This window comes from Cryptomeria japonica, chromosome 10 (assembly GCF_030272615.1).
Source record: "Cryptomeria japonica chromosome 10, Sugi_1.0, whole genome shotgun sequence".
In the NCBI taxonomy this organism is placed as follows: domain Eukaryota; kingdom Viridiplantae; phylum Streptophyta; class Pinopsida; order Cupressales; family Cupressaceae; genus Cryptomeria; species Cryptomeria japonica.
The window spans coordinates 104,373,676-104,517,854 of NC_081414.1; the positions used below are offsets into that span (position 1 = coordinate 104,373,676).

Here is a 144,179-nt window from a genome sequence, read left to right on the forward strand (position 1 = left end):
AGCACAGACTGCTCAGTTAGATCCTTGATAACTCATTCTTAATGCACTCCTGCATTACTTCAGTCTTCTACACATTCATATTCTTTTCAACTCCTCAACCACCTTAAACCCTAGTCACAACATAAACCCTTTCAGCAACAACCTAAAACCCTAGACATGATGTCCTTTTAAAGGAATCTGATTTCATGTCGGTCCAATAGGATTACATTTCAATTTCCTAGGTTCAATGAATCTAGATATGCTCAGTAACACGACACAAGAAGCACCGCCGGTGTGTCGGCACCGTCAAACAATCAGTGGATTGATAACTTATCACAAAATGCCAGTTGGTAACTCATCACAGCGTATTACCAGTTCATGCAAAATGTGTTATGCTGCTTTAATCCCTCAACTGCTTCAGGTCAACATGCTGCTTTAGACCTGTAAACACATTCTGTAAAACATCAATAGTCTAATGACTATAATACAACATATTTGCAACATACCAGTTGAAACAAATATCGGTTGTGCTCTAACTCATACATATAAAGAGGATCTTAATGCAAGTGTGTGTCCATCAATGACAATCACAACATAAACATAAAAAATGCCAACAATCTCCCCCTTTGGCATTGATGGCAAGACCTAGGAAATAAAATTTTGACATCTAAGTGTTTTACAACAAAATCATGCCATTAGCAAAATCGCTCCCCCTAAGCATATACACTATCCCTTTAACAATACAATGAGTAGCAATTTTGCATATAGAGCATAAACATTGAGATATCAGAGCATATATCAAAGCATATAGCAAAATTTTAAAACCAGATACGTCTCCCCTATACTTCTCCAAAATAGAGTACTTCTCCCCCTTTGCCAACAATGACAAAGTACCACTGAACAACCCTGTTTCCATTTGATATCAAAACAATAAAAGTTTATGACAATAAGGAGTAGTACTTGTCAAAAAAAAATTTATAGTCCTGCAAGAATTGCTTCATTGATAGAGACCAGGACTCAAGTAGGGAGGTGGCCACTTCTTTCTCTATTTGCATCTGGGAGACCTGTTCTTCCATGGCATCAACTATGCTCATCTCCTGTGTAAGTGTCAAGGCATCCAGGTTCAGATAACACTTCTGAAGAATTTGCAGATGTGGAAGTAAAACCAGTTGAATTTCCTACAAATCTCTAGACTGTGTGTCAATTTCTTGCTCCATTTTGGCTGACTGGATATGAAACCGGTGAAAGGTTTGCCCATAAGTTGTGAAGGAATCATAGGGCAGCTTGAATGTGCTCAAGTAGGACTGCAAGTCCTATTCAAGTTTTTGCTTCTGAGCTAGCACATCATCATAGAACAGATGGGGTTGACAGATTTTGCTGAGTAGCATATTGCCCTCATCTAGAGCGTCCCTTATATCCTTTTGGTCTTTCTTCAGTTCAAACCGGAGCTCATTCAACTTTTTCACCAGAGCTATATTAAGAGCCTTTTGATGCTCCTTCTTGACATTAGCCTCTGCTACCTCTTCAAGACTCTGCACTTTATCATCTACTACTGTGCATAGGAACTTTAGTCTAGCTAATGAAGAATCGATGTTTGGAAGATTTGTACCGGGTATCAAACTGGTAAGCGTATCCACGATAGCTTGGATTACATCCTGCTCCTTCTTTTGTCGAATGTTTTCAAGGCACTCTTGAGCTACCTTGATGCTCTGCATTAGCTCCAATTCACTTGCAAACTGGAGATCAATAGGACTGGTGATATCAGCCGGTTTGGCTTGACTCCCGGTTGCCTTCGGAGTCTCCATCTGCGTGCTCTTCTTCGCTTCTCCTGTCTTGTCCTTTTCCGCTTTCTTTTTCTCCGCTTCCTTATCTTCTTCTTCCTTCTTCTTTTTCTCCACTTCCTTCTTCTTTTCCTGTTCCTTCTTCTTCCTCTCAGCTTCCTTCCTCTTCTCCTCTTCTTTCTCTTCCTCTTCCTTCTTCTTCTTTTCTTCTTCCTTCCGCTTTTCCTCTTCTTTATCTTCCTTTTCCTTCTTCTTCTTTTCCTCTTTCTTTTGCTTCTTCTCTTCTTTATCCTCTTCTTCTTTCTTTTTCCTCTCATCTTCTTGCCTCTTCTTCTCTTCACCTTTTCTTTTCTCCTCTTCCTCTTTTCTCTTCTCTTCCTCTTTCCGCTTTTCCTCATCTTCATCCCTCTTCTTCTTCTCTGCCTGTTCCCTAGCCGCTTCCTGTCTATCCTCGATTTGCTCATTGCCTTGTTCAGCCTGATGCTCCTGTCATGTTCCCTCAGAAGGTATGTCCTGAGTGACATCTTCTACGTCTAGGGCATCAACATCAATAGTCTCGATTAGTTCTACAACCAAATTTCCTTCATCATCAAATGCTTCATCCGGTTTGGATATAACTGGTTCTTCTTCTGCTTGCCGGCTGGCCAAACGCGCTTTGTGAGTCTGGACAACAATTTGCATAAACAGATGGGTGTCCTTTTCGACATCAACAACTCTACCTTCTAACAGCTAGAGTCTTCTTTTTCTAGTGAAGAAGAATCCTTTATTTAGATCAATAACATCATATAATTCAGAATTTGACAGGTCGGGAAAGTATTGTACAAAAACCTTCTCTCTAATTTCTTGTTCTTTCTCTATGGCAATGCACCATCTATTATCTAATGACATATATAAAGAATCCAGTGTCTGAGACTTAATCTCTGAGGGCAATCGGTCATTACTACACAGATACTGAATTATTTCCTTTTCAACCGCTTCCTTTTCATCCTCATTGAAGTCATCAAAACACTCAAGTAAATCATTTAACACTTTTCTCCTAATATTCTTTATTGTTCTTTGACAATGTGTCAAAGGTTTATAGGAGGAGATATCTATATTTACTGGTGCTGAAGATGCCAGTTCACTCTGTGTCTTCTTTCTTGTCTGTCTCGCCTTTTTGGGCTGCTCCTCAGACACAGTTTCTTCTGAGTCCAGAGAGTTTCTTCTCGTCTTTCTCTTTCTTTGGAAAACTTTAGCCGGTGTAGCTTCCAGTTTCTTCTTAGCTGGTGACCACTTGGTCACTTTTGGAGTTGCAGTAGTAACCAGTGTTGATGCTACAAGCACTGCCTTTGCCTTCTTCACTGCCGGTCCTTTCTCTTTCACTGCTAGTGGTTCCTCAGCCGATGCTATCCTCTCCAAGTAGGTGTCAGTTCTCTTCGCCTTAGGATCAAGTAGTGAGGCAATAAGGGTAGAGGCATACCCTTCCAGCATGTCGTACATCACCTCATAGCCCATTGGCTCCACTTCTTCCATTCTAGGCTCAACAACCTCCATTATACATTTGTCTACTTGGATGGTGAAGTAGATATCATCTTCATATTTCTTAACGATGTCTCCTGATATCGTCACTCTTTGGCTCATCTTCCTTCTGAACTCATCAAAGTACTTGTTCAGAATATCAGGGTAATCGGTTACAAGTGCTTCAATGCTTTCCTTGATTTTCTTGGTTACCGGTTGGTCACCAGACCACTGAATGTCTCCTACTCCTGGGAAGTATCCTTGAAAGTAAAAGAACAACCCAACCAATAGTTGTCCAAACTTGAACCTCAGTACATTATCTTGTTTGATTGATTTTACGTTCAATAGGAGTTGCCTCTGCATACCAGTGCATAGGTTAAATGATGCATCCTCCGTTATCATTTGATAAGCGACATTTACCGCTACAACAGATACAGAGTTGATTCTACTAGCTGAGAACGTCTGGTAGCCTATCACCATGCAGGCATACTTAACCAGATCATCCTTGATTGAATTTACAGTCATGCCCCATGAGTCACTCACTGAACCGGTGAGCTTGGACATCTCAATTTTGCTAACTGTCCTTAGGGTTGGTACTTCTCCTGTATTGCAGAAACTGGTGACTGGATGAATTGCCTGCAGTGTGATATCATGCATCCTCTCCAAGTACATTTTGTCACCATGGACCTTGCTCAAAATAATCCTTATATGATCTTCTGTGAAATCCTCCAGGAAGTAAACAACATTGTGGAGTTTCTTCTTCTCCAGAATACTATACTCCGATTTGATCATCTTGTCTTGTCCACAAAACAGACCTAGTTGGGTATGGATAGCTAGAGACCCTAGGTCTTCGAGTTTACAATCAATATAATCTAAGATTCCCTCTTCTACTATCACTCCAGCCAGAACTTGTGATAGGGCATTATACTTTGACTTCCATTGAATAAAACTTTCAGACTCAATAGATGCACTAGAACTGGTATGAGATGCAGAAGCCATTGTAGAAATTTTAAGAACTCGAGAAATACCTTTCAAAACACGCAAATTTAGGGCTTTCCGATTCTCCTTTATTCCTCACTTCGTCGGTAGCTGAATCACCGCTTTGTGTTCTCCACTTGACCATTTTCTATTTGAATTTGAATCTCCTTCGCAGTTTCTCAATTTCTCCAAATCTCTACTCAAATAGCCTTTTCGTCGCTCTGCTCTTTGAAAAACTTTTCTTCGCTCGAAAACTGATAGTGAGAAATGATTTCAAAAATGGTTTTAAACATAGTCCTCACCTACCATCATTAATGCTCCTCCATTAGGGCATAAACCCTAATTTGCCTTTTTACCGTTTCTGATCTTCTGCCAAGCGACAGGTATCATATACCGGTTAAGGTCTTTTGCCGGTTTAAATTGGGGGTTCGAAAACATTTTGCCATTTGCTCCCCCTAAGCCTTTTGAAGCTTAGTTTGTCGATTCTGATATTTCCACACTAGGTGCAGAAACTGGTTCCTCTTCCAACATTACTGGTTTCCTATTCCAGGTTTTGTTCATGTCCGCTTGAACTGTTTCAACATCAATTCCTCCTTCCTGAGTGACTGGTATATCATCAAATATACTCTTTCTGCTTCTATAGAATCTTGCAATGTGACCTGATTTGTTCCAGTGATAGCAAACCAATCCAGGTGCTCTCCAAGGTCCATTGTTCATGTTTCCATTCTTCCTTCTGCATATTGCAGCAGTGTGACCATGACCATTATAGATCATAAAATTTTCTCTCCATCTGATTGCCGCTTGATAGTCACCGCTTCTTGGCTGATGATTGAAGACATTAAACCGATTGTGATTCCGGTTCACAAAAGGTTCAGGACCAACTCCTTGGGTCCTCTGAGGATATCTTCCAGTGTCATTCATAACAGACCTACATTCAAATGCTCTATGCCCATACTTGTTGCATGCATAACAATGACCATTGAACTTATTGGATCTAGGTACATTGTTCATAAAGTAAGGAAAATTATTGTAGGCTTTGCTCCTACATACAATGGCAGTGTGTCCTTCTTTAAGATAGTTAAAGCAAACAGGTTTGAATTTTTGCTTACCTTTACCTTTGAATGCCGGTTGCTTCTTTGATGCTTCAACATTTGTTCCTGAGGGTTCTCCTTCCTCATGTCCAGAGAAACCAAGTCCATTGGTATTCTTTACCGGTCTAGCCGACTCAAGCTTTTGCTCTAGCTTGACAGTACTTTTGTTGAACTTAGCAAGTATTTCCTTTGACTCAAAGAGTTCTTTGGAAATAGCAGCATTTGTTTCCACCAAATTTTCATTCTCAGAGATGGCAGTGTTCAGTTCTCCTTGCATATCTTCCTTTTCCACCTTGCTTGCATGGAGTTGAGCATTTAGGGCACTCATCTCTTGTTTCAACTTGGAGATCTCACAATCTCTTTCTTTCACTAGGTCTTCAGTTTTTCTCTGGTTCGCAAGCTCTTGACACATCCGGATAGTCAGTCCTTCCAACTCCTTTCTCAGATTGAAGTTTGATAAATTCAACTTATTTACTTCTGCAATTAGGGCTTCCATGTCTGCTTCATCTGCAGAACTATTTTCAGATAGCCCCATCAGCTTTTCTGCATGTTCTCTCCTTTTTGCTTGAGATGCCTTGTATTTTACCATAAAATCATCATAGGCTTGCTCAGATTGAGTGAGTCATTGAGTAAGTTCTCTAAAGGTGTATTCCCCCATATCTCTTTCCAAATGGTTAAACTTATAGAAAGGTAGGCTCTAATACCAATTGATGAATACTAAGAGGGGGGGGGGTGAATTAGTATACCACAAAAGTCTTGCACTTAAACACTTAAACAGTCTAAAGATAAACCGATAAAATAGTTTAATAGACAGATCAGTTATCACACATGCAAACCAAAATGCAAATAACGCATTCACCCACAAAAGCAATACAACCATAACACAAGATATTTGACGTGGAAACCCAAATGGGAAAAACCACGGTGAGATGGAACTCACAAGTCACTATCTGCAGAATAGAAACCAGACCAGTTAAGGTCTTACAATGTTCTTCACAAGAATAGATCCTGTTAGGAATCTCAATCTTTGTTAGGAGATAAGTCCGATCAAGGACTACCTTGCTAGAGGATTTTACAAAAGGCTTTTGGGCCTACCCGGTTAAGGGCTACAAACTTGTCAAAGATGTGAGTAATCAACAAGCGTTTGATCTATCTAATAGCATAGACTGCTCAGTTAAATCCTTGATAGCTCATTCTTAATGCACTCCTGCATTACTTTAGTCTTCTACACATTCATATTTTTTTCAACTCCTCAACCACCTTAAACCCTAGTCACAACATAAACCCTTTCAGCAACAACCTAAAACCCTAGACATGATGTCCTTTTAAAGAAATCTGATTTCATGTCGGTCCAATAGGATTACATTTCAATTTCCTAGGTTCAATGAATCTAGACATACTTAGTAACACGACACAAGAAGTACCGCCAGTGTGTCGGCACCGTCAAACAATCGGTGGATTGATAACTTATCACAAAATGTCGGTTGGTAACTCATCACAAAATATTGCTGGCTCATGCAAAATACCGATTGTCGGTTTGACAAAAATGAAGACTGGTCGAAATGTGTTATGCTGCTTTAATCCCTCGTACCGCTTGAGATCAACATGCCGCTTTAAACCGGTAAACACATTCTGCAAAACATCAATAGTCTAATGGCTATAATACAACATACTTGAAACATACTGGTTGAAACAAATACCGGTTGTGCTCTAACTCATACATATAAAGAGGATCTTATTGCAAGTGTGTGTCCATCAATGACAATCACAACATAAACATCAAAAATGCCAACAATAATGTACTTGTCTTTTGGATGCATGATACCTTAAAGAAATTGCTCTTAATAAGGCATATGCAATCACTTTAATGTGGGGGCATACACTTCGCTCAATGTTACACTCTTTGCACACATTATGACATGTTTTTCATACTCAAGTTACCTTGCAAACTAAGCCTTTTTATTTTTATTTTTCATGACTCATAGTAAGTAAATATTGTAGACGTATAAAAATGACCATATTCCTAAATGAATATTTTATGTTCATTTCTCTATTTAATTAAATCCATTTTAATTAAATTACCCGCATTCCTCTATTTAATTAAGTAAAATACTCAATTAAATTCACTATACCTCTTTAAAAGAATAAATCATTTTATTCAATTAAATCCCCTATCCACTTTTTAATTAGATTCAAATTTAATTAAAATAGTTATCCTAAATTAAATAAATCTAATTTATTTAATTTTCCCATTTGCAACCAAATTGAATTGAATCCATTTTATTCAATTAAAACCTATTATCCCTTCATCCACTTGCAAAATCCTACACCTCCCACTTGCATCCTAACCCTCTTCCTATTTTCTTCTAGAATCCATCTAATCCTAATTAATTAACCCAAACCCATTCATTATCCCCTTTCCCTAAATTTGAGGAGGTCACTTCTCAAATTTGGAGTAAAGTCTTCTAAAAGCATTAAAGCCTTTATCCATTCAACAAGCTGTTGAATACCCCCAAATTTGGAAGGACTCTTACAAATTTGTCCCCAAAGTCTTCATAACCATTAATGGTTAACTCAACCCTCTAGCATGGTTAAAGAATTTCCATAAACTCAACCTCCATGTAACCCAAGGGTCTCCTCAAGCATTTATTGTTTTGACCATGGTTATCCTTAAACCTTTGCACAAGAGTTTATCCTTTGGATAAAAGCTTTATCCATTGGATAACCCTAACTTAACCTTAACCCTTAACCACTAGGGTAACCATGAGGTCTTCTCAAGCATTTAATGCTTCTTACATCTCCTCTCAACCAACCTTATGTTGACAATTGTCACCATTTCATTGGTGCCAATTGCAAACATAGATTCCCAACTTTCAAACTCAACCCTTGATTGCCTCTTTCAATCCTAGCCATTCATTGCCCTATTTTTGCTATAAATAGAGCTCTCATTCCTCCATTTTCAGGATCCAAGTCTTTAGCATCATACTTATACTAAAAACCATTCAAGCTTTCATATATCATTTATGCTCATCATTTAGCCTCTCTTTTAAATAGGAATTAATCTAAATATGCATGTTTAGAGTATGTTCCTTATCATTTAGCTTAATCATAGACTAATATAGCATGCTAAGATAGTCTTGTTTACTAATCTTGTCATCTTATTACTAGTTTTTTGCATTTATAGGATCATGCCTAGCTTAGGATGCATCTCATCTTCAAATCAAACCAAACATCCCTCGTTCTTGCATTTGTCATCCCTAAACCACTTTGCTCAGTGATCTGAGAGAAAAGACATTGGTTTGAGGGACCTTGTGAGATAGAGAACCATGGAACCAACCTTGGGAAGTTGAGCCATACTTCATGACTCCATAGCTTGCACCAAGAAGTCCTGTGGGTGTGTGAGCAAGGTTCCTTAGGCTTCATTTTCATTTTAAGTTCCATCGACCCGCTTTTCCCGCATACATTTCTGGCGCCCATCGTGGGGCATCACCCCATATATCAAATCGGTTTTTGAATTTAACCACTTTTGTAGGTCCGTGGGAAACAAGAATCAACGCATGGGAAACATTCCCCAACGCATCCTTCTTACTGTTCAGCGCGTTGGGTCCATCATATAGCGCGTGAAGTATTTTCCTTAGTGCATTATATTTCTAACATTTTCCTGTAGGTCTCGGCGCAGGAGAAAAATAGCGCGGCATCCGGAAACCAGTTTAGCGCTTTTGGAAAATAGCTTAGCGCATCGGGTCTATTTGATAGCGCATTTCACCCATTCTGTAGCGCATACAGTTTGTCCTGTAGTGCATCACAGACAGAAAACAAGATTTACTTTGTAACAGAAATCAGATTTAGACTTGTAGAAGTCCACAAAGCTAGTGTTTTTCTAATCACTTTACTTATTGTTTTTGTAGGATTACTGATAGTTTCTTGTAGGCTAGGGAGATCATTTTATTTTATTTTTAGTTAAGATTTAAAATAGTTTGAATTTTTTTTTTACTAACTTAGCCAAGTTAGTTAAAATTTTGAATTCTTTTAATTTCTTGTTTAAAAAAAATAAAAATTGAACTCACTTTGTTTTGGGCTTTAAAAGGAACAACAAAAACCATCATTTTTGCTTTTCTAGGAGAACAAATTTGCAAATCAAAAGGCTTAAAAAAAATTTCACCATCCTTTGGTGCATAAAAGGATCCATCTTTAATTTTGGCAAAGTAAAGAATCACACAAAGTCCAAAGGTCATTTACAAACTTAAAGAGGGAAGATCTTCCCCTTTCGAAGCGATTTACTTTGTTGATGAAACATCAGATTTACTTTTTTGACCACTTATTTTCAATAAATCAAAAAATCATTGCCTTGAAAAGTTAAAAAGAACACCATGTTTTCGTGGAGCAACATCTCCATATAGGATTAACAAATCATTACTTTAAAAGATTAAAAAGAACAACTTGTTTGCCTTGTCTCGAAAGTGGAAGGAATATGCTCTCCCCTTAACTGGGTCAGCAAAAATCTAGACCACTCTTAAAAGCTTTCTTTACTTCAAGCAATAAATCCTTTAGCAGGCCTGCCTTTCCAAGGAGTTGGAATCAACTCTTAAAGCCATTTATGGCCGGTGTGAAGGGAACGACTTAAGTGGGAAACAACTTTGACGCCAAGTATTCCAACCCACCATAATCAAAAGTGGAAAGTGGTGAAAGTCCTTTTCAACGGTTGCGCGCAATGATTAGCCTTCCCCCAGTATCCTTGAGATATGTAAAACCTTTGTTCTAAAGGTTGGGAAGCCTCCTGAGGAAGTTTATCACTGACGGCCGAACAGGAAGCCTGATTACGAACCATAGAAATAGAAACCTTGAGCCGAGTCAGTAACCATACATTTGTAATATCATAATGCAAGGGTGGGGAAAAATCCGCCCCCAAGATTGCTCACCATATATCTCCCAAGATAACTACTCAATTATGAAGCAATTCACTTTGGGTTAATTTCTAGCAAAAGGCAAAAAAATGGGCGCCCTCTAGGGGGTGACATGACTGTTTGAGCTGATGGAGTATTGAGACTAGTGGACTATGATGTTACTTATGACATTTGAATAAAGAGTCTTCTTGAAGTGTATTATTTGTATCCAAACTTGTTAAAACATTGGGGATTTGAATACATCATCGCAAAACATACACTTTTTGTTAGATTAAGCAAAATGATTGTCTCTTTGGTGCTATGCTTGCATTTACTACTTCAAAAAATCATCCATCACAACTAAAAAACTCACAACAAAAATCCAAAAAATTGCAAAAAACCAACCAAAGGAAAATATCAGGACAATCTAGCGCATGAGAGCAACTTCTTAGCACATGTGGTACATTTGTTAGCACATCAGAGCATCCAGTGAGCGCATCCGGTTGAAACAGTAGCATTCTATCAAAATTTCAAAACAACATTAAACAGTCAACGTGTCTGAAAAACAACCTAGCGTGTTAAAGCATCAACTTAGCGCATAGGACTCAAACAATAATGCATAAAGTTTAACAGTTAGTGCATAACAAACCCATATTAGCTCATAACTTTTCGAGCCAGATAGAAAACAAAATTTTAGCAGTCCAAACATTTAGTGTGTTGCTGGGGGTAGCTTAGCGCGTGTGGCCTTTCTCTTAGCACGTGAAGAAATTTCTATAGCGCATCCCATCTTTGTTTTAGCGCGTGACCAAACCCAGAAAAACAGGGGGCAAAACAATGAAGAATTTGGAAAACTTAGAAGACATTTTTGGAAACCTCTTTTCATCAGCATTGTTTTTCATCAAAACAGAGTATTGAAAATAGAACTTTAAAAACTATTTCTTGAGCAAAAATTGTGTCAAACAAAAGTTGTAAAAATCCAAAACTGGTTGCATGATAAAATATATCTATCCTATCAAAATCAGGAAATATCATCGCAAGTGACGAATAGGTCCTTTATCATCTCGCAGATTTTATCTTAAAAACACTTGTTTAAAACCTCAGGTTGTCAAATCAAGTTTCCATATCGGGAGACTTTATCCATATCATTTGACATGCTTTGTCGTGAAGGGGCATCTAAACCTTCACTTTGATAAAGTAAAACTTGAGTTTTCAAAGCAAGATCAACTAAATCCAAAACAATTCAAAGGAAACCATTGATCATTTATGCATGACTAATCCCCATATTCTGAGAAGAAAGAATATTTATCGTAAAATCACATTGAAGAAACAACAACCAAGTTTTTCCAAATTTATCAAAAGAAACAAATTTTTATACATCAATCATCAACTCTTCAAATCTCATTGAACATTCCTTCATCACGTCAAACTTTATATCCGAAACAAATCCAACGAATTTGATAAAGAGCCTTTAAAGACTAGGGCATACTGTCAAAAATCCGCATTTAATCAAATCATAAACCATGGAGGAAAGATCAATCTGACATTCTTGCCCGACGAGTGCATCACTTACAACACACCCCGACTTGAACCACCAACTCCCGAACAACATATCGAAGAGGATTTTGTCCCCTTCATCACAGAAAGTTTGTACTAAAATGTCTATTACTCATTCTCAAAAAAACAAACAAAGCGAGCCACAAGCAAAATTCAGTATGAATCGAAAGTTATCAAATCCTTTTGAAGGTCCACATCTAGAGGATATTGAAATTTCTGAAGAACTTCTTTAGGAATGCCAAGAAAGTGCTTCATTCCAAAAACTTGTGGAAAGACTCATGGAAAATGACAAGGAAAAATACTTGCTCATGCTCACAAGCAAAAGAGTCAAACTCCCTGAAGACATTGACGTAGACGTGTTTAGAACGAGGCCTCAACATTACGAATATCAAGAACGACAACGAGAAGGGGAAGCACGCGACCCTGAACAAGATATCCCCGAGCAAAACATACCGGAACAACATACACCAAGACAAAACATCCCTGAGCAAAACATATCGTTCCATACACCGTTTCAACCCAGGATCAATGTAAGGGAAGAACTCTTCCCTTGGCAAAACAATGCGCCTTTGGTTGCCCTTACTCAACAAATGCAAATGTTACAAAGACAAATGCAAGACATGCAACAAGGGACGACAGTGCAGTACTCTTTAAACGAAATTTGTCCTTATCCCTTTGATAGAAGATTGCACATGATCCCTTTTCCTCCAAACTCAGACGTACCTAAATTTGACAAGTGCGATGGAAAAAGTGATCCCCGTGATCATGTCAGAGAATTCTGTACCACGAGTCTTGAATTTTCTCATGATGACACCTATCTAATGAGGTTATTCCCAAGAAGCTTGGGAGGACAAACAATGGAATGGTTATCCAAAATTACACCTTCTGTCAGATCATTTGATGAATTGGTCAACAAATTCATAACACAATATTCCTGTAACATTCAACATGCTATAACCATGTTAGACGTCTGCAACACCAAACAGAAAAAAAATGAAACATTTATGATATTCCTTCAACGTTGGCGATGTATGGTTTCACGATATCCTAGAGACATTCCTGAAAAAGAGAAAATGAAAAATTTCATCGACAACTTGAATGATGAGATGAGTTATAGGCTCAAAGTCCAATGCATACCATCTTTCGCTAAATTGATTGAAAATGATATTCAAGTAGAAGAGGCATGTGTCAAAAAGGGAACATTCAAATTCTTCAAAGAAGGAACAAATTCATCAAACTACAATAACCAAAACACCAACTTAGACAAGTCTAGATTCTGGACTCGAAACAAAAACGAAGGCAACAATGAATCACATGATCCAAATTCTAAGCAACCAGTGCTCGCATTATCTGGAAATCCTCAAGCTACGAAAATTCCTAAAGGTGCTAACCTAGACGCTAATACATACACACCAAATACCAATCAAGGTCAACCCAACACAAACAACACCAACGATACTCAAAACAAAACCACGAATCAAGGACCTAATAACAATTCGCGCGACGACACCAACAATTTCCAAAAACGTGTCTTTACACCACTGGGACAATCACTAGAGTTAGCATTCAGAGAACTCCTGGCAAACAAGATTATCTCTTTGCCCACAATCAGCAACTATGAACCCCAAATCAAACCACCTTGGTGGAATGACTCACACTTTTGTGATTTTCATTGCAACAAAGGTCATCGGACGAATGATTGCATGAGATTGAAAAACATTGTTCAGGACATGATTGATTGAGGTGATTTAATGGTGGATGGTCTCAAAACAAATGGTGACCACAGAGCCTTTAAAAATCCTCTTCCAAACTACAACAAAGATGGAGCTTCAAACTCAAACGATACACGTGGATCTTGTATCAACCACATCTACAATAGCACCATCAATCACATATTAGCTGAAGACCATCATGTGAATGTCATCACAATCCGAGACCAACATGATCATGAATCTATCAATGTAACAACCAGAGCTCAGAAATGTCTTGAAGGGACATACATCGCCGACAACCACTACACCAAAAATCCAATATGACTTAGTCAGCCAACTACGCAAAACTCCTGCTCAAATATCTATACTAGAATTGCTGAAACTGTCGCCAAAACACAAAGACATATTGGAACAAGTGCTATTGGAAACCAATGTACCTCAAGATCTGGATGCGGACAAATTTCAAGCCATGGTCGCTCATATGATAGGGCCTCATAATCTCACTTTCTCAGAGCATGATAATACTTTCATAAGTCATCCGCATAACACTCCCCTCCATATTGAAGTCATCATTTATAAACACCGAGTAAAAAGAGTATTGATAGATGGAGGAGCTGGACTTAATATATGTACCTTAAAACTTATCCGTGCATTAGGCTTCTCAGAGGAGTCTATTGATCCACGTAAAAAGATTACCATAAAGGCATATGATGATGAGGAAAGGTCATCTAAAGGAACCGTAATGTTACCCATTCAAGTTGGACTAGTACAAAAGGATACTATGTGTCAGGTCTTAGACATAGACCTCACATACAATATTTTATTAGGTCGACTCTGGATACATGAAATGCAAGCAATGCCTTCTACGTATCACCAGGGTGTCAAATTTCCCTATAATGGACAAGAGGTCTCTATATCTACTAATCACAATCCATTTCAACATTGTAATGCAATGGGAGCAGCCCAAGACAGTTTGGTTCCCTATAATAGGGAAAAACAGAAATCCTCAACAACAGATCTACAGAAGGCCAAGCCCAAATCGTTACCTGGAGATTTCAAACAGAAAATGCAAATTAGAGAACAAGGTATGGGAGAATACTCTTTGGAACCCATGTGTTTGGCCAACTTACCAACATCACCCAGATCTCATGGATTACCCACAACATCAACACATCAGGTAACTCAGCCCATCACCAAATTTGATGGTACCTTCATCCAACTAGGCACTCTAGCACATGAATCAGAAGAAAAGGGCATTCTTAGCTGGTTATACAAAGATGAGGAAGAAGATAACAGAGCAGCTGCTCTGGACATAGTTCTACCAACACACCTATATGGGAAGGGCTACTTAATCATGCAACAAATGGAATATGACGGTAAAGGACCTATTGGAAAACGCAAAGAAGGAGTCACTGAACCAATAGACCTTCCTTCACAGCTCAGTAGAGACAAAACAAGATTGGGCTGTAAACTCACTTTCCTATTAAGAAAGATACCACGCATAACTCCAAAACCTCAATGGAAAGAAAAGAAGAAGTACAAAGAAGAATCCTGGCAGGAAGCACTATTTGAGTCGGCAGAAACAATCCGCAAGGCACATGAACGTCAAGAACAGAAGCAACATCAAGAAAAGCTCCTCATTCATAAGAAGGCCATATCTGCAGCAGGAGCTCATATTCAAACACCAATATCTCAAAAACAAACAGAATCATCTCCTAATACCATTATTCCTCCCCAAGGGGGCACAATCTATGAACAAATACAAAAAGTAGAAGTAGGATCCGACACAGAATCAACAAAAACTATCATCAAAGATCTATTTTCACCATACAACATACCTGTTTACAACACTGATAAAATATGGGATGATAAGTCAGAGACTGATTCCAATGAATATGAATGGGGTAGCTTCTCAAATGCTACTAGAGATATCACTAACAATACTGGCTCCATATCCCTTTCTTAAGAAGAGCATAACGCAGAAGATAGACTACGTGAATTTGGACCGCAGAATATCTATGACGCCAAGGAAAGCAAAAAGAAACATTATGAACAAGTCTATACGGAAGATGATACCATCGAAGATCTCGATGAAATCCTTGACTTCTTTGAAACCAAAACCAATCACGATGAAAACTCTTTCTTAACACTTACATTAGCAGAATTTGATCTGCCAAACGATTCCTTACTACTTGTCTTTCCCAACCTCATTGACTGGGACGAACCAGAAATATATGATATACCAATTTTCCTAGACGATGAATCTATTATCCACTACCTATGTACCTCTAACCTGAAAACAAGCTCTACCAGTGAACAAAGTAACGATGTCTGCCAACCAAGGAGTGCCAAGTCTCTCAGTCGCAAAAATGAACCAAATAAAAGATCTGATGCTGAAAACCAGTCAATGGCAGCTCTCGATCACAAAAAAGTAAAAATAAAGGACGCATCTAAGGGTGAAAACCTTTTTAAGGCACCTAAGGATGGGAGACTTGACACTCTTCCTGAACATTTTCATGAGCGATCACCCATATTGATTGAGCCCACTCAATCAATCAACATTGGTACCACAGAAGCAGCCAAAAACATACACCTGACAAAATCTCTGATAGAGGAGGAAAGATCAACATTTCTCATCTTTTTTAAAGAAAAAAAAATTAACTTTGCTTGGTCATATGCAAATATGCCCGGAATTGATCCACACTTGATCATGCATCACTTGTCCATCTCTCTAGGAGTTAAGCCAGTCAAGCAAAAACTACGAAAGATGAATCCACAGGTGGCACTCATGGTCAAGGCTGAACTAAAAAAACTATTAGATGTCGGATTCATTTGACCCATAGGCTATGCATAATGGATTTCCAACATAGTGCTAGTATCAAAACCAGATGGCAGTATCAGAATCTGCACTGATTTCAGAGATGTCAACAAAGCCTGTCCAAAGGACGACTTTCCTTTACCCAGTATCGACATAATTGCAGACCTCACAGCGGGCCATGCAATGCTCTCACTAATGGACGGTTTTTCAGGCTATAATCAAATAAAAATAGCTCCAAAGGATCAAGATAAAACAACGTTTACCTATCCTTGGGGAACGTACTGTTGGAATGTTATGCCTTTTCGTTTAAAGAATGCAGGGGCTACTTATCAACAAGCAATGACAACAATCTTCCATGACATGATGCATACCTTCATGGAAGACTATGTGGATGATTTACTAGCTAAATCCTTCACCAGAGCAGAACACCTCAGCAGCCTGACAAAGATCTTTGATCGATTGGACAAATTCCAAGTCAGGCTCAACCCTAAGAAGTGTGTCTTCGGGGTTACATCAGGCAAGTTACTAGGCTACATCATCTCAGCTAAAGGTATTGAAATGGATCCAACAAAGGTACAAGCCATTATGGAGATGCCACCACCAAAGAATATTAGTCAGCTCAGATCTCTACAAGGACGACTCCAATCAATCAGGCAATTCATTGCTCAACTAGCTGATAAAAGTCTACCATTCAATCATTTGCTCCATAAGAAAGTACCTTTCAGATGGAAAGCCAAGTGTGCAGAATCTTTTTATCAAATCAAACAGTATCTGATGAACTCACCAGTTCTAGTACCACCGGTAGCAGGAAAGCCCCTTATTCTATACATTTCAACAACAGATATATCACTGGGGGCATTGTTGGCACAAGAAGATCAACAAGGAAAGGAACGAGCAATATACTACATCAGCAGGACATTGAATAGCTATGAACTCAACTATACATTCATTGAGAAGACTTATCTAACGGTAGTCTTTGCATCTCAAAAGTTCTGGCATTATATGCTAGCACACACAATTAAGCTAGTGGCAAAAATTGATCCTCTCAAATATCTACTCAGCAAGGCAGCTCTTACAGGCCGATTAGCTAAATGGGTCATGATTCGTAGTGAATTTGACATCCACTACATAGAACGAAGAGCTATCAAAGGACAAGCAATTGTAGATCAACTAGCTGAAGCACCGCTACTAGGAAAATAAACTATGGAGATTGTATTTTTGAACAGGGACATTCTTGCTATTTCTACCACACAATGGACCCTATACTTTGATGGATCCTACACCCAACATGGTTCAGGTGCTGGAATTCTCTTCATCACTTCTAAAGGACACACTATACCAAGATCATATTAGCTTATGTTTCCATGCACAAATAATGTGGCTGAATATAAGGCATTGGTTATAGGCATCAAAATGGCCGTGGAATGGAAAATCACAGAATTAATGGTCTATGGAGATTCACAACTAGTTGTCAATCAAATCAACAACGACTATCAGACAAAGGATGACAAGCTACTACCCTACAAGCGAATGGTGGATGACTTCAAACAGTATTTTGTACACATCACCTTCGAGCAAATACCAAGGTTGAACAACAAAGCAACCGATGCCATGGCTACTATCGCTTCATTACTACAAATTCCAGAGCAACAGAGTCGTTACGAGTTTCTGGTAGAGAAACTGTTCTCCCCAGCCTATGACCACTTTGAATCCCATGTTATCTATGCCTTAACTGGTTCGGATTCCCCTTTATATGGACCCATATATGATTATCTAAAGAGCAACATCCTACCCATTGACCAATCCCGTAACCAAAAACGTAATTTTATCCGACAAGCCGCTTGGTATACCCTTACCGTTGATACTTTGTACCGTCAAGGTCTAGATGGTACTCTTCTTCATTGCCTCGATCGTAATGAATCTGATTTCGCTTTACACGAGCTCCATGAAGGTATTTGTGGCACACATTCAAGTGGGACTATTCTTTCTAAAAAGCTTCTAAGGATGGGATACTACTGGCCTACAATGGAAAAGAATTCTTACCACTTCACCAAGGAGTGTCCTAAGTGCCAGATCCATGGCAATCTGATACATGCACCAACACAGGAACTGTAGCCATTTACAACATCCTAGCCCTTTTGTCAGTGGAGACTAGACTTGGTCGGCAAAATTCATCCTTCATCTTCAAATGGACACAAGTTCATTATAACTGCAACAGAATACTTTACCAAGTGGATAGAAGTAGTCTCCATGACCACAGTAACTGGAAAACAAATTGCGTCTTTTATCCTGAACTATTTGATCTGCAAATATGGTATTCCAAGTTCCATCATCACCGATAATGGACGATCATTCAAAAATCAAGATGTCCGAGAACTATGTGAACAATTCAAAATACAACATCGGTTCTCTACGCCATACTACCTCTAGGGGAATGGTCAAGTAGAAGCATCCAACAAAACAATACTGAAAATCCTCAAGAAAACAGTAAATGATGCAGGCAAAAATTGACATGTACAACTCAACCCAGCACTTTGGGCATACCGAACTAGCATCCGTACACCTACAGGAGCAACACCTTTCTCATTGGTCTATGGATCAGAAGCTATTTTACCGCTGGAGGTAGAAATTTCATCTCTCAGAGTCTCTCTAAAAGGCTTAATTCCAGATGAAGAGTATCGAGTCAACCGACTGCAAGAACTAGAACTTTTAGATGAAAGACATCAACATGCTTACACTCATCTCAAAGCATATCAGTAACGCATGTGCAGAAGCTACAATCACAAGGTCATCCCTCACAACTTCAAAGTTGGTGACCTAGTCCTCAAAGAAAATCCAAGAAAAGAAAGGGAAATTTGAACCTAACTGGTTGGGTCCCTATGTCATCATATCAGTCTATGGATCAGGTGCTTATCAGCTTACAACTTCAGAAGGAGATGTGCTCGATGAACCAACTAACAACATTCATCTGAAGAAATACTACACTTGAGTAGTCTAATGCACAGAAAAAGTCAAAAACAAAAAAAATTGAAAAATCAAGAAAAAAGCAAATAAAAAGGTACAATAAAAGCAACTGGTGAAAACCTGGTAGTAGGTGCCATTGTGAGAGGACAACTCCTTTATCTATATCTATATCCCTGCAGTAGAGCACTATCGGCCATCGCCCGACACTTAGCAAATATCCATTCAGGACATACTTAGCGTAGTCACTATCCTGGTTTATCCATGTATCCTCTCACCACATCTCACCATGGCTTGGTAATCATTGTGCATATCCACATCATGAGACACACTTAGCTAGGGGCAATAATCATCAAAACTTGCAGCATGTTTAAAACATCAAGACTATTTGCAAAATTCAGAAACACCACATCCAACAACCAAAAACTTACTCCATCACAGAACAAAACATTGAATCGCTAAAATAGGAATCACAAAAACACTACGATGGATGATTTTCTGAAGTACTAAATTTTACATTATTGTATAAAGTATTGACTATTTTTGCATTTGAACCTTTTAAATTATTGGATTCTCTACATTTTCTCAACAATGCTTCAAAGCTAGAGATTATGGGAAAACTCCAATATTTTCTTAGTCTTCTGTCTGGGAGGCGATCACTTGTACTATGTAAATACTTGTCTCAAGACGTGATACAACGAATATCACTGAAGACATGATTCCACTTTACGCATACAAATGGTTTAATCTTGTCTGTTTATACGCAATCTGCACTCAAGTCATCCTGGTTCAATTATACCTTGACGCTTGTGCTATCTTGCAAAATCAAACATCATGTAAATTTTTCTCAGGTCATTATGGTTCAATTATACCATTATGCTTGTATAAATTTTCAACATATCCCAAACAAATCAATGTTCAATGATGATACTTATATCGAAAGCAAAATAACATATGGTTATATCAGGATGACAAATACAGAATGAGGATGCTCCAAAAACAATTAGTTGCATATCATTTTACAATTAGTTGCATATCATTTTACAATTGGTTGCATATCAAATCATACATCTCATTTTCAAGATACATCTCACAAGCATATCAAATCATACATCTCATTTTTAAGATACATCTCACAGCATATCAAATCATACATCTCATTTTCAAGATACATCTCACATCATACATTTACATCATGCATCATATCATCTATCTAAGCATTGCATCATCATAAAGTAAAATAAAAACATATAGAACATGCATCCATAACACATCACATGATCAAAGAAAATGGTGTCATATATATATCAAAAATGATCAAAATATACAAAATCTATCATGTCTGTGCCCCGTACAAAACAATGATCCAAAATACAATAGAGACATCGTCTCTCAAATATGACTATCTTCTGAGGGGGATGGTCTCACCGTTGATGTCCCAACCCCTGGATCTCCAGGAGGATCCTGTCTCGAAGGCCCCGTCACGCCTCTGCTCTCTGACCGTGACCCAGTCTCTCAAGATCGACTAGATCTCGACTGTGTAAAACTCTACACTCTGCGCTCCTTGGGCACCACATCCTCATAGTGACGTTGATAGTACTCCACCTCCTTGACTCTCAAGGATATCTCTCTCATAATGTCCCTCATCAAACCACCTGCTGCTGCTCTTTGCATGCTCCCTACCAGCTCCTCCACTCGACCTCGCCGCTCTATCTCAGTATCGCGCTCTAGGGTCAAATGGGTAATCTGACGCTGTTACGTCAATAGTTGTGCCTGCAACTATTGTATTGTCAATTGTAGGGTCCTGATCTAGGTGTCCTCCACATGCGTAAGGATACGAACCCGTAGGGGCACCTGTGAAGGGGTACCCCCTATCCCTTTGCCTGTCCTCGGTGCTGGTGGAGGCAACTCATCAGTCCTCCTCCTCTGCGCTGGCCGTCTCCACTCATCAGTCCCTCCCACCATTGCTATCACCTCTCCCACTCTCCCCTCCTCCCCTGCTCCGATCGCCAACCTTCCTCTCCCTCTGTCCATCATAGCTCGTCAAACTGCTCTCTCCACCCGCACTCCCCTATCACCCCCATCTCTACCTCTGTCTCCTCTCCTCCCTCGATATCCTCTCCCTCGTCATCTCCATCATCTCCCTCATCACCATCTCCCCCTATCTCATCCTCGTCATCATTAAAGGCAGGCTGCATCTCCTCAGGATCTGATATCCTCGCCACAATACGAGTTGCAAACAAACTAGCAAACTCATGTGTCATCCCAACATCTAGTATCTCAGGAGCATAGTCCCATATCTGGCCCACTAAGCTGGAGAACTCCTCTACAGCCTCTCCACTATTAATAGTCGGGCCCCAATCCGATATATCCTACCTCTGGCATGCATACTGTTAGGGTTTCAAGTAGATCTAAAGCAAATATGAACTAATAATTATATGCAAATTTAAATACAAAAGATTAAAAAATAAAACATGACACAGATAACACAAAGATTTAACGTGGTTCACCCAGAATGGGTTACGTCCACCATACACAGCTGTCCAATCTTTCTTATTATCCAACAAAAATAGTACATCAACCTTACAATGCCTTAAGCATCCCAACCTGAACCCCCGCTTTTCTCGAGGGCGGCCCGGCCCTGCCCCAGACCCCGGCGAGGATACATGCTGAGTGTATAGTATTTTACTGATCACTCACCACATTTCAACAATCTCCCACTTGGAGACTGATCAGGCTCTACACCGAACAATCTCCCACTTGGAGACTGATACTACACGACACCATTGTACATGCAGCATCCACTGGATAAAACACTAGGACTCGACTGGTATAAATTCCATAATTATCAATCAAGAAGACCAACATAAACTGATGAAGAAATCAACTTCTCCTGTGGAACTACCTTCGTGAACATATCGGCAGGATTCTCACTTGTGTGAATCTTCTCAAGCCGTAACTGACCCTCCTCCAAAATAGTCCGGATGAAGTGGTACCTGAGCTGAATGTGCTTTGTCCTTGAATGAAAAGCAGAGTTCTTCGCAAGATGAATGGCACTCTGACTATCAGTATACAATGGGCTATCCTCTTGTGTCTGACCCAATTCCTCCAGAAAACATTGCAACCAAATCATCTCCTTGTTGGCTTCTATAGCAGCAACATACTCAGCTTCAGTGGTTGAAAGTGCAACAACCTTTTGCATCCTAGAAATCCAACTGACTGCAGTTCCCCCTATAGTAAAAATATACCCTATAGTACTCCTCCGTGAATCAATATCACCCACCAGATCAGAGTCAACAAATCCACTCAGAGCAGCATTAGATCCTTTGAAACATAATGCCTTCGTAGTAGTTCTGATGCTCTGCAAAAAGGATTAGAAAATCTGTTTGATGGCAACACACACAAGAGCACAAGAAACAAACGTTAGTGTTAGCAACAAAAGATTATCCTAAACAGGCATATCAAGAGAGATATTAAGCATGAAATAGAAAGCATATAAACATAGAATAAAATAGCTAATCAAGATGCTCATAGTTGCTCCTCCCTTGTTCCTCTCCTCTCCAAGTCCCAAATGAGTGTAGCTCTCAGCTTTTAGCACTAGCCATGGATGCCATATGGAGATTCAAGATGGTGAATATGATAAGCAAATGCTATGCAAGTGTAGATAGTGATGCTATGAAAAAGCTCTATGCTAATGCCAGTATAACAACAATACTCTATTGCTTCTCTTTTTGCTTGAGGAGAAGGGTTCTATTTATAGAAGAAATGGGGAAATGAAGGGTTAATATTGAATGGTTTAATCAAGGGCCAAGTTTGAAAGTTGGGGATCCATGTGCACAATTGGCACCAATAAAATGGTGACAAGTGTCAACATAGGATTGGGTTGAGAGAAGAGGTTGGAGGCATTAAAGGCCTGAGAAGACCTCATGGTTATCTAGAGGCTAAGGGTCAAGTCCAAATTAAGATTACCCACTGGATTAAGAGTTAATCCAAGGATAAACCTTTGTGCAAATGTTTAAGAGATAATCATGGTCAAAGCATTAATGGCCTGATGAGACCTTTGGGTTGGGTAGAGGTTGAGTCAAAACAAATGTTTTAACCATGTGGGAGGGTTTGAGGTAACCATTAATGGTTATTGGAGACTTTGGGGATTAAGTGGTTGAAGGTTGAAAGCCTTCAATGGTTATCAAAGACTTTGAGCCATTTAGTGGTTGAAGGTTGAAAGCCTTTAATGGTTATCAAAGACTTTGAGGGTTTGAGAAGTGACTTCCCTTTTGCTTAGGAATGTGACAAAGTTTAGAGAAGGGGTTAGGTTATTTAGAAGTGATTAGAAAATTCTAGAAAGGGTTTAGGCATGCAAGTGGATTTTGTAGGAAAATGCAAGTGGGAGAAATTTTGGTATTTTCAATTAAAATAAAATCATTTATTTCAATTAAATGGTGTAATTTGCATTTGGATAAATATTCAAATAAATATTAATTTATTTAAATGAGAAAAATGAAGATAAAGCACTAAAATGCTTGAAGATTTTGAGGGAAACCATTAAAGGCTTGAAGACTTTAAGGAAAACCATTAAAGTCTTAAGAAGACTATAGAAGGAAGCCATCAAGTTTGAAGACTTTAAAGCCATCAAGTTTGAATACTTTAAGGGAAACCATTAAAGGTTTCAAGTGGGTGAGGATAAATAGGATTTTAAATAAATAATTTATTTAAAATAGTTGTGCAACTTGCTTTTGTAGGAAAATACAAGTGGGTAGAGGATAAAGGTGATTTAAATAAATGTTAATTTATTTAAATGTGAGAGGTGGGATTTTGGGGGATTTAAATAAATATTAATTTATTTAAATGTGAGAGAAGATTTAATTAAACAAATATGATTTATTTATTTAATTAATGGTCTGAATTTGGTTAAGTGAATTAAATCAAATAAATTGAATAATTTATTTAATTAATAGGAGAAGAGGGTTAAGATGAATGAATTAAATATTAATTTAATTAATTCATTAATTGATGGTTAAATAATCAAATAAATACTAAGTATTCATTTAATTAAGTGGACAGATTTATGTGACTACATTTGCCCCTCTTTGAGACGGTGCGGTTTATCGCGTCGTTTCAAAGAAAGAAAAATAGGTGTGAAGAAATGCCCCATAAAATGTAAATTTAATGGGTGGTATGCCCCCTCGAGAGATGGGCCAAATTTTATTATTATTATTATTATTATTATTATTTTTTTTTTTTTTTGAAAAATCGGGCGGTCTCTCGAAAAAGAATGAAAAGTGGAGGGGAGGTAGAATAGAAGAAATTAGAACTAATGATGAAAGAATGGGAGAAAATGGAGTGAATATGAAGAAACAACAAGCCAGCGAGTACCCTGAGGTCATGCAAGAGATACATAGCAGATGTAGTGTGGGGTTTGGATTGATGCTATACAATTGATCAAAATTGGTTGAACAATCTGGTGCAAGCGGTTTAATTGCCCCAGTCAAGTCAAAGCGTGACAATTGATGTCAGTTGGTCGCTTGGACATGATAAAGTCTGAGTAAGTGAATCAAAGTGACCTGATGTGACTTAGACAATTGATATAATTGCCCGATGAAGTCAAGGTATATGAAGCAAAACACTCGTTAAGACGTAGACAATTGATGTAATTGTCTGTTGGATTGTGTTTGATTGGTTGATCAATTGATAGTATGTGCGTGTGATGGATGGTTGTGGGGAATCATGGCAGCCCCGTTGAGACTAGGTCATTATGATAAATGCCTGATATAGTCTAAGTTTGCCATAATCGATTACCTGTTGAGACTGAAGATACTTGATCAGAGTATCTGTTGATAGTCTAGGTGTGTGTGAGTCAAGGTATCTGTGCAGATAGAGTAACTTTTTTGACTTATTGGATGACTTAGGATAGGAAACACAATCCCTCTTATTTAGAGATGGATGGTGATGAACGTGGCTTGATTAGGTTGATTGGGACACGATGTAGGGTATGTGAGGGTGATTATCAAGATGGGGAGGGTGGGGAGGGGTTCAATGTTAGATAGAAGATATGGAGGACTAGGACCAAGTCCTATGGAAGAAGATGAGTAAAATAGAGTATGCATTATTATGACTATGTATGCATGATATGCAGCTATTATGAATGTAGGGATGGGTGGAATGCAACGGAATGCAATATATACAGATGAGATGGAATGATGATCCATGGTGCTTTATTTTTCATCATTGAGCTTTAAAATGTTGTAAGAAAATACAAGCAACTTGACATATAGATTCAAGATGACCAGAGTATTTCTTACATGGATTTTATATAGCAAGTTAATACAAGCAACTTGATATAATGGATCAAGTTGACCTGAGTATTGCTTGCAGAACAGACAAGGATTATCACCGTTCATGCATGACTTGGATCGTCCTCCTTGATCTTAGGCTGATCATATCCTGAGACAAGTGCATACCGTACTAAGAGATAAAAACTTTTATCCAGTTTCGATGAATTAGGAACCAAAGAAAGAGCATTTGTACCTACAAACAAATAGTATATACATAAAGAATAAAGAATAAGGATCCTTGGTAATGGTTCATGCCCATATGGTCGAGGTATACGCTGTAGTCAGCAAGCCGTAGTGATCCATGACTGCATTTGGCATAAGATCACGTAGCTCAATGAACTTCCCATGTAGACACCATTAGTACATCCCCCAGAACTTCATCGGAATAATGTGCAAACGATACAAAATAATGCTGAAAGATCCTGATATAAATTACTAGACCATAAATCAACCAAGTATTTGATAGCGTAAACAGAATTTTCTTGTCAAAGAAAATGTCATCTTGTCTTTGTTTTGGTAAGGAAGGATACATCCTTGTTGAAGACAGTTTGTGTGTTTGAAATTGACTGTTTGGTTTGATTGATAAGTGGTCATGTGTTTGGAGTATGTCACAATGTTTGTTTGGGATCTGCTCAGATGGGTATGTACAATGTGTTGTCATGGTTTTGTGTGATTTTTCAATGGTTTTGTCGATGTTTTTGGATTTTGAATTGTTTTGAATGTTTTTGGTATTTTTGCGAGATATTTTTGAATGTTTTTGGATTTTTGATGATTGTTTGAATGAAGAACTTAATAAATCATAAGACAATGTAGAATCCACTTCCATCAATAGGTTAAAGGTATTGCCCCCAGTTTTAGACATGACTATGAAAAAGCGGGATGCAAGATGTATGGAGTACTATCATAATTGCAGAGGAATAACAAGCCATGGTTTTGGATGGATGGATGTATGTATGAAGTAGATGCGATCGCAACAAGTCTAAAAGACAATGGAGCCATAGCCTTTACGAGTGGCGCCTGTTTGCCAGGTTTTCACCACCGTACTTACCCAAGGTGCCACCAGAGTGGTTGTTCACCGTTTGGATGCATGATTTTTCTTTACTTTTTTTGAATGTTTTTGTATTTTCTTCAGGACATTTTTCTGAATGTTTTTGGTATTTTCTGGTATGTAGGGGAGCCTGATGCTCTATACACCTTAGGTATAAAACCGTTTGAGGTGCATGCTATTGATTGGATCTGCAAGCAGTTCTCCTTCTGATGTAGCCAACTGATATGCCCCGGACCCGAACACAGCAGTGACAACATATGGGCCCAGCCAGTTTGATTCAAACTTTCCCTGATGTTCTCGGTTTGGTTGGTTGCAAGGATTCTCTCGTAGAACAAGATCACCTACCTCAAATGTATGAGGTCTAACTCGGTGATTGTAGCTTCTGCTCATGCGCTGCTGATAGGCTTTGAGATGGTTGTATGCAGCTTGTCGCTTCTCATCAAGTAACTCTAAGTCCTGAAGACGTGAGACTCTGTAAGCTTCATCATCAATGAGATTGTGCAAGGAAACCCGTAGTGACGGTATCTCGACTTCAATAAGCAAGATAGCTTCTGCACCATAGACCAATGAATAAGGAGTTGCACCTGTAGGGGTTCAAATACTAGTTCGATATGCCCATAGCGCTGGATTTAGTTGAACATGCCAATCACGGCCGACATCATTGACTGTCTTTTTGAGGATTCTTAATATGTTTTTATTGGATGCTTCGGCCTGACCATTGCCTTGTGGGTAATAGGGGGTGGAAAAGCGGTGTTGGATATGAAATTTCTCACAAAGTTCACGGACATCCTGATTTTTGAAAGGGAGACCGTTATCTGTGATGATGGACATGGGCACACCATACCGGCAGATGATGTAATTAAGGATGAATGAGGCGATCAGCTTGCCGGTGACTTGGGTAAGTGGAACAGCTTCGATCCACTTTGTGAAATATTCGGTGGTGGTAATAATAAATTTATGGCCATTAGATGAAGATGGATGAATCTTACCCACAAGGTCAAGGCCCAATTGACAGAAAGGCCATGGTGTCATGATTGGTTGCAGTTCCTGAGCTGGTGCATGTATCAGGTCGCCATGAACTTGACATTTCTTGCATTTTCTGACAAAGTAGTAGGAATCCTTTTCCATAGATGGCCAATAATATCCAGCTCGCAGGAGTTTCTTGGCGAGTGATGGACCACTTGAGTGAGTCCCACAAATTCCTTCATGGACCTCTTCCAAAGCCTTTGTTAGCTCACCTTGTTCCAAACATCGAAGGAGAGTACCATCAAGACCACGTCGGTATAGGGTTTCGACAATAATGGTATATCGAGCAGTTTGGCGAATAAAGGTTTTACGTTGGTTATTTGATTGGTTGGGAGGAAGGGTGTGATCGCGGAGATAGGTGTAGAACTCACCGTACCATGGTGATTCATAACCGACAAGGTGACATATCATCTCAGATTTAGGGATATCATAAGCGGGGATCCAAAGTTGTTCTACCAAGAACTCGTAGCGTGTTGAATTCTGTGGAAGATCTAGTAGAGATGCGATGGTAGCCATGGCGTCAGCAGCTCGATTCTGATCTCTTGTTATCTGCTCAAAAGTGATAGTGGTAAATGATGCCTTTAGATTGTCCACCATTTTCTTATATGGCATGAGTTTATCATCCTTGGTCTGATATTCATCTGTTGCTTGTTGAATGACTAGTTGGGAATCGCCATATACTTGCAGTTCTTGTAATTTCCATTGTACGACTAACCTGAGTCCTGTGATCAAGGCCTCATACTCTGCTGTGTTGTTTGTGCATGGAAATGTGAGCCTGTAAGACTTCGGGATGCTATCACCCTGAGGTGTGATAAACATAATGCCTGCCCTCGAGCCGTGCCTAGTGTATGAACCATCAAAATATAGTTTCCATGGTTGTGCTGCTGTGATCATGAATATCTCCTCATCTGGAAAATTGGAAATAAGAGGATGATCGCCTGTGAGTGGTGCATTGGCCAACTGATCTGCAATAACCTGACCTTTGATAGCTTTATGGTCTACATACTCAATGTCAAATTCACTTAGAATCATCACCCATTTGGCCAAGCGGCCTATCAATGCTGCTTTGCTGAGTAAATACTTGAGTGGATCAATCTTTGCAATGAGTTGTACCTTGTGTGTCAATAGATAGTGCCTCAATTTAGTAGCTGCTAGGAATACTGCTAGGCAAGCTCGCTCAATAGGTGTGTAATTGAGTTCATAGCCAACTAGTGTGCGAGAGATGTAGTATACAGCACACTCTTTGCCTTCTGCATTATGTTGTGCCAGTAATACACCCAATGCTGTACTTGTTGCTGAGATATAGAGTAACAATGGTCTACTTGGATCTGGTGGCATCAACAATGGTGGATTCATGAGACAGTCTTTAAGCGTCTGAAATGCTTGCTGGCATCGGGCATCCCACTGAAAGCAGATGTTCTTGTGTAGCAGATGTGTAAATGGGTGACACTTATCAGCCAATTGTGCAATGAATCTTCGGATGGATTGAAGTCGCCCTTGTAATGTCCTTAGCTGACTGATATTCTTTGGAGGTGGCATGTCCATAATTGCTTTTACCTTTGCTGGGTCGACCTCAATACCTTTGCTTGAGACAATGTATCCTAGAAGTTTCTCGGAGGTTACTCCAAAGACACATTTCTTTGGGTTGAGTCGAACATGGTATTGTTCCAGTCTATCAAAGATTTTATCTAAGATGTGGAGATGTCCTTCTCTGGTGAGTGATTTTGCTAGTAAGTCATCCACATAATCTTCCATCATGGTATGCATCATGTCATGGAAGATGGTGGTCATTGCTCTCTGATAGGTTGCTCCTGCATTCTTGAGGCCGAAAGGCATTACATTCCAGCAATATGTGCCCCATGGACATGTGAAGGTTGTCTTATGTTGGTCCTCTGCTGCGATCTTTATTTGATTGTATCTTGAAAAGCCATCCATGAGTGAAAGCATGGCATGTCCTGCTGTCAGATCCACTATGATGTTGATATTTGGAAGGGGGAAGTCATCCTTAGGACATGCCTTATTCAGATCTCTGAAGTCAATACAAATGCGGATGCCCCCTTTTGGTTTGCCAACAGGCACAATATTGGAGATCCATTTTGCATAATCAATTGGTCTAATGAAACCAACATCTAGGAGTTTCTTGAGTTCTGTTTTGACTAGTACTGCAATTTGAGGATGCATCTTACGAAGCTTCTGCTTGACAAGTTTGGCTCCTTCTGCTACGATGAGGTGATGCATGACTAAATCAGGATCAAGCCCAAGCATGTCTGCATATGACCATGCAAAGTTGATCTGACGCTTTTGGAAGAACTCTATAAATTTAGGCTGTTCCTCTAGAGTGAGAAGAGATGCCAGATGTATGAGATGAGGATTTTCAGGAGTCCCCACGTTGTACTCTTTGGTTTCCTCGATGAGAATTGTTGATCGTTCCTGTTGTGTATTATCAGGGAGAATGTCAAACCCTTCATCCTCAGGCACCTCAGAGAGGTTTTCACCGTTGGATACGCTCTTTCTTTTTACTTTTGTTGGATCAAATAGTGCCACGATGTGGTTTTCACTAGAAGATCCATGTTTTATTGTTATATTTTTACAGCTGAAAGGTTTGGCATCCACCCCGAAGTATGCTACGCTATTAAGTTCAATGGCGAATCCATCTTTGTGATCCCCGCTTGGTAGGTTATCCCTTAATTCCAAAAAGTCTATGATAGCCTCATCGTTTTGGAAGAAGTCAAGACATGGGGCATTTGGTTGGTTCCATTCAATGAGTTCAGGGTGGATAATGGGCATTACTTCATCGATTAGGTTAAGTGTGTTAGATGTATCAGTGAGGGTTAAGACATTATGGTGAAGGTCGTTAATGGTACTCTCCCTGTCAGAATCAGGCGTAGGATGAGATGTAGGGTTTGTGGAAGATGTTTCCAGTTCAGGAACCCAAGTGGTCTTTATCTATGCTTCTCCATAAACAGGGATATCTTTGCGTGGTGGAGGTGGTGATGTGTCTTCCTCATCTGAAGTATTAAGCTGTACCGAATCAAATTCCCATTCATGCGAGTCGGTCTCTGAGTCACTTTCCAGCATCCGATTACTATACCATACTGGGATGTCTTTTGAGTTAAATACTGCAGGTGTGATTGGTTGATGTACCTTTGTAATGATCGGTGTTGCAGGAAGGTCGATGGGGGTTAAAGGATCTGGTATGGGGAGTATTAGTAATGTTGACTCAGTGGCTTCTGCTAGAACTACTGGTGCCATAGATGCTGCTGTAGGTTCTGATACAGTTGCTGTTGCTAATGGTATTGTTGATGGGATTAATGGTTCATTTGGTGGGATGAGTGGCATTGGTGATAGTTGTGTTGGGGTTTTGAGCCTCAGTGGGGCTGTTGGGATGGTGCTTGAGGGTGCTTTGATTATGAAAGGTGCCCGCTTTGCAGTAGGTGGACAAAATGGTTTGCTGGGTTTTCCTTTGAACTTGAGTTTAGGAAAGATCTCTTTTTCAAAGCCGAGGCCTGTATTACCTTTGGGCTTGAATTCCGGCAGCAGGGGTTCATGTCGTCCTTGTTTGCAATATCCCAAAGCACTTTGACCATCATACCCCATTCATTGCATAACGAGGAGACCTTTGCCATACTGTTCCGTAGGAAGTGTAACTCGCGGTATATCAGTGGTGATGGGATCTTTATAGATCCATTCTGCTAGGTCCTCATCTTGTGTTTCTTCCTCTTGACTCTTTCCAAGAACGAAGGGCGTCAAAGCACATGCTGGTATGTTTAGTGGTTGCTGGAGTACCTGCTGTGGTTTACCATGTGTTCTGGGAGAAGTGGGCATTTGTCCCACACAAAAGAGTTGACTCAAGTTGTATTCCCCAGGACCTTCCTCTGCGATCTTCATCTTAAGCTTTTCTTGCTTGGGTATAGTGGTGTTTGAACGGGCAAGAGAGGCGGGACTTATATATGATGTGGAGGAAATGGCTTCTCTATTATTAGGAACGGTAATCTCTGGTTGATGGTTGATATTATGGCAATATGCAAAGGGATTTGCATCACCCAGAATTGTGATCTCTACACCGTTATGTGGGAACTTGATACATTGATGGTAGGTAGATGGAACGGCTTGCATGGCATGTATCCAAGGTCTTCCTAACAATAGATTATATGGCAGAGGAAGGTCCAGAACCTGACAAATGATGTGCTTTACCACGGGGCCCACTCGGATTGGTAGTACCACAGCTCCTTTGGATGAACGCTCCGCATCGTCATAGGCTTTGATTGTGATCTTCTGACGAGGATCCACTGATTCTACTGCATATCCCAATGTTGTGACCAACTGCAGTGTACAAATATTTAGGCCTGCTCCATTATCGATCAAGACTCACTTGATCCTATGCTGGTTGATAAATCCTTCGATGTGGAGTGAGGTGTTATGCGGTTGTTGGAAGGAAGAGTTGTCACTTTCAGAAAAAGTGAGACAAGGTGATGACTTTAGACTTCCAACCATGGCTTGAAATTGGTCTGTATTCAGATTTGCAGGGACTGACGCCTCTTGGAGTACTTGATCCAAGATAGTTTTATGAGAGGGTGATAGGCACAGAAGCTCTAAAATGGATATAAGTGCAGGGGTTTTGTCTAATTGTTCCACAAGATTGTACTGCTTTGGGATGGAGGTGGTGCCTTGTGGAGCTGCCTTGATGGTAACTTTGTCGCGACGCGTAACAAAATTGCAATTTGAGTTGGGATTTTTGAAGGTTATGGTTGCAACTTGTTCATTGGCATCATACAGATGATTTACAGTGTAATTATACGCAGCCTGCGTATAATCAGTGGTATCAGTGCCTCGTCTGGAAGTGGAAGGATCCCTTTGATCTTGTGATGGAAGTGGATTTTTGAACCTCAGATGCTCATTATTGGTTGTTTTTGGGTTATGTCCTTCAATTTCAATTTCTCCTCGATCAATAAGATCCTGAATGAGATCTTTCAATCAGTGATAATTACTTGTCTTGTGCCCTCTTCCTTGATGGAATTCACAGTGTTCAGTATCTCTCCACCATGCCGGTTTGACCTGAGGCTCATAGTTTGATAGTTTAGGTAGAGTGACCAAATTTTGAGAAATGAGTTGTCGCAATACTGTTTCAATGGGTTCCCCTAAGAGAGTGTATGTTCGTTTCTGTTTTTGCTGACGAGGTCTTGGTTCATCATGAGATGTGATGCGACCTTGATTTGTAGGACCATTTGTGTTGTTCTGAGGTGGAGGATTATGTCCTGCAAACCGAACCACGGGTTGTGCATTTTGGATAGTCCAGGCATCCACAACCCCATCGTGGACGATATTCTTGTTTTTATTCCAGAAGTTTGGTTTATCGCTGTTGAAGCGTGGGCAAGGACCATCTTTTGGTTCATTAAAGATTTTGATGAGTCCTTTCTTGATGAGTGTCCGTTCACATTTTAAACCCTTGGTGATCATATCATTAAAAGAGTCTGTGTCTTTGACATCCAGGTGAAATTCCATTTCTTCGTTTAAGTTGGAAATGAATATTTCCACTAATTCTCGTTCAGGTAACTAAAGAGAACGTCTGCTAGACATTTGGCGCCATCGTTGCAGGAATACTGAGAATAGTTCACCTGGTTTTTGTTTGGTGTTACACAGATCAGCCATGGTGATGTCGCGTTCAATGTTATGAGAGTAATGACCGAGGAATTTTTGGATAAGTTCCTCAAATGTTCTAATGCCACCTGGTAGTCGGGAAAACCATGATGTGGTTGTTCCTCCCAAGCTTTGAGGAAAAAGGCGCATTAGGTATGTGTCTTCATATGCTACTTCGAGACAAGCAGAATGAAATTCTCGGACATGATCGCGGGGATCCCCCTTTCCTCTATATTTTTCAAATTTGGGTGTTTTGAATCCTCGTGGAAATGGTGGCATGTAAAGATTCCTATCAAAAGGATAGGGACAAATGTCATTGAGTGAGAATTGGTTAGTCTTGACACCACTATGAAGCTGTTGGGCGAGATTCTCGACTTGTTGCCGCAACATCTCCATTTCATTTGGAGGAGGAGGTGGTGGGTTACCTCGAGGAATGTTATATCTGATGGGATCTCTACCTCTTTTCTCTTCATGGCGACTTTTTCTTTCTGATGCTTGTCTTAATTGGGAAAGATCAAAGTCAGAGGGGAGTTTGGCTCCTTCTTGAGCGAGTCTTAAGAAGTGAGCATCCGCATTGCTCCTAAGTATTTCATCAAAAAGTATGTTAAAGAGAGGGTTATGCTGAGCCCTTTCTATTGTTGCAGGAGTGGGAGTACTTGGGTTTTCGTCATCGGCATTTCCTCCAAGTGCTTCTTGAAATTCATTGAGATTTTTCTCTTCTTCTTCTTCCCTTTCTATTTCTCGTTGCCTTGACTGTGATCGGGTTTGAGCCATTTTGCTTGCAAGCTGTTGTTGAAGTTGTGTGAAAATAATGATGAGTTTTTGATGAAATGAAAGGTTGATGGTTGGTGAATTGTGTTGCACGTGGATCTCTAGCACTTTTAAGGTGGATGTAACCAAAATTCCTTCTTTGAATTGCTTGTTTGTTTGATAAGTTTTGATGTGATAAGGTGTAGAGAAATCTGAGATGTGTTATAGATTTAACTACCTAGTAATGAGAGGATTCACTCATGAACTAGTTTTAACCTGCGTAGATGTGTCTCTTAGGATGAGCTTATCCTAGATGTAGAAACAATCTAAAAAGTGTAGTGATGTGTTTGATTTCAAGCAATATCTAAAAGAGAACTTGGAACAATAACCTCTTAATGTTTTGAGAGTTGGGACGGATTGATGATGAAGTGATGATGTATGAGTGAGATGATGGATGAAAATGTTTTCAACTTCAATAAAAACTTTGTGTTATAAATGGGACAAACTCTATCTCTTCCCTCTCGGGTGTTGGTGGTATTTCTCAAGTTGTGTTGTATGTGATACAGACGTTTGGGAAGAAGTTGGGATTAATCTTTCCTCCTTGGTTTTTGTGATAACTCAGATCTCTATATTGCATAAAAGCTCTGCGGTTCAATGATTCTGAATCAAATTCGTTTGTTTTACCTTGAAGGTATAGACGCATGCGATGTAGAAAGACTCTATGGGAGACAAAGATTTGTCGATTGATATAGAAGAATTTCCTCTTTTTGATCAAAGCCTTTGAGCTCAATGGTCTTCTTTTCAAGTTGATATTTTGATGACACTTCTTCTTTCGCAAGATTGTGAAGAATGGTCATAAAATTTTGACTCTTTATTGTTTGTACCTTGTTTTTGATGTTTTTTGGTTGTTTTGACAGATGTTTGGTTGGATGAATACTTTGTTTTTGGGATTGATTTTCTGATTTTTTCTTTGACAAGAAAACAAAGCAAGCACACAAACACCAAAATGTTGCCCCAAAGGCACAAATGAGTATGGGTCTAGATCAACCCAATCTTTGGACTTGTATATGACCCTTCCTTTAGATGTATTTTAAGGTGTATTTCCAAAGCCTGAAGTCGGCTCAATTTGTACTTGGTCTTTAAAATGAACACACTTCAAACACTTTTTATCCCTAAGGTCAAATGGCCAGTTGTGATAAATTTAGCCCACATCTTGATATTTCTTCGACTTTGGTACTACATACCTTATGAATCCCACCGTGGCAGGTAAGGATGTGATATACTAAGTCTTGCACGAGCATAACAAATAGATGATCCCTATGATGGGGGAGTCGCCACTTTTATCAAGCCACAAGTGACTTTTCAAAAAGCTATGTTTCTACTCAAGGAAATATGTATGGTGAGTATCTTGGGAGCAAAACCATCTATGCTCTTGCACTAAATTATATCGCAAATATCCTCAATCAATAGAACAGGTGGGCTACTACTTAAAGGTGTTTAGTCATGTTCGATGTTTTTGGACATAAGTTCATTCTGCAGTGACTCACTTAAGAGCCTTGTAACTGGTGGTGGGGCCCATTTGTCCTTTCGGCCAGTTACACTGTAGGAACAACTATACCCAAGGCTACAACTTTCGCTCTCACCTGATTTCTATAGCGGCTCGAAGGATTTACCGCTCGAGGTCGTTCCCAAGAGTATCGATCCCTTGGCAGGCCTCTCTTAGAAAAATAAAATTTGAGCGTTACTAACACTTTTCTCTTGCACCTAGGACCACGAGAGCCAAGGGAGAGGATAGTGTGTGTTAGAGGTAGGACCACTCGACTGACTTTTTGCACAAGTGTGCCAAGTACGAAAGACACTTGTTCTTTTTAATCCACCATTACAAATGTGATCTAACTATTTGGAGATGTTGCTCCAATAGCCATGGTGTTCTTTTTAACTTCAAAGACAATGTGTTTTGTAACCTAGAATTCGGAAATCCTGGTCAACTTAAAGAAAAACACGTTTGCTTGAAGTAAAATTGCTTTAAAAATGAGACAAGTTGATTGTGAATTTTATTTGCACAAAAAATGGAAGTGTGGATTGTGAGTTTTATCTTGATGCAAGAAATAAAATTTGCCTTGTTGATTTTAAGCACCAAAACGAAGTTTGTTTCCTAACTTGCAAAAAAATAAAGTTGTTTTTGTATAAGTTTGTGGTTCTTTTTACCTTGGAACAATGAAATTCTTTTTAAGAGCCCCAAACAAATGTGTGATTCTTTTTTTTTAAAAGCCCAAATTTGAAATGTGAAGTTAATTTTAAACCAAAATAAAAAATGAATTCATTTTTAAAACCAACTTCAAAAACAAGTTAGTAAAAAATATAAATCTACTTTTTAATCTAATTTAAATCTGCACAAAAGAGAAAAATAGTTAGTAAAATCCGCCTATTTGGTGGGCTTCTACAAGCCTAATTTGTTTTTTGGTTTTTTTTTTTTTTTGTTACAAGGTGATTTGTACAACGTTTTGTTACAATAGTGCTAGTCTGCGTTTGAACAGAGGCGCTATTTAACACAGACGCACTAAAAGAAAGGGAAAGACAGAGAAGACAAAAGCACTGAAACAGTGTGAATAGCGCCAAAATAATGTCAAACGCACCAAAACAGTGTCAAAAGCGCAACCTGTGTGACATTTTCAACATTCAAACATGTTATTGGTTTTAAAAAAAAAAAAAAAAAAGTTGATCTTTTTGGTGTTTGGATTCACGTCGGGTTCACCAAATGATGCTCTGCAAAAAGGATTAGAAAATCTGTTTGATGGCAACACACACAAGAGCACAAGAAACAAACGTTAGTGTTAGCAACAAAAAATTATCCTAAACAGGCATATCAAGAGAGATATTAAGCATGAAATAGAAAGCATATAAACATAGAATAAAATAGCTAATCAAGATGCTCATAGTTGCTCCTCCCTTGTTCCTCTCCTCTCCAAGTCCCAAATGAGTGTAACTCTCAGCTTTTAGCACTAGCCATGGATGCCATATGGAGATTCAAGATGGTTGAATATGATAAGCAAATGCTATGCAAGTGTAGATAGTGATGCTATGAAAAATCTCTATGCTAATGCCAGTATAACAACAATACTCTAATGCTTCTCTTTTTGCTTGAGGAGAAGGGTTCTATTTATAGAAGAAATGGGGAAATGAAGGGTTAAGATTGAATGGTTTAATCAAGGGCCAAGTTTGAAAGTTGGGAATCCATGTGCACAATTGGCACCAATAAAATGGTGACAAGTATCAACATAGGATTGGGTTGAGAGAAGAGGTTGGAGGCATTAAAGGCCTGAGAAGACCTCATGGTTATCTAGAGGCTAAGGGTCAAGTCCAAATTAAGATTACCCACTGGATTAAGAGTTAATCCAAGGATAAACTTTTGTGCAAATGTTTAAGAGATAATCATGGTCAAAGCATTAATGGCCTGATGAGACCTTTGGGTTGGGAAGAGGTTGAGTCAAAACAAATGTTTTAACCATGTGGAAGGGTTTGAGGTAACCATTAATGGTTATTGGAGACTTTGGGGATTAAGTGGTTGAAGGTTGAAAGCCTTCAATGGTTATCAAATACTTTGAGCCATTTAGTGGTTGAAGGTTGAAAGCCTTTAATGGTTATCAAAGACTTTGAGGGTTTGAGAAGTGACTTCCCTTTTGCTTAGGAATGTGACAAAGTTTAGAGAAGGGGTTAGGTTATTTAGAAGTGATTAGAAAATTCTAGAAAGGGTTTAGGCATGCAAGTGGATTTTGTAGGAAAATGCAAGTGGGAGAAATTTTGGTATTTTCAATTAAAATAAAATCATTTATTTCAATTAAATGGTGTAATTTGCATTTGGATAAATATTCAAATAAATATTAATTTATTTAAATGAGAAAAATGAAGATAAAGCATTAAAATGCTTGAAGACTTTGAGGGAAACCATTAAAGGCTTGAAGACTTTAAGGAAAACCATTAAAGTCTTAAGAAGACTATAGAAGGAAGCCATCAAGTTTGAAGACTTTAAAGCCATCAAGTTTGAATACTTTAAGGGAAACCATTAAAGGTTTCAAGTGGGTGAGGATAAATAGGATTTTAAATAAATAATTTATTTAAAATAGTTGTGCAACTTGCTTTTGTAGGAAAATACAAGTGGGTGGAGGATAAAGATGATTTAAATAAATTATTTATTTATTTAAATGTGAGAGGTGGGATTTTGGGGGATTTAAATAAATATTAATTTATTTAAATGTGAGAAGATTTAATTAAACAAATATGATTTATTTATTTAATTAATGGTCTGAATTTGGTTAAGTGAATTAAATCAAATAAATTGCATAATTTATTTAATTAATAGGAGAAGAGGGTTAAGATGAATTAATTAAATATTAATTTAATTAATTCATTAATTGATGGTTAAATAATCAAATAAATACTAAGTATTCATTTAATTAAGTGGACAAATTTATGTGACTACAAGTTCCTTTCAAATACCGAAGAATCCATTTCACAGCATTCCAATGTTCCATACTCAGATTACTCATAAACCTGCTCACAACTCCCACTGCATGTGGAATTTCTAGCCTTGTGCATACCATTGCATACATCAGACTGCAAACAACTGATGAATACGAGATGTTATATATTTTATTAACCTTTTCCTGTGCCTTTGGGCACATCTCCTTAGTCAATTTGAAATGACTAGCCAAAGGTGTACTAACTGCTTTTGCATCCCGCATGTTAAATCTTTTCAACACTTTCTTTATATACTCACTTTGGGACAAATTCAAGGTTCTATTTTTCTTGTCCCATGTAATCCTCATACCAAGAATTTGCTTAGCTGCACTCATATCCTTCATAGCAAATGACCTGACTAATTTCTATTTAATATCAATTATATGTTGCATGTTAGACCCAACAACAATCATGTCATCAACATAAAGCAACAGGATAATATAACTGCCATTATCAAATCTCTTAAAATATACACAATGATTAGAATAATATCTATGATAACCATCTTCAGCCATGAAACTATCAAATTTTAAATACCATTGTCAGGGTGCTTGCTTTAGGCCATACAGACTTTTCTTCAACCTGCACACCAAGTTCTCCTTACCTTTGACCTCATATCCCTATGGTTGCAACATGTAAATTTCCTCCTCCAAATCTCCATGGAGAAAAGTTGTTTTGACATCTAATTGTTTAAGATGTAAATCATCTACGGCCACAAGACTAAGTACAGTTCTAATTGAAGTCATTTTTACAACTGGAGAAAATATTTCATCATAATCTATACCCTTTTTCTGTGCAAAACCTTTTACCACAAGTCTGGCTTTATATCTTTTTTGACCTCCTTCCTCCTCCTTCAACCGATAAACCCATTTGTTAGGCAAGGCTCTTTTTTTTGCAGGTAAAGGGACTAAGTCCCAAGTCTTATTTTTCATCAAGGAGTCCATCTCCTCTTTCATGCCTAGCTCCCACTGTTGTTTGGCATCCACTTGCATTGCTTCTTCATATTCTTCTGGTTCACCAGATCAGTTAATAATATAAAATACAAAGAAGGAGAAAATCTTTCAGGGGGTCTACTCGACCTTGTAGAACGTCTAACATTTGCAGGAGTTTGTGGGACATTCTGTTGTTGCTGAGCATCAGGTACCTGTGACATTTCATTTTCAAGAATCTCATCCAACACCACATATTCTTGCTTGTCCTGTTCATGCTTCTTTTTCTGCATCTATTCTTTATACATAACCTTCTCATTGAATATAACATCTCTACTTCTAATTATTTTCTTATTTTCAAAATCCCATAACCGATAGCCATATTCATCTATCCCATATCCAATGAAGGTACATTTCTGAGATTTAGCATCAAGCTTGGTTCTGTTTTCTTTATCAACATGGACAAAAGCTTCGCAACCAAAAGTTTTTAGAAAAGAATAATTTACCTTTTTACCAGTCCATGCCTCCTCTGGAATATCACCATCCAAAGGGGTTGAAGGTCCTCTATTTATCAAATAGATAGCAGTATGTACAACATCTGCCCAAAAATGTAAGGGCAATCCAGCATGCAATCTCATGCTCCTCGCGCGTTCCATGATAGTCCTATTCATTCTCTCTGACACACCATTTTCCTGTGCAGTTCCTGGAACTGTCTTCTACTTTCGAATCCCATTTAAGGAGCAGTAATCTTCAAATGCTTTGCTGCAATACACACCTCCATTATCCAATCTAAGACACTTCAACTTTTTTCCCGTCTCATTCTCAACCAAAGCTTTCCATTTCTTAAAAGTTTCAAAAACATCTGATTTTTGTTTTAGGAAATATACCCATGTTTTTCTAGTTGAGCTATCAATAAAAATAACATAATAACAAGAGCCACCAAGAGATGATACCTGAGCCGGTCCCCATACATCTGAATGCACAAGCTCTAATTTCTCACTCTTTTTCTCTTTCCCAACCTTGAGAAATCTGACTCTTTTTTGTTTACCATAAACACAGTTTTCACAGAACTCTAAATCAATCTTCTTTAGTCCTGGCAATAGATTTTTGGAGTGAAGGGTTTTCATCCCTTTCTCACTCATGTGCCCAAGCCTATGGTGCCACATTATCGAATCTGTTCTTGCAACATTTATTGTTGTTGTCCTTGCAGTAACTTTATCTGTAGCAGCTAGGGTAGAGTAAGTGTTACATGTACACAGATATAATGTGCCTACCTTCGCACCTTTAGCTATTACTAATGATCTTTTAGCGACCTTCCACATACTATTTGAAAGGGTAACTATGCAACCTTCACTACCTAGTTGCCCTACAAAAATTAAATTTCTTCTTAAATTAGGAACATGTCTTACCTCCTGCAGAAACCAGTCATTTCCATTCTGCAACTTGATCTTTATCTTTCCTTTTCCAACAATTTGACAGGGCTTATCATCACCCAAATATACCTGTCCAAAATCACCTTGAACATAATCTAGAAAATATTTTCTATGGGGTTTAGCATGAAATGAAGCCCCAAAATCTATTACCCATGAATCATTAACATTATCCAAACATAAGACTAAAGCATCTTGTAAAGTATTACTTGCAATATTAGCTTTCTTACTGTCATTTTCATTTTTGTCTCCTTCTTTGTTTTTTTGAGACCAACAGTCTTTCTTTAGATGATCAGGATTTCCGTAGTACCAGCAATCTTTCTTTCCTCTAGATTGAGAGCGTCTTTTCTTTGACTTCCCTCGTGACTTCTCATTCTCAGAGCCTTTTCCTCTTTCCTTTGATCTTCCTCTATTCTCCACATTCAAAACACTACCCGATGATGTTGGAGTCTCACCTGTGCTTTTCCTTCGCATTTCCTCGCTTAGGATAACACCAACAATATCATCAAATACCAAAGTATTTTTACCAGAAACAGAATTACTTACAGCCATAACCAAGCTATTCCAGCTTTTTGGCAAAGAACATAAAATCAAGAGAGCCCTAACCTCTTCTGCAAAAGTAATTTTTACCGAAGACAATTGACTGGTAATTGTATTAAATTCATTTAAGTGCTCTGCTATAGATCCTCCCTCACTCATTTTCAAATTAAATAGACGCTTCATAAGAAATACCTTATTCGAAGCCGAGGGTTTCTCATACAACTTAGCCAATGTCGCCATCAAATCTACAGTCGATTTTGCTTCTATTATATTGAATGCTACAGACGGTGCAAGGCACAATCGAATGGATCCCAGTGCCTTTCTATCTAAAATGTCCCACTCTTCATCTGACATTGTGGTCACTTTCTTTGCCTTTCCTTCCAATGGCCGCCACAAATCCTTTTGATACAAGTAATCTTCCATCTGCATTTTCCATAACTGATAATTCTGGCCATTAAACTTTTCAACCTTGAATTTGGAATCCTCCATTGCTCCCACTCAAATTTGAAAGTCTTGCCAATTTACAGAAATATTCGCTCTGATACCAATTGTTAGGGTTTCAAGCAGATCTGAAGCAAATATGAACTAACAATTATATGCAGATTTAAATACAAAAGATAAAGAAATAAAATAGAACACAAATAACACAGAGATTTAACGTGGTTCACCCAGAATGGGTTACGTCCACCATACACAGCCATCCAATCTTTCTTATTATCTAGCAAAAATAGTACATCAACCTTACAATGCCTTAAGCATCCCAGCTTCTTATAACATGCGTTTTTAGGGCAAAAACAAAGTCGACCTTTTTAGGGTTTTATTACAATGTTGGCGAGGATACGTGCTGAGTGTACAGTACTTTGTTGATCAGTCACCACATTTCAACACATACAAGCAGGTCCCCTGTGGTATCCCCTGCTGCTGACCATACTGCCGCAAAACTCTGCCAACCTGAAATCTCTTGATCACAAAGGGCATCTGCCCTATCAAAAACTGACTCATAAAAACATAAGGCATCTTCAGCCCATCCTCGGCTCAGACCTTGCAATCTGTATATGGTCGCCAGACGACCGTATCGATGTCATCCAACACCCTCCTCCAGTGCTCAAGTTTGCCCAGCTTACGTTGGACAACTAGCCCCCTTGTTTTCATATGCATATGCTCGCCCAACAGGCCTGTCTCTATCCACCAGTGGCCTAACTACTGGAATGTGCTCCCAACACCATACCTTTAGGAGTGTCACGCCAGCTGACAAACTGTCATAACCCAGGTATACCACCTCATGTAAATCCCTATATAAATGAGCTAACATGGCCGATCCCCACGCAAACCTGCGGCCCTGTGTCACCATCTCCTCAAGCACCAATCCCTAACCTACAGAAAATCCCTTCGACCTACGGTCGGGACATAGGAATCCACCTATAAAACCTGCTAGTACTAACGGAAGAGGCGCATAGTCTAGATCCAAGAACTCTTGCCAAGGGATCTCATACCCACACACTGTCTCATCATGAAATATGCGACGCAGTGCCTCTGTTCCACCCTCCTCGGTCTGCTCATACGGCAATAATGCACCTGCTACGGGAATCCGCAATATCCTGTAACAGTCCTCGGGAGTAATCGTCATCTCACCTGTGGCAAAGTGGAAGGTGTTCGTACCACTATGCCATCTCTCTGCGAGCGTTGTAAGTAAACCCCAGTTCACAGTGAACCGAGGCATATCCAATAAAGACGACAAGCCACATCTCTCAATAACATCTAAGTCAGCCTGTGCCAACCGTGGTATCAATGCCCATGGTCTGGGGAACCGTTCGCGTGACTAAACCACTCCCAATCGCTCTTGTCAAAGAGCAACACAAGTCCAATATCAGTTTCCTCATCAAAACAAAGATATCAAAATCAAAATCAAATCAAAACCTTGAAATTTTTTGCAAATCTAATCAAGTTCCACATCATATCATTCCATATCAACTTGTAACACAACTCAAGTTTTCAAAAACCATATCAAAACTTGTAAAACAACTCAAGTCTCCACATCACATTAACTTGTAAAACAATTCAAGTTTCCCACCCATATCAGCTTGTAAAACAACTCAAATTTCCAACCCATATCAACTTGTAACATAACTCAAGTTCCATATCCATATCAGCTTGTAACACAATTCAAGCTCCACACATATTAACTTGAAACAATGCAAATCAAATCAAGGTTCGATCAAAAACACATTAATATCTACATCAATAACTTGAAAAATCGCAAATCAAACCAAGTTATATCAGTACTCATATTGGACAAACTATCAAAAACATTCCACCTCCCTAGGCAAAACTGACCTTATCCTATGTAATTTTTCAGCATTCAAAAATCATCCTATCTTGTAAAACCTACTGCATGCGCTAATTAAATTTGGCTATGCGCTAGACTAAATCCATGCGCTATGTTGTTTTCTCCATGCGCTATCCTATCTACCCTATGCACTAGACTAACTCTACGCGCTCCCCTTTTTTCTCCATACGCGAACTAATCCACCCTAAGCGCTAAAACCGACCCATGCACTAACCTATCCCACGCCTGCGCTACCTATTTGACCCTATGCGCTAGGTCTAACCTATGCACTACATCCCCCTACCCATGTGACCCCCTTTAGACCCTATGCGCTAAGTTTACCCGATGCACTACCCTTTTAACCCTAAGCGCTACCCTATGTCCCTCATGCGCTAACCTAAGGCCATGCGCTAACCTAAAAACTTCATGCACTACCCTAAATATTTTCGGACGCTACCCTAAATTGCAACCCTATGCGCTATGGAATTTTTCGTATGCGCTAAACTAAGACTCCTATGCGCCAAAACGTGAAAACCGCATTTTAAAGATAAAAAACTGACAAAAAATGATCAAATTAAAAATAAATAAGGCGTCAAAAGGGTTGACTTATAGGTGGTCCATATGCGGCAGGCCTCCGATACTTCTGAACGCGCTTGAATCGATGCGTAGAATAGGGAATAGGCATTTTGTCTTCTCTCCAAAAGTCTCTTTCTCCAAGGTCAACAAGTACAAATGAGACAAAACAATGCACTTTTTCCCTTTTATAGGGTAAAATAAAATTAGGGTTAGGGAAATGAGCATGAAATTTGCTCGCGGTCTCCCTCATACCCTCGCACACATCAATTATCGGGAGATGAATCAATTTAAACATTCCACCTAGCCAAAATTTTGCACAACAAACACAATTATCAAATCAAATCAAATTTTCCAAAATTTTGATTCATCTCTCGAGGGGGCATTATCACCATCATTCATCAAATCTGGAGCATGACATGAAAATCCATAAAAACAACATTGATCATAAAATCACAACGACACATCATTTTCTTTGAAATAACATGTGCACACACATCACTTCAAAGAGGGGCAAAATGTAGACATATAAAAATGACCATATTCCTAAATGAATATTTTATGTTCATTTCTCTATTTAATTAAATTACCCGCATTCCTCTATTTAATTAAGTAAAATACTCCATTAAATTCACTATACCTCTTTAAAAGAATAAATCATTTTATTCAATTAAATCCCCTATCCACCTTTTAATTAGATTCAGTTTTTAATTATAATAGTTATCCTAAATTAAATAAATCTAATTTATTTAATTTCCCCATTTGCAATCAAATTGAATTAAATCCATTTTATTCAATTAAAACCTATTATCCTTTCATCCACTTGCAAAATCCTACACCTCCCACTTGCATCCTAACCCTCTTCCTATTTTCTTCTAGAATCCATCTAATCCTAATTAATTAACCCAAACCCATTCATTATCCCCTTTCCCTAAATTTGAGGAGGTCACTTCTCAAATTTGAAGTAAAGTCTTCTAAAAGCATTAAAGCCTTTATCCATTCAACAAGCTAACTTGTTGAATACCCCCAAATTTGGAAGGACTCTTACAAATTTGTCCCCAAAGTCTTCATAACCATTAATGGTTAACTCAACCCTTTAGCATGGTTAAAGAATTTCCATAAACTCAACCTCCATGTAACCCAAGGGTCTCATCAAGCATTTATTGTTTTGACCATAGTTATCCTTAAACCTTTGCACAAGAGTTTATCCTTTGGATAACCCTAACTTAACCTTAACCCTTAACCACTAGGGTAACCATGAGGTCTTCTCAAGCATTTAATGCTTCTTACATCTCCTCTCAACCAACCTTATGTTGACAATTGTCACCATTTCATTGGTGCCAATTGCAAACATGGATTCCCAACTTTCAAACTCAACCCTTGATTGCCTCTTTCAATCCTAGCCATTCATTGCCCTATTTTTGCTATACATAGAGCTCTCATTCCTCCATTTTCAGGATCCAAGTCTTTAGCATCATACTTATACTAAAATCCATTCAAGCTTTCATATATCATTTATGCTCATCATTTAGCCTCTCTTTTAAATAGGAATTAATCTAAATATGCATGTTTAGAGTATGTTCCTTATCATTTAGCTTAATCATAGACTAATATAGCATGCTAGGATAGTCTTGTTTACTAATCGTGTCATCTTATAACTAGTTTGTTGCATTTATAGGATCATGCCTAGCTTAGGATGCATCTCATCTTAAAATCAAACCAAGCATCCCTCGTTCTTGCATTTGTCATCCCTAAACCACTTTGCTCAGTGATCTGAGAGTAAAGACATTGGTTTGAGGGACCTTGTGAGATAGAGAACCATGGAACCAACCTTGGGAAGCTGAGCCATACTTCATGACTCCATAGCTTGCACCAAGAAGTCATGTGGGTGTGTGAGCAAGGCTCCTTAGGCTTCATTTTTCACATTTTAAGTTCTATCGACCCGCTTTTCCCGCATACAAATATTACTAGGCTAATGCAGTCATGTGTTCTCTCCTTCTCCTTACTTATGTTGCTCGTTTATCTCAATAGTAGAGTAGTGAGATCCTAAAGTCCTTGGAGGCTTAATGTGTCTTGTCTCTTTGATATCTTGATAGAATTCTTTTGATGCAACTTTATACTTTACCATGAGTATGCTTAGTCTCATACTCCTGCTAAAGTGGGGGCTAAATGTAGCGTCCTAAATTGTACTCTGTACTCGCCTACAATTTTGTCCTTACTTAGGCCTCACTTTGGCGTTTCATCTTCCAAGGCTCGATTGCAGTGTTGATTCTGCCACTTGTGCTAGGGGGGATTGTTGCAAGGTGTGTGCCCTTGGTCTCCTTGTGTTGTGCAGTGCAAGCGATGAGTTTGCGATATGGCTTAATCGTCTCCTATAGATTCTGTGTTATGCAGTTGTATCAAGCATTAACAGGTCGATCTTTTGGTGCAACGACAACCATGTTTCCAATAAGCTTGTTATAAGTGCAATTGTTGTTGCACCAAAATATTGACCTGTTAATGCCCGATACAACCACTAGGCTAAAAGAATCCATGTGAGGCGATTAAGCCATGTCACAAACTCGAGCACTGCATTGCACAACACAAGGAGAGCAAGGGTGCACACCTTGCAACAATTCCCTCCCCCCCAGCACAAGCGAGGGGTTTGAACCTGTGACAAATCTCTGATACCACTTGTTACAAGTGCGATTGCTTTTGCACCAAAAGATCGACTTGTTCATGCCCGATAAAACCACTAGACTTATAGAATCCACAAGAGATGGTTAAGCCATGTCACAAACCCGAGCGTTGCACTATACAACACAAGGAAACCAAGGGCACACACCTTGCAACAACCTACAATTTTGTCCTCACTTAGGCCTCACTTTGGCATTTCATTTTCCAAGGCCCAATTGTAGTGTTGATTCTACTCACACCACTTAGCAATTCCACATTTTCAACAATTTTCCAGCTCAACCCCCAATTTGGAGTCCTAATTTCCAAGACTGGGATGTATCACACTCTGGGCCTCTTAATTGAGCTCCAAATTGCACCCCCTTAATGATCATCATGAATGGGCGGGAATTTGGATCTCGTGTCGATCCATTGTAGAAATTAGATTTGATTTTCGTCAGTCAGGTATAAAAGGAGGTTTACCCCTCTCATTTTAAACTTAATTGATCAATTTATCATCCTACACTTTAGCAAATTCAAGTGAGCAAGCATTGGAGCGGAAGTGAAGTCAAGTTCAAGTATTGAAAATAACATTCATGATCCATGTTTTATGAAGAAATCCTATATAAAACTGTAATTGCCTTGTGTGAAGACAAACAAAAATTCATCAAGGTAAACATTGTGATTTTCAACATTACATTTCAGATTTAGTCTTTTTCTCAAAAAGAAAATACTTCAATCCTTCATTACATTTATAAATTCAATTTCATGGTTAATTCCAAAACTTGGGTTTGACCTAAGGCAAACCCGTATTCCCAACATATTTCCCTTTCTTTCTATGTGCAGGAAACATGTGTTGACAAGTTGAAAGCACTGAAATATTGAGAGGGGGGGATGAATCAGTATCGCCACTTAATTAAAATAATAAACTTTTTACCAATTGAAGTTGTCCTAAAAAACATCAAATAGACTTGATTGAAGTAAACAATTAATGCATAATAAACAAGAAGAACACAACCACAAGATAAACACCAGAATTCATACGTGGAAAACCCAAATGGGAAAAACCACGGAGACTGTTAGCTTTCAGAAAAATATAACTAGTTATAGTTGTGTTTACAAACAGGTGGCTCACTGCCAGATTACAAAAATGGCTCACTATTGACCTGCTCACTGCAGATACAAAAAGAAACGACTAATTGTCGAAATGCTCACTGCAATTGAAAAGGTTGAATTGAGAAAGTTTGCATCTCCAAATGCACGCGATCAGTTCCAAGTTTAAGCTCAAATTACAAATCTCATACTTTACAGAAGATCCGGTTAGAGATCTTTGCACCACTGTTTTGCAGCAGGTTCGGTAAAGGACTACTGCAATACTGTGACACCAATTACCTTCGTTGTCTGCAACTCTCACATACATTGCTTCTTTCGCACATCACACACACTCTCTCTTGATCGATGTCTTCATTCACCACTCATGTACATGTATATATATCAGAGGGTAAAATTATAGAATACTGTGTCGACCAAGCCCAACACGTTATCAATAAGCTCATGTCGGCATCCACAATACTTCTACACAATTCCTTTACATACTTCTGATTACCAATGCATATGCTGAGATTACCGAAAAAAGGGCAAGGGTCATCCGAACCCAAGAGAACGTACCTATCATCACAAGATTAAGCTCAATATCTCCAAAATGTAGACTCCTCAAGTACCAAGGAAATTGCAATCACAAAATTTGAAGAGATACTTCTGATAGCCATAAAAAACACAAACTCTAAGATACATAATTGATACTAGGATCAACAAGGATTCCTAACACCAGGATATTGGGGTCAATGAGAACTCAATGGGACCTCAAAAGGTCATCATCCAAAGTTGTCCATGCTGCATAATAACTTCTAACCAAAAACCGCAACACCTAAACTACACATACGTACTGACCGCATACAATCCTTGCATAACTATATCCATAACATCCAAGATGACTACATCCCATAACATCCAAGACATCCGGACTGATATCTGGGTTTGCATACACTGTTCGGTAAAGAGCCAAATGACTGGTTTGACATCAATGACAACATTATTCACATGTCTAACAACAGGTGCAGAGTTGTACTCGAGAAATCCGACAGAGTTCATGGTGATGAATAGGTTGGCTTTCAACGATAGAAACTTTGAAGGACTAGAGAAAATTTGTGGTACCTGGTCCCAAAAAAATCAGGCCGAACTTCTAGGAATAGGTTTGACACATCTTTTGTTGAGATCCAAGTTTGTGGCTCATTGGGATAATTGTAGCTTACTTTTTATGTCAAATTGCTTTAATATTTTTTTGTTTTGCCCTAATTTCACAATCAATCAAATTCAACTTAAAAAAGAGGCTAATCACAATCCTAACCCAGATGAATCCAATCATAATCTTAGTCTCTTTGAGCCTAGATCTATTGGATTTAATCCTCTTTCAATGTATGTGTGGATTTAATTGGGCTAGTTAGTGGTTTTATTATCTTAAATTCTACTTCTCAATTTTTACCACATTACAATAAAGTATTGCAGTTGATAAAGTTTTGAAGTCAACACTTATAAATCACATGGAAAATGCAAGTAACCTATATAAATATCTTGTGGGTCTCTTTTCAAAACCGTGTCAAGCAACTTCTTAAATCTTGCGTCGAACATGTGATCTTGAATTTCTTTAGTTGTGAAGGACTCATTATCAAAATCTTGTGCATTATGTTTTTTTTTGGTCAGTAGTAGTTGATATTTGTATTGAGAAACCAAATTTTGTACTAGCCTGAACCAGGTGGGGCTACAAACAGGGAGCCACCTCCCCAAATTCACTTACACTATTGATTTAACTCCCCTCCTAGAGAGCTAGCGATCATGCTAAAGCTCCCATCCTTATCTCTTCTATCTCTCTTCCTTTTAACCTCTATCCAACCTTCCTCTCTAGCATTTTCTAGAAACTTCAAAGTGGAAACACCTAATGTATCCTTTCCCCCTACCTCCAGAATATGCGAGCTAATAGGGCATTCATTCATCGCTCCTTTGGCAAACCCCATCGTTGAACCAGAATAAATCCTAGACTCTTCCATTTTCTCTCTCCCCGCCTAATCAACACAACTATCTACATTAGCATTGTCTTTCACCAAAGCTCCAAAAACCCCTGTCTCACCCTATGTCTGTGGACTAGATATTTTCTCAATCTCCCTATCCATACCACTGTCATCTTTGAGCCCACCACTTAGAACCTGAGGAATCTTTTGATTCACCTCCACCTCCACTGTGTACTATTGAGGAGATACCTCTTTCCACCAAGATGTTGGCTTCAACACTCTACGCCTGTCACAAGAAACAACATTATGCCTAGATTTAAAACATCTCTTGCATCTGAATGGAACCCCTTCAAAATCCACAAGCTAAACCCAACATTTCGAGGTTTGAATAGAGATCTTTGATGGAAGTTGTTTAGACACATCCATCTCCACCAAAATCCAAGCAAAAGTTGTGTAGTAAATTTAAAGATCCTTCGTCAGCCATCAAAAAAATACCTAAAGAGTTCCCCACAACTTCAAAACATGAACCAAACCAAAATTGCATGGGAAGATTTGGAAGTTTGATCTAAAGAGGAATCTGCTCAAAGGATTTCAACAAAGGGTTGAAGGCCAGATGCCATGGCTTCGACATCAATAGACGATTGTCCTCCAGCACCATTGGTTGTCACCAAGGATTTTGTTCTTATCCTTCTCATTTTGAAAAACTACAACAAAAGACCCTTGAGTATGCAGATAAATCTACACACAACCATCCACGATGGGCTCCCAATGAATAAAAATCCACTTGTGAAGATCCCCTAGACTTGGCCATAAACCTCTGAAACACCTAATGAGCCCTAAACAAAAAAAAAACCTTTAATTATGCTCCACTTCTTTCTCCATTTCCTCTGTCAGGTTAACTGTGACAAGCTTAACCATTGGTTTGTTGATTCCTTGCGATTGTGACTCAATATGTGGCTTAGAAGGAAATACTGATCGCCTTGTCTCATTTCCATTCTCGACCCCTTTAACCCATCCATCACCTGCAACCGATCCATTATGGGAACAAATCCCCTAGCCTGGCCATTTTGGAAAAGTACTATCCACACCCGAGCCCGAGAAATTACACACAAACCCAGCCCTGCCCGTACACTCCCAATTAAGAAAATCAACAATATTCATTTGGGTGAATCTGTGTCTTGCAACACAAGCCCAACTCTTGTGCTCATCATGCAAACATCGCCCAACAAAAAACTTCCCTGTCATAGGAACCCTAGCAGTCGGAGTAGCTTGTAACAACTTCATTTTTTTTCTTACTCCCAACATAATCTTATGCATTATGTTGATTATGTCCATGTTTTGAGATCCTTGAGCTTCTTTGACTTGTTTTCTAGTATTGGTTGTGGAAAAAATAAATTAGTAGTACCCAAAGGGTGGTTATTACAACATCGTCACCATCTTGAGGAGAGGGTTTTATCCCAAAACTGTTTGTATTTTGACATTATAAACCTATTCACTAACAAGTTTTTAGGTGACTTTGTCGCAAGCTCCAATCTTATATTAATAGTCTTTCCTAAATGTTTAAAAATATTAAATTATCTCCCATTCAACACAACTTCTCTCTAGTTTTGTAGCCCAACACTAAGTGACTAAAGTAGAGATAAAATATAGCATAACACATTTGAGTTTCCTTGCATATAGATAAAAAATTTGATTGAAAATATTAAGTTGATAACATGGATAGGATATTCAAAGTAAAGCCTACAGAAATTTGATTAGATGACAGTATCCCATTGTGATTAAAAGAATTTAGTTGTCTCACCATCACCTTCTCAAAATCTACCCATTTATTATCATTCCATTCTTCATGATCAACAATGAAAACTTTATTTGAAACTAGCTAACAAGAGGTTCAAAAGGGGTGATCAAAAGAAAGACCTTAAAACCCTATACTTTTTTAAAAAGAAACTAAATTTACCTTATCCTTGTTAAGTATTTGTAAAAATCCCAAAAGAATTTTAGTTCTCACCATCACCTTCTCAAAACCTACCCCATTTATTATCATCACATTCTTCATGATCAAGAATAAACACTTTCTTTGAAGCTAGCTAACTAGAGGTTCAAAAGCGAAGATCAAAAGAAAGGCTTATGGTAAAAAACCCACTAGAACCTCAAATCCACCCCTATTATTAAAACCCAAGTATTCAAATGTAAATGTTTGTCTACCACCTTAAGAACCTCCCCCAAGTGCTAAAAAGTATGTGGGAACTAGGAAAATAAACCGAAGTTAAAACATTCTAGACTTCAAACCCATAATCCCATAAGAGTATGTGGGAACTAGAAAAAAAAAAGCAAAGTTAAAACAATCCCATAAGGAGTCATACAACAACCGCATCTCGATAGAAAAGAGATAAATCTTGAACACAAACCTTCAATAATTGATTTCAAAACTTCTATAAACCATTAAACTATTCTATAGAAAAAACACGAATACCCAGCTTTTCTTTTTTTATTTAAAATAATGTTGTTTGACTTATTGATGGTGTGTTAATATTAAAAAAAAAATTGCATCAAATCAATTATATAACTAGCCTTAATAGTCGATTTAATAGCAAATTTATTAAATATAATCATTATATATTTTTTACACCCTTATAAACTGTACAATCGACCAAATCTAAATTCTTATAAACCCATTATTTTATACACATTGTATTGTAATACTTAATAAATAATAAATAATTAGACATTGCCACATTATCTGTGACGATGTTATTGGGTTGTGTTCTGCTGTGCTTTTGCCTGCATTTTTATCGTCTGTTGCAACTTCTTGTTGGCTGCACTTTCACACTGTTCCCATTTAGGATTTCTCTCTCTTGCAAAGCTTTATTTTAGCATCTACAATAGATAATTTCATTATAAATAATATGAATTTCCGGAAAAAAAAATTAGACATATCCAATTACCTTTACTTCTGTAGCTACTTTTTATCTACTCAAATGATAAATTATAAAGGAAATCATATTTATTTTTACATGAATGTCTGATTTCTTTCCTTTTTTATTTATTATTATATAATCAATGATGAAAAATAAACACCAAATATGACATGAAATTAGTTAATCAATTTCAATTGGATGAATTAGTTAAGTCTCGAAGACATGAAATTCTAAGCATAGCCTTGCGAGAAGAATCATTTGAAAAACAAAATCAAGTATAACATGAATGCTCAAATATAATGTCCGTGCTTTCATTTCATTTACGAGACTTTCCGTTGCTATCTTTTAATATTACAGGCAAACTCTAACAAGCTGAAGTATATCAATAAAGATTTCCTGCACTTTAATGTTCCTGTTCTTTTGGTTTGTAGTAGAACCTCCATCTTTGCATCTCTGGGTGTAAATAAGAGTTTTTTGTGTAATATATAAAAATGAATTCATTCGTGCAAACTGTAAGTGGTAGTATAGAAAAATCTAAAATACCATATACTTTCCATTCTTATTAAAAAGGAAAAAGCTTTTATTCAAATATTCCCTATTTGATGGGCTTCAAAGAGGGCCCTTCAGGGACAACGGGATCACTTTCTTTCGAATTCGTTTATTGTTGTTCTGCTGAAACATGTAGCCAAAGTCCGAAGCAAAAGATACATTTATGAACAATACAATAACTTTACAGCAACTATGACACTAAAATGTGCTTAAAAATCCACTCTAGATCAAAACAATAAATTTTCTTGTTTTTGGAGTTGCTCGGTGGTCGAATTTCTGCATGCTGCTTGGAAGTTGATTGAATATCAGCTAAATAAACAAATAAAAAAACATAAATCAATAAGCAAAGATAACCTAATAAAATCATTATAGTTGTAATTTGTAACCATTCAAATGATACCTCCTATATATCTTCTTCACAAATGTTTGAATTGCTCAGGTCCTTTTTCTTTTGCCCATAGACTTGTTGTTCAACTGCAAAATTCGCTTCTCCAACTGCTCAAGCTTGTTACTTACATGACCAATTATTTCACTTTGCATTTGGTTTCTCTGGTGCAGATCCTCAATCACCTTATTCAATTTCTTGTTTTCTTCAAGTGCATTTTCCACAGCTATGATGGTGCTTTGACCTTTAGACTCATTATCATCGTCCTTCTGTCTCTGCGAAAATGATTTCATATCTTTATTAGTCCCTCCCCTCTTTTTGACACAAGCAGCCTCTTCTGAATTATTGGCTTGTACTGAAATCTTTGCTTCAGATATTTCATCTTGCTGTGATGATTTCCCTTGGTTGGAGGTATCTTCACCTGTTTTACGGAAATTGTTAAGAGGAAAGGGAACTTTATCTAAAAGAGTAGAGAATGGTTGGCCAGCATTTAGAACTGAACAGAATAAGAAATACAAGTGGGTCATTTAGAGTATGGTTCCATGGCCGGGGACAGGTGTTGCTGAGAGAAACTGGAGGTTTTTCCAGAGGAAGGGCTCTATAGATGGTTTAACTTTTTTGGTTAAGTGGAGGTGAAGAATTTTAGATGAGAAATTATATAAATTATATACAAATAGATGTTTCAGAAAAATTATAGTTTAAAAAAAACAAAATTATAGTTTAAAAAAGAAAAAATGTTAGGCAAACTATTACATAGACGAAAAAAAAAAATCTCTAAGCTGGCGGAGAAACTTCAGCCCTCTCCATATTTTTTCTATAATTCAAAAGAGATGTCATTCAAGCTGTCACATAAATATAAATGTCCCTATAAGCGAAACCTTCTAACACCCTACCTAAAACCAAATTAAATTTTGTAGTTACATGTAGGGCTTCTATTTTATAAGGATTCATTAATCCTGCTGGCCTCTTTTCAATTCCATAGAATTGTCTGCAGATGTGAACTAGGAGCCCAAGGCCTTCCATGGAAGAGCATCTTTAAAAATATGTGTAATACAAAACCAGATGGATTGAGTTTAAAGGCTTCTAAACTTTAACATCTTTTTCTTGAATGCACAGACAACTGGTCTTGATTTTAAAAATTCCTTTTATAATATTAAAACAAGTTTTAACATATACTCTTAAATAAACTATATATAAAAAAAATCTGATGTAAAAATATATATGCCAAGGATAAATACAGGACTTGATAGCAAAATCTTTGGTAATTCAACTAACTTTTCAATGTTTATTATAGACTATTGTATTTACAACTATGAAATTTATTAAACAAAAAGCTAATTAAGGAATCTAATTTCAGACATGTGCCAATAATAAAAATAAAAGTCAACCAATGTTGGCAGTGGGCCAGCGTCCCTCGTGGGGATTCTCGACATGGTTTAACAGCCTTTTGTGGATTCTATAAGTCTAGTGGTTGTATCGGGTATTGACAGGTCGATCTTTTGGTGCAACGGCAACCCTAGCTTGTAACAAGTGGTATCAGAGCTTGGTCACAAGTTCGAATCACGTAGGCCGTGGCGAGTGACGCTGGGAGGGGGATTGTTGACAGTGGGCCAGCATCCCTCGCGGGGATTCGCGACATGATTTAACAGCCTCCTGTGGATTCTATAAGTCTAGTGGTTGTATCGGACATTGGCAGGTCGATCTTTTGGTGCAACGGCAACCCTAGCTTGTAACAACCAGTTCAACCCTAGCTTATAACAACCAGTTCATTAAAAACATTCTCACCTTTATGGAGTCCCTCAGAGCTTTCCGTACTTTGAATACTGTGCTCGCTAATAACCTTTTTCAGTTTCTCTTCATTCTTTTGAACAATGTTGGCAGCATCATTTGCTTGCAGAGGTGCTTCATTATATTTCTGCGCTTGGCCTTCAGAAATCTGGGATTTGATCTGATCCAACATTTCAAAGGCCTCTTGAAGTATGGCATTCCTGTACGTAAGTAAAAATTATAGTGGGAATTATATGCCAACTTATTTTTAGATTAATCTGAATTTCTTGAAAAATACCAAGAATTGCAAAGGATTTTGTATAAAACATATAAAATCTTAAGCGAATCGGAAAAATAGGTTAAGAATTATGCTTCCTTGAAGCTTTCTCAACCTGCTGGCAGATCCGAAATCCTCTTCCATTGCCCCAGATTCACTAGTCTCTAACTGAGGCATATCTGAACTTATCTGCTCTTGGTCAACAATAGAAACATCATCATTATCATTTACATCTCCACCGCTTGAAAAGGTTTCAGCCTCTGAAGAATCTTCAACAGGTTCCAAAGAAGAATCTTCTAAAGTTCCAGAAGAATCTTTTAAAGGTTTAGAGGACCCATTTGCAGTCCCAGAGGAATCCATAGTTTCATTGAGTGAAGCCATTTTTTCTTTTTCTTTTGGATTTTTCATTTGCTGTGAAGGTTCCATTTTTTTTACAACAGAAAAATCCTTATTATTTTCAGGATCTTTCTCACTGAGTATGACTTTCTTTGCTAGCTCAGTTTCCAAAGAAGTTAAGTCTGTATTGGATGAAGAGGCAGCATTGGACTCCGAAGCTTGAATGTCTATAAGTACACGTTGTACTTCAGGGGAACTTTCTTTGTTTGAAAGTACAGATTCTTCGGCTTTTTTAGTAGGTGGTTCACTTTCCAGGGTCTTTTCCACAATAATGGCATCTACAGTTACTTGAAGCTTTATCAGTTCACGGATTACAGCTTTCCTTGATTCCCGCACAATTGTGTCCACTCCCTGTATAGTAACATTAAACTCAGAATCATTAATTTTATGCAAAGCTCTTCCTCGATAACCATAAAGCGTAAAATGTGCATAAAAACTCTTCAATCAATACACAAGATTAAAGAACATTGCAAGATTAAAAAAGAAGCATTGAAAAGAATAGTAGCCCAGCAACTATGACTGGGCAAGCCCATATAACTTCTGAGGTGTACACAGTCCTTTATGTGTTCAGCAGATAAATTGGATTTCAAACTTGTAACTATTGTCTATGTTTTCAAATGGAGCAACTGTCTAACAAATGAAAAGAATGATGTGGAAGAAAAAATTTTGAACAGAGACAAATGGCACAGGTTTCAGAAATCGAGAAAGCTGAGTGAGAATAAGGATAAAAAACAGATTCCACTAAGACAAAGAAGTGAAAAAGGAGAAACTTAAAATTGTTAGGAACAAGAAGAAAAATAAGAGAAAAGGCTACAATATACATTGATGTCCACAAATTACCCAAACAAGACTAGGGACAGTAGAGTAGCGCTAAGCCAACTCTAATTATAAAAGAAAGTGTAGAAAAGTACAAAAGTTCATACAGAACATGGAACTCAGTAATGGAAGAACATGTTCGAAGGTACTAGAGAATAATCTGGGGCCCTGCGCTGAGAAGTTAGGGTAACATCTATCCAACATTCACAATGCACTATGGGTGAGCTTTTACATAAGTGGTCCCATGCTGGGAGCTTCAAAAGTCTCATGCAGGAAGCTTCATGATTTTTTTTATGGCACAGGAGGTTCCACAAAATGAGGAAAGAATTGCCATAGGATGAATTGAATTTTTATCTCTTTTTAGTTCTTAGATTCCTCGCAATTGCGTTTATGTAGGAATTAAAAATTTCTCCAACATAGGTCCCTTTTTTCGCCACATGATGTCATTAGAAGGTATGTACGGCTTTTCAGCATTAGCTGCTGCTAGAAAATCCATGTGACCACCAACTTCCTAAAATTCTAAACTATTTTTTTTTAACATTGCCTGCTGAGCTATAAAATCTATGAGATCCCCTGATTGTCAAAGGCGCCTAAAAATACTTAACAGCACCTGCTGAGAAATTTTTGGTAGCCCCCCTCCATGGGACCATATCTTTTAAGCTTTTCCATTAAGAAAAAGCCCCAAAAAATCTAAAAGATGTACTGTTTAAGTCTCTCAGTATGCTTTCTTTAGAGGGCTTCTCCTTCTTAATAAGTTGGCTACTGGTGAAAATTGTGCTTTCTCTGGGCCTGTGGAGAAAATAAGTCTATCAAACATTTATTTTGGTTGCATTTATGCTAAAGACTATGCGGCCTTTATGGACTGGGAAAGATGTCAGTGCACGATATCCTGTTTTGTTTGGTTGCATTGCTTGCTCCAAGTGTCAAAAGTCCAAAATTTTGTCACATACCCCAAATGAACCAATTTTTAGTAGGCATTTCAATCACACTTCCAAAGTGAAATTGCATATATAATCTCATAAATACTTGGGATAAATGAAGTATTTTGTTTATTAGAAAGAAATATTCTCAACATTTAGCTAATAATAAATAATCAAAGCCAAAGAAAAACATTATAAATTGTTTAGAACTGACTAGATTCAAGTCTCTGGTCAAATACATTGTATGGGGCTGTGTATTGTGCTCCAAACTCTTTAAATGAATCTGCACATGGGAGCCTCACTCAATCTTTAGAAAACAAATGCCTGAAACTCCATTAAAGATGGCATGGGTCTGCAGCATAGTTCCGCAGAGTTTCCTAATGTGTGTGTGGGGGTGGGGGCGGCAGCATGGGGGATGGGTTTCGAGGATGGGGGACCAAAGGCCTAAATTTAGGGACAGTAGTAGAGCAGCAGTGGGGGTTGGCGCTGATATACATATAATACTTTAAAAAATAGTTATAAAAAGATCTATAAGAATTACAAATGAAACTTCGACAAATTGGTAAAACTTCAAAATTACTAGACTTTGAAGTTTGAAGTGAACATTAACAATTTGAATATAACAATGAACAATTAGAATAAAAAACTTATATTATATTCAAGATTTCTTGATGATTGCACTGAGTACAATGATGATTACAAATGTTCAAAATAACAAAATGGAGTGAAGTGGAGCCTCTAACGATCCCCAAACTCCTCATCACTAGAATTGATAGAATCCACATGGTCAAGCTCCTCCAAACTAACACCAACCAGCCTTGCCTGTGATTGTAGTATCCTCATCAATCTGTGTTGGCTTCTCTAGATCTACATCTCACCATGCTGCTAAGCACACCTCGTATAAAAGTGTGTTACAGTTAATGAGATGCAATGCATTATGTACAACCACAAGCTTCTAGAGGCAAGCCAATTCCTCTTAAGGGAGTGGATAAAGCTACAAGTAGACCAATTCCTCTCAATAGCGGAAGAACTGGAAACCTAAAATAGCAAATGAATAGTTAGAGTGGTAGTTAAAGAATTCAGTCTGTTGGATTGTTGGCATTGACAAAACCGGTCAATCTAGAGAACCGGTATATGTGCTAAAGTTTGTCATTGATGTCCAACACTTACTGGTGAAGACACTAACCGGTGAAGTGGCATAGGTAGAGTGGTGTTGCTTTTCAATAAGCAAAAGTGATGACTTACAATACATGGAAACGACATTGGTATTGAATGATTAAAGGTTCAATCAGCTCAAGGAAAGATAAACTAAGCCAACCGGTCTATCATTCAGGAAGATCGGTCACTTTGATGATAGTGAAGTCACAAAAGGTAACTCAGGCAAGAAAACTTGTTTGTTTAAACAAACCGGTAACTCATTGGTAATCAGGGGAAAAGACTTGGTGCTAGCACAACAAACCGGCAATCAAAGGACGAACCCGTAATATAGAAGTGCAGTGGCATACCGATACACCCGTATGACAGAAGGAAGACAGGTGATCACCATAAATCTTGGAGCGGTGATCAGTTATTCAGTTGCAGTGGCAAAGGATGAGTTGGTGAGCTTGTGTCTATGCCAAATCATATGTTGGTAAGGTCAACTTTCAGTTATCATGCAGTCAAGAATGATTACATGCGGATTTTCTAGTTCGCACTTTTTTGGCTAAACACGACTCAGAAGTTTCTATCTTTGGGAGATGCGGTGGCAAAATTGGTTGAACACTTGGCAAAATTGCTGTAAGGCGCGCAGAGAAAGAGTGGGAGATTTTGAATTTGAAATCTTCCGAAATCCATGATTGGTTTGATTGAGGGAATGCCTGAAGGTGTCGGCAAAAAATGTATAAAGTGTTCTTGAAGTTCATTTAGAAAGTTTTGATCATGAAACTTGCAACAAGGAGAATTTGTTGAAGGCGATCCAAAGTGAAGATTAGAGAGAGACGAAGTGCTAAAAGGTATTAGCACAGTACAGTGTGTTTGAGGTAGATCAACTAAGTGCAGAGTCGAGAGATAGTGAACCGGCAGAGTGCAGAGCCGAAGGTCAGAGGACCGGCAGAGTGCAAAGCCGAAGGTCAGGGGACCGACATAGTGCAGAGCTGAAGGTCTGAGGATCGGTAGAGTGCAGTGCCGAGGGATAGGTGACCGACTGAGTGAAGAGCCGAAGGTGTAAGAAGGAAACTGGTGTTGTGCAGAGAAGACACAACCAGTGTGTATTGAGTGTGATGTTGTTGGCATATGTGCAAGAGTATGATGACATGATGATATTGTATGTTGTCATTGATGTCAATATGCTAAGAAGTGAACCGGTATATTGAAGTTAAGCAACTGGCAAAGAGAACCGGTATGGTGGTGTAAACCGGTATATGTGCAATAAGTGAAGCGGTATGCTTGTCCAAGTGAACCGGTATGATGTTGTGAACCGGAACCGGTATGTCGGAACGAGAACCGGTACATGGAATGTGGTAGGACTACCGGTTGGTAGTCTTAGCTTCAGGGTTTCTGGTTGAAGTGTTCCAAGCCCGATGACATTGTGTGATGAGTGAGCATTGTAATGGAGATCAAATCATGTTGCCACGTCAGTCTCGTGCACGTGAAGGATCTTGCATGAAGAAGATTGATTCTATCTACCTCGGGAATGTGCAAAGTCTTTGCAAACGGTGGAGAATGCGTGATGGGTTATCGCCTCCATGAAGCGGTGAAGAACAAACGTGGGAGAATGTCTTGAGATCTGTTCAAGACCGTTGTATTCAAATGCAAAGTGCTCAATGGTCAGGATTGAACCGATCAATTGCTTAACCTAAGTGTTTAGGGTTTAGGGTTTATGTTGCCGACCTATCTATGTTCTATAAGGTCGATGTTGTGTTTCATGTTGAGGTTGTTGGCAAATATTGTGTGTGTATCTAAGTGTAGAGATACGTGATTCTTGCCAGACTAGATAAGAGGATTGATATCTGCCTAGTGTGTGTGCAAAAGGAAGGAACTAAAGCGGATCTACATTGGCATTGAGTGCTATTTGTAGGTCCCGGAGACAATTGAGAGGGGGGGGTGAATCAGTTGTCAAATAAATTCAAATCAAAAACTTATTAACCAACTTAATGCTTAATACCGGTAAGACAGTTAAGTATGCCGGTAAACAGTGTTAACAGAAAGTTGCAATACCGGTAAGAATTAATGCATGAAACATAAGCACAAAGTCATCCACAACACATGACACCAATATTTGTACGTGGAAACCCTGTAAGGGGAAAAACCACGGTGGGAAACCTTACCCACAATCAGATGATACTACTGCAGATAGTAAGTGTACAAAGAGGGGTCTGCACGTGCAGAAAGGCCAACAGCCTAGAGCTCACTACTCAATCACAAATGGGAGTCACACTGACTACAGTTGGATGGTTAAATCCAATGAGAATGTACTGCACAAAATAGCATCTTCATATGATGGATTCAGTACCGGTGTAATGCTGATATGCTTCTACAAAAGCCTAACTTCACCTTCAAATGATGTCTTCGTGTATATCCCTGCTTGATCTCACATATACCTTCCTTGAATCTTTTTCGCATTCCACACTTGATCTTACAAATAAGATCTTACATTTATACCATACCCTGAGACCAATTTTAGTAGGTCGGCTCTACAAGATATTACAATAAAAACATTTTACAAACAATACAATATCCGATGCAATAACCGATTGAACATGTCGGCTTAATGCATTTACAACAATAATAAATCATCTCCATAGCGTGCCATGCTGATCTGGAAAAGATAAGCCTGCCGGTGTAACCCTAGATAACCTGGACCTATTTGCCGGTAAAAGCAAATATGCAAATAAGAATATACCAATGATTATTACTTCAAAGTAAAGTGTCCACATGATGTCTTCGACATTACCAAGTGTGCAGGTACCGGTTAACATTATATCCTGCCGATTAACCATATACCGGTAATTGTTTGCACAGTTTACTGTTTGCTGGTGAATGTTGTTGGATCTCCAAAGTAGGTGTATTTAGCAGGTGTTGACATCAATGACAAAACCATACCAAAATACCAACACTATTACCAGATCATTGTAATACCTGTTGATCTTTAACTACTTCAACAATTGGAAAATCCCTTAACCGAGTAGCTTTAACCAGCTTGCTGTAAATCCTTAACAGGGTGACTCAAAGCCATTGAGTTCATAAAATCCTCTGACAAGGTAACCTCTAACAGGGTTTGACCCTTAACCAGGTATTCTAGCCATCCCTTAACCGGGTGATCCCCAACAGGATCGGTTCCTAACAGAACTTGTTGTAACAGTCTTTAACAAGACTAGGCTTCTAATAGAGCAGACTTCTAAAGAGTTCAAAAACAGCTTGTGGGTATTCATCCCCACCGTGGTTTTTCCCAGTTGGGTTTCCACGTGAAAAATGTGTGTGTCATGTGTGATGCCTCTTTCATGTGATGCTTTGTTATTTTCTGTCAAGCGGTGAATCATGTTATGCTAGTAAATTATTGTGTCTCTGATGATAGATTATCTGTTTATGCATAAGGACAAAGTGGAAATGAGGAAGTAGGTTGTGTGGAAAGCTAAGAAGATTGACCGGTTCATGTCTTTCACAATTGCACTGTGTTTAACCGGTAGTAGTTTGGTTTGGACCGGTGTTAGGGATTGCCAGTAGTTTATAGTCTGCAATCAAACCGGTTCAGGAGAAGTTTTTTTTTGTTTTGTGCCTGTACTGATTCACCGGTTTGGTACTCACTTTTCATCATTGAGTTATCAATTGGTATCAGCACGTCCTCCAGGTCCTCTGAGTTGTAAGCTTAACCGCTTGAGGGAAAGATCCTATTGTAATGATGAAGAGGGAAGGTCCAAAGTTCAATAGAGATAACTTTAAAATATGGAAGGACAGAATGAAGATATACATCAGAAGCATGGGTGCTCAACATTGGAGCTATGTTGAGAACGTTTATGTTATCCCTACTGGTACTCTCACCGATGACCAAAAGAGAGAGATTCAGGAGAATGGGCAAATCATGGAAGCCCTAATCAGTAGCTTATCTGACATTGAGTTTATTGATGTCCAGGATAAAGACAATCCCAAAGAAGTATGGGATACTCTTGAGAATATCTATGGAGGTGATGAACATGTAAAACAAGCTAAGGAAGAAAGCCTTAGAGGGAAGTTTGAAGACATGCGGATGGTTGAAGGTGAGACCATTCAACAATATGGAATACGAATCAAAACCGTTGTTGGAGATATCAAAAGTGCAGGTGGTAAAATGGAAGATTCCACTGTTGTCAACAAAGTTTTGAGATTCTTATTACCGGTCTATGCAATAAGGGTTGCTGCTATTCAGGAGTTGAGATAAATAGACAAGACTAAGGTATCCCTAGACTCCATCATTGCAAAGTTGACAGCCTATGAGCTAAATAGTTTTGATGGTAGTGTTCAAAAGACCGAATCATCTTTTAGAGCATCTGCTGCACCATCCAGAAAAGGAAAAGAAGTAAGCACCAGCAGTCAACCAAGACAGAGCAGAGAAACGGATGATGAGGAGATTCTGATATAATTTGAAGCTCTTCTTGCCAAGAGACTTCCTAAGGGAACTAGCAAATACAGAGGTAAGCTTCCTTTGAAATGCTTCTCTTGTAACCGAATAGGACACATCGCTATAAACTGTCCTAATGGTGATAGCAAGGACAAACCGGAAAGGTTCAAGAAATTCAAAGGAGGAAGCCGGAGAAACTATTTTGTAGCAGTTGATGAAGGTGTCACAGATGAGGAATCAGAAGATGAAGAAAATGAAGATATTGTGTTTGTTGCAGTCAAGGAGGATGTGTTAGACAAGAAGGCTCTTGTCTCCTGCTTTGATAATTCCAATGAGTGGATTATTGACAGTGGTTGCTCTCACCATATGATTGGTGACCGGAGCAAGTTTATATCCCTGGAAGAGTATGATGGTGGTGTGGTTCGTTTTGGTAATGACGCACCATGTATGGTCAAAGGCAGAGGGTCCATCTCTCTAAATGGAAAGAGCAGTGCTGACAATGTGTATTGGGTGGAAGGTCTCAGACACAATCTATTGAGTGTTGCCCAGCTGAATGACGGTGGACTCACTCTGGAATTCAAAAATGGAGTCTGCAAAATCAAAGGAAAGAATGGTGAATTGATGGCCACCGGTATGCAGACCAAAGGTAACTTATTTCAGCTGAATGCAAATATAAGTACATGTCTTATGGCTAAGTTTGATGATAGCTAGATATGGCATAGGAGACTCTACCATGTAAACTTTGATAACATTGTGAAGGCCAGTAAGACCAAGGCAGTTAGAGGATTACTTGTGCTGAGCAAACTGGAAAATCCTTTGTGCAGAGAGTGTCAACTAGGGAAAATGTCTTCCTCAACCTTCAAAGGTAAATCTTTCACTGCTGACAATTTACTTGATCTTGTGCATATTGGTTTGTGTGGTCCTATGAAGACTAGGAGTGTGTAGGGAGATAGGTATTTTATGATTCTTATAGATGATTGCTCAAGAATGATGTGGGTTACATTCTTGAAGGACAAATCTGAAGCTTTTGGAAAGTTCAAAGCCTTCAGAGCACTAGTAGAAAAGGAAAGCGGTAGAAGAATCAAATGCCTTAGAACTAATAGAGGGGAATTCACTTCTGGTGAATTCAACAAATATTGTGAAGAGAATGGCATCAAGAGGCAACTGTTTGCCCCCCGGACTCTACAACAGAATGGCTTAGCAGAGAGGAACAACCGGACTGTGGTTGAAGCGGCTAGAACTATGCTGATCCAAGGAAAAGTTGCTCACACCTTTTGGAGAGAAGCGGTGAGCATTGCAATCTACACAATGAACCGGGTACTCATCAAGAAAGGAAAGGATGAGACTCCTTATGAGTACTGGACCAACAAGACACCAGTGGTAAGCTACTTCAAAGTGTTTGGTAGTAAATGTTATATCAAGAGGAGTGAACATCAGAGCAAGTTTGATGCTAAATGTGATGAGGGAATATTCCCAAGGTATTCCACTAAGAGCAAAGCTCTCATATGTTTCAACAATAGGACTCAGAGAATTGTTGAAAGCATCAATGTTAGGGTTGATGAAAACTCTGGGAAACCTGAGGAAACCGGCAGTGAGCAAGTAGGAGATGAACTGGTAGTAACCTTCTGGGAACCAGTTGCAAATCAGCCTAGTACCAGTAATTGTGCTCCTACACCGGTGGATGCGAATGCTGATGAAGATGAGGATGATGAAGAAAAGCAAGAGGAAGCTGTTAAGAATATACCTAGGTATGTCAAACTCAATCATGATCCAAAGCAACTCATAGGAGACAAGGATGCAAGAATCCTTACAAGAAGAAAGGTCAGAGAAAACACATGTATGATCTCTGAATTTGAGCCTAAATCATTCAAAGAGGCACATTAAGATGAAGATTGGATCAAGGCAATGGAAGAAGAACTTGATCAGATAGAAAAGAATGATACATGGTCCTTGGTACCCAGGCCGGAGCATAAAAATGTCATAGTGCAGAGTTGAAGATTTGAGGATCGGTAGAGTGCAATGTCGAGGGATAGGCGACCGACTGAGTGAAGAGCCGAAGGTGTAAGAAGGAAACTGGTGTTGTGCAGAGAAGACACAACTGGTGTGTATTGAGTGTGATGCATATTGAGATCTGATCAAGCTATTAGTAGCTAATTCAGCAAATCATCCATCTGTTTCTTTCTAACAACTGCAACATAAATCCCTTAACCAGGTGGACTTTAACAGGTCCCTATTGTAAATCCCTTAATCGGGTGACATCTTAACTGATGTTCTAAGTCCTCTAACCAGGCTACCTTTAACAGGGTAAAGGCACTAACTGGCCTTGATCAAAATCCCTTGACCAGGTGGCACCTAACAGTGTCTTTGTAATCTCCTAAAAGGGATGGCTCCTCACAAGGCGTACTTCAGAAGAGTACAAATTTTGTGAGTTCCTACTCACACCGTGGTTTTCTCCCTTTTGGGTTTCTACGAGATAACTCCTTGGTGTCACTGTCAACTTTTCATGCTTGAATATTTTACTTCAGTGATTAAGTATATTGTTGGATTTTAGATGAATGCAGATTTAAGATAAAAGTTAAATTGTGAAAATTTGATTAAGTGCTAATTCACCCCTCCCCTCTCAGGACCAATTGGGACTAACACAGTCCATGCATATTCCACCATAAAATTGGGTCCTCTTGTACCATAGTTGCCCTATCCATCTCGGCCTCCTCAAAATAACACGAATGATTCCGGCCTCTATAAGATCATACATCTTTTGGAGGGCTCTCATGAACCCTGCTTTCACCTAGCATCCTATATGGGTGTAAATCTACAAGGCCTTTGCATGCACCATTTGGTGTAACTCTTCTTGCTCCTCCTCAACCCTCTTGCACTTGAGGCACTTTACTCACTCTTGAGTCTTTTGCTCATCCTCAACCTTCTTGTTGAATTGATTTTGTGAATAAAAATGAGGACTTTAGGGTGTTTCATAGGGTTTGGAAGGCTTAAGTGGGCCCCATTAGCCACTAGGGTTCAGCCTTGGGCACTAGTTTCGAAAAAAAAAAATTTAACTTAAAACACCTTTTTGGTTTGCTGGCCACAAGAGACGCCTAGGCACCCTCGAGATGGTCGAGTGACTCTTGTAGTCCCTCACACGTCTCGAGAATGCCATGCCAACATCCTCAAAGAATTAATGAATGTGGTGGTGTAGTGAGGAGACGTTTCCCCCATGTCCCCATCTCAAGAACGTACCCATCCTAGAATGTGGGGTTTTTTGGGGAGGACGCATCCTCGTGGAACACTAGTTTGTAGTCACTACCATAAAAAAGGATGAGATGGGATTGACTCACCCTCGTATTGGTCATGGATAAAAGGGGATGAGCTAAAAATGGGCGCTTTGCAGAATTTTGCAAGGGCATTGTTGTAGGGTTCATGTGCTATGGAATGTTTTTTCAGGTTTGGGCAATTCTAGGGATGAAATGATAGAAGGTGCACTAAGGAAATTCATTTAGGTAAGGAAAAGAACACAAAAAAGGATGGGTGATAGCATTTGATTCCTAGCTGGAACAAGTAAGAGTTTTCCTTTGACATGTTTCATCAAATGATAAGATATTCGTCAAGATTATCTTTCTACAAGTTAGATCAGTAAATTATCGATAACATTTATAGTTATTGGAATTTATTCCTTTAAAGGATATTCTTGTTCAGCTATTGCTTGAAAGTGTGTAGTAGGGGTCTAAGATAAAATCTTGGTTTTGTATTTTGTTCATCATCATGCTATCTTTCATTTGGTAATTCTTTGACTAAGAGGGTTATATTGATAAAGAAAACCCTACGATTGTGCCTAGTATGTGTTGTTACATATTCTTTAAGGCATTTTTTTAATCAAACTGTTCACATGCCACACACATGCTATTACATATTTCTGAAAGCATTTTGTCAAACAGTTATGGTTACTCAGCCTTATGATAATAGAGTAAGAAAATCTCATGAGTTTGGTTGCATAGCTGGAAACCTTGCAAGCTTTTGTCCGCGCGCACACACACACACATGTATATGTGTATGTGTGTGTGTGTGTACCCGAGAGAAGGATGAGCAGGTAACCCTATAAGCTGTCCATAGTTGTAAGGCATTAGAGTCCTATGTCCCATTCTTTATTAGTATTCTTGACTATAGGGTGTTGGGGTTCTGTTGACGTATATTTTGTACACAATCATACACAGAATAAAATACCCAAGGGTACCTTATCCTCTCTTGAATAAAATCTCTAACTGCTGAAGATATCGCAAGAAGGATCAGTTAGGGTGACTTCAATGTTCTTTTAAGTAGGGTCTCTACATGTGGATAAGCTCTTTGTGGTATGATGTGATTTGCTGGAATCACAAGGGGACTTACATTTGATGCCTGAACTTCTGATTTGCTTTGAATATTGCTGGACACAGGATTTTACTAGCTTTGACTTGAAAAAAGAAAAAAAAGATGAGGGCGAAGAGAGGATCTAATCCTAATACTAAGAATGTAGGAGCAATGATTGATCTTTGATGAAACTCTAACTAGGTCTTGTTTTGACATCGCAGGACCATCTCCACAAGGCTAGTGCGATCTTCGAAGGGAAGCTTTATGATGTTCAAATCATCACTGCAGGCATAGACACCATCAGGTTGATGCATATCAATGAAGAAGCGACAATTGAAGTTAAGCTTAAGCTAAACGATTCCAGTTGACTACACAAGGCAAGTCTGCAATCAACAAACTGCTAGTAGTATGGATATGCGAATTTCACCATCAATCAAGCATATTTCTTCCACTCATCTAATAACATGAAATCAAATATGAGAAGTATAAAGACCATGCAAATTGTCGAATCGACCCATAAATTTCACCATTTCTTCAATTAAGTTACAAGTCTTTTACAACAACATCTTGGCAACAATCTTTGCCTTCTCTCTCTACTCTACTCTAATTACTATTCTATTTCTATCTTCTAACTATTTTCAACTCTCTAACTATTATCTAACTATTGCTAATTAGCCTTTACAAATGAAATGCCAGGGCTTATATAGTGCCCTCAATACAATTCGATGGCTAAGATCAATTCGAGATCAATGGCCAAGATTCAACAATGAAAACCCTAATTAGGGTTTGTTACAACCATTACATAACATTTAATGCTTGACCAATGAAATAATTGTATTGCTTGGACACATGTCCTCTCTGAAAAAAATCGACCAATGGATAGCTAGGGTAGGTACATCGGAGTTTGTACCACCTTCCATGAGTTAGGTACATTGAATCTGGAAATGCTGAGGTGGACCACACTGATTGGAGGAGTGATGACTAGGATGCCACCTCGTCCGACACTTGTAACTTGGTAGATATTCAACTTGATGTTGTTGAGAAGCTAGCTTTAATTAATTCATCCGATACTATTTGCTTCTTCAACAAACCCTTGTTCTAACTTCTTGTGTCCTTGATTTGCACGATGATGATGTACCTCGCCTTGAAACGCTGGATTGGAGGAGGCCGCCCTTGTCCTTGCTTGATCGTCCTTGAGGAGACCGTCCTTGATCTGCAGATCCTTCGAGCTTGGAGTCGCCATCTTGATACCTACACAACATTTCAAAATTAGTAATATATTTTGCAACGTGGAAATATAGACTAGAAAGAGGATTTAAGTTTTAAATTAGGAAATCTCATGATAAATCTTTGAATTATCATTTCCTAAATTTACTAAGCCACTTGAGATTGAAAATTCAAAATTCAAAATTGAGACTAGGAGAATCTCGCCATACCTCCACTTGGGAATTAACTCTAAGAAAAGATGCAAAATTAAGCAAGTTTGCTAAGCAAAATGTGGATCAAAGTCTTCAAAATGTGCTTCTTCTATCAACTTCACCACCTCTAGCCTTCAACGCTTTGAGGAAAATTCGCTCCATCTTTAGTCTTCAACTAAATTCGCTCCTCCTTAGGCCAGATTTCGCACTCCTTTATTGCTCCTTCAAAATCGCACTTGGACAAATGATTGAAAGATGGATCAACATGCTCAACACACCCCTCTTATATAGGCGCTCATCTTGATAATTGCCCCTAGGCCGACTTGGAAAATAGGCCCAAAAAACAAATAAAATTTAATAAAAGAGGGGGCCGACCTTGCAAAATAATACCCCAAGCGCTCCCTTTTTATTTTTAAAATAATAATAATTAATTTTAAATGCCTTTATAATTAAAAAATTCGATTTCTAGGCTCAAAATTAATTATTAAATGTTAGGCGCACTATTTTTAAATACCAATTTAATTAAATCTTTCACATTTTTATCGAATTTGGCATTTTAATGTAATTCGAAAATATTGGCGCCTAAGCATGGGAGAAATAAGGGACACTAACCATATCGCTCTGGTCCCTGGGAGAGGGACAGGAGCGCTCCTTCATTTTGGCCTTGTTTTTCTTGTTTTTCACGTTCAGAGTCATGTCTTAGACGTCCAAAATAGCATTTTAATTGGGAATCTTGAGCTTAATTCGTCCCTTTTGTGGAAGGAGTGCGCTTTAAAGTACTTTCGCCGTAGTCCCTTGGTGAGGGACAAGAGCGAATTTGGGCATTTCCATCACCTTTGCGGTCTTTGATACTCTACTTTCTCTCCGAGGCGTTCCAAACATCATTGCCCTTTTGTGTCTTAGCTTGGAGTGATTTAAGCTTGGAGGGAATATTAAATAACCTTGAGTTCGCCCTGGTCCCTGGCTGAGGGATAGGAGCGAACTTTCACTTGTAGGCTCAATCATGCTTTGCTAACTTTTAAAACCATCTTCAATGGATCCGCTATGCTTCCCTTCACTCATCCTTGACATGTAATTTGCTTCATCTTGGCGAGAGATTTGTCTAAGGAAGAAATTGCTCTGGTCCCTGGGAGAGGGACAGGAGCGCCTAGGACAATATGGGCTTCACTTGGCGTTTTTGCAATCTTCAAATTATCTTCAACGGACTCGTTACGCCTCCTTTGCTTGCCTCAAACTTAACACTTACTTGATCTTCGCCCAAAACCTGTCTTATAGGGAAAATCGCTCTGGTCCCTGAGAGAGGGACGGGAGCTATCACTTAAATTCGCCCTGGTCCCTGGCAGAGGGACAGGAGCGATTTTGCTTCTAGGGTCAATTTTCCTCATGATTGCGCTTTCAAGTTATATTCAACTGATAAAATGTATCTCCTTTGATCTTCTCAATTCGCGAAATCGTTCAAATCTTTCAAGGACAAGGCAATTTTGGATTTCAAGCTCCGGTCCTTCAGTGAGGGACAGGAGCGATTTTTGTCCTCCAGGCCCAAATGCTTCACTTTTCACCATGAAATGTCTTTGCTAGGGAAGATATCATCCTGCTTCATGCTATGAATAAAAGTTAATGTCCGAAAAAGGTCTAAAATTGTGCATATAAAGAAAATTGCTCTGGTCCTTCAGTGAGGGACAGGAGCGAATTTGACCTTCTAGGCAAAAACTTCATCATTTTATTGCTTTTGATCAAGTCTGGATGCTCCATCATGCTCATTTTGCCCTTCACCATGCCTTTGATGTCTCAATTCGTCCAAACAAGGTCAGGAATGGCTCCACTAAGATTTTTCGCTCTGGACCCTTGGAGAGGGACAGGAGCGCTTTTCGTTCTGGACCCTTGGAGAAGGACAGGAGCGAAATTTGACTTTTCAAACTCTCTATCAGGACAATTTTAATGGAATATAACATTTAAGTATAAGAAAGTTATATTCCATATAAACTTTCAGGATGTTTGAGAGTGGTTTCAGACCTCCAGGAGTTATATTCCAAAATCTAGCTTTTTGAGGTTTTTCAGTTTCCAGACTTAGTCAAATTTCAGGATCAGGACATTCCAGACTTAGCCAAATTTCAGGACTAGGGCATCACTTAAGTAGGACTTGCTACCCTATTGATCTCCCCGACAGCACTCAAAATGCAAAGGTTAACTAACAAAACCCTAAAAAACCTAAAGAACAAACCCTAAAAAGCAAAAAAAGCAAGGGTCCCCATTTGCAATGGGGCGATGTGTGAAAACGTCACAACAGGTTCAAACTTGTAATGCCAAATTTTGCTCAAGTCCCAACCCCTTTATGCACTTTTGGCCTTCTTATCCCCATCATAGATAACTGATCCGAGATGTTTCCTAATGGGTCTCCCTTTGTCAAAGTTTTTATATGTGTTGTCATATTAATTCTCCATGTGGCTATCAATGTGCTAGCAATTGCAAAAAAAAAAAGAGAAAATCCTAAGTGTTGGGTGTTTTATTTTCAAGTTTCCAAGTGTTTAAGAGTTTCAGAATTTCCCTTCCCTGGCTATCATTTTCATGATCCTTCTGATCTCTGAAACCCCAATCCTTTTCCTTTCAAGGGTGGCATTTTGGCTATCCCTTTCCTTGAGCACTTGTTCCTTGTAATCCCGATTCCCCCAAACTTTTGCCCTTAATGTCCAAATTTGAAACTGCCAAATCCATCTGAGTCCTTGCCTTGCTCCCTCATTTGCTTCACAAGTAAAATTGGCTAAGAAAAAGATGTAATAACTGTCCCTCAGTCACTACTATTTTTTTTTTTTTGAGTTCATTTCACAACAATTACAAACTTAATCAACCAAGCATCTTCAATCTAATATAGAAGTGTTGACTTCATAACTTCTCCAAACATAAAATGGGGATAACTCCACACCCCCACTCATATGCTTATGCTTACACTAGAAAGTGATGAACTCCCTATGTTAGCGTCATTCCTAGATCTAGACCTAAACCTCAAGGTTTCATTCATGATGCCCCTACCTACATATCCCCTTTGGGAATCAGATGCTTTGTAGTTTTTACACCAATAATAGAAAGAACTCAAGCTTTGTAGTTTTTACACCAACAATAGAAAGGACTCATCCTCTCCCCTTGTCTAAGATTTCAGATCTCTCTTTTAAACGATGATATTAATTAAACTTCTACTTTTAAATTAGTCCAATTACACTAGAATGATAACAATACATTCTAGTCAAGTGTTGGTTCCATACCAATCATAAGTATACAAACACACATTCACATAGGGTCATATTATTCCATAATCCCAATTTCAACACAATGATTGGCTCAAGCATACATAATTGATACACAAGGTGACTAGTTCATATACACAACACAAGTATAACAATGACTAGTTCTTACACACATCATCAGTACAACAGTGACTAGCTCATGTCCACATCACATGTGCAATAGAGACTAGCCTAAGCATACATCACATATATTTAGTGTGAACGATCTCACATACATCACATATTTACATAAAGAACAATTGGCACCATGAATGTGGATGCAACCTACCATATGCATCATCCCACTACCTGGTTTACTAACACATAAGCCCATAAGTAGATCCCATCTGGAAAAAGAATGTTGATGCATTCCATATTACATTAGGGATCCCATTCTTTTCCCAATCCACTGCCATCAATGAGGGCAATCAAGCGTCCCATATTAAATCGAGGGTCCCATCATTTTCCCAATTCACTACCATCTATGATGACACTCAAGCATCCCATACTACTTGATATCATCGTTGTCAATGGTATAAGTATAACAATGTGCACAATACCTAAGGCCATTAATAAGATTTCCACAACTCATTAATTGTTTAGGTCATCAAAACACTATATAAGTTACATAATCAAGATGTCTTATGGTTACACTATAGACCCAAGGTAAGCAACTATACCATCAATCACACAAACTAAATTATTATCTGTATAACAATGTGCACAATACCTAAGGCCATTAATAAGATTTCCACAACTCATTAATTGTTTAGGTCATCAAAACACTGTATAAGTTACATAATCAAGATGTCTTATGGTTACACTATAGACCCAAGGTAAGCAACTATACCATCAATCACACAAACTGAATTACTATCTGTAAAGTGGAAAATTGGTGGCTTAGCAAATTCGCCACTTGAAAGGGGAAAATCCCTAAGCTCAATTTTCACTTGGGGAAACTTTACATTCAAAAGAGGGGTTGAATCTACTAGATTCAATCCTAAATGATGCAAGCACTGAATACTAAGTAGATTGGTTGAAATTGGGATGTGTTTAACCCTCTTTTGTAAGTTGAATAAGTAAAATGCTGAAATTGAAGACAAAATAGGCAGAAACAGTGAACTACAAATTCAGGATTCAGTCGTGAACCTGGATCTGAGAAGTTTGAGATGATTCGGAGCTGCTCCGAGAAATCGGGCAAAAGTTGCAAGGACCGTGTGTTCAGATAGGGGCGCCCTCCACTTAGTCCTCCTAACTTTCCGCGCATCGAAAAGGGTTTTTCGGTCTCTGCAAATAAAGCTTAATTCCAAAAGTACAGCTGCGCACCTACTTCCTACACACAGAAAGAAGAAGAAAGGGGTTAGGAATAGGGGTTTGCCTAAGTCAAACCCCGGTTTGGAATCAACCTTGAAAGAAATACTGCAAATACTTGAAATAAATGATGGAAAGGCATACCTTTAGATCTGCAATAGATGATGATGATGCTTTGCTTCTTAGATGTAATCACATATGTTGTATGAAATGGCATGAACATGGCAAAACCCTAACACACACATGCTTGCAAATGAATGATGTACAATTGCTCCAATGGATAGATGAAGAATATGCAGTTTTGAGGAATGCTTGATGATGAATGCTTGAATGCTTGATGCTTGAATGTAGTCTCAGTCTCCTTGCCTTCTCCACCTTGTCATGCTATCTCTTATGATCGTATGTTATGCCAAATGAGAGGGGAAGACCTTATATACTTTCCTGTCATCAATTGTTTTATTTTCCGACATAGGCTGACATGGGGAAGTAATTTCCCGCTCAAATTTGAGATAGGGCCTAGGGGCCAAAATAGGTCCAGATTAGGGAGGAACAGGGCGTGGCGCCCTGGTCTTGCCCTAATTTAGGCCAGGGACAAGGGGCTATGCAAGTTGCAAGATAGAAAAATGAAGTTTGGTTGCATAGGGGAGGCATAAACAGTCCCGATCAAGCATGGGGATGAGACTAGTAAGGTGAGAGCCCAAAATGCGGTCAAAATTGCAAGGGGTGCAATTTTAGGACACTACATTATCAAACCAAAAATCCTACCTTAAAGAAAAACCACATAGGAAACAAACAATTATTTTGAAACAACGACGCCAATACTAAACTCCTCAGACATGTAGATCATGGCAACAATTGCTTGCATACTATTGGTGAAAGCCTATCTAAACCCTATAAAATTAAGTAGCTATTAGCATCTAGTTTGATACACCAACACCACTACTAAACTCCTTAGACATGTAGATCCTGGCAACAATTGCTTGCATACTATTGGTGAAAACCTATTTAAACCCTAGAAAATTGGGTAGCTATTAGCATCTATCACTTGCATGTTATTGGTGAAAGCCAACTAATCCTATGATATGACCAAATACTTATTTTGGTAGAGCACCATCCCTAACTCTTCTCACATTGGAGCAATGATAAGATATCTATAAGCAAGTCACAAATTTTACAATTTGGTGATCACTTGAAGATGAGTGGGACAAACTATAATAAAAGAACAATTATCTTCTATCTATGCCCACATAGAGTCCCCATTTCAACCCTCATTGTGATGCCAAGAAGTCAGCTCTTGTATCGATCTCAATTCAGCATTGTGACACTAGAAAGTACAAAGACATTGATCTAAACATAATATGAAAAGGGTTTACACCATGGTTAATTAATCCAATTATATTTCCCAAAAGGGATTTGGTAAATTATTTGTCTTAAAGGTTTTCAAGCCAATTTTCCAATGCACTAGAAAGTACAAAGACATTGATCTAAACATAATATGAAAAGGGTTTACACCATGGTTAATTAATCCAATTATATTTCCCAAAAGGGATTTGGTAAATTATTTGTCTTAAAGGTTTTCAAGCCAATTTTCCAATGCACAAGTAACACCTGGAAACCACATAAGATAGCCTTTGTCCCAACACATACCTAAACCCATTAAAACTCATAAGGAATCAAATTCCATTTACTTCATTCAAGGCTTATTAAAAAATACATTATTTAGCAGATAAAATTAAACCATTGTAGTATAATAACTAATTTGTGTATGTAACCAATTCATGCAGTACCAATTTGAAATATTAGCATATAATTGTCCACCCAATAGTCATAAAAACAAAGATCATAACATATCAGTAATACTTACCATGAGTTGCCCCCAATTGGCAAAGGCCATCCTAAGGACTCAATCCTAAACTTAACCCAAATCTAGGTGCAATAGTTAGAGCAAATGAATCATCAATATATACAAGATTTGCCCACGCCTTCAAATCATAACGGCTTAAGTCAACATCATCATTAAATACAAGCTACTATGTTTCCATAAGTCCTCCATATCTAAATCATGGCCAAGTCTATTCCATCCTTACTTCTTGTAAGAATAGACCTCCCTAGCGCATAGGGCCCACTTATACCTTCTATACATATCACAAAGCTAAGACACAAATCCATGGGGATCAATACCCAAACATCAATTGTTTTAGTAGAGGCATTCTCCTACATTCACCTCAAGACAACCACAATGATAATGACTACAAATTCATCCATGGGTGAAGTAGATTTTACAAAGCCAAACACTCCAAGCCTCAAAGTACATAGGTTTGATGACAACAAGATGTATTTCATTGGCTCAAACTTATATAGAGGGAATATATTACTATGGAGGTGAGTTCAAAATGCAATTATTAGCTTCAAGGTGAAGCATAATAAGGAGGAAGAGATAATCAAGATCATAAACAATTTCAAATTTGGAGTTAACCCCTATGGACTTGGGTCACAAGGGCATCCTTTGCCCAACAACGGCCTAAATACCCACTTCCAAACGAGATCGAAGTCACATGCAGTTCTCCTCACCAAAAATATCTTAAAGAAAGTATACGTAGGTTCCTATAGTAGAGTTTCATAACCACTCGAGTAACTTTCCTCTAGGAGGTGAAATAGAAGGATACTATAGAAGGAAAACCATAGAAGGGTTCAAAACCAAGTAGTGAACAATCACTATTTATCAATACCTAGTACTCAACAAACCACAATTCACCAATTTTATTGATTATTTATAAACACTGATTTCCTAGGTTACTATTTCATACCCTAACAAGGTTCCTTTTATTAATTCCAAACAATTAATAAAGATTAATAGTATGTAAAGCATAGCAATGAGACTTAGACTTGACGAGGGTGACTCGACAAGGGACTCAGGACTCGGCAAAAAAACTTGGTGCAGACTCAGCAAGTGAAAAAACCCAAGAAATTTAATTTTTTTTAAGGATTTAAAACTTGTTTCATGCACCTTTTATTAAATAAACCTTAAAGACACAATAACATCATCAAATATAAGCTAATTTGATAACATACACAAGTATACACTATACATCGATCACATAAGTATAAATGCAAATTGTAGTTGAAGGAAATAGCACACTTAGATATATAAATATTGTCAAATGTATAAAAAACTCGTGGAATATGAAATCCATGACATCAAATGTTCCAAACAATAACTAGAAGTCTATGGCTCAAAGGAGCATGCATCCCTCATATGAAGGCATCTAAGGTAGGTCTTGGATGATGTAGCAGCCATTATATTTTTTTAACTATGGATATGTAAAGATTTGGAACAAAGGATATGTATTATGTAGATTTTTATGATCATGATTCATCACTGGTCTATTACTTGCTTAGACTTATAGTTTGATGGGGGTTTGGGGGCAATACCAAAACGAGGTTGAAGGTAGGACCCCTCGTAGGGTTTTGAGGGTGAGAGAGAGAGAGGTAGAGAGATAGGCCTAGATCTTGTGGGAGAGAGGAGAGAGTGGGATAGAGAGAGGTAGAGAGAGGGGATAGAGGAAGAGGGATAGGGAGAGAGATAGGTCTAGAGTTCAGTGCAGATAAAGTGAGTGAGATAGAGAGAGCAAGAGAATGATGATAGAAGCCTATTGATTACTGAAATTTGACCAAGTCGGAAAATTTATAAGGTATTCTAAAACCTAGAATTTGCATTGTAACTCCTAAAGATCTGAAACCTACCAATATATACATGAAATATAACTTAAAGTATAAGAAAGGAAAAAGACAAAGGGAAATGCGACTTATTCTTAAATGTTATATTTCATTTATATATTCTTCCTCATATTCTAATGAAGAGAATGAAACTAACTTGAAGACAAAGATGGGGAGTTACAAATTATATTTAATGTGACTTATTCTTAAATGTTATATTTCATTTATACATTCTTCATTATATTCTGATGAAGAGAATGAGACTAACTTGAAGACAAAGATGGGGAGTTACATGTTATATTTCATGTATATTCTGGGGGCATGTCATAAACCAAAAATGCATTTAAATTTTGAGATTTAAAAAAAAAATCTGTCCAGTTGAGTCCACAAGACAGGACTTGCTTGGACTCAGCAAGTCTGGCAAGTCTTGCCTAGACTCGATCAGGTTCAAGCCCCCAAGACTTGTCAAGGGTGACTCGACTCAAGCTCGACTCAAGACTCGCCGTGTTGAGGCAAGTTCGGGTGAATCTTGGAACTCTGTTTCTTTACAATAATCAGTTCCCAATTTAGCAAACTGTTGTGACGTTTTCACACATCGCCCCATTACAAATGGGGACCCCTGCTTTTTTTGCTTTCTAGGGTTTGTTTTCTAGGTCTTTTAAGGTTTTGTCCGTTAGCCTTTGCATTTTGAGTGTCGCCCAGGGGATCACATGGATAGCAAGTCCGGCTTGAGTGATGTCCTAATCCTGAAAATTGGCTAAGTCTGAAAGTCTTGATCCTGAAATTTGACTAAGTCTGGAAACTGAAAAACCTCCAAAAACTAGATTTTGCAATATAACTCCTGGAGGTCTGAAACCACTTTCAAACATCCTGAAAGTATATATGGAATATAACTTAAAGTATAAGAAAGAACTTATACTTAAATGTTATATTCCATAAAAATTATCCTAATAGAGAGTTCAAAAAGTCAAATTTTGCTCCTATCCTTCACTGAGGATCCAAAGCGAATATCGCTCCTGTCCCTCTCCAAGGGTCCAGGGTGAAAAAGCTTATTTGAGTCATTCCTAACCTTGTTTGGTTAAATTGAGACATCAAAGGCATGGTGGAGGACGAAATGAATGTGATAGAGCATCCAGACTTGATCAAAGACGATGAAATGATGGAGTTTTTGTCTAGAAAGGTAAAAGCGCTCCTGTCCCTCTCTGAAGGACCAGAGCGATTTTCTTTATATACACATTTTTAAACCTTTCTTGGGGTTGAACTCTTATTCATGGCGTATAACAAGATGATATCTTCCTTAGCCAAGAATTTCGAGATGAAAGATGAAGCACTTTGGCCTAGAAGACAAAAAGCGCTCCTGTCCCTCACTGAAGGACCATGGCGTTTTTACAAGATTCTCCTCTTTGTTTGAGATTTTGAGGCAAAGCCTGACTTGGATAGGAGGGAGAAATGATGTTTTATGCCTTAGACGCAATTGAGGGTTTTAAAGAACAAAGAGGTATGCCAAGATGTAAAAAGGCGCTCCTGTCCCTCTCCAAGGGACCAGGGCGAAAAACATGTTATCTAGCCTTTCTCGCCAATTTTGGACAAATCTAGGCCAAGGCACAAGTTTGAAAGGATGTTTAAAAAGCTTCGAGTAGGAATTGAGATGCAAGAGTTGCAAATTTTGATGACAATTGGCAAAAGCGCTCCTGTCCCTCTCCAAGGGACCAGGGCGAAATTTCCAAATGTGCCCATTTACCTTACATTTTGAGATAATATTTTTTGTTTTCAAAACTCCAAAGAGAGTGGAGAATGATGTTCTACGCCTTGAGGATCATTTGAAGTTGAAGGGATTAAGAATTTGTGCAAAAAAACCCAAAAGCGCTCCTGTCCCTCACTGAAGGACCAGGGCGATTTTTACAAAACCAATAACTTCCCTCTAAAATTACGCTAAGGCAAGGTTGTGCAAGATGGAAAAGGTCTTCTAAAGCATGATGAACAAAGATTTGAATTCAAAATTTGATAATCCTAGCCTAAAATGCAAAAAGCGCTCCTGTCCTTCATTGGAGGACCAGGGTGAAAATCTTTAGAACACCAATTTTGCCTTGCAAAAACAAGTTAAGCATGCATAGAATGGACGAAGGGGATCATCGCTTACCCCACAACGAGAATTGGCAATTAAAAGATGAAGGATTGAGGACAGATGTGAAAAGGCGCTCCTGTCCCTCACCCAGGGTCCAGGGCGAAAAAAAATCCTAAAGGCACTTTCCTCCTAGAAATCAAGTGAAATTAAACTCAAAGCTCCAATTAAAAATGCCATTTTAGATGCCTAGATGAAGTCTTGGACAAGAAAATGAGGAATGCAAGGCCTAGATTGAAAATCGCTCCTGTCCCTCTCCAAGGGACCAGGGCGAAGTTAGTGGCATTCATCATTTTTTTACCATTTTTTTTAAACATTAATATCCTCCAAATCGCATTAGATGCCAAATTGCTAACTTTGGAATATTTGAAAAAATTAAATTAATTGGCATTTAATAAATTAATTTTGGGCCTCAAAAAATCGAATTTCTATTATAAAGGCATTTAAAATTAATTTTTGTGAAATTAAAAATTAAAAGTTGAGCGCACAAGGCATTATTTTGCCTTTATTTGACAAGTTGGCCTACTCCTTTTGAGGTTTTATTTATTATTTCACCTTTTAATTGCTAGGTCGGCCTCATGGGTAAGTGGAAGGTGAGCGCTCTATATATTGAGGAGTGTTGCTTCACATTTCAAATCATTCAATCATTCCTTTAAGTGCGAAATTCATCTTGAAGGCCATTGGAGAGGCGAATTTCTTGCTAAATTGGAGGATAATTTCCAAATGTTTTGAAGGTATTTGAAGGTGAATTTCCAGATTTTTGAAGAGGCTAGTGGAGTTTATTCTTTTTCAAGCTGCGTAATTCATCCAAGGAAGGACTATAATCTAAGCTTGTCCATCAAAATCCGGTCTTCTCTCATCATTTTTTTCAAGGTTTTGTAGTTAAACACTCAAAGGAAGGTATGAAGAATTACTTTTTTGAAGTTCTTATTCAAGACTTATTGTGATCCCATTGAATCTAAGTCTTGAAAATCCAATTTCCATTCATGATTAATTTGAAAATGTATAGTTCTTGATTTATCATGACTTTTTTCAAATTAGTATCTTAAGTTTTACCTTTGAAAGGTCTTAAATTTCATGCTTTGAGGTTTGATGCTCAAAAGACTAACTTTAATATTTTGTGTAGGCATCAAATGGAGATCCCGGAGTTGTAAAATCAAGCCAGATCAAGGACAGTCTCCTCCAAGAAGATCAAGCAAGGACAAGGGCGACCTCCTCCAGTCTAGCATCGACAAGGATGGCTTTCTTCGATCAAACATCAACAAGGGCGACCTCTTCCAATCCAGCATTCCAAGGCAAGGTACATCAATCATCCTGCACATCAAAGACGAAAGAAGTTAGAGCAAGGGTTCGTTGAAGAAGCAGATAGTTCCAGATGAATTAATTAAAGCTAGCTTCTCAACAACATCAAGTTGAATATCTACCAAGTTACAAGTGTCAGACGAGGTGGCATCCTACTCATCATTTCTGCAATCGGTGTGGTCCACCTCAGCATGTCCGGATTCAATGTACCTAACTCATGGGAGGTGGCACAAACTTCGATGTACCTACCCCAGCTATCCATTGGTGGAATTTTCAAGAGAAGACGTGTCCTAAAGATACAATTTTATCATTGGTCAAGCATTAAATGTTATGTAATGGTTGTAACAAACCATAATTAGGGTTTTCATTATTGAATCTTGGCCATTGATCTCAAATTGATCTCAGCCATCGAATTGTATTATGGGCACTATATAAGCCCTAACTCTTCATTTTGTAAAGGCAGTAAATAGAAAGCAGTTAGAAAGGAGTTAGTGAATAGAGAGTAGTTAGAAGGTGATTAGAATAGCAATTAGAGTAGAGTAGAGAGAGAAGGCAAAGATTGTTGCCAAGATGTTGTTGTAAAAGACTTGTAACTTCATTGAAGAAATGGTGAAATTTATGGGTCGATTCGACAATTTGCATGGTCTCTATACTTCTCATATTTGATTTCGTGTTATTAGATGAGTGGAAGAAATGTGCTTGATTGATGGTGAAATTGGCATATCCATACTACTAGCAATTTGTTGATTGCAGACTTGCCTTGCGTAGTCAACTGGAATCATTCAGCTTAAGCTTAACTTCAATTGTCACTTCTTCATTGATATGCATCAACCTGATGGTGTCTATGCCTGCAGTGATGATTTGAACATCATAAAGCTTTCCTTCGAAGATCACACTAACCTTGTGGAGATGGTCCTGTGATGTCAAAACAACACTTAGTTAGAATTTCATCAAAGATCATTCATTGCTCTTACATTCTTAGTGTTAGGATTAGATCCTTTCCTCGCCCTCATTTTTTTTTTCTTTTTTTTCAAATCTAAGGTAGTAAAATCCTATGTTCCAGCAATATTCAAAGCAAATCAAAAGTTCAGTCATCAAGTGTAAGTCCCCTTGTGATTCCAGCAAATCACATCATACCACAAAGAGCTTATCCACACGTAGAGATCCTATAGCGAAGAACCTTGAAGTCACCCTGATTGATCCTTTTCGCGATATCTTCAGCATTCAGAAACTTTACTCAAGAGAGGATAAGGTACCCTTGGGTATTTTATTCTGTGTTTGATAGTGTACAAAATACACGTCAACACAAACCTATACAACAACACTTTCATCCAAGTATGTTGACATCTCAAATTAGACCCCACCACCATTATTGTTCCTAATTCAACATGAACATCCCAAAACCTCTTATAGGTTCATCTCCTTGACACAAAGGTTAGGTTGATCTCCTAATTCTCTTTGTGAATTAGACCCCACCACCATTATTGTTCCTAATTCAACATGAACATCCCAAAACCTCTTATAGATTCATTTCCTTGACACAAAGGTTAGGTTGATCCCCTAATTCTTTTTGTTCACACAAGCCATACTCACTGTTTGGGCAAGAGACTATGCCATAGTGCTGGCATAAACATGAAGTTGCATTATTGTAGTCACAATTACCACATCCAAAAGAAAAGCCATATAATGTTTTATTTGGCTAAGTATAAACAAAACCCCTTAGGAATCATGTTACAAAGTTGGGATCTCTTATTGCTCTAATCTAACATATCTATAATGCACTAGAAGGTATAATTTACCCACAACACTCTACATTCACAACCCATTTGCAAGGGATGTATTAGTAATAGCATGTAGAAGGAAATATTATTATAACAAGTCTACATCTCATACTAATTTATACATTATTCAAATGACAAGAATTTCAATCCAAAAACCAACAAAACACAACAATGAAACACACAACACTCTTTAAGAGTTAGAATAACCCATTTCAACTATCATTGCACTTACTTCAACTAGGTTCAATGACTTTAGAAAATACTTACTCTATTTTTTTCCTAGGTAGTTCTTTTACAACACAGATTAGTCTTGATACTTTAGAGGCAAGAAAAATAGGCAACAACCACAATCCATCAATTAAATAGAGGGGCGTTAGATGCTAGTAGAATTTCTTGTCATAGCACAATAAGTTAAGTAGATCTTTAACTAATTATCAGTTCCCATCGTAGGATTCACAACGTACATGTTGGTATTTAAACCATATACCATCCAAGGGCCTCAACAAGTAAATGGCATTAAAAAAATCAATTAAACACAACCAGCATAGGATGCTGAGGAATAGCTTCTTAAGGACTAACCACATGGCATGTGTTACATTTACTGGTATGTCATGCACTACAAAAAGAGACACGACAGTTTTCTTGTATGTTTGAGAAATAGGTCTACCGTATCATCTTCACTAGATTACACACTGGGAATATGATGAGAAACCTACTGTGATAGTTTTAACCAAGCACATTACCCCTTGTCAAAGACTCTCAACAAATGAATCGAGCTCAAGGGTACTTTTTGAAAGCCTTTTTCCTTTATGGCATCCATTTATAGATGAGGGTACTTTTTGAAAACCTTTGTCCTTTATGGCATCCATTGATAGCTGTAAAAATGAAACGTGCATGATTGAGTATAGAAAAGGCAAGGCTACCCTATGGATAATCAAAATAGAATAATTATTTTTTCACATTGTGTTGCAAATCTACTTAGTAGTCTATATCAGATAATTAAAATAGCATATCCCATCACATTTCTAGTTTTACATTGGCATTATATAGCATTGAGATGGTTAAAATTATGTACATTTATTACAAACTCCTATTATTTTAAAAAGGAAGATACATTTGAACAACTTTCAAACTAGCCTATAGCATTAAGATTTTTAACTTCACTTCTTTCATGTCATTGGAATCCTTTGTAACATCTACTCCAATAATCACTATATAAAATATGCAAATTAATGAATAAACTAAACTCGATGGTTATCCCAAGTCAAGGGTCAAACACTTGACTAATTTATTTTCCTAGTATATAAATGATCCACAATCATTGAAGTTAATACAAGTATATTTACAATACTTTGGCATAAATATAAAACCCAGGGACATTTTACATTACAGATACAGGTTCGTGAACCATACTCAGAATCTAAGAGAGAGAGAGGAATGATTAAATATTCCAAAGAGAATTATATAGCTGACATTAATTCAAATAAGATAACTTATAATTTAATTAACAATTCCCTGTTTGCAGGTTGCAACAAAACAGGACAGCGTTTAAGGGACATAAATTCTTCATTATTTGGCCAAATTTAAAACTTCAATATGTTATCAAAAGGGGAAAGAGCAAAGAACAAAACCCAGAAAGCATTTTGCAGAAAACCCAAACACACGCGAGCAGTTCTTTCTGCGAGTCAGCCTACTATTTTCCTACCTAGAACAGTAGTTTGATAACAGAACAGTCTTAATTCAAGATATTTATAATACCTTCATAAAGTTGTTCGCATTAAGTCAACTTAGTTTTAAATGACTCACAGAGGTGTCTTATTCAATCTTAGGGGTATGTCTCTTTAGTCTTATATAACATTGAAATGTTCAAGAAAATCTCTACTCTTACAAGCAAACTGCATTTAAGACCTTTTGACCATCTTCCGCAAGTTTTACTTCTGAATCAAATATTAGTCATTCATTTATTCATGTTGAAACCAGGGAATGGAATTTCCACTTGTTATTGGATAAAAGTTGGTCAATTAGGGTTTTGGTGCCCAAAAAAAGGGGATTCCACTTTCCAAAATATTCTATGGCGGTTATACATCCAAATAAAGAAAGTGAATGGGGGTGACAGAAGAACAGTTCCAGTAGTGCAGATTGTGGCTCTGGCATGTATATTATTGTAAAGAGAAAGCCCATGTGGTTGTAGCATGTTATTTTCTGAAAGTTTTGGAGAATTGGGGATTACAAGGAACGAGTACTCGAGGAAAGGGGTGGCCGAAACTCCAGCGTCAAAATAGAATATACAACTCTTGGGAAGAGATATTTTGTTGCATGTCTAAATTTCATGGCAAAAAATAACCAAAGGAGGAGCTTGCTCTGATATAACTCTCCTTCCCAACACTGACAGCAGAGGTACATTGCCAGTTATATAAACTAAGTATCTAACCATGTTCAACTCACATTGGTGGCATGGCTTTGCAGGATCAGTTATAATGACCCCTTGCAACTTAGTCAAATAAATGATTGATAATGACTTGTTGCCTCACTTTATGTCTACTCAAGATAATTGCTAGCATGATGATTAATTGTATCCAAAGAGCCACAAGCTAGAAAAGCCTAAACTACAAGAAAAGTGCTCTTATCATTTCTATAAAGAGTTGTGACTAGGTACTTCATAACTAAATGGGAAATAAGGACTGAACATAAATCTATTTTCAGGTACAAAAACTTTCAGCCTTAAGGTAAACAAAGCAGATTTCTATGAAGCAGTAAAGATATAAACAAGTTAAGATTCTTCGTGAAAATCATCTTTATACCTGGATTTTATGCCTTGGCATCTCCTTTTTCCTTGTGGTTTTTCTTTTGGGTTCCAATGATGCTGGTATATAGTATTAGGCATGGGATTCCTCCAGAACAATACTTATGTACTTATGAGAATCCAGGCTTCCTCTTGGACAATCTCAACTAATGCTTCTAGAAGTAGCTAATTGTATGATATAGTAGATGCAATGAAATTAGACAGAAACATTGCCATCTAAAACAAATATTATATGTGTCAACTTTAAAAAAACATGGAAAACAACAAACCTCTTTTATGGTTATCACATAGCTAGATACAATCCAAATTTAACCAACAGGTTCCCAACAAGTTTAAGAAATTTTCATTAAACTCTAGGGTTGCAATTTAATGAAAAGAGTTGATCTTTAACAAAAAAAATACCAGCTGTACCAGACACAAACTTCAGTTTTTGGAAATGTCATTTCAGCAGGCATGACAAGGTAATTGTATGTAATCATTGTTTAGGAATCCATTTAACTATATGAATACAGAAAGGGAATTTATCGTGGCATGGAATTTCATAGATTTCTAGATAATACTCAGGTTTGCATTAGTGTTATCTCTGGCTGCTCTAGGAAATAAATTGTAAATGTTGATTGTTGATTGTTGATAAAAAATTCCCACATCATTCCTTCTTATTTGAATAGAAAGAGTATTATCACACTTCAATCATCTTGATGTAATTTTTGACATTCTGAAAGTATCAATTTTATTTACAAAAAGGAAATATATTTTCAAACTCAAGGAAAGTGATGTCTATTATCAAATATACATCATTCCAATGTTAAAGAGCAGGCATGAGATTACAATGAGGACTGGTCAAAGACACAGGTATCTGTGGTTTTTCTAACTTCAGACGATAAAGTGACAATTTAGAGACTAAATGCTCACAATAAATAAAAACTTATTCTAGGAGCATCTTCATTCATGGAATGGAAATGGAGAAAAGTGCTTTGAAGGTATTCAAGGTAAACTGGTATTACAAACTTTAGAAAATCAAAGAGAATTGTATGACAGGATGAGTTTTTTGTACAGGATATTAACCAAATGTTCTTAATAAGTTCCTTCGGTGATTTTTGCTTTTGAGATCCTAAATGCAAGTTTCTTATATTTCTTTACTCTGTTTGATGTAGACTTTGAATCCAGCTTGCAAACTAAAAACTGATGTTTCTTCTCAGCAACAACAAAATAGGTGTATTGTACAAAACAACATGATGAAAAAAGCATGCCATGTGGGAATGTCTAAAGTGTACCTTTTCTTTCCAACCAATGGATCATCCTGATTGGGTTCAGGAAGTATCATTACAACTTCATTTTCTCTTTTCTCTTGTACCAATACCATACAAGAATAAGGATTTGAGACTTCCATTGCTATTTCTGTAAAAGTTTAAAACCCTTCATTTCAGTAATGGACATGCCCATGTATTTCCAAACAACTCCCACAAAATGCATGCTCATCAGTGAACTTTGAGCCAAATTTGGAAACTCCAAGAGGTAAATACAACAACTGTTTCAGTTTGATAGGATGTCTCAAAGAAACTGGTCTCATGGAATGCCATAATTACAGGAAATGCACAAAAAATCATTTTTTTGAAGGCCTTCCAAACATACAAATAAATGCAGGTACTGGTTGTAAATGGGTGTTCAAAAGAAAGACTGATTTTGATGGCAATGCTGACAAATATAATGCTAGTCAGGTTGTGAAAGGATATTCTCCAGTTGAGGGAAATGATTATGATGAGAATTTTTAGCTAACATCCATTGGGTTCTTATTATCCATTGTAGCAGCCTTTAATTTTTAAATTGAGCAAATGGATGTGAAGACAACCTTCCTTCATAGTGATTTGGAGGAAGAGATCTACATGACATAGCCAAAGCACTACGTGGAAGAAGGAAAAGGATCTTTAGTTTGTATGTTCGAAATATATTTGTATGGTCTCACATAGTCTCCAAGGATGTGGTACCTTGAATTTGATTCTTTTCTGTTAAGGTTGAGATTTCTAAGATTCAAATTGGATCATGCATCTATTATAAGATAAATGGTGATTGATTCCTTCTTGTCACATTATATGTTGATGATATGTTGTTTTTTGATAGCAATAAGAATGTTATTTGTGACTTGAATTCTAAGCTTTTAGCAAAATTTGAGATGGACTTGGGGGCTACCAAGAATATTTTGGGTATGGAGATCATAAGAGATGAAGCAATTCAAAAGATTTGGTTAGATCAAAGCAAAGATATGAACTCAATGTTGGAGAGATTCAACATAACAACTTGCAAACCCTTCTGTGATCCTATCTTGATGGGAACCAAATTATCTGTAGAGTAGTGTCCAACCTCACATAATGAGATGGAGGACATGGCTTGGGTCCCTTATGATATTGTTGCTGAGAGCTTGATGTATGATATGGTTTGTACTATACCAAGCATTACCCTAGCAGTGGGATTCTTTAGCTAATTCATGGCTAATATTGAACAAGTTCATTAGGATGTAGTTAGAAGGGTCTACAGATATTTGTAAGTACCTCTAAATAATATATTTGTTGTCACAATGATTCTACAGGGACCAACTCTCAAGGAATCGTCATGGATTTGTGGATTTCAAATAGGCCAATGATATCAATAGCAGGAGATCGACCAATTATAACATTTTCACTTTAATCAATGGTGTTATCATTTGGATGAGCAAGCAGTAGGCTATGGTCACTTTCTCCACTACAAAAATTGAGTGCATGACACCTACTCTAGCTTGAGAGATTGTACTAAGATGTGGGGCTAAGTTAGGGAGCTATTATAGTCCTACATGATAGTCATGAGTGTCATATTTTTGGCAAAGAACTCAACTTTTCTTGCAATGACGAAGCATATTGATGTCCAATGCAATTTTGTTCATAACATGGTAGAGGATAAGAGGGTGATGTTGGAGAATGTTGACACTTTGCAAAACTTTGCAGATGCATCAACAAAATCAGTGAGCATAAAAAAGCTTAAATGGTGTTGTGAGTCTATGGGCCTCTTGGCCCCTAGTAATTAGTTTATAATATTTCACAAGTGGAAGGATGTTTAGAAAGGTGTCTCAACCTTTCTCCGAATGTCAAGAATACAAAAAAATGCAATTTTCAAGTTACAAAACAAAAAATACTTAATTTCTAGGCTATAAAAATTGTTTTAGGCAAGAAAAACATTCCATCGATTTTATGCAAAAAAAAGGAAATTGTCAAACTATAGAACAAAAAAATTCAAATTTTGGGCTATAGAGGGTGTTTTAGGCCCAAAAATAATTTCAAATCAATTTTCATTGGTTTTATAAATGTTTGAGACAAATATCTTTGAGCTCTACAATTTTAGAAAAAGGGCCCAACCAGCCTCTTGGGTCAAAACTTATGGCCTTCAAAGCTTGAGGCTCCCCACGTTGGAAATGTAAAAATGTCTGGCACATAAAAAGAGTTGCAAGAGATAATTACACTTGTTGACAAACTTACGATGTGTCATGTGTCATATGACACATCATAAGGTATCTTTGAATGCAAATAATGCAGTGAAACCTCAGCACCCAAGTTAGTGAGTGGATTATGGCAAACTTATGGCAGGTAGAAGGAATATATTATTTTTAGCCTATGGGCTCATCTATAAATTTGGGTGCCATATTTTGGCTGGTTTCAGATCATGGTTTCCTAATTACTGTTTGATGGTTTCATATATAGCTTCTCCTATTTATTAGGTGCTTAAGATGAAAGTTTTGATAATGAATATTTGTAGGTACTATTATACTACCAAAATTATGCCAGATCTCTTTTTGGTGGTATTGTAATCTTTGAATCCTAAATAATACATTGAGTTGCTTTGGAGTGTGGGGTTTTCCTCTTGACAGGGTTTTTGTCATGTAAACCATTGTGTTATGGTATATTGTTTTTTTGTGTATTTTTCCTTGTAATTGCAAAGATTTTATTTAGTTGCACATACCTCCTCTCATACATTAATGTAGGAAGCACATTTTGCACCTTTACTTCCTTTCAATTTTGATGCTCCTCATGAGTTTAAACTAATTGGTTGATATTTCTTTGTTCATATTTGCTGCTCTATGCAAGTTGATTCTTTTGTGATAATTTGTAACTCAAGCTTCTCTTTAGAGCCATATTTGTACACCTTTCCAATGTTAAAAAAGATCTCTTAGTCATCTCATAGAAAAGTACATGGAAGATATAAATGAATACAAAAAATGTGGCATGCATCCAACATAGCCAATGCCATTGATTCATATTTTTTTGTTCATATTTGCTGCTCTATGCAAGCCGATTCTTTTGTGATAATTTGTAACTCAAGCTTCTCTATAGAGCCATATTTGTACACCTTTCCAATGTTAAAAAAGGTCTCTTGGTCATCTCATACAAAGTACATGGAAGATATAAATGGATACAAAAAATGTGAAATGGATACAAAAAATGTGGCATGCATCCAACATAGCCAATGCCATTGTTCTTATGAATCAAATGTTTCTATGTGTTCATCTCCCAACACCAAAGCTATATTATTCCAAAGATGAGGCACATGAACATGAAAGCGATTCATATGTCTCCTTATTAATTGCTTTTAAATTTGTGTGCATGATAGATTAGAATTCTATTTATAATTTTTGTTTTTTTTAAAATTAGATTTTAAATTTGTGTGCACACAAAGATTTAAAAGAAACCGATAAGGAGAAGTTTGACGGGAAGATTTCAATGTTTAATAAATGATTGTTAAAATGGAACAAGACATAACAAGCTCAAAAAAATGCATTTTTATGTTACCCTGCTAAAATTTGATAAAAATGAAAATATTCAAATCATAGTGATCAGTGGATAGACTAATTGGACGGTGATGAGTGATTGCTAGTGGCTTTATAACAGTTCGATCCCACCTAAACCCCATGACCACATCAATCAAGGATAGCCAACCAAAGGTGACTTAGGATTTATAGTGGCAGCCACCCAAGCTTTGGTAGTGGAAGTAAGTTGTTGATAACCACACAATCCAAGGGGCTCAAATTAAATCACATCTTCACTAGCTTAAGTTTGGGGATAGAGGTTCTAAAGAGTTTTCCAACCCTTGTATGCTAGGGTCACCAACTTCTCACTAAGCTTCTTGACATTCTCTAGGTCTTTGCTTGCCTAAAATCCATTGGCTATGGATGTTGACCAAGTTCGCCCAAATTTGGTATGCTTTCAAAGTAGATATTCTATTGAGTATTTGGAATGATAGAAACTTAGCTTTGTTTTTAGGAGATTTTATCGATTCATATTTCTTTTTGTATACTAAATCAATGATTTAATTCAATATTTTCATATAGATTCAAGTGCAAGCTAGTAAATTTGCCATGGAAGTTGCACATTTACAAGCTCTTATTGGGCATTGAGGTAATGCACACATGCTACCTTCCCCCCATATTAGAAGTTCTTTCTCCTCCTCAAAGGTGTAGATGTGATTGTAGTGATAGTAATTGTACTAGACAAAATTTCACCATCATCCATTGTTCTTCTTAGCATTATTGACAAAGATGGAAGTTCTTTTCCCCTCCTCGAAGGTGTAGATGTGATTGTAGTGATAGTAATTGTACTAGACACAATTTCAATGACTTCCATTGTTCTTCTTAGCATTGATGACAAAGATGGTCCTTCACTTCTTTGGCTCATCAGATGGATTCCTCTAGTTGGTTTGATAGTGCTAAGGTTCCTTGGATGCACCATTACTAGATGAGAGCCAATTCCTAATAGCCAAGATATCCCAAATGGATGGGGTAGTGATCAAGTGCCTCCTCCTACTAGTCCTATAGTTCTTGTAGCCTAATCACCATTTACTTTTGCTTTTGTTTGAAGCTTTGCCTTTGCCTAAACATTTTAGAGTGTGATCCTATTCCACCTACATTTATTTTGTTGTGTATTAGTGTAACATCTCTTTTGAAGAAATATAATGGACACTTGTTCATCAAAGAAATATAATGAACATTTATTCATAAAAAAATTATAAATTAAAATTTGAAAAATAACCTCAAAAATGAATGAAAATTAAAAATATAACGTCTATTGAAATCTAGAATCATTACTATCGTCATCGCAAAGTTAAAAGAAGTGTGTCAACACTTAGTGCTTTCAATTTAGAACTCTGGAAACAATTCTTTTGCCAAAAAAACCTACAATAATATCTAAATTAAAAAAAATACAAAATTATAAATAGAACTTTTTTTTAAATGACCGCAAATTATAACCATAAGTTTGAACGAATTGTTTGTATTAAACTAAAAAGGAAATTGTAAAAATAACTTATACATGTACTACAAAACACAATAATTTTTTTCATTAAATTATAATTAAAAATGTAATAAGTTGAGTCTCAAAAAATAAAAGATGAAATAGATGAAAAATAAATTGAATGAATGATTCAATAATCGGATAATCTATTCAACAATATACTAGCGTATATAAAGAGATTACAAGGACGACGTTCTAAATAAGAACAAGTCGTTTAAAGTGAACTACTAAAAAGCTAAACGCTAAATATAGCTTAAAAGCTAATTAACTAAAAAGAAAAAGCTAAATGCTAAATAAAGCTTAAAAGCTAATTAACTAAAAAGCTAAATGACCATTAAACAAGGAACTAAATATAGGTGACTAAAATATAATTAAATATTCTAATACCCTCCCTTAATGGTCATTCTATCTACTAACTACCCTATAGAAGACATTGCAGGTCTTTTGATCACAAATGAAAAGAACGCTCTGCTGTGGTGGAGACCCTCCCTGGATCTGAAAAGCGTTAATGACCAAGAAATACCAAAATCCATCCAACCTGACATTGGGTAACCAAACTGAAACTTGAAACCATTATTTTGAGGAAAATCGGCAAACCCTTTTGCAGAAGAGTATCAACTCCAAAACTGACTGCAAGATACCACAATTGCACATGTTCGCCATAGTAGGTGCGACCCAAACTAACTGCAACAAAGCACGATTTTGAGGAAAAAACCGTCAAACCCTGAAATAGGAACCCTTGAAAAGAGAATTTGCGATTTTGAGGAGAAAATCGAAAAACCAAGATATCTGAGGTTACAAATCATCGTTTTTGTGGAAAAAACGGTAAAACTCAGATAACTAAAATCTTACACGAATATCGCGGATTACAGATGAGATAATTTTTAAGGGAAAATTATAAACCCTGCGAACAATTTTTGAGGAAAAATAGAACAAGACCCTAAAACTTTGCATGGTAAGACCCAAAACACCACGTGGTATGACATCAAACATCATGCGGTAAAACATCAGACATCATGCGAAAAAACACCAAACAATATCACGTGGTAAAATACCAGACATCACGTGGTAAAACCCTGATTTTTAAGAAAAAAATCAAGCAAAACCCTCCCATGATTTTTTATGGTGAAAAATCAGAAAACCCACGCAAGCTTTGCAGATAACAGAGAATAATTTTTTAGGAAAAAATTCTAAACCCTTTGAACAATTTTTGAGGGAAAAGAAATGTGAAAACCCTAGGACCTGTAGGACGAGGTCTGGCCTAAATCAATCTGATCAAGGCAACGATATTCAGATATTGTGAACATGCATTGTTTCCAGGTGTTGTGGCAGTTGTTGAACTTTTGACTGTGTTCTAACATGATGTTGGTCAAAGATGCCATCACGAAAATGGAAGTTGAACGAGGTCAACCTAGTGAAAGCATGAGACAGAAGAATTTGATTCAAAAATCAGAATAGAAGCAGTTGCATAAAAAATCTGAAACCCTGGAGGAGAATTCTGGCATGAATTCTAAGGTGCAAATTTCGAGGTATGGAAGAAACCCAGAAATTAAAAAAAATTTGCAAACTTAAAACCTAAAATTTTCCCTGAAAATAATCAGAAAACATAATAATTTGCAGAAAATAAAAAAATACCCATGATTTTTTTTTTGTAAAAAAAACAAAAAAATATTGACGATTTTTTTTCCAAAAAAAAAGCAAAAAAAATAGGGCAAAAACCCTAGGTCGGATGTACAGCATAAACAACACCCACAAAATTAGAACTCTAAAACTTCGACTTGAACTGAAGGGTCAAAACCCTAGTCGAAAATTACAGAAACCCTAGAAAAATTTTCAATCTGAAAAAAAAACTCGAGGTTGCAGGCCCAAAAATCTCCAGAACTCTAAAAAAAACATGAACTACTGCCCGACACAGAAATTCGCCCACAAACCAGAAACCCTCAAAAAGCCTTCTAAAAAGAAAAATCATTTTTTTTAAATAAAAAAACAATAAAAAAAATCTGGAAAATATTCCAGAAAGAAGGGCATGAATTTTTATTAAAAAATTCACCAAACTTTAAAGAATCCTATTGACCCGCTCTGATACCATGAAAAATAAATTGAATGAATGATTCAATAATCGGATAATCTATTCAACAATATACAAGCGTATATAAAGAGATTACAAGGACGTCGTTTTAAATTAAAAACAAGTCGTTTAAAGTGAACTACTAAAAAGCTAAACGCTAAATAAAGCTTAAAAGCTAATTAACTAAAAGAAAAAAAACTAAATGCTAAATAAAGCTTAAAAGCTAATTAACTAAAAAGCTAAATGACCATTAAACAAGGAACTAAATATAAGTGACTAAAATATAATTAAATATTCTAATAATAGAATCGCCTCCCAAAGCTAAACAAGCAAAAGACCTCCACCCTAAAAGGAAAGAGACAATTCAAAAAAAACAAAGAAACAACAATTCAAAAAAATCAAAAGAATAAATGATTTCTTTTTTCTAAAAACAGACCTCCAAAATTTTCCCAAATAATGAATAAACATTTGAAGAACTAGTTCCGTTAAATCAAATGGGAAAATCTCCTGAGATGAACATCATATTATGAAGAGAAATTGTATAGAAATTACTCAACTACTTCTGTCAACTTCGTATTGTGCAAATTTACTGCCGTCAACTTCATATTTGCGAGAGAAATCTGACAAAAATTGCAATATTGTTGCCGCCAACCTCAAAGACAAAAGAAATGAGCGTCAAAATACCTGAATTGCATCAAGTTTAAGAAGCAGCGACATAAGCCCCTCCGCAATTCTAAGCCGCTCCTTTTCATTTTGACGGATCAATTGCACAACTTTTTCGTAGCCAAGCTGCCGTTTAAGCTCCTCCATACTCTTTTTCGCCTGTGCAATAGCCTTCAAATTCTTCAACGGCATAGACTTCCTCACACGAAACCCTCTATACGCGGCCTGCATTTTGACGGCCGCAGTTGGCTTGCTCATTTTCGCTCGCCACCTATAATTCTTCTTCTTCTTCGTCTGAAAATGTGGTTTTGAAGCAGAAGAACTGTCGACATACTCTACAGGAATATTAATGCGTGATTTTGACGGATTGTCTCGGCGGTCAATAGCAGGTGCTCTTGAAGACCTAGGGCGGGGCGATCCTTTTTCATGCCAACTGCGTCGCGTTCCCCGAGGCAACATATTTTCTGGACTGTTCCAATAGCCTTTCATAAACGGCGGTTCCATGTTTCGAACCTGAGACCTTCAAAAGCACTGAAATTGACGTAAAATGTACCAGGAAAAATTCAGGTCTGAAAATAACCAGATATATTTCTAAAAGATGCTCACTGAGAAATTTGAGGTTTGTTATGGCAGAGAAACACGCATGTTTTATGGCGGACGAGAGCTGGGGATGGCGGTTAAAGAAATTAGAAATTTCTTAAAATAAATAATTTATGAGAAACGGAATCTAGGGCGGCAGATTCTTCATATTTTTGTGGGGACACGTTTCATATGACGAGGACAAGTGGTTACGTGTCAATATTCCACGCTGGATGCAATTTCTTGCAGTTATCCGTTAATGCAAAAATGTGCACACGTGGTTACATTGACACGTGGAGGTTTTAGTCTATGAAATTAGGTATAACGTTGAAAGGCCAAAGTCTTTGCGATTCTATCCAACCCTCTCGGAACATATATCCAACAATAAATGGCAATAAGAGCGAGAGATTAAGGGGTTGAACGAAAGAGCGGGAGTAAGGAGATAAAATGGAGATGGAGAAGAGGAGGAGGAGAGAAGGGGAGGGCGAGATGAAAGAGAGATATGAGAGGGGGATAGGTAGAGATGGAAAAGATAAATATAAGAAGTGATATATAGAGATAGAGAGATAGAATAATAAATATAGAGATAGCAAGTGATATAGAGATTGAGATAGAGAGAGAGATTGAGAGATAATGAGATAGCGATAGAGGGAGAGATTGTGATGTCTCCAAACAAAGACTTTGTCCAGTATGGTTACCATTGATTCAGTTCTATGGAGGACATATTATCGATGCACAATTAGGAGATTAGAGAAGATTGATCATTAAGTGATCATTATATCTCACCCAGCCTAGAATCAACTTCAACAGAATCACTATGGAAGACAGAAGATGATTGATGATTCCATAAGGATAATTCTAGCAAGATATGTAGATGATTCACTTTCAATCACATGCATCCGATTACTATGAAGACAACTATCATTGCATCTCAGGTCTAATGAAAGACATACTATCACTATACAATCAACGATAGATCAATCATCAAGTTAAATATCATCACTGTCACATGAGAGAACTTGATCTACATTCATGTAATCCTCATCGTAGAATAACAGCCAACAATGGGAAGTCAACATAAGGACAAGTAGTCATATACGAAGAAATCTAATATGGTGCAAGGTGCAGTGGACCTGTTAACTACGATAATAAGGTTGATGACCCAACAAAATTAATAATCATAGATTGTTGGTAAGGGAGCGATTAGTCATAAACACCGATAGCCAATCATTAAGATTAGTTAAACAACGACTATTGGCAACGATCAACATATAATGGAAATGTGTGTCTATTTGAAGAGAGGTATCTCTAAGATGGATGAAGGAAGTGTAAACATTAATTCAAAGGGTAGCATGGTGGAGTTTGTATCTTAATGTTTAATCTAGATTGGACCACTCTTTAAGAGCAATTGCAGAAAGCACAATATCGGTTGGATAAAGAACAAAGAGAAATCATCCAAGCTGCATGTTTTCATAGGCGTATCAGAAACAACATCCCCACATATCGTTGCAAGAATACAAGTATATATCAGGAGCGGCAACATATCATCAGATATAGTCATCTAAATTTGTACATAAATATATATAATAGATCAGGGATTGCAGCATTTTCAAGGAAGAACATTACACAATCAACATCAGCAAACTAGGAAGAGCAGGACCCTTCATCACTTGCAATTCATAATTAACAACAGACCTCTACTTGCATATATTCTAAGTATCAAATCAAACACAACACTATTCAAGTATTGCAGAACTTCATCTTTATTAATTAATGATGCTCTTGCATATTAATTCACATCTTCTGCAAGCAATTATTGCACTAAGTGCCAGCATATTTCAATTCACATTAGCATACATCTGATTTCATATATCAGAGACAACAAGTGCCATTGATTGTTATAATTTGGTACACATTCACCTTCATGCTACCCAATACATGATTTAATTGTAAAATCAGAAAGAGTAAATTTAAGAAACTAAAGTAATTGTCCCAATATCGCTAGTTATCCAAAAAGGGGACATTACAGAGATAGATATAGAGAGAAACAAAGATATAGATATAGAGGTCTATGAAGATGGAGAGGGAAAGAGATGGATGGAGAGAGAGAGAGAGAGAGAGAGAGAGAGAGAGAGAGAGAGAGAGAGGTATGTTTATAGAGATAGAGAGGAAAAGAGGAAGTTAGAGGTAGAGATGAAGATAGAGTGGGAGAGGAAGAGGGAGACAAATAAATAGAGAGATATAGAGAGGTAGAGGGAAGAGATAAAGATAGAGATAAAAAAGGGAGTTGATATAGAGGAAGAAATAGAGAGGTGCAAAAGGATGAGAGGGATATATATATATAGAGAGAGAGAGAGAGAGGTATATATAAGAAGAGAGAGGTAGAGATTTAGGGAGATATAGAGAGAGATGGAAAGAGAAAGAGAGAGTTCATTATATATTTATCTCTATGTTCCACATTATATCTCAATCTCTATTTTTCTCTCTATTCCTCTCTCTCTTTTTGAGAAAGAGACAATGAGACATGTAGAGAGAGAGAAACAAAGAGAAGTAGAGATATACAAGTGGAGAGGGAGAGAGGGAGAGATAAATAGGGGGAGAAAGAGAAAGAGAGAGATAGAGATATATCGGAAGAGAAAGAGATATATATGGGAAGAGAAAGGGAGAGAGGTAGAAATAGAGATAGGTAGGGGGATGGGGAGGGAGGGAGAGAGAGAGAGAGAGAGAGAGAGAGAGAGAGAGAGAGAGAGAGAGGGAGAGGGGGGGGAGAGATAAGAGGTGATATGAGACAAGAGAGAGAGAGAGAGAGAGAGAGAGAGGGCAAAGAGATAAAGGAGGTGATAGAGACAAGTAATAGAGAGAGAGAGAGGGAGAGAGAAAGATAGAGATAGAGTAGAAGGATAGAGAGGGGGAAATATAGAGAGATAGAGACAAGGAGGGAGAAATAGGGAGTGTGTGTATGAGTGAGAGAGAGAGATTTGAAGAGAAAGCCATAGAGAAGGATATAGATAAATAGGGAGTGTGTGTGTGTGTGTGTGTGTGTGTGTGTGTGTGTGAGAGAGAGAGAGAGAGATTTGAAGAGAAAGCCATAGAGAAGGATATAGATAAATATGGAGCAATAAGGAGAGAGGAAGAGAGGAACAAAAAGAGGGAGAGATATAAACATAAAGAAAAATAGATAGAGAGATAGATATAACTTGGAAAAGATAAAGGGGGTGAAAAAGAGATAAAAATATGTAGAGAGAGAGAGATAGGAGGAGAGAGGAAGAGGGAGAAGGAGAAATAGAGATAGAAAGAGGGAGACAATGAGAGGGAGGAGGTAGAGAGATAGAAAGATAAAGATATGAAGTGATATATAGAGAAGGGTAGAGAAAGGGTATGTGTGTGTGTGTGTGTACTTATGTTTGAAATTATTAGAAATCTGAGGCTAATTAGACTAAAAGGACAAATCACAAGAATCCTTAACTAATTAAACTGATTCTAAACACAATTCAATGAAATAAATAAGAAGATTAAGCTAATTAAAACTCCCTATTCTCCACTTGTGCTTCCATTGTTCTTCTCCAATTTGAGTGGTTGATGGCTCTCAGGTATTGCACCAATTTCCTGCTTACAAATGTTTTGAAGACTGTGATTCTAACTTGAAATGAGAAAATGATGTTTATATAGATTTTCAACACAAAGGGGGTGAGAATTTGAACTCAAGTGTTGATTGGGAGACAACTGAAATTGATTGACCAGTTAACAAAGTTGATGATTTGTTAACTCATTTGATTGAGTAGTCAATTAGATTGATTGGAGAATGAACTAAATAGATGGATCAGTAAACTCATTTGATTGATTAGTGAACTGAATAGACTAGGGAGATGACTGAATTGATGTATTAGTCATAAAAAGGTGATTGAGAGTTAAAAAGGATGATTGGTGAGTTAACTGAGTTAATTGATTAGACAACTTATTTGATCAATCAGTTCTGATTTTAGCATGTGTTGTAGGAATTTGAAATTGAATTTGATTTTCATTTTCAATTTGAATTTGAATTTGGTCATTTGAATGCTGAAATGCACATGAAATTAACTGAAATTCAAATTTGGGGAAATGTGAATTTGAAAATATGAAATTAGATGAAATTAACTAAAATTCGAATTTGGGGAAATATGAAATGAAATTAGATGGAATTAATTGGAATTATAATTTGGGGAATTGGAGGAATTTAATCAATTAATTTAAATGAAATTATTTAAACTTAGGAAATAGAATTAATTAAATAATAAAGATTATTTAACTAAGGAATAAATCATAATTAATTAAATAATTGATATTTAATTAATATTTGAGATATGGTTAGCTGATTAAAATGATTTGAGAATAGAAATTGAATAATTAGAAGTGTTGAAGGGCTATGATTAGAAGAAATAGTTAATTTAATCAAATAATTAAAGAATTACTTAATTAAATAACTGAATAATTAGTGTAGAATTAATGAGACATTTTTAGGTGTCTACAATATATAGATAGATAGATAGAGAGAGAGAGAGAGAGAGAGAGAGAGAGCTCTTTATATCTTTATTCCCCTCCCCCTATCTTTATGTTTCACATTATCTCCCAACCTCTATCTTTCTCTGTATTCCTCTCTCCCTTTTCGATAAAGAGACAAAGAGACAAATAGAGAGATAGGCAAACAAAGATAAGTAGGGATATACAAATATAGAGGGAGAGATAGAGATATGTGAGAAGAGAAAGGGATAAATAAATTCTAAAACAATTTTTAGTCTTCTTAACAAATTATTCTTGAGGAAAAATATTATTAGAGTCATCTTACAATTTGGATCTTTCAAACTTATCGACTCTACTTGAACCAACCTAACAAACTCTTTTTTTTCTATCTTTATATTATGAACTATAATAAAATATTGAATGGTAGATATTGAATTATTCCATTAAACAATCCTAAAATTATTTAGGATGAGACATACTTAGAAAGGAAATGTATTATCTTAAGTCTTTCTAAGCATTCAAAGTCTTTGGAATGAAGAATATTTAACTTATACAACCCTTCATAAGAGTTAGCACGTTTGGGAAGAAAGAAACATGGTAAAAATTCATCTTGATTAGGTGATGAACATACAATATAAGAGGGAAGAAATTTCACTACATTTCTCTCAATAAAAAGTGGTTTAACAAAATATATATATATTAAGATAGAATTTATCTAACTTAGATAAAAACTTATTCCATGAGATCTTTTTAGTCTTTCTAAGAATAATCTACCACACAAAATCTTTTCATTTTAAATTAAGAAAATAGTTCATTGTCTTTTCATTCAACTTCAAAATTAATTTTTATTCATTTTTAAATTTACCATATTAAAATCTCTTAACATATTCCATAAAAATAATCAAATTCTAAAAATAAGATATTTTTATAAATAAAAAATACTTAAATCATCCTATCAAATAAGAACCACGTCTAAATTTACCCATTAATGGGCTCTCCTAGGTGAATCCGGATACATCTTTGGGCAAAGGGGATATAAGGGCAACTACTGTTTGGCAGAAGCCAAAGATTGGTTGGACAAAGGTGAACATCAATGGAGCGTCATAAGGCAATTTGGGGCGTTTGGGGGCTGGTTCAGTTGCCCGTAATTGGAATGGGAATATTTTGGATATCAAAGCTAAGAGATTGGTTAATGGGAGGAACAATGAAGTTGAGGTGTATGTGGTATTTTGGGGAGTGATAATGGCACAATGCCTTTCAATTTCGGGTTTACACTTGCAGGGGGACACTCAAATTATTATGGATGCCCTTTTGAAAGGTGAGATGTCAGCTTGGAAAATTAATAAATTTATCCAAGTAATTAGAAAGGAATTTGATTCCTTTGAATCCTTCAAACAAACCCATGTATCGAGAGAAGGCAATGATTTGGCAATTGTACTTTCTAAAATGGCTACATCATTACATGAAGTAGGCGGGGATGGAGTGTGGGAGGACTTCTGAGATGTTGATTTGGCCGAAGGGTGTTGAGTACACCGCTAAACATGCGAGATTTAACGCTCATTAATGATGAATATGATAGGGGTGAGTTGGAAGTTTTTAAAATGCAAAGGTGGGCTACAATTTTTTTGCTTTCTCTAGGTGTTGGTGTGCTGAGGAAGCTAGTGAGATTGTGATAGGATGGTGCCTGAGAGAGTTGTTGAACACAAGATGCCACTGAGAGGGGGGGTAAATTAGTGATTTCCAAAACCCTTAACCCTTTTTAACTCCAAGAGAGATTACCGACTACCAACCTAAGAACCAAGCAAACCTACCGGTAAGATAAAACTAGACAACACAATTCAACCACACAAATGGCACATCACATAACATCGATATATATGAGGAAAACCCAAGATGGGAAAAAACTCGGTGAGAAATTTTGTTGGAGTCTATTGCTCCAATCCAGACTCATAGTGAAAACCTTCGGTTACAACATTTAGGGCACCAACCCAAGGAGTACCACTCCTGCTTTAGGGAACCATCCCAAGGAGCACCAATCCCTGCACCAAGCTCCAACTCAGTGATCTATCTTGTACATAATCAATTACAAAATTAATAGTCTGATTACAAGTGAATCTTGTAACCTCTGCATACACTTTATCCTGTCGATTTCTCACCTCCTCTGCCTCACCAGTTTACTTCTACTCTTCTTTCTATCTCCTTCTTAGTCTCTTTGCTCACTTTCACTTGTTGTTTCTCGTAGTAGTTCTACTTATGCCTATTGGATGAACAATCAGAACATACACCCATTGTCAGTTACTCTGCTCACTGGTTTATCCTTTCTCTGCTCACTACTTATAGGATCTTTTCTCTATACACATGCAGCTGCTTCAATCTCCACTACCTTCCAGTTGGCATGAACACTATCGGTTCCTACCTCTACAGCTCACTTTGCAGTTTTCTGGTTTGTCTGATCTTGCCGGTTAAGCCACTGTTAAACCCTCTCACCAATTTAACCTTCCCTACTAGCTCTTTTCTTCAGATACTAAGTTCCTTGACTCTTCTCAGTCTTATCTCCTCTTTTTCCTTCTCTAGATCACTCTCCTTTACCATTCAGCATCATCGAATACGGTCTTCTACCTTCATACTCATTATTGAGCTTTCCTACCAAAACGTAGCTTCAAACTGTTGGCGCGCAAGGGTTTCTTCCATAGATCACGAGGTCAATCAGATCCAATCAGATCTCATTCTGCATGAGGATGATCAACTTGCAAGCAATCAGGCATCTCCTACCATATCTTCTTCCTTCCAAGGCACGTTTGCTAAACTTAGCAAACACGGACAGTCCATCGACCAGGCTCAAGATCAATCACCATAAATTGTTATGCAGATTGCATCACCAACCTCATTCTGCACCTGGACACTCTGCATCGATTGATCACCTCTGTTTGACCTTCCTCGAGCCGCACAGCTCTGCAATGCCTCCCATGATTTTCGTAGTCAACATTTAATGTCGACCAAATACCAACAACCTCACCGACACGACACTTCACCGACCTCTGCAAGATTTCCACTTCAACTCCACGTGGCACCCCTATTGGTATCCATCTCATCTTAGACCTCTGTGTCGGTTCAAAACCAAACACTCAACCGGTGCACACCTGCCCGACATCTAACCCTATCGGTTATCTAACCCTATCGATATGTCTTCCCTTACCGGTTAACTTTCTTGCCTTCTCCTTCCTTGTGTCGGTGGATCTTGTTAGCCTGGTCATCAATCATGTTGGTCCTCAACAACAATCTAGGATGACTCATCTTGTGCATTTTCATCAGACTGAGAGCACTTCACTTTTGTCTCTTTGTCCACTTGGCTATAAGTTGATATCCTCCTTGTTTACCAATTGACATGTTATTGCCTTCGTACCGGTAGTGTGCATGATATCTTCATGCCATCCATCTCCAACTATTATGCATCTATGACAACACCACTTTCCATCTACATACCGGTAACTCCATGTGTGCAACTGCAGAGCCTCATCTTTATTTGACTGGTTTTCTTCTCAACTGGTTTGCCAAGGAGGCAAACTCACCATCTTAACTCTTTCTTCTTTGCCTTGGTAGCACATCATGTCTTCTCATGCTGGTCTGATGCACATCTCTGAACTTTTCCTTTAGAGGCATCCTCATCTTTCTCTTTAGTCATTCGGTCTATGCATCCAATCACCTATCTTTGCTTACTCTGACTAACTTATCCTGGAGAGTCATGATGTATGTCATGTATGTTGTGGGATAAGCAAGGTATTACCATTTACCATAGGAGAGGAATAGACAACTATACTTCAACTGCTAAACATCGGTGGAGGAAGATCTAAGTCACTTGTCGGTAATGATGTGACTTCACTGAAGAGAGGATACCTCTTGAACTTGACATATATCCTGGTAGCTTTTCCATATGTCATCTTTGCTCACTAAAACAACACATACTCTGTCAAACTTCCCTTTATCGGTGGGATTCCTGCCAGTTGACCTCATACTATCATATCGGTTGCATTGCTAACCCTTCATTAGATCATACTACAATGAACTCTACTGGTCACATGCTTTCTGAATCTCATCACTCACTAGTCACTTCTCTATCATGCTTGTTCAATATTAGCATGCATACTCACAAATTGATTACTTCTTCCCAATACTGACATGTAAACCGGTTACTCCAACATGCTTACCTAGTGGCTTCACTGTCCATACTACCGGTTGATAGCACAAACAACATATCAACTATTCTCCCATACCGATTGTCCTACTTTATGCTATTCCGGTTGACATCAATGACAACACAATGCCAACAATCTCCCCCTTTGGTATTGATGTCAACACATGTAGTATTCGGTATACTACAAATCCTTTCTCCCCCTTTGACAACAATGGCAAAGGGTCTTAACATCCGGTATACTGCAAGCTCTCTCTTCCCTTTTTATACTAGTTGCTTGTTTCCTTTTTACCACTAAGTTCTGCAACCTCTCAACTAGCAACACTTGAATCAGAGAGCTGACACCAATTTGTTTGACATATTCTCCCCCTGTGCAGGTAACTCACATCTTTGTTCACATCTCCCTATATACCGATTCACGATGCAGCAGCAATGACACTTAATTTCCTCTTGTGTCAAGTGTATCAGATACCAATCATAAGGTATGACTATGAACTCCCCTTGAATCACATCCCTCTGGTCTTCATTTTCTGTCAAGTCCCAAACCGGTACCCCAAACTGCACTTGGTATCAGTGGAAGTCAGCATCTATACATGTTGATGGTCTTTCACGTCCATGACATCCATCCCATCTTTGTGACATAAACATGTCTGACCACAATGCTAAGTCACATTAACTCCATGTCAACTCTCACACCAGTTGACACCATGATGTTTCATACACATGGGATCAGCTACTTGTCCAACACACTATCATTTAGGACAACTTCTAATATTATAAGAGACATAAAATCATCTGTCCAGGCCACCAATGTCGATGTAACACAACCAAAATACATTGACTCACACATTCTTCAATACCGGTAACTGTCCCTACCAATAAAATACTACACATGTCAGTTTACTGTACCAATCCAATATCTCTGCCAGTATACCTTGTCCACTGGCTCTCCTTCTGGTGTCACATCCCACTTTGACACTTGCAACAATGATCCATCTTGCCCATGTGAATGTGTAGCCAATATATCAATTGCACACATTCTTTCATCTCAACATCTTCATCATGCAGGTGATTGCCCATCCTTTCCTTTGTCCTTCTCAACATTTGGGGGTGAATAATCTGATCAACATATAGTTCCCCCTAAGTATTTGCATCTCCTTTAAACTTTAGGAGATATCACCTATGCATTGAGTGCACAACGCCATTCCATGGTCATTTTTTGTTCCTTCTCCCTCCATGCCTAATTGGACTCCCTCCTCTTTTCATTTGTAGCCTTTGGATCAGATCTCATCTTCTTTTGTTGATAGGTCTTTGCTTTACCAAGTTCTACGGTATGACTAGATATATTGCCATAGAAGCATACTGCATTCATCCCAATTGGATGATTGGAAGATCTTCTATCAAACTGGTTTGATCTTCTTCTTAGGGTCATGCCATTGTAGTCCGCTATTGGTTTCAACTGATATCTTGATCTTGCAAGAGTATTTCTCCTTTGGGCATAGTTGTTATGCTAACTACCTTGTGCATGAATCATCTTCTTCCTGCACTCATCACTTCTATGGCCAGATTCGCTGCAGTTATGGTTGTACCAATATGTTTGAGTTCTTGGAAGTATCTAGGGTTGTGAGATATTTCAATGTCTATCCAACTGAAATCACAACTGGACCACCAGGAGTGTTTCTTGCAAAGAGGGAAAGTTACCTGCACAGGAGAACATGTATTTGGTATTGGAAGAGATACAATCGGTATCAATGTTAGCTTCAACACTTGATTTTAACAAATTGGGGTCAGAATAACTACTGCATATAAAAGGGAGATGATGCAGTCTGACCAACAGGTATGTTGTATTCACTGACACGTGTGCCTTCAACTGGTATCAGAGCCTTGGGTCACGGGTTCGAATCCTGTAGATAGAGCTTGCAGTATATCGGTTGTCAAGACCCTTTGCCATTGTTGTCAAAGGAGGAGAAAAGAATTGTAATATGTCGGATACTACATGTGTTGACATCAATGACAACACAATGCCAACAATCTCCCCCTTTGGCATTGATGTCAACACATGTAGTATCAGGTATACTACAGATCCTTTCTCCCCCTTTGACAACAATGGCAAAGGGTCTTGACAGTCGGTATACTGCAAGCTCTCTCTTCCCTTTTTGTATCAATTGCGTGTTTCCTTTTTACCACTAAGCTCTGCAACCTCTCAACTAGCAGCACTTGAACCAGAGAGGTGACACCAATCTGTTTGACATATTCTCCCCCTATGCAGGTAACTCAAATCTTTGTTCACATCTCCCTGTATATCGGTTCATGGTGCAACATCAATGACACTTGATTTCCTCTTGTGTCGAGTGTATTAGATACCAATCATAAGGTATGACTGTGAACTCCCCCTGAATCACAACCCTTTGGTCTTCATTTTCTATCAAGTCCTAAACTGGTACCCCAAACTGCACTTGGTACTAGTGGAAGTGAGCATCTATACATGATGATGGTCTTTCACTTCCATGACATCCATCCCATCTTTGTGACATAAACATGCCTGACCACAATATAAGTAGGAAAAAGAGGAGATAAGACTGAGAAGAGTTAAGGAAATCAACATCTAAAGAAAAGAGATAGCGGGAAAGTTTAAACTAGTGAGAGGGTTTAATGGTGGCTTAACCAAAAAGATCACACAAACAGAAAACTGCAAAGTGAGTTGCGGAGGTAGGAACCGATAGTGTTCATGCCAACTGGAAGGTAGTGGAGAGTGAAGTAGTTGCATGTGTATGGAGAAAAGATCCTGCAAGTAGTGAGTAGAGAAAGGATAAACCAGTGAGAAGAGTGACCAGAAACAGGTGTATGTTCTAACTATTCATCCAACAGGCAGAAGTAGAACCAGTATCAGTAGCAACAAGTGAAGGTGAACAGAGAGACTGAGAAGGAGATAGAAAGAAGAATAGAAGTAAACTGGTGAGGTGGGGTAGGTGAGAAACCGACATGATAAAATGTATGCAATGGTTACAAGATTCACTTGTAATCAGACTATTACTTTTGTAATTAATTATGTACAAGATAGATCACTGAGTTGGAGCTTGGTGCAGGTGTTGTTGCTCATTGGGTTGGTGCCCTAAAGCAGGAGTGCTACCCTAAATTTTGTAATTGAAGGTTTTCACTATGAGTTTGGATTGGAGCAGTAGACTCCAACAACATTTCTCAACGAGGTTTTTCCAACCTAGGTTTTCCTCGTATATACCGGTGTTATGTGATGTGCCATTTGTGTGGTTGAATTGTGTTTTCTAGTTTTATCTTACCAGTAGGTTTTCTTGGTTCTTAGGTTGGTAACCGATAATCTCTCTTGGAGTTAAAAAGGGTTAAGGGTTTTGGAAATCACTGATTCACCTGATAACTCAATGATGAGAAAATAGTACCAAACCGGTACTGAGAGGGGGGGGTGAATCAATACAGGCAAAAATACAGTCTTAAACTGGTTTGATAGCAAACACCTCAAAAGACTGGTAGACAGATATACTGGTTTGAAACAGAGTGCAACCGGGAAAGCTAAGAATGTGTGAGACAAGCATTAACTGGTTATTCACTTAGCCTTTCACTCAACTTGAGACTACAATACCATTTTACCCTTATGCATAAACATGTGATCTATCACCAAATCATAATAATAGCTAGTTCAACATGTTTTATTGACAGACATAAAACACAGAACCATCATATGCTTGGCAAACAATAGCAAAGCATCACAAGATAAAGGCATCACACATGACACACATATTTTTCATGTGGAAACCCAACTGGGAAAAACTACGGTGGGGATGAATACCCACAAGTTGTTTTTAAACTCTTTGGAAGTCCGCTCTGTTAGGAGCCTTGTCTGGTTAGAGACATTACAATAGGTTCTGCTAGGAACCAATCCTGTTAGAGATCACCCGGTTAAGGGATGGCTACAATACCTGATTAAGGGTTAAACCCTGTTAGAGGTTACCTTGTTAGAGGATTTCAAGAACTCAGTAGCTAAAGGACTTCGAACTCAGTAGCTTAGAGTTACCCTGTTAAAGGATTTACAACAAGTCGGTTAAGGCTACCCTGTTAAGGGATTTTCCAACTGTTGAGGTGGTTAGAGATCAACAGGTATTATAATGATCTGGTAACAACACTCAATGCCAATGCAGATCCTCTTAAGCTCCTCTTTATCTTCTGCACTTACACTCTGTAGGTATCAATTCTCTCCTTTTGGTCTGGCAAGAATCACGCATCCCTTCTCTTGGATACTCACACACAACTTTTTCCAACAACCCTAGAAAGAGTCACAACATCGACCTTATAGAAAACAGTTAGGTCGGCAGCATAAACCCTAAACCTAATAGGTTAAGGAATTCAAACGGTTCAATCTTGACCGTTGAGCATACTGCATTAATCTCCATCGTTCATTTTCTACCATTTTCATGGTGGCTGATAACCCATCACACGTTATCACTGTTTTACAGTCTTCTCATATTCCCGAGGTGGATAGGCAAGATCTTCTTCATGCATGATCCTTCATGCACACAAGGCTTACGTGGCAACATAATCTTGTTCTTTGTTATCATGCTAACTCATCGCACAAAGTCACCAGTTGAGGCACACAGGCTTGAAGCACTTCAAGTGGAAACCCTAAAGTTGAGATAGGAAACTGGTAGTCATACATCGCTTCCATGTGTCGGTTCCCATAACCATATGCCGGTTCACCTTGAACAAGCACACCACTTCACTTTGGCACAAATGTCAATTCATAGTGTTATACCGGTTCTCATATATGCCGGTTCACACCTCTGCAACATATTGACATCAATGACAACATACAATGTCATTATGTCCTCATACCAGTTCACATAATGCCAACAATCTCCCCCTTTAGCATTGATGGAAATATACAAAGATATCTCTCCACTTCACATCTTCTCCCCCTTTGACAACAATGCCAAAGTGGAGGCACAAGCTTCCCTGTTCCATTATGCTGCTCCCCCTGAGGAGTAGCATCCTTCAACACATCAATCCAAAATAAATTTGACTATGCAATACCTAACTGATGTGGAGCATATGCTTTTAGTTCACCTCTTGAAGGGGTAGTACCCCTAATTCACCTCTTAAGTATGTAAATGTAGTCTTTGGGAGAGGCTTGGTGAATATATCTGCTAACTGCTCCTTACTGGAAACATGCTCCAGTGCAATCTCTTTGTTTTGAACCTTTTCCCTCAAGAAATGATACTTAAGCTCAAAGTGCTTGGTTCTAGAATGTAAAATCGGATTCTTGGAGATATTAATTGCACTACTATTATCACAAAATATACTTACCGGTTCATATATAGGAACTTTGAAGCCATTCAATACATGCTTCATCCAAATTGTCTGAGTGCAATTCATGAAAGCTGCAACATACTCTGCTTTCGCTGTAGACTAAGAGATACAACTCTGCTTTTTACTCATCCAGGAGACTAGTCTACCACCAAGGAAGAATGCACCACCGGTTGTGCTCTTCCAGTCGTCTACATTACTAGCCCAATCAGCATCTCTGAACACTTTCAAGTTGAAATCCTTGCTATATGGATACCACAATCCATAGTCAACAGTTCCCTTCAGATACCTAAGAATCTGCTTGACTGCAACCAAGTGGGATTCTCTTGAACTTTTCTGGAACCTTGCCGTAATGCCAACTACATGTGCAATATCTAGTCTACTATGCACTACATAATGCAATTTACCAATCATTGATCGGTATTCCTTCTCATCAACCAATGTTGAGTCATCCTCTTTGGATAGTTTACAACTGGTCTCCATCGATGTACCAACTAGTTTGCTTTCTTCCATGTCAAAGGTCTTCAACACCTCTTTGACATACTTGGACTAAGTGATAAAGATTACATCTCTCATTTGCTAGATCTACAGTCCAATGAAGATCTTAATCTCCCCTATGAGTGACATCTCAAACTCTTTCTTCATCTCATCTGCAAATTCATGACTCATCTTGTCATTTCCACCAAAGATAATGTCATCAACAAATACCTCACAGATCAAGATCTGATCTCCTTCAGACTTCAAGTAGATATTGCTATCTTCACTTGTTCTCTCAAATCCAATCTTCACAAGATGGGAATGCAGGTGTTCATACCATGCTCTAGGTGCTTGTTTTAGACCATATAAGGCTTTATGTAGCCTACAAACCATGTCACTATCTTCAGATAGGGCTAACCCATCTGGTTACTCTATATACACCTCCTCTTCAAGTACATCATTTAGGAATGCAGATTTTACATCCATTTGATATACTTTGAAGCCTTTAAAAGCTGCATATGCAAGAAGCATACAAACTCCTTCCAATCTGGCTACAGGAGCAAAAGTTTCTCTATAGTCTTCTCCTTCTTCTTGGGTATATCCTTTGCACACTAGTTTGGCTTTGTTTCTAATCACTGTGCCATCCTCATTCAGCTTATTTCTAAAGACCCATTTGGTAGCAATGACATTTTTGTGCTCCGGTCTGGGTACCAAGGACCATGTACCATTTTTCTCTATCTGGTCAAGTTCCTCTTCCATTGCCTTGATCCAGTCTTCATCCTTATGTGCCTCTTTGAATGTTTTAGGCTCAAATTCAGAGATCATACATGAGTTTTCTCTGACTTTTCTTCTTGTAAGGATTCCTGCATCCTTATCTACTATGATCTGCTTAGGATCATGATTCAGCTTGACATACCGAGGAATAGTCTTGATAGATTCCTCTTTCTTTTCTTCTTCATCCTCATCTCCATCAGTATCAACATCTACATCTGCCAGTGTAGGAACACTGTTACTGGTACTCGGTTGACTGACAACCGGTTCCCAGAAAGTTGCAACCGGTTCACTTACCGCTTTCTCACTACCTGTTTCCTCAGTTTTCTCAGAGGTTTCATCAACTCTTACATTGATGCTTTCCACAATTCTCTGAGTCCTATTGTTGAAACACTTGAGAGCTTTGCTCTTGGTGGAATATCCTAAGAATATTCTCTCATCACATTTCGCATCAAATTTGCTCTGGTGTTCACTTCTCTTGATGTAACATTTTCTACCGAACACTCTAAAGTAGCTAACCACAGGTGTCTTACCGGTCCAATACTCATAAGGAGATTTATCCTTACCTTTCTTGATGAGTACCTTGTTCATTGTGTAGACTGCAGTGCTCACCGCTTCTCTCCAAAAGGTGTGAGCTACCTTTCCTTGAATCAACATGGTTCTAGCTACTTCAACCACAGTTCGGTTATTCCTCTCTGCTAGGCCATTCTGCTATGGAGTCTGGGGGGCAGATAGTTCCCTCTTGATGCCATGTTCTTCACAGTACTTGTTGAATTCACCAGAAGTGAATTCCCCTCCTTGATCAGTTCTCAGGCACTTGATCCTTTTACCACTTTCCTTCTCCACTAATGCTCTGAAAGCTTTAAACTTTACAAAGGCTTCAGACTTGTCTTTCAAGAATGTGACCCACATCATTCTTGAGCAGTCATCAGTGAGAATCATGAAGTACCTATCACCCTGCACACTTCTAGTTTTCATAGGACCACACAAATCAGTATGCACAAGATCAAGCAAGTTGTCAGCAGTGAAAGATTTACCTTTAAAGGTTGAGGAAGACATTTTCCCCAATTGACACTCTCTGCATAAGGTATTATCTGGTTTGCTTAACACCGGCAACCCTCTAACTGCCTTGATCTTATTTGCCTTTATAATGTTATCAAAGTTTACATGGCAGAGTCTCCTATGCCATATCCAGCTATCATCAAATTTAGCCATAAGACATGTACTTATATTTGCATTTAGATGAAATAAGTTACCTTTGGTCTGCATGCCGATGGCCACCAATTCACCATCTTTTCCTTTTATTCTGCAAACTCCATTCTTGAATTCTAGAGTGAGGCCACTGTCATTCAGCTAGGCAACACTCAGAATGTTGTGTCTGAGACCATCAACCCAGTAAACATTGTTAGCACTACTATTTCCATTCAGAGAGATGGACCCTCTGCCTTTGACCATGCATGGTGCATCATTGCCGAAGCGAACCACACCACCATTATACTCCTCCAAGGATAGAAACTTTCTCCGGTCACCAGTCATATGGTGAGAGCAGCCACTTTCAATGATCCACTCATTGGAATCATCAAACCGGGAGACAAGAGCCTTCTTGTCTGACACATCTTCTTTGATAGCAACAAACACAATATCTTCATTTTCTTCATCCTCTGATTCTTTGTCTGTGACACCTTCATCAACTGCCACAAAGTAGTTTCTCCGGTTCCCTCCTTTGAATTTCTTGAACCTTTCCAGTTTATCCTTGTTGTCACCATTAGGATAGTTTATAGCAATATGTCCTATCCAGTTGCAAGAAAAGCATTTCAAAAGAAGATTACCTTTGTATTTGCCGGTTCCTTTAGGAAGTTTCCTGGCAAGGAGAGCTTCAAATGCCATCAAAATCTCCTCATCATCCATTTCTCTACTCTATCTTGGTTCACAACTAGTGCTAGCTTCTTTTCCTTTTCTGGATGGTATAGCAGAAGCTTTAAAAGATGATTCAGTCTTTTGAACACTGCCATCAAAACTATTTAGCTCATAGGCTATCAACTTTGCTATGATGGAGTCCAAGGATACCTTAGTCTTGTCTATTGATCTCAGGTCCTGAATAGCAGCAACCCTTATTGCATAGATCGGCAATAGGGATCTCAGGACTTTGCTTACCACAGTGGAGTCTTCTATTTTACCACCTGCGCTCTTGATATCTCCAACAATGGTTTTGATTCTTATTCCATACTGTTGAATGGTCTCACCTTCAACCATCTGTATATCTTCAAACTTCCCTCTCAGGCTTTCTTCCTTAGCTTATTTTACATGCTCATCACCGCCATAGATATTTTCAAGAGCATCCCATACTTCTTTGGGATTTACCTTGTCCTGAACATCAATAAACTCAATGTCAGATAAACTACTAATTAGGGCTTCCATAACTTGCCCATTCTCCTGCATCTCTCTCTTTTGGTCATCGGTGAGAGTACCAGTAGGGGCAACATAGACATTCTCAACATAGCTCCAGTGTTGAGCACCCATGCTTCTGATGAATATCTTCATTCTGTCTTTCCATATACTAAAATTTTCCCTGTTAAACTTTGGATCTTCCCTCTTCATCATTTGACTGGGATCTTTACCTCAAGCGGTTAAGCTTATAACACAGAGAACCTGGAGGACGCTTTAATACCAATTGATAGCTCAATGATGAGAAAATAGTACCAAACCGGTACTGAGAGGGGGGGGGGGTAAATCAGTATAGGCAAAAATACAGTCTTAAACCAGTTTGACAGCAAACACTTCAAAAGACTGGCAGACAGAGATACCAGTTTGAAACAGAGTGCAACCGGTAAAGCTAAGAATGTTTGAGACAAGCATTAACTGGTTATTCACTTAGCCTTTCACTCAACTTGAGACTACACTACCATTTTACCCTTATGCATAAATAGGTGATCTATCACCAGATCATAATAACAACTAGTTCAACATGTTTTATTGACAGGCATAAAACACAGAACCATCATATGCTTGACAAACAATAGCAAAGCATCACAAGATAAAAGCATCACACATGACACACATATTTTTCATGTGGAAACCCAACTGGGAAAAACCACGGTGGGGATGAATACCCACAAGCTATTTTTGAACTCTTTGGAAGTCCGCTCTGTTAGGAGCCTTGTCCGGTTAGAGACATTGCAATGGGTTCTACTAGGAATTGATCCTGTTAGAGATCACCCGGTTAAGGGATGACTACAATACCTGATTAAGGGTCAAACCCTGTTAGAGGTTACCTTGTTAGAGTATTTCAAGAACTCAGTAGCTAAAGGACTTCGAACTTAGTAGCTTAGAGTTACCCTGTTAAAGGATTTACAGCAAGCCGGTTAAGGCTACCTTGTTAAGGGATTTTCCAACTGTTGAGGTGGTTAGAGATCAATAGGTATTACACTGATCTGGTAACAACACTCAATGCCAATGCAGATCCACTTAAGCTCCTCTTTACCTTCTGCACTTACACTCTGCAGGTATCACTTCTCTCCTTTTGGTATGGCAAGAATCACGTATCCCTTCTCTTGGATACTCACACACAACTTTTTCCAACAACCCTAGAAAGAGTCACAACATCGACCTTATAGAAAATAGTTAGGTCGGTAGCATAAACCCTAAACCCTAAACCTAATAGGTTAAGGAATTCAAACGGTTCAATCCTGACCATTGAGCATACTGCATTAATCTCCATTGTTCATTTTCCACTATTTTCATGGCGGCCGATAACCCATCACACGTTATCACCATTTTACACTCTTCTCATATTCCCGAGGTGGATAGGCAAGATCTTCTTCATGCACGATCCTTCATGCACACAAGGCTTACGTGGCAACACAATCTTGTTCTTTGTTATCATGCTGACTCATCGCACAAAGTCACTGATTGAGCCACACAGGTTTGAAGCACTTCAACCGGAAACCCTAGAGTTGAGACAGGAAACCGGTAGTCATACAGTGCTCCCATGTGCCGGTTCCCATAACCATATGCCGGTTCACCTTGAACAAGAACACCGCTTCACTTTGGCACAAATGCCAGTTCACAGTGTTATATCGGTTCTCACATATGCCGGTTCACACCTCTGCAACATATTGACATCAGTGACAACATACAATGTCATTATGTCCTCATATTGGTTCACATAATGCCAACATCACCCCCCCCTCTCAGTGACATCTTTTATTCAACAATTGGTATTAGATCCTTGGGTCATGGGTTCGAATCCCACAGGTCTCATTGAGGGTGGGATTAAAGGGGGATGGTGCCTGAGAGAGTTACAACTAAGTGTGATGAAAGTGAATTTATTGCTTCATTCTATCAAGTAACAACTTGCCTTTTTTGGCAAGATATCAAAGAAACGGCTTGGGGGAATTTTCAAGTTTGACAACCCCTTCTTTTTTCTAGATAATTGAGTTGTTTCTTGGCAAGGACTATTTGTAGTCTGAATTTCACTATAGGACAAATATTGACATCATCTCCATGATGGTGACTCGGGGAATAGTCTTCGAGTCGAGAGAGGAGGTAGTTTGGGTGGTGAAAGCTTGTGTGCTAGATCATTCCCTATGTGGGTTAACATCTCTCATGGCATGCGTGGTGGTGGGGAAGGGGTTGTCACGTCCATTTGGTGAAGGCATCATGTTGGAGGGTGCAGAAGTTGAATTTTGCCCCTTCATTTTTTTGGAATGACGATGCGTACATAGAGGCACGATTGGAGGAAGAAAGTTGGGGGTGGGAAGTTCTCAAAGACTTCATTCGGTAGATAGAAGTGGAACCATGACTAGCAAGGGAATCCAAGAAGAAGGGAACAAAGAAAAAACCTATTATCAACCATGACGACTATTAGGTTAACAACCCAGGCAAGACGAAAAAGAAAATTTGGTTTTTTTTTTTTTTTGTATTGGAGTTAATGGGTTAGTATTGTTGTGTTATATATTTGGTAGCCGGTGCCCTATGATTGTGGTAACATACCATATTTTGTAGATGTAAGGTTTGATTGTAGGCGGGTAGTATGTAATTTCGATGGTTGGTGATATAGTTGTTTGACTATAGTAGGGTTAATGGTTAGTAGTTGGGTGGTTTCTCAATGCTTCGAGACTTGAATAGGGGTTAATCCTTTCTTTTGCTTTTGCTATTACAATATGTATGGTTTAAATATTTTATATTAATAATAAAAATCAAAATTATTGATAAAAAAAAAGAACCACACCTAGACTAAACATAGAATAGAACTATTTTTATAAAAGTATCCGACTGATAATAAGTGTATGAAATGGGAAAGCGTGATGTTTCCTCCTTATTATATGCATCCACGTTGTTACCGTCCAATGAACGTGTGGCCAAAAATGATATTAAATTATAATTTGGAATAATTATTAATAAAAAATCATTATGTCATTTAATAAGGTATAAAGTTTGTCAAAGTTGAGCAATTTATATAGACAAAGACAAATTCCTTCAATGCACTATACTTTTAAAATAAATTATAAAGAATTTATATTGTCATGATTTGACATTTGATTAATCAATTGAAATATGTAATAATAAAAAATGAATTTTTTTATTTTTATCCTTACTGTAACCAATACAAGACAAATAAATAATATTACTTTAATAATTATTTAAAATAGAGAATTAAATATAACTATAGAAGTTTTGTTCAATTTTTTTAATTCTATGCTATGTTTTGTTTTTGTTTTTTTGAGAAAAGGTGGGAGTGCCACTTAATATATATATATATATATATATATATATATATATATATATATATATATATATATATATATATATATATATATATATATATATATATATATATATATATATCTTTGCACAAGTTGATTCAAAGAGCTCCCGAAGAAAAGAACCAGAAAGAAAAACTCTGATCTTATCTCGACATTACTTAGAAAGGTTGTGAAACTTAAATCCCTAATATGCCACAAAAGTACAATATATCTCGTAATGTCCAGAATACCAAATGCCACAAGTCATCTCCAAGTATCTAATGCTTTCTGAAGTATGTTGACCAAGATGAAGTCCAAACCAAAACATCATGAAAGTTGTACGCATTTACATAGCAATCCACAGTCTGCCTTGCTTCATAGATGCCCAAATCAACATCCATTCACATCATTTAGATATTGCACAACCACGAAACCCTGCAATTATAATACCTCACATACCAACTTTTTATCATTATAAAAACAACTGCATAACCATGTGCAATATTATCATGTACCCATGTCCTCCAAAATTAATTTTCTAAGGATTGGAAAAGAATCGAGATCACAATTTGGACCCATCATATTAAGTTCTACCTTGGAACTTCCCATATTTGTCAAATGATCTGCAACTCGGTTTCCTTCTCTATACACATGTGAAATAGTAAAATTTACAAATGTATCAATGAGTGCCCATGCTTGTTCAGGCAAATATCTTATCTGCCAATTGTCAATATCTCTTTATGCAAGCGTTGATAATAATAGCTGAGTCGCCTTCGATGTGAATATAAGAGATGTTCAATTTTTTAGCTAGTAGAATGCCTTCAAGCAAAGCATATGCCTCTACGTAGTTGTTAGTACCCGGTGGAATGGAAACAGATTTCAAAGCAAAAACACACCCTTTGTGGTCCCTAATGCATACTCCTACTCCCGCATCACCCGGGTTCCCTTTAGAAGAGCCATCAAAATTCATTTTAAAATGTGTTGAATTCGGAGGAACCATTTCACTTTATTTATGTCAATTTTACTAATCCTCACTCTCGGAAAGAAAGGTGATATGGGAATAGAGATGCCCTTCCAACAATTAATAACTTGGCCATCCCAAGAAGTAAATTTCCTACTTGGATTGAACTGATTTGAAACATGAGCATTAACTAATTCTGATACTGATTTTTCAATGTAATTGAAAACATTAGAAAGAGGAGATGTTTGTTTTCTAAAAATATGTTTATTTCTTTCCCACCAGAGTGACCATACTATTGTGGATGGGATCACTTTCCAAATGCATGCAAAAAGAGAGGACGAGTATAAGACAGGCCAGGACTGGACAAATCCCATACATTATTTGGAAGAGGGATGCTAAAGGAAATTTTAGCAACCACAAACATCCAACAATAATGAGCAAAATCTCATTGGAGGAGGAGATGATCTAACATTTCATTATGCTCACCACAAAGTACACAGGCAAATGGAGGTGCAATATTCAATTTATCAAGTCTCTCACTAGTAAGTATTCTCTTGTGTAGAGCAAGCCAAGCAAACATCCCTGCCTTGGGAAGAATATTGTTGTTCCAACAGAAGTTATAAGCTCTTTGTGAATAGGATTGAACTGACATCTGATGAATTGCCTTATACCATTCCTTGATAGAGTACTTTCTGTTCTTCACAGGGCACCATATCAATTTGTCTAAACCATTAGAGATAAAAATAATGCGGTTCTTGATAATCAAAGAAAATTTTACCTTTTGAGCTGGGGAGATTGGGAGTGAAGTCGGATTCTTCCAAATGACACGATTTGAAGGCTTCTCAAGATCATCTATGTAATCATAAAGGTAAGATCCTCATTGAGTAATAAATATGGGGATTGCATTTACTAGAAATTCCTCATGATTAAGAGGGGGGAGACCACACCATGAATCATGCTAGAAGTTGACATCTTTGTCATTATGTACTTGCCAAGATAAATATCTAGTAATCACATTCCTAGAAGCCATCATGAAGTTCCAAATTGCAGAGCCTGATGGAGGATCAAGGATAGTAAAAATACGTGATGGGGTAGGAGTATCTAAATACTTTGCTTGCATAATTTGACACCACAAAGCATGTGGTTTTACATAGATATTCCAAACCAACTTTCCCCCAAAGGCCTTGTTTCTTTTTGAAAGATTGTGTAGACCAACCCCGCCCATAGATTTATTTGTAGTCATTTTGTTGAGAGACACAAGTGAGATCTTTTTATCTTCTGAAAGATTACCGTTCCAAATAAAATTCTGAATAATTTTCTCGATATGGGAAACAATAGATTTCGGGGCTTGAAGGACTGAAATGTAGTAGTTTGGGATTGTAGCCAAAACAATTTTGACAAGAAGGATTCTGCTCGACAGAGATAACCATCTATCTTTCCACACAGAAATTCTTCTTTTTAATCTGTCAATCACAAAATTCCAAAAAGAGGGTTTCCCTGCTCCCATAAAGAAAGGGATGCCCAAGTACAAAGATGGAAGAGAATCCACTGGAAAGCCCAATGTCTGGATAATGTTGTTAGACACCTTTTCAGAAGTATTAAATATAAATAGTTTAGATTTCTAAGCACTGATTTTTTGCCGAGATCCAAAAGTATATATGTCCAACATTTTCTTAATATGCCTTGTTTCTTGAATGTTGGAATAACCAAATAGAAGTGTATCATATGCAAATAAAGTGTGGGTGATGGAAATTGAAGTATTAGGGATGCATACCCCCTTCCAAAGACCCAAAGTCAATTGTTTATTGACAAATCTGCTAAAAGCTTCTGCCATGATAATGAAGAGAAAAGGTAATAGTGGGTCACCTTGTCTAACTCCTTGAGTGGCTCGAAAAAAATCAAAAGGATTACCATTAATAATAACTGAGAAATTTGCACCAGAGAGACAATTTTTTATCCATTTGTACCACTTATCCGAAAAGCCAAACTTTTTAAGCACTCTCAAAAGAAAAGACCAACATACTTTATCATATGCTTTCAACATGTCTAATTTAGCTATGAAAGCAGGGGACTATGAAGAGTTAATTGAGTGCAAAGCTTCATGGGCCACAAGCGCACCTTCCGATGTTTCCCTACCAGGAACAAAACCTCCTTGTTGAGGAGATATTACTTTAGGTATCAAGGATTAAGATGGGTTAAATTGAAGTTCTTGAGTATAAAAGATTTTGTCTTGACTCCTCCAAAGCTATTAAAAGATCAAAACTTAAAACATCCCAACACTTTTGAAAGAATAGCATGGTGAAACCATCAGGACCTGGAGACTTTTCAGGAGCCATTGAAACTACCACCTCTTGAAGTTCAACAAGAGAGAAAGGTTGCATCAGATAATCATTATCACGCTGTGAAATTAGACAAGGGATGGAATATAGCAATACCTCGAGTTAAATTGAAGTTCTTGAGTATAAAATCTTTATGTCTTGACTCCTCCAAAGCCATTAAAAGATCAAAACTTAAAACGTCCCAACACTTTTGAAAGAATAGCATGGTGAAACCGTCAGGACTTGGAGACTTGTCAAGAGCCATCGAAACTACCACCTCTTGAAGTTCAGCAAGAGAAAAAGGTTGCATTAGATAATCATTATCATGCTGTGAAATCAGACAAGAGATGCTTTGATTTGCTAAATTACTAAAAAAATAGAATTGAATGAATGCATGAGTATCCTACCTTGGCAGGAACTAACTAGTTAATACAATAGAAAAATATTAATCTTATGCTTTAATTTTAAAGATTGTGGTTATTCTTTTCTTTCAGTAGCATTTTTGTCTTGAACTAACATATTTTAGTCTTTTATAGATTGTAAGTATTTATGGAGACTGGTTTACAGTTTTTTAATTGAACCAAGCAATGATTTTTTTTATTCAAAAATAGGGGATAGCCAAACAGATGTCATTAAAAACTAACAATACGAAAAACAATAGCAAAACAACTCTAGAGGAGCATGAGTCCATAACAATACGACATAATTGGTTCTATCTATGTTGTTCAATTGATTATATCCATGCCATTCAATTGGTTTTTTTTATTGAAGTAATGCAAAAAATAGATACATAATGAGCAACAAATAGGCTGCCAAGAAAAAAAGAGCACTAAACTACTTACAGACAATACATTAAAATATGCAAACCAATCCCCAACAACCAATTACAAGCTATAATAGTAGTCTAGAAACATAAACTAGACCCCAACAACTAACTATAATAGTGTTGACAAGACTACTAGACAACAAAAAATTAATGCATCTATCCAAATAATTGTTTGTTTACATGAAACCATATTGTCAGATATATGATTGATGGCTCTTTATTAGTCTCTCCAAAATTCATGTAGACTAAGTTTCAAAAAGCATATGATTTGTCTTCATGAAAGTCTATCTCATTTGGTGCAAAACTTAAGCATGCATTTCTATTGGTGCAACCTTAGATACAATGGTATTCAATAGATGATTTACCTTAAATAGATAAATTTAACTTTTTGTATGCATATCTTTTTATTGAAGTTTTTATGTTTGAATATATATATAAGGAGATCATTATAATTCTTCATTATTTTTATTTAGGTTAGGGTTTAATTCTAATATTTAGCACTATCATTGTTTACTCCAACATTATTATCATCTACTAGGTTTTGGATTTTAGTTAGTAGCTACTTTAAATCTATTTCTTTTCAATAAAGTCCAAGTCAAATGATGGAGCCCTAGATGTGTTTATTCAAACCATCGATATTTAGCCATCTATTAGGTTTGTGATTTTAGTTAGTAGCCAATATAAATCTACCTCTTCTTAATAAAGTCTATCTCAAATGAAGAAGCCCTAGAGATGTCGATTCAAACCATCCACCTCTATCTGACAAGCACTTAATGACTATGAGTGATCTACTAACCATATACTACTTTATTTCTATTTTAATCTTACAAAATACAATCAAATTTTATCTAAGAAGAAGAAATCCTCAATAATTCAAAAAAATTATTAACTTTTTCTTACTAAGTCATTATGTACATAGAAACATGTTTATTCTATAACCAACAAGTTCTTAGTCTCTCAGTATGAAGGTTATAAGAATAAACTAATTTGGGTCATTTATGGGATAAATCTTTGCAACAAATGGACCAAAACACAAAGTTGTGTCACATTTAGGGCCAACCAAACAGGTTCGGCCAAAAACGTTTTGGTCGAAACTATATGGCAACCATGTGGCTCCTAATGACACCATAGTTTCAGCCGAAACATTTTTATATAAAAGCTACGAGATTTGGAGCCCCCACCATATAAAAGCTGGTGCTTAAGCATTTCGACCGAAACTCTTAGAGGGCCTACCAAGTCTCTTGCAAAATCCACATATTTATTTTTGTTTTTGTTTTTGTGTTTAAAAAACCAATATGTTATGTACGTTTTTTGTTGTGTATATATGATTTTTTGTTGTATATATATATGATTTTTTGTTATGTATATTTTAAAAGTTGAAATTTAATTTTTAATATTATATAACTTTCGTGTATAAATTTTTTAAGATTTTAAAAGTGGAATTTTAGGAATTCTTAAGTTATATTTCAATATAAGTTAATTATTTTGCAACCCAATCTTTTGACATTTGTTTATGGGTCATTAGTAAGTGTGGTGCCTGCAATATTTGAAAATTTTAATTTATTATTGGGTAATTAAAAAGTTCCATGACACCGTCTACGAAACCATATTGAAATTACAACACATGGAAAGACCAAAACTCCAATACAATGGATTAGTCATGTTCAACTTCAACATTATGATTATTAAATTCAATTGCCTTGTATAGCCCGTTGACCTACCAAGTACCCAAAACACCTAGAAAATAATAACAAAGTAGCATATAATAAATTAACATTAACATATTGATTTATTCATTACACATTCTATGTCATGCACTACTTAATTTTTAACATTCTTATAGACATAACTTAGAAGTGGGTAATATGACAAAAATGTGTTAACAAGACTATATAATGGTAGTCTTTATTAGCTATCATCTCGAGTGATAGGTCAAAAAAACTCATTGGTTCTCTAGAGTTTGGATAGGGTTGCAAGTAATGCTCCCTTTAGATAATGTTGAGATGGACAAAAAATAATTTTTAGAATGGATATGGTGAAGACTATGGTATTAATGCTTTTTTCTATGGCACTTGGATACTTAACCCAAATTTATAAGAAATGAAAATAGAATATTTACTACATTTAAAAAAACAAAACCTAATATAAAGACAAAAATATAAAATACAATAAATAAGTATGCATTAAAGAAAAAGAAAATAGTAAAACACAAATTAAGTAATATAGATAAATTAAATAGTTGTCAAAGCAATGAAAAAGAACTCTTTATATTTTTTATCTATCTATTATTAATGGTAAAAGTTAAAGTAATTAATTGGTTTTATTAAAATGGTTATCTACTTAAGATATGTATTAAATAATTTGTCTTCTTTTTTTTAAATCAGATTAAAAAAGGGTAATATATAGATATAAAAAAATAACTTGGCTACAAGTAAAAATATATATGTTTATGTGTATGTAATGAATACAATAATCTATGTTTTTAATCTATCTACTAAATGTTGTGTGTATCAATAGTAGCTTAAATACACATTAAAATTTAATATGTAGCTACAAAATAAAATACCTCTTTCTAGTACAATTTTTTCATACAAATAAGACGGATTATTAGCTCCTAGATCAAAACACTAATATATAAAAGTCCACAAAAAACTAACTTATAATTACAACACTAGTCAATAAGAGATCAAAACCCCCACAATAATACAATAGCTAAGTAAAACCACCCAAGTACAAAAAGGACACAAAATTTCCCAAAAGGCTGGGGGCCAAGAGAAAACCTAAAACAAACATTGCTTATCTTTAACCAAAATGCAAATACATGTATTTAGGCAGTCATGCTAATAGTGCACCATCTACCAAAACCACGTCTCACTGTGATAATAAGGAGATAAAATGCATGTTAGCATATGTGACATGGAAAAGATTGAATTTTAATGATAAATACAAACACTTTAGTTTTTCATCATATTGGCAAAAGATTTCAAAGTAAGACATAAAAGACAATAAACTAGTACAAATATATTAAATGCAAATATTTAAATAATGCAAGTTGGGTAGACAATTTCTCATTTGTATATATTTTTAATGAAAATACATTGAAATATAGATAGACCTTAAATAGTTTTCTTGAAAAATAGATATATTTTTAGAAAGTTTGTTGTAATGTAATGATTATATAATATAGTTTTCAAAAAAGTTTTGTACTATGTTTTGAATGCTTGTTTATTTATGATAAATGCTTTAATTGGTTTTGATACATGTACATAGCTAAATTTTAAATCTAGCAATTGTTCTTTAACTATATGCAGATATTTTTCACATGGCTGATCAATCTGAGAGTAGTGTTCATCGTGACAGTGACTAGACTTCTAGTCAGTCTAGTCAATTATCCTCTGATGATAGTGATCTAGGGCTCGACTTTATGTTGAATCTATTGGCACATTACAACATGCATTACATCAACTTGAGAAAACATTACAAAACACCCACATCGTACCAAATAGGGATAGGACACTTAGTATTAGGGATGAGCTATTAAATATGATTGACACTGTTCGATCATATAATCCCTATGATGATATTAGTATTGATGCTTTTTATAGTTCTCTTTCTCGTAGTGTTGTTGGTGGAACAAGATGGAAAACCATCTCGAAGGATGTTTCTACTAGACATGTTCATAGCATGTTCCCTTATTATGTGAGGGAAAGATAGAGTCGGGGGTTATCTCATCACTAGGTGCATTGATGTACTTGTGGCCCCATTCATATATCCTAGATGGATGGCAGCTCATAATAGATGGTCGCAAAAGAATGAGTTGTCATGTTATTTTTACAAATAATTATATGTAGAGTTTCATTTATAGTTTGATGTAGATTATACAGATTTTCCATCACATGTTGGGCAGGGGAGGGGCAAGTTTTGTGATAGTTGTCAGCACTTGTTAATAAGTAAGAATTAGTTCGTCTAAACCTTTTGGTTCTTTCAAAAATTTTGGAACTAGCACATGCATCAGATTTTGCATTTGATGATGTTGGATGAGACATATTTTCTAGCATTACAACTCAAGTTGATCGGATTTCATTTGATCATGTTGGGAGATATTTGTTACATTCATAGGCTACCATTTCTTCTACCGAGGGTACATCTAGCAGTTATGATCCTTATATTCATGCCAACATACCATCTCTTGTTGATATTGCACAGTTGTCTCAGGTTGATCCTTTGAGTATGGGATTCCTCTCCACGCTATATTGGCACATGTGAGACAATGTCTTGGTAGGCTGACTTCTTGTAGCCATGGTGGTAGAGCTTCTCAGGGTGTGATGAGATAGGAGGGTATTTTAGTACATCCTATAGCCCCTCCTTAGCATATATCGTTTGACCCCACACCTCCTCCTCAACCTACACCAATTGATCCTACACCAGATCCCCCTTAGTGTGCGTCACTACTACATGTTCCTATAACTTCCCCCATCATATGCATCATCATGATTCTACATCTCATATTCGAGGTTGAGGCCTTTTTACCAATCTACTAATGGCTACAAATGAGGCACAAATAGATATAGATTTTGACCATGTTTCCTATCATTCTTCTTAGATTAGTAGGATAAGGAGAGCCTTCGAGACTACAAATGAGGTACATAAATTTCTATGATATTTTAAAATTGATTTTAAACTAGCTAGATCACGTGTTCAAGTTTGAAGACTACATTTCAACTTCAAAATTGTTAACACGATTTGAATTTTGAATTATATATAGCCTCATATTAAATTGGCAACATTGGGAGATTTGTAGCCTCCTAATGATCCTATTCATCATCACACTCAAGTATTTAAAGATTTAAATAGATCTATCTAGAGAGCTCATTTCAATGAAGACATACCTGTTAATTTTTTTTACTCAATTACATGTACAAGTTTTTTAACAAAATTTTTGATGTGTGTACATATATATATCTGGGTTCATGGATTATGTCTCAATTCTTCAACTCGGATTCCTATGCAACATGTATGGTTTGATGATGTAGATACTAGAGGCCAGGTAAAATTTATAGAAAAAATTTAAATTTTAAATTTTAGATTTTTGTGTACTTATGTTGAAGTAATATTTATTTTTACCATTTGCTAGATCACGTGTATATATATTTAATTAGTATTTTGTTTTATACTTGTTTAGTACTTATTTTGAAGTAATATTTATGTATGTGTGTGTGTACTTTCTTATGCAGGGACAATGTTTGGGACATGGATTAGTCCAGGGCCCACCAACCTATTTTTATATAGTTTTATAATCTTGTTCAATACATACATGTGTCTTGACATTTTAGCATCTTTGTTTATTTGAGAACTTTATTTTTTATTTTTTACCATTAAATAGCTGGTAAGGCCAACACCTAAATTGATTTTCAATAAAATTACAAAATGGAGGTGTCTAGATGATGTTATCCTCCTTGTCCTTAAAAAGAAATATAGTACATGACTATTATGAACTATTTAGAAACTATTTGTATCTACCCACATATCCACATATCCATACTGATATAAAACCCATTCTCCATCCATAATACTAACAAAACTGGATTAGAGATTCCAAACTATATACCTACTATAAGACCTTACAGAAAACACACAAAAATATATGTTTGCACATATACACAGTAAATTTCCTTACATGATGAGAGGAAAGGGCCTTGTCTCAGTCACTCTCTAACGAGCTTTGTGGACCTACATGCATCCTTTTTCTAGCCAGAGCATTTTCCACTACCAGGCAGTCTCGGCCACACCTAGAGTGGGCCACACCTACTGTAATCTCTTCAATGCTCCTTCCATCATTGGGAAACCACAACTCTCCAACACCCAACCCCCAATCATTCCCCTAAGATTCTATACCATGTTCATCCACCCCACTATCTCTTCACCCCATGAGCCCTTCCTCCCTTACATACCGCCCCAGATTGAAACTTTTAGGTCTTGCCAGACTCTTCATCACATATAACAGAAATATCAAATTTTGATTTCTTACCGGGCAACTGTTGTTCAAATTTTCCAATTCCATGGTCAAGACCACTGGAAACTTTTTTACATCTCTCCCATCGCTCTGAGATATATAGTACTGATGGGCCAAAGGAATCCACTTCTGATCATCAATATTATGTAGCACAACATCAATTTCCTCAATAAAAGTGTGGAAGAAAATCATTTGGCAAACCTTTTTGGACCTTGGTTTGCAGACTCCTAGTTGAATGCATAGACCCAGAAACATCATCGGTATGTTCAAATTCACCTTCCACTTGTGCTTCGCATGCACAAATTCTTCTCCCAAAACTTGCTTTACTACATGAAGAATCAAGGGGTGGCTTGATTCCAGCACCATAGCAAGCCTTTTCTCCAAAATACCTCCTAGAAACGCCATCTATTGCTTGTTTGCTTCAAGGAGAATGGGGGTGTCCATCCTGCTCCTAATCCAAACTCTTGATTATCCACTTGAAATGAAACTATTGAATAATCCCACCTTTCCCTCAATATATAAAACGCCTCTGTGAAGGCTGCTCGCAAGTAATTAATGCATGAAAATATTTTTACAAATCCCAAGGCGTACTCCACAACAACTAGATAGATCCTAAAGTATCATGATATTCCTAAAAATTATTGTTATGTACATCCACACTTGTTGATAGTTATGATACTAAATGTAAGTATAGATCCAATAGCCAATAAGATGAGAGGGGGGGGTGAATCATACAAACTTGATCTTCCATAAAAACATCAGATTCAACCTTGACAACATATACTTCAATAATATAACCAAAACTGCTAAACATGCAAACTCAAAAGCATATAAACATCATAAACCTCATAACACCAGATTTAACGTGGAAACCCAGATAGGGAAAAACCACTGTGGGATTTCGAACCCACTAAGAAATATACTCTTCTAGAGTATGCTCAGTTAAAAGCAAATCCTATTAAAGATTACAAACACATTGCTAGATGTGACCCGGTTAAGGGATTTCCCTCAGATCTGTTAGGATCTTCACCTTGTTAGAAGTGACCTTGTTAAAGGATTTCAAACACTCAATCAGAATGTCACCTTGCTAGAGGGTTTTACAAATAAGACTATTAAGTCCACTCGGTTAAGAGATTTTCTGTCACTTTCACAAAATAATAGTAACAAAAATCTATCTGCAACTTCACATCTAAAATGCTAAAGCAAATTCATATTTGTTCAATACAATCTAGACATAGAACTAATCTTGTCCATCTGTTGGGCTTCTATACTCTGTTATTAAAATAGGTCTTCAAGCTTCTGTTCTCGGTAATCACTATGTAGCATCCCTGTGCATACACTTGCCCGCATGCATTGTTTATCAACAGTTTCCTATTTATAAACAATTAGGTAACCGCTTAATCTCCTTGATCACATTTCCCATGATCAATCATAGCCATCAGATCTTCAATCTTGTCAAGTTCAATGCATCTTTCGATCTGAAAATGTTTTACCCCACCTGGGAACTTGCATACATTTCTTGGAACTTGTGCCAGGGTATTGTGGTTCAATTTGCGTTGTAGATCTTCATGTCGACTTTCCATTGCCTTAGATTCTTAACAAACTTCATGCATGGCATACCAATCATTTAATCAGTTCCAACTCATCAACTTCCTTCATTAAATATTGCTTGTAATTATTTAATTCATTCTGTTATAGCTCGATTACAACTCGGGTATAACTCGGTAAATACTAAACTTCACTTGGTAGACATTCTGCCTTCATTAATGTGTGGGGGAAAAAGTGACACTAAGCAAACATGCCCTAATCTCACTTTCAATCACACATTTGTGGAATACGAAAGAGCCTAGAGGTATTACACAATTGGCTACTTCTTTTTGTGGAAGAGAGAGCCATGGGCTACCTATTAGGATTTCTATTCCTTTGTTGTAATTGAAAGATAAAATGATGCAAGTTCAATTCCTAACCCCAAAGTGCAAGTATGAACTAATAGCAAGATTGCAGAATTGAACTTAAATAATGGAAAGCTATAAACACAAGGACAAGACAAGAATGCAAATGCGTACCCGGAGTTAAAATCTAAGTGAAAATGTTTGGGACGGGGGCGCGGGCGCCACTGTCCTGATTCTGCACCTGAAACTGTTGTTTTGCAACCTGAAAAGCTGTCAGAAAGTTGTTGAAAGTTGCTGTCTGACAGAGGGACCAGGGCGCCCAGTGCCTCTGTCCTAGGGACCAGGGCGCCCAGCACCCCTGTCCTGGCAGGACCAGGGTGCTCCACGCCCCTGTCTTGGTCTTTTTCTCTGAAAATTGGTGTGAAGTTCTGTCTCGGTCTGCTTCTTCCAGATCTGCAACTTGTGGCGTCGTCCGAATTCTGAAACCTGCACTTATATCTGAAAAGGTGTGGTGGGCGGCTATATAGGGTTTTGCCTTAGTCAAACCCCCACTTTGGTGATTTCCACCTCCACGAATAGCCAAGTTGTATTGTAAAAGTAGTGTGTGTGCAGACCTTGTGTGTGTGCAAGATCCTAAAATGCAAGTAAGCAAACTAGAGCAACCTAGAAAGTAAACCCTAATTGCTTGCAAATGATAATGTAAATGCTCCAAATCAAGATGCAAAGTGATCTAAAGCATGAATACAAATGATATAATGAGGCTTATGCAAAGACATGAAAACGACATGAAATCATACCCAACCCCAAGGGAGGGGTACAAGCCAATCTTCAGTCGGTGATCCCCTATTGCTCTTCAATGTCTTCAAAGCCCTAAATGGATGAATGATATTGATGGATGCTTGATGGATGGATGTTGAATGTTGTTGAAGTCTTCAAAGATCTGCTCTTTCGCTGCATAGAAGGTCCTTGAAACCAAAAGTTCATCTCCTTTCAAATGAAGAAAGAGAGCTCATATATATGAAACCCTAGGTCTTAATTTCAACTTTTGGCTGACCTAGAGATTGAATCTCCCACCAATTTCTTGGGGTTAAGCTTTATTTTATGATTGGATCGCGCTCCTAAAATTTCGGGAAAAATGTCCGAGACCATGTGCACGCCGGGCGCCATGGTCCCGACAACTTTTCACCAAATTTTCAGGGCCGTCGGATATGATGATTTTAGAGCGAATCCCGAAGTTACAGGTGATTTCGAGATGTTTTGACCCCCGAAATCAAGCCCCCAAGTTCAAAATAGGACCTAATTAGGGTTTTTGATTAAATGATGTATTGGAAGAATAAAATGAAAGGGGCACACTTTAATGAAAAGGGCCCAACTTTATGATATGGGAGATGATAAAATAGAACCTTAGACCTAATTAATTTAATTAATTAAGTGCTAAAGGGGAAATGCAATGCAAAATGCAAGATGCGCCAAGGCGGGTGCTAAACTAGGTGTGAAATTGTACCACCCTAGCAAGTGCATACAATTTACGATGCTACAATTAACCAATAGCGATAACCTTAGGGTTTACCGACTAGGTTCCTTAGGGTTTACTGACTAGGTTCTTTGCTTGGTAACATAGTATAGTATTATCCTTACAACATATGTATGATGTCAAAACAATCTAAACATCACGATCTGATCATTATCTGACTCAGTAATAGTTGCCCATTGAATACCTTATTCATCCCCTTATTCATCATAATCTTTCCTGTGTCTTTTACCGACATCTTTATATTCTTTAAATCATACTTCTCAAGATATGGCAACATCATACTGAATTAGAAAATCAATTTCTTGACATCAATGACAAAATAATAATATCAAGACAATAAACATCCTTAATCAGTTATATCCATAATCATCAACAACCTTCTCAATATCCTTATTGAAATGCCAACAATCTTTCATTGTCTATTATAATGCAATATTGCCAACAATCTCCCCCTTTGGCATTCATGGCAAAACCAATTGATTTGACCTTAAAAGATTTGGATTTCTGTGATTCTGAAATGCTGAAATGCTCTCCCCCATACGTTAGACTTCTCTTTTCTTCAGTCTTCTTTCCAATCTGTAGTCTTCTCAGTTTTCTTTTAGTCTTCTCCCCTGATATTAGTCTTCTCCCCCTTTGACAACAATGCCAAAAAGTAAAGATCTAAAACATAATTTCTTCTTGTATGAAGTGATTTCTTGCTGTTGTGTATCAAGTGAGTCTCGGTCAGAGTATTTTGTCTTTAATTCCTGTTCCCTGTATTGTTTCCTGTAATATTTCCTGTACACCTTTAGAAAACATCCTAAAGTGTGTAATGCAGCATCAACTCCTAAAAGATATTCGATAAAGTCATCGGATTGATGCTTTCACCGAACTTGGTCAATGAGTAGAAGATAGGGGTAGGACCCCTAACTGACTTCTGATATATTCAAAAGTGTCCCTTGGTAGTGGTTTGGTGAAGATATCTGCTATTTGTTCCTTTGTGCTAACATACTCCAACACCACTTTCTTCTCTTGAGCTTCTTCTCTAAGATAATGATATTTGATAGAGATGTGCTTTGTCTTAGAGTGCATAACAAGATTTTTTGAAATATTAATGGCACTAGTATTGTCACAGAATATAGTTACTGGCTCGGTAACTTTCTCATTTATACCTTCCAATAGTTGTTTGATCCATGCAATGTTGGTACAATTCAATGTTGCAGCAATGTATTCAGCTTCTGTTGTTGACTGTGAAACACATCCTTGTTTCTTGCTAAGCCAACTCACTAATCTTTCTCCTAAAAAGAAAGCTCCTCCACTTGTGCTTTTTCTGTCATCAATGTTGCCTGCCCAATCAGCATCAGTACAAACTTTTAAATCAAAATCATTTCCTTTCTAATATACTAAGCCATAATCCTCAGTGCCTTTCAAGTATCTAAAAATTCTTTTGATTGTTGTCATGTGTGTTTCCTTAGGATCTGCAGAGAATCTTGCAACTATACCTACTGCATGTGCTATGTCTGGTATGCTGTGAACAACATATTGTAGTTTTCCAATCATGGATCGGTAAAGTGTCTCATCAATAGATGCAGAATCATCATTCTTTGATAATTTACAGTTGGTAGTCATACGAGTACTTATTGGTTTTGAATCCTCCATTCCAAATTTCTTCAAGATTTCCTTTATGTACTTGGATTGAGTAATGAAAATCTCATTTTTCATTTGCAGTATCTGTAAACCTATAAAATACTTTATCTCACCGATTAATGACATCTCAAATTCTTTGCTCATTTCATTTCCAAAGTTCTTGCATAAAGAGTCATTTCCACAAAATATAATATCATCAACAAATATGGCTGAGATCAGTATTCCATTTTCATCATTCTTCATGTACATATTGTTGTTCTCACTTGTCCTTATAAAACAAATCTTAATCAAATAAGAGTGCAATCTTCCATACCATGCTCTAGGTGCTTGTTTCAAACCATATAAAGCTTTGTTCAATTTACATACCTGATCTTTATTATTGTCTTCAACAAATCCTTCAGGTTGTTCAATAAAAACTTCTTCTTCTAATATTCCATTCAGAAATGCAGATTTGACATCCACTTGATATACCTTGAAATTTTTGAAAGCAACATAGGCCAACAATGTTCTTACTCCTTCAAGTCTAGCAACAGGTGCAAAAGTTTCACCATAATCAAATCCTTCTTCTTGAGCATAACCTTTGCAAACTAGTCTTGCTTTGTTTTGAATGACCTCTCCTTTTTCATTCAGCTTGTTTCTGAAAATCCACTTTGTACCGATTACATTTTTGTCCTTTGGTCTTGGGATTAGTGTCCATGTGTCATTCTTCTTGATTTGATCAATCTCTTCTATCATAGCATTTATCCAATCTTCACTGTTAAATGCCTCTTTCACTATTCTCGGTTCAAATTCAGATATCAAACATGTGTTTTGTCTCAGTTTGTTCCTTGTCATCATTGGATCATCCTTATCTCCTATAATCTGACTTGGTGCATGATGTCTTCTGACATACTTGGCTAATACATGCTCGGTAGGCTCTGTATGATCTTTTTCATCACTCGGTAACTGGATATTCTCTTCATTTTCTTCAATAGTCTTCTCGATAAGACTTCTCAGTTGAACATAGACAAATTCATCATAGTCTTCTGGTTCCTTGGAATTTCCTTCATCATTTCTTTCTGCAAATTCATTAATTTTCACATTTGTGCTTTCTACTATTTTGTTAGATGATTTGATCAGACATTTAAATGCTTTGCTTCTAGAAGAATAACCTAGAAATGTTCCTTCTTCACTTTTCTGATCAAACTTGCCATTTCTATCATCTTTGTGAACATAACATCTACTTCCAAAGATTTTTAAATAACTTACATTAGGTTTCTTATCATACCAGATTTCATATGGTGTCTTCAAAGTACCTTTCTTCAATTGTACTCAGTTCAGGGTGTAAACTGCTGTGCTTATTGCTTCTCTCCAAAATGTTTGTGGCACCTTCTTTTCAATCATCAGTGTTCTAGCACAATCCACAATAGATTTGTTTCTTCTCTCAGCTATTCCATTCTGCTGTGGAGTTCTCGGTGTAGAGACTTGTCTTTTAATACCATGATCATTGTAAAATAAGTTGAACTCATCAGATGTAAACTCTCCTCCTCTATCTGATCTAAGACATTTCAGTTGTCTTCCTGTTTCATTTTCAACTCTTGCCTTGTACCATTTAAACATTTGAAAAGCTTTTGATTTTTCTTTTAAAAACATTACTGACATCATCCTTGAATAGTCATCCACAAATAATATGAAATATTTATCACCATAATAACTTTGAACTTTCATAGGACCACAAAGGTCAGTGTGCACTAGATCTAAAATTCGTTTAGAAGTGTAAGACTTACTTGTAAAGCTTGATCTTGTCATCTTACCCATCTGGCATCCTCAATACATAGCATTCTCAGGTTTTTCAAGACTTGGTAGACCTCTTTTTTGGTGCTTCTTACTTATTTTGATCAGATTATTAAAATTTACATGACAAAACCTTTTATGCCATAACTAGGTATCATCTATCTTTGCATACAAACACTTGTTATGAGTTGAGTCAAGGTGAAATGTGTTACCTTTTGTTTGTGTCCCGGTAGCAGCTAACTTTCCATTCTTGTCATGAACTTTGACAATTCCTTTCTGAAATTCTATTTGGTAACCTGTGTTGTTTAGCTGTGCTACACTCAATAAATTGTATTTCAAACCTTCAACCCAGTAAATATCATTGCATCTTGCATTATCAAGAAGTGTTATAGATCCTTTACCTTTCACCGGACATGGTGCATCATTATCAAATCTAACATAGCCTCCATCATAATCTTCTAATATAACAAACTTGTGTTTATCTCCTGTCATATGATGTGAGCATCCACTATCTATGATCCAAGAATCATTAGTGTTTATGTGAGATATTAGGGCTTTTTCTTCATACCTTTCCTCATCTAATCCATCTTTGATAGCCACATAAACTACTTCCTTTGTATCAGTTTCATCTAATTTGTCATCATTAGATTCCTCATCAGCTATTAAACATGTCTTTCTATCTCTTCTTCTAAAGTCTCAGTGACCTCTGTAATGATTGTCTTTCTGTCTGTCATCTCGGTAATCTCTCTTTTCAGTAAAATCTTTGTCAGGATAGTTAGAAGCCATATGTCCTATTTTATCACAATTGAAACATTTCAAAGGTAGTTTTCCTTTATACTTACCTTTGCCTCTCAATAACCTTTTGGCTAATAGTGCTTCAAACTCTTCTTGCTTTCTGATTTCCTCATATAGTTTGTGTACTTCTTCCATGTTCTTACGAAATATTTCACTTGCTCCAGTGTGATCTCCTTCAGAGTACTTATACTTTCTTTCATTGAAATCATTAGATTCATCAAGATGAAAAGAACTAAATGCAGATTCAACTTTATTTACCAAAGAACCACTGTTATCAAAGTTACTTAACTCAAACGCATGTAGCTTACCAATAGTAGCATCTAAAGAAACTGGCATATTAGGTATAGACCTCAATTCATTGATTGCAGAGACTCAAATTGCATAAGCCGGTAGAAGGGTTCTCAACAACTTACTTGTTATATCCTTTTCTTCAATAGTTCCACCTACTCCTTTGATTTGATTGACAATCTCCTTTAGTCTTGCATTGTACTGAGTTATGTTCTCACCTTCATTCATCCTCATAGATTCAAGTTGTCCTCTTAGACTATCTACTTTTTCTCTTTGAACATGTTCATCTCCTCCATATACTGATATGAGCTTATCCCACATAGCCTTTGCATCATTGCAGCCTTCTAGATCATTAAACTCTGAATCGGTCAATGCATATGTTATTTCTATCATTGCTTGAATATGTTCTTGCTTTGCCTTTATCTCTTCCATAGTCAATGGATAGGTGCTTGGTGTAACAAAATCATTCTCCAGATAGTATACAACATATTCTCCAACTCCTGATAGATGCAACTTCATCCTTTTCTGCCATGTAGAGAAACTTGACTTGTTCAGCTTCGGTGGATCCCTCTTATACATCTTTGGAACTTTAACTCAAGTGCCTTTAAACTTTTCTTCTAGAGTCCAAAGCTCTGATACCAATTGATAGTTCTGATACTAAATGTAAGTATAGATCCAATAGCCAATAAGATGAGAGGGGGGGGGGTGAATCATACAAACTTAATCTTCCATAAAAACATCAGATTCAACCTCGGTAACATATACTTCAATAATATAACCAAAAATGCTAAACATGCAAACTTAAAAGCATATAAACATCATAAACCTCATAACACCAGATTTAACGTGGAAACCCAGATAGGGAAAAACCACTGTGGGATTTTGGACCCACTAGGAAATATACTCTTCTACAGTATGCTTGGTTAAAAGCAAATCCTGTTAAAGATTACAAACACATTGCTAGATGTGACCCAGTTAAGGGATTTCCCTCAGATCTGTTAGGATCTTCACCTTGTTAGAAGTGACCTTTTTAAAGGATTTCAAACACTCAATCAGAATGTCACCTTGCTAGAGGGTTTTACAAATAAGAATGTTAAGTCCACTCGGTTAAGAGATTTTTTGTCACTTTCACAAAATAACAGTAATAAAAATCTATCTGCAACTTCACATCTAAAATGTTAAAGCAGATTCATATTTGTTCAATACAATCTAGACATAGAACTAATCTTGTCCATCTGCTGGGCTTCTATACTCTGTTATTAAAACAGGTCTTCAAGCTTCTGTGCTCGGTAATCACTATGTAGCATCCCTGTGCATACACTTGCCTGCATGCATTGTTTATCAACAGTTTCCTATTTATAAACAATTAGGTAACCGCTTAATATCCTTGATCACATTTCCCATGATCAATCATAGCCATCAGAACTTCAATCTTGTCCAGGTTCAATGCATCTTTCAATCTGAAAATGTTTTACCCCGCTTGGGAACTTGCATACATTTCTTGGAACTTGTGCCAGGGTATTGTGGTTCAATCTGCGTTGTAGATCTTCATGTCGACTTTCCATTGCCTTAGATTCTTAAAAAACTTCATGCACGGCATACCAATCATCTAATCAGTTCCAGCTCATCAGCTTCCTTCATTAAATATCATTTGTAATCATTTAATGCATTCTATTATAGCTTGGTTACAACTCGGTTATAACTTAGTAAATACTAAACTTCACTTGGTAGACATTCTACCTTCATTAACCAATAGCGATAACCTTAGGGTTTACCGACTAGGTTCTTTGCTTGGTAACATAGCATAGTATTATCCTTATAACATATGTATGATGTCAAAACAATCTAAACATAATGATCTCATCATTGTCTGACTCGGTAATAGTTGCCCATTGAATACCTTATTCATCATAATCTTTCCTGTGTCTTTTACCAACATCTTTATATTCTTTAAATCATACTTCTCAAGATATGGCAACATCATACTGAATTAGAAAATCAATTTCTTGACATCAATGACAAAATAATAATATCAAGATAGTAAACATCCTTAATCATTTATATCCATAATCATCAACAACCTTCTCAATATCCTTATTGAAATGCCAACAATCATTCATTGTCTATTATAATGCAATATTGCCAACACTTGTGCCACCTTGGGAAATAACTGCAAGCATCCCTCTCATAATTCTTCCCATAAAATTCTTGACTGCCAACTTGTGTGACATGTGTGTAGTACCATCGAATCGATCTTTCAAGTCCCGTCACCATCCTTTCAATATGAAGATGTTCTCTTCCAACTGGCTTACCATTTTTATTTTTATCTGTCCAAACATACCCGATTTTGCCTCACAAAAATCTATCATCAGACTAGACATATTTTGTAATACTCGATCTTTTGTGCTGCCTGCTTTGCCAGTTCATCCACCATCTCATTGCCTTCCTTGAATATGTGGCTTACTTTGTACTCTGCAAACTCACTAAGTTTCTCCACAATGGGATCCAAGCATCTTTGGATCTTTCCAACATATCCCTGCCTTGTTCCTTATAGCATTTACTACTAATAAGGAGTCTCCCTCCAGATGAATTCTTAAGGCACCCAATTTTTTTTCCAATTCTATGCCTTTCAATGCCACTTGAAATTATGCTACATTGTTCGTTGTTACCCCAATAAACTCAAAATATTTCCCTAAAGCTACACCCTTATCATTGCAAACCACACATGCTATCTCTATTGGCCCAAGATTTCCACAGGTTGCCCCATAGAAGTTTATTTTTACTCATCCATTGTCAGGTGCCTACCATGTCATGATCTGCACATCCTTCATGTTATCCCTCTTGCCCAAATCTTATCCTTTTGGTACCATCAATCTATAAATGTTTTTCATTAGATCGCTGTCCTTATTGGTGAAGATATTATTTTTCCTAGATTTTCTCTTTGTTGCCTCATTTACGACTTCCACTATAGAAGCTTCTATCTTTTTGGCTAAATCCTCCCTTGACATTGCTTGAACTTTAAAATTTCTACTATTCCTCTCCTTCCACAGTTCCCACACCATAGTTGAAGGGAGAAATTTCCATATGCTGTTGAACATGCCTTTATGCGAACTGCTCGACCAGAAGATAAACCAGTGCTTGAGGCTCATAGGCTCCACATGGAAGGAGTCCAAGTTCCCCAAAAGATCTTTCCAACAAAAATCAATATAGGGGCATGACCAAAGCAAGTGGTCAGTTGTTTCAGCATTATTCTTACATAAATTGCATTATTAGGCCCCTTGAATCCTATTTTCTCCAACCTATCCTGAGTCAATATTTTGTTCTCAATGGCTAGCCAGGAAAAAAGTTCAACTTTAGGGAGTATATCTTTCCCCCATAGAAGCTTAATAGGCCACTGCCTGATGTTTTCTGTAGCTTCCTTGATTTTATACCCAATTTTCACTTTGTATTCCCCGTCTCTAGACGCACACCATATGATCTTGTTGCTCGAGTGTAACACTGGTATAACCCTTTCCCTTAAGATACTTGCCAAAGTGTCTTTTTGTACTTGAGGAGCATTGATATCTTTCATGGATTTCCATACCCATCGCTCTGAGCCATCAATTCTTGCAATGACACCATAATTGTAGACCTTTTTCCCCCATACTCTAGTGGTTTCTAGCCTGATCTCTTGGAGATTAGTGAAGTTGCAATGTTTTGTATGCACATCCCAAGAATCCTCCTAGGAGGCCAAGTTGCCATTATGAATTTCCCATGTGATATGTTTTGATATTATCTCCCTACTGTCACACACAAAGTTCCATATGGTGGATCCCCTTGGAGAGTTGCAAATTTTCAATATGTTGATGAGATCTTAGGAATCCAGGTATTCCTTCCTCAGGATCCTAGCTCATTTTTAATTACTTTCCGACATTATCCATACTAATTTAGCCCCTAACGTTGCATTCATGAGCCTAATTTGTCTTATACCCGCACCCCCCGCCTCATAAGGCCTACACACTTTCTCCCAAGCCAAAAGAGAATGTTTATGTGAGTCATGTGGCCTGTTCCAAAAGAATTTGAGCATAATTGTGTTCAAACTTTCTTCAACTAAAACTGGCAATTGCAAGCATGGCATGGAGTATATCAGGATTGCTTATAGAGCCACCTTGACCATCAAAAGCCTCCCTGCTGATGAGATCCATTTCCCTTTCCACATTTCCATCTTTTCCTATAATTTTCCAATAACTTATCCCACTAACATTTTTTGTTGATACCTCCAAACAAGGGTAAACCTAGAAATCTACCTGGCAAATTTGCAACTCTTAGGCCTAATATCCTTGCTATATACCATTGTAGACCTGGTTGTACATTCAGGAAGAAATTTTTTGATTTCCTCTAATTAATTAACTATCCTAAGACTTTGTTGTACTTGTCCAATAAGGACTTAATTCCCCTAGCCTCACTCCTAGAGGCATCTCCAAACAATATTGTATCATCAACAAATTGCTAATGTGTAACAAGCTCCACCCTCAGAGTACTCTCTAATCCAACCCATCTTCCTTCTATCTTTTTTTGAGAAATACTCCTCCCTAATGCTTGTTCCATGATGATGAATAAAAATGGTAAGAGGGGATCACCTTGTCTTATTCCCATAGTCGTGCTGAAGAAACTATTTGCTACTCCGTTAATGAGGATTGAGAATTTAGGGGTATCAATGCAGCTTCTAACCCAATCAATCCATTTCCTATCAAACCCAAATCTGGAAAGGACCTCCACCAAAAAGTTCATATCCACTGAATCATAGGCCTTCAAATGTCTATCTTGATAATCATATTGGGTTTTCTCAACTTCATTGTTGTGTGCACTGCTTCATGTGCCACAATAATACCTTCTACAATTGATCTTCATGGAGCAAAACCACATTTTTTTTTTAGATGAATCTCCCAATAACCTTTTTTAGCTGAGATGCAATAACTTTGGAGATAATATTATAGAAGTTATTACACAAAGCTATTGGCTTATAGTCATTTATGCATGCAACATCTTTCCTCTTCAGGATGAGGAAAATAAAGGTATGGTTGATTGCCCCTAGTATAGTCGATTTCTTTCTTGATTCCTCAACTACCAATAGAAGGCCCTTCTTTAGAATTTCCCAATAGATCTGATAGAAGCTTGCTGAAAATCCATTAGGACCAAGTGCTTTATCTGGTGCTAGCTGGGTAATTTCCTTATGAATTTCATCCATATCCACCAGTTTGTATAGCTCTATGTTCTCCTCCTTTGATATTAGCCCCGGGAATTGGCTGAGAATGTCTAGCAAGTATGCCCCCTGATTGTTAGCCTGCTTGTTCTAATTCAAAAGATTCTGAAAATATCTTACCGCTTCCTGAATAATATCTTCCTTTGTTTGAGTTAGGGATCCATCCTCTTTGATCAACTCAGAGATTCTATTCTTGTTCCTATTAGCAATTTCTAAATTGTGGAAGAATTTGGTGTTTATGTCCCCCTCCCTGAGCCAAACCTCCCGATATTTTGCCTCCAGAAAAGCTTTTCTCTAGCAAGGATTTCTGACTGTCCAAGTTTTAGAGCCTGCTCCTTCATGAAATCGACTTCCCTCATACCATTTTCTATCACCCATTCATTTAAATCCCTCAATTCCCCCTCAACTCTTGCACTTTCAGCAAAGATATTTTTGAAATGAGATTTGTTCCACCCTTTCAACTTCACTTTAACAAATGAAAGTTTCTTATGAAAAGTGAACATCTTGGAATGATTTCCCACCTAGCCATCCTTCCACCATTGAGCTAGTAGATCATATAAACCCGGGTCTCTACCCCGCATTTTTTCAAATAAGAATGGAGATACCCTGACATAATTGTCCACTACAAAAATGGGTTGGATAGGAAAGTGATCTGATCCACTGAAAGGAAGAATTGAAGCTTCCATTGCCAATGTATCCCCAGACCAATTTCCATACTGGAAAAACCTATCCAATTTTTTTGCAACCCTCGAGAAACCTTGTCTTTTGTTGGTCCATGTGAATTTCCCATTTTTGAAAGCAACCTCCCGCAATCTATTAGTGTCTACAAACTCTTGAAAGTCCATCTGCACTCTATTCTGAGTGTTTAATCCTCCTTTCTTCTTTGAGTTGTTTAAAGTGACATTGGAGTCACCTCCTACAATGATTTTCTACTCCATGTTGGCTTGCAGCTCTAGTGAGATCTATTTCCACACCTCCCTTTTTGCAATAGTGGATATGGTCCCATAGACATTGATCACTTTCCAATAGTTGTTTCCATGAAAGGGATGATACTCTATCAACATCCAATTGCTAGAAGACATCTTCATCGAGCACCTAGCCATTGAAGGTCTCCATAAAACCCCAATACCACATAAGGCCATTGTTGACTCCATAAAAAGATCCTCCCACTACCTCCAATATTTCATCTTTCTTTCCTACCATACCTTACTCCACTTAGTTTCCTGAATTAGGATCAAATCAGCATTGCTTGTCTCTATCTGACGCCTGAAAAGGCACCACTTGCTAGCATTCCAAATTATTACCCTCATGGCTCCTCGGGAAGGGGCAATTCCTTCCTAATTCTAAGAATGGTTTTAAAGAGCTTTGTTTGCCCCTTCGTTTGCCCCACCACTATGAGTCTGACTTTGTTTGATTGTCAACCCCCATGTTTTTTTTATTTGATCTTTTGGGGTTTTCATCCCGGACTGAATTTTCTCCAATCCTCTCTCCTCCATAATTCCAACCTGAAATTCTTGGAAGCTATCATCCCCTTCCGAGTCTGAAATATCATTTTCATCATCCTCCATGCTCTCGATATCCCCCTCTTGGTTTTCCTCCTATAAGCTCATAGATCTTCAAGACTTTTCTATTACCCCTTTGATATTTCCTTCCACAGAGTTCCCCAAAATAAAGTTTGTTATCTTAGCCAGATCATGACCACTGCTAGCTTCCCTTCCCTGAATGGCCTGTGCTAAAATCTCACCTTCTCAGTTCTCCATTGATTCCCTTTGGGGAATATGTTTAGTCTTATTGTCTGGATCTGAATTTATTCCATAATCTCCCACCTCGGACAATCTCTCCCCACCTACTTCTGACCATTTCGACTCTGGCCATATCCACTCAATCATCTCCTTCTCCCCTTCGGTCAAAGGACCATGAATCATTGTGTTGACCTCCCTACTACCCGAGCCACTTAGTGCAAACATGTTTAGACTATTTTTTACTATTAGGACACAACAACTCTCCATAACATGCGCCATAGACTTACATCTGGTGCATAAATAAAATTTATCTTCCCTCACCACTAATTGTTTCCAAGCCCCTATGTTTGAAACCAATTCTACTTCCTCTGGAATCTCACTGTTGGGAGGCATGCTCACACAAATCTTGAAGTATGTCCCCAGATATTGATCTTCCAAAAATATATCCATATAAAGGAATTTTCCCATTTTCCTCTCAATGTTCCTGATTATTTCTTCCTCCCAATATTTGGCTGGCAGGTTGTATAGATGGAGCCATGATGCATTTTCTATTATTGTGAAGGCCCACGGATTGAAATTTGGTTTCCAGTCTAATACATGCATTTATATTCCATCTAAAAATAGTGGTGTTGATCTTAAAGCCTTTTTTTTTTATCATGAGAGGCGAAGGTAACTAAATACACATCATTCATGAAAGGTTTCACCACAATGCTCATCCACCATTGTACTTGACGCCAATCCCTAATTTCCTTCCATCATTTCCTCAAATCCCCGCTCCATTTAATAAAAAGACCTCTATTTTCCAAAAAATCAATGTTCTGTCTAACTACATTAGTTTCTATACCTATTGAAATAGAAGGATATGAGTGAGACTTACCCCGAATTTATTCGGGTTGATGGGAAGTTCCTTCTCCATCATCCAGAATTCCTTTGGCTTTTCTATTCCTCAAATTAGTGATGTTTAAATTTTGCATCTCTTCCTTTACATTCTACGATCTCCAATTACACTTCACCTCTACCCTTGGAATCTCAGTTTTCCTGAACCAACCATTCTTTCCTTTCTAGAAGCCCATGCATTTCCATCCTTCCTGCATAGAATTCGCCCCAAGACTCCTTGATTGCCCCTAGTCATTTTTCCTTTGATTTGTTCTTTCTTTAAGCCATGGGGGCTCTCTATATCCCAAATTCCTAGAAAAATTATTTCCATAGCAGGGTCTTGGTGCCCATCCCTGACTACCCCTATTTTGGTAGGGTTTTCACCTTCCCCTTACGGATACGGAAATTTATCAATCCATCTACCATTTTCATAGACCTATTATGGTCTGATTTGTTCCTAATGTTGTTGATTTGTAGTCCATGGAAACCCTTTTCCCTCCTATGGTTTTAATCTATTTTGGATCTTACCTACAGACCTTCCTTGATCTACGCCCTGAATGTGTCCATCAGTATTGCTCGATCCATTTCTTTGCCCCATTTTTGTGCATGCTGCCAATTGCTTCAGTCTCCTGGATCACACGATTGATCGCACTGATGGAAGTGTTCGCCTTTCTCAGCCTGACCATCACACCATTTTTCAGCACCTGCTCCCACTCTCACCATCTTCCTTCTTAGTTTTTATGTTATTAATAACTTTATTTTATACATATAGGTGCATACATGTTTTATTTGACACATTATATATTATTTTATACATGTTTTATGAGCTTGTTTAGTACATACATATCTCTACAAATTTAATTAGTATTTTGTTTTATACATGTTTTATGAGCTCTTTCAGAACATACATGTCTCTAGATATTTCAAGACAATTACTCATTTAAGTATGGTGTTACCTGTAAGAAATCATTTTAGCAAATTGGACCCATAAGATTGTAATTTGAGATTTCTAGAATGAAGTACATATATATGTTGAATATGTACCTATGAGTTCATGTTGGCGAAGTGCACGCTTCACACATGCTCCTGCTCCATCATGCTCTCCTTTTCCATGTCCACTACCGAAAAAGTTCCACAAAAATTTCACGTTACATTTAGCATGTTGTTGTGATAACCAATTGAACACTTATGCAAACTTAATTTGTCTTGTTATGTTATAATCAAATCCAAAAAAGAATTTAGGTACATATATTAGTTTAAAAAACTTAAAACTAATTAAAATTTTATGGACATTAAAATCAATTTGTGCACTTACCAGTACATCCATCAAACCAAATCCAATGTTGTGAAGCATTTATCCCAAATTGTATAATATTTTCAAAAAAAATCCCAAAACAATGGGCTACATAGCTCCTATCATGACCAGTATCATCATTGATATAAAAATGAACCTCCTTGATGATAATGCATTCACCTTCGCCACTTTCTACACCATTCACATGAAACTTTGCATGTCTATACAAAACTTGTACAAAGATTGCAACTTGCTCAAAATGATAATATTGACTTTGAATCTTTGTGTGAGGAGTAAATGTATAATTCTCAAAGAAATCTACAATTGAAAGAATACAACTTGGAGGAAAGCAATTTTTTGAGTCACAAAACTATTTAGCTTGCCATCTTGCACCATGACAATGTTGGATATGTGGATATATGATTTTCTGAAATCTGTGCATAAACTCATTGTAAGGAAATTCAAACTCTTTCAACATTATTTATTTGGATTTAACTCTTAACTTTGTTTGGTATTTCTCATATTCAAATCTCTTCCACATAACTTGCATTGAAAGATCAATATTTTTAGTTTGTAAAAATTTCTTCAAATCTCCACTATCATTGCATATATTTTTCATACA

At 37.4% G+C, this 144,179-nt stretch overlaps 1 protein-coding gene across 3 annotated transcripts; it reads right to left on the bottom strand.

Moving 5' to 3' along the window:
- Positions 1–53,309: 53,309 nt before the first annotated feature.
- LOC131072577 (RNA polymerase-associated protein CTR9) lies at positions 53,310–95,475 on the bottom strand. Of its 3 annotated transcripts, none has more exons than XM_058008765.2 (5): positions 94,811–95,475; positions 56,092–56,723; positions 55,718–55,920; positions 53,948–54,353; positions 53,310–53,830 (listed from the first exon to the last, which is right to left on the bottom strand). In XM_058008765.2, exons 1-4 carry the CDS (start codon positions 95,291–95,293, stop codon positions 53,983–53,985), a joined length of 1,689 nt encoding a protein of 562 aa, XP_057864748.2. In that variant the 5' UTR covers positions 95,294–95,475; the 3' UTR covers positions 53,310–53,830; positions 53,948–53,982. The 3 variants fall into 3 exon arrangements, with proteins under 3 accessions (XP_057864748.2, XP_057864749.2, XP_057864750.2); XM_058008766.2 differs by having other exon boundaries at positions 53,310–53,856; XM_058008767.2 differs by lacking the exon at positions 53,310–53,830 and having other exon boundaries at positions 54,076–54,207.
- Positions 95,476–144,179: the final 48,704 nt, after the last annotated feature.

What these genes read in the sequence shown, in the direction of transcription:
- LOC131072577 (XM_058008765.2), bottom strand. Translation starts at nt 95,293, where the DNA reads ATGGAACCGCCGTTTATGAAAGGCTATTGGAACAGTCCAGAAAATATG. An exon ending in TTAAACTTGATGCAATTCAG is followed by an intron (nt 56,724 to 94,810) that starts GTATTTTGACGC and finishes GTTACTATACAG; the next exon opens with GGAGTGGACACAATTGTGCG. An exon ending in CTCTGAGGGACTCCATAAAG is followed by an intron (nt 54,354 to 55,717) that starts GTGAGAATGTTT and finishes TCCGTAAAACAG; the next exon opens with GTGAAGATACCTCCAACCAA.